At 38.4% G+C, this 144,179-nt stretch overlaps 1 protein-coding gene across 1 annotated transcript; it reads right to left on the bottom strand.

Moving 5' to 3' along the window:
- Positions 1-24,511: 24,511 nt before the first annotated feature.
- Positions 24,512-127,672, bottom strand: PLCL2 (phospholipase C like 2). The gene is made up of 7 exons (XM_082291433.1): positions 127,389-127,672; positions 126,160-126,700; positions 69,260-71,746; positions 65,688-65,891; positions 51,025-51,100; positions 36,872-36,981; positions 24,512-28,198 (listed from the first exon to the last, which is right to left on the bottom strand). Exons 2-7 carry the CDS (start codon positions 126,469-126,471, stop codon positions 28,019-28,021), a joined length of 3,369 nt encoding a protein of 1,122 aa, XP_082147559.1. The 5' UTR covers positions 126,472-126,700; positions 127,389-127,672; the 3' UTR covers positions 24,512-28,018.
- Between the last annotated feature and the right edge of the window lie 16,507 nt (positions 127,673-144,179).

The raw sequence follows: 144,179 nt of genomic DNA, 5'->3' as shown, positions 1-144,179 counted from the left end.
ACTCTTGAACATCTTGTATTCAGTGTTGAGAATACGTGACACAGGAATTTGTATTCACCACAGTGAGAGACTTGTGAAGTTTCTGGCAATGACTTTATAGATTATGTTTGTTGCTGTGTGACTCTGAGATTTAGAGGTGATTTTAAAGCATGATGTGTAAAGGCAGAAATGGTTTTGTTCCACTGATATTATACAGGTGTCTACCTTTGTGTTGAGTCTACAGATCAGAGTCTGAGAATTTGCAGCCATAGAGGGATCTCTTCCACCTATTCCCTTCTTTATTTAACTTCGTTGTTTTCTTTTTGTTGTTAGTAGGACAACACAAAGGTCATTACAGTTGGTAAAATTCTTAAAGCCTTGGTTTGTTTAGCAGAAATTACTCATTTTCTATTGCCAGAAAATTGCCTGAGGAAAGGACGCCAAGAATGTCAGGGGGAAATACAGATGACCTACGGGTAACATGTGAGGCTTGAGGAAATGGCTTCGATGACTTGTGGAATATTGAATATTACAGAAGAGTGATCCCATATCTGTAGATATGGTTGGAACTCTGCCTATTGAAGAGGTTACTACCCGGTATGATTTCACTGAGTTTTTTGGATCTTTGGGGTGTTTTGAGTAGACTTTAGAAATCTTTTGATTGTCTTCCTACATGGAAGGCAGACATGGGAGGTACGTCAGATCACTGATAAATTACTGCATAGTCTGCATATTACTTCTGTGGAAAGCTCATGGAATTTTCATGAGGAAAACATCCTCTGTATGCAACACAGGAAAGGCAGCAGGTCTGGCAGAAGCTGGGCAGCAGGAGCCCTAAAGTCTGGTGCATGCAGATGGTGGGATTAGGAACCCCACAGGAGTTTTCCTCAACGAGATGCCTTCATTGCATATTTAACCTAGATAATGGCATTTGGGAATAAGAATCCCCCAAATAGTTAAATGTAAGTAAATTCCAGTGTAAGGAATTGAACTGCCAAACTAGAATCCAGGCTGGCATCACATTCAGTCTTTTGGGGCTTAGGGCATTCTGCAGCCACAGTATCTTTTTAACATTGAACAAATGACTCAAAGTCATCCTGTGACTTCTTTTCCTGCCCCTACAGTGTTGCAGGGAGAGTTGATAAATTTTTCCAGCCACACAGGGAAAGCATGATCCTAATTCAATTATTTATTCAATAAACAGTTTCTGACTTTCAGTCTATAGCTTTGTTCCAGTGGAAAATAGTTATAAGCATCCAAGGATGGTGACAACTTGTACTAGTATCTGGCATCAAGACAAATCTATTTTTGAGAAAAGGAGGAGGTGCCTAATAAACCCAGGACATTCTCAGACAGTCCCTGTGGCCAGACACCCACTACCTTGAGAAGCCTGAGAAGCTGCAGCCCTAGAAGGGCTTTGACAGCTGCTTGCTCTGCTCCAAGGAGGCCAGATTTCTCAGACATCAGGTGTTAGCTGTGCCACAGCAGGATATACATACATATCTCAGTGTTTCTGATGCTGATGCTGTTCAGAAGTTTGTATGTGTTACCAGTGGAAGGGAAAACAACTACAAGGAGAACAGTGTTTAATAATGGAAGTGCAGAAGTGACACCAGGAGTGGTATTTTTCTAACTTTCAAGGCTCCTACAACAAGCAGAATACCTCTGTTTTATGCTTTATTTTTGTAACTTCACTCTGCCTTCCACCTAGAAAGTGAATTTTTTATTCTCCCTTAGTTTGTTTTGCTCTGCTGTCAGTCAAAATTGTGGCTTGTGACCTTTTAGGGCTGTGACCAGGGTTTCCTGACTGTGCATTAGCCCAAGCTATTTCATGCATTATTTGACAGCATAGAGATGAAACAACTAACAGTAAGTTAATTGCAAACATGACTCTTGCAAGCTCTGCCTTGCAAGCACTCTACCTTGGGAATTCATCTGCTTCTTTAACTTGATACAGAGAAAGTCTTGTCTTCATTGCTTACAAGTGTGCAAAGAGATGGCTAATTGAGCTCTTGTCATCTTTGTTGCAAATGAGACCAGCATTCTGGAGCTGTAGTCTCAAGAGCACTATTAATCATCTTAAAGTGTCCTTTTTACTGCAAGCCCAGAGTAATGTAGATTGATTAAGAAACTGGGGAGGAGATGTGTGAAAACAATCCATCTGACAGATGTGCCTATGGCCACTGGATTAAAGAGGAAGAAAAACTTGCTTTCTCTGGATTCATATTTAGAGCTATTAAATGTTTAAAGAAAATTAATGTAGCTAATGTAACTACCTAAAATGTTCAAATGCGACCTAAAATGTTCAAATGTCCTACACGACCCCTCACACAGATGGAGCTGCCTCTAAAATACCCCTGTGAATTGAAGCAGGGATCCCCAGGAAGATGGCCCTCCCTCCTGTAGCATGAAGAAGAGCAGCCCACTCTTATGTTCTCACTGCTCCTCCTTACTTTGTCCCTCTAATTTATTCCTGAGAGGCTGAGGCTAACAGGGAGTGATAATTATGTGCTGACTGCTCTTGTTAACCTTCAGTGACCTATTCCTGTTGCTGCGCTGGCAGGAGCCCCCCTCCCCACATTACAGGGAAGTGACAGAGGTGCTGCTGGTGCCTCAGTGGGTGGCTGCAGTCTCACACGTGAGTGCAGCCATCTGTGCTCCCTGTCGATCTAACACGTGTAAAATACAAAATTAACATGATGAAGGCAGTCGGGGGTAGGTTAATGTGAAGCTGGAGAGAGACTTTTTCTTCCTCTGTTCTTTTATTCTACTGTTGTTTTACCATGATCCTTTAAAGGGGTTTTATCTGCTATATATTGATGCTTCTAAACAGTGCTGCTTGCTGAGAAAGCTCTGCAAGATGTGCCTCTTCAGGGTGTTTAATTTTGATACAGGAATCTCGTGTATGGCAAGGTACAAAGGTATTACTAACAGGAGTTACTGCACTGTGGTTCACATCATCTGCACTTCTAGAGAGTCTGGATGAATCCCACAGGGAATTTAGGAGCTGCTTTCCAAATAGTTATGGCTAGAACAGAGAAGCAAGGAGCTGCCAGCATGGCTGGTACTTCCCCTTTCAGCAGAGAGAGGACAAGAAAATGTAAACCTCTTCTTTCCCTTGTCTCCACCAAGGGATGCCCTTCTGGGTCCACTGGCAAAGGGCTGGTACTGATCTTTGCCCTAAGAAGCAGAAGCACAGTTCAGATGACCTGCTAGGCAGAAGAGGTAGGTGCTGCAGTCTGTTCCCAGCCCTTTGTGGCATCTGTGGGAGAAGCAAGAACACTGTATCCTTCTCCTTCAATCACCTACAATTGCTGTCATGAACAGCTAGATCACTTTTTTATGCCTTTTGTGTTCTGCACAGAAGCCTTTCCACATGAAACTGAGCAGGATTACTCATGATAAGCTCACGGATGCTTTAGCTTTCATTTCCCTTTTGCCCTGACAGAACTGATTGTCCATAAAAGATAGTTTTATTTCTTTAGCTTCCACTCAAGCGGTGAGGTGAGGGTGCATCTGGACAGCACAGCGCAGTGCAGAGGCTTTCCAGTCTTGCACCAAACAGATCTTGTCCATAGCTGGAAGCAGTGGGCTGATGTTAGCGTGGTGTTTACCAGGGCTAGCTTCCCCTCTCTCCCAAGAATATCCCTGAGACTTCCAGCTGAGCAAGAGGAAGCTGCACGCTCCTAGCGGATGTGCAGTAACAAGGGGCAATTTAAATTTGGCTGTGCTGTCCAGGACCCTCAGTATATTGTGGGTCCTGCACAGGAATGCAGTAATAAGGTGGCAGCTTATCCTAGAGATACCTGAGCTACCTGGAGAGCTGCACTGGAGCTGCCCTCTGGCTCCTGTGAAAGTAACTTGTGGTCTTTTGAAAATATAACATGATGCACCAATAGTTTTTCACAAGCCATATCTTGCCCCTCTACTCTGACAGCTAATATTAACACCAAATTATCCAGACCTCTTGATCACCCTTGCATAATGTAAAAAATTATGCACGTTTGAAAGTTACTGGACATATGAGAATGGTTCATATTGGGTTGTCTTCAAATCACCTGGGAATGTCCTCAATTACATCCTTGTATGACAGTCCTTTATCACAACCCCCTATAGCCTCCAATCCCACTCCCTCGGAAGAATCTGAATCCTATCTGTGCAAAGGGTTGCCCTCAGTTGGAAGTTAAGATCCTACTGAACACTTTTCTGACCAGACCTAGAAAGCTGTCCCCATGCTGAATTTCTCAGGTTCATGAGACTTTAGGGTTTAAAATGAAAATCCATATGAGTCCACAGATCCACTGCTTGCCACGTGTGCAGATGTGAGGACTTTTTCATGATTTGTGTAAGGGTTTATCCAGCCTACTTGTCTGTCTGAATTTGTTTTCAGGTTTTTACGTATTTTTTTAATTCTCAAACTGTCTCTCCAATCTTTTAAAAACGTCATTAGTAAAGTTTAACAAGTGCACCTGTGTTACTAGCTATCCCTGAAGGTGGAGTAACCAAGGTTCTTGTAAATAGATCCCTTGGGGTGGATTAGTTATATGACACTGAATGGCTGGTGTTCATATATATATATATATATATACATATATATATATATATATGGCAGGTTTATTTTAGAACAATTTGGTTGCAATGGGAAGGAGGTATGTATGTTTTGGCTATTAACTACAGAAATGCAACAATATAAAAGTATAAAGATACCACTTCAGAAAATACATAAGGAAAAGAAAGGAAGAGAAAGGAAAGATAGGAGTAGCCAGCAGAGAGGAAAGATATCACCACCCATGGATCCAGTGAAAAGACTTCATTGTTCAAATTTTGATGTCCCTTGGTCCAGATGATGGTCACAGCCTTGATCCATCAGGGGTAGGGAAAGGCCATGAAACATAGATTTCAGTGGGTTCAATATGTTCAGGTGGAAACATCCAGGTACCTCCCCTGGGGGAAGTTTTACACTGTCTGTTCCAACACTGGGGATCATGCACGGTCCTCTCATGGAAGGCCCCAGAAATGAGTCTGGGGGCACTTCAGAGGTCTTTGACGGGTTATGACACCCTCTAAGCCATGACAGCTGCCTCTCACCGGTGTAGTTGAGCCAGTTCTGCCCCACAGGAAGGGATGAGCACCTTCAGGCCCAGGTGTGATTGTCCCAGTACTTCCCAAAAGCCACTTTTACAAGAGTGGACATTGTGCTCACCCGCTCTGCACCTGGGCTGTTCTTATGCAGATCAGAGGTTTCCCCACCAAACATCCAAAAACTCTTCTCCTCCTCTTTGGCTGGGGTGCAAACCTGGCCTCAGCAAAGCACATACAGCTTTTGCAAACAGCCAATTTGTTCAGTCATTGACCATTAACATTTTAGTCTCTCACGGCCTGCAACCTAAGGGAAAGCAAATTTGAAACCAGGGATGAGTGCTTCCCTTGCTGGCTGGAATGGCATTTTATTATATGCATAATGCACTGCCCCTGTTGAACACCTGCATTCTACTCATGAATTATCTTTGGATATGTACAATGGTTTCCATTAAGTCATTTTCTTACATGGTTGGCTGTATTAACCCTAATTCACCAATCTTGTCCACACCAACACATCTTTGTTTGCTCCACTTGAATAGCAAACTTGAAGTGTCTCAGCAAAGGATGCTCAGCTACATTTACATATTGACACAGAAAAACAGTAGTTTTATCTTCAAGCAGGATCTTAGCTCCAGGAGGATTAGTGAATGAGTGCATGGGAATTAATTTTGACTCTTTGTTTCTTCCTTTTATTCTGATATCCACATTTTTATTTTCATAAGTGCAGGGATGCACCTGATCAACCTGACTGTCTCTTCATGGAATACACTTCTTCTGAAAATGAAAAAAAAAAAGGGATCCATAGAAATGTAGTCTGAAGCTGCTTTCATAACATAACCTCTCCTACCACATCCCCAAACCCCAAATTACTAATTTTGCTCAGCCATGAGGCACAGAGAAAAGAAGAAAGATCAAGGTATTTTTGACAGGGAACTTGAAGCAAACAGGGACAAAAAATGAATTAATAACTGAGTTTACTCTTATTTAAGCAACATTGGGAGAAGTCCTTTGAGTGACCTCCACAAAGCTTTGCTGAAGCATCCTTTTATACTCTTCTAGAAGATTAAAGCTAACTTTCATAGCTTTAAATCTCCTCTTTCATAGATGCCATCTGTTATCATTCTTGATATGCGTAAAAGAGAGCTGATTAGAGAGCCACCTTGAAGACATGACTTTATCAAGTCATCCAGTTTTGGAGAGACATAAAATTGCTGTGGTTTTTGGGCATTTCTCTTGGAAGGGTGAATGAACTGATTAAGCTGGAACTGTCATTGGCTTTTTATTGCCCACAGAACCAGCCACTGCCTCTAGTGAGATGACAGAGAAGAAATGCTGCAGGCAGCTATTTCAACAGCACTTTACCAAACAGATTATGCACGATTTGTCTGGCATTGAATCACTGGCTTGTGTAAACACCAGATGCAAGTGAAATCTTAACTAAAATGCTGTGTTCTGGCCCGTGAAAGCAATAGATTATTAAAGTTAATGCTACTGTTACCTGCACGTGTTATGTGATTGTATTATCCTCCCTGCCTCCCCTGCTGTGCCAAGGGCTGCTCTCACGCTCAGAAGCTGCTGGTCTAGTGCCAGAAAAGGGTGCTGCTGCCCATGCGTGCTTTGCTCTTGGGTGGGCTCAGAGGGAATGTTCCTTGAGGTGTCCAAAAATCAGGTCTTGCTGTTTGATGCCCTGAAGAAGGGCCCGGGCACCAGCAGCCTTCCTGTTCTTGCTCCAGTGCCTGCGCCTCTGTCTTTAGGGATGTGCTGAGTTTAAGATCTGCAGGGAGAAGCAGGCATGGGGCCTTGTTTTGGCCAGAGGGAAGTTGTGACCATGGCCTGCTGGGGTGAGTGTGGAGCAAGAGAGACATCTGCAAACATGCACCTCATCAAGCAGCACACGTGCAGACGTAGTGATTCAAGGTGCTTGGCCCTGAAACAGCAAAGCATTCAGGTGCTGGGTGACAAACATGGAGCCAACAGGACTTTGTAAGTGTTTATGGTAAATACAGCCCTAGGGATGAAGAGGATATCCATGGAGATGATATGTATTCATGTGCATACATATGGGCACCCCACTAAACTTTTCATAGTCTCACAGCAACCACGTGCCTGAACCTACGACCACACTTGCTCTTGCAAGACCTTGCCTTGGATTTTGTTTCTGGAAGGGCAACAAAACATTTGATTTCCTTCCTTTCAGCTCTTGGAAGAACTGCATTATCAAAACACTCCCTGCAGATCTGGAGAAGAGAATGGGGAAAGCTCTATGCAAAAGGACAACTGGTGACAATAGTTCACTGCAGATCTGCTGTGATTCAGGGATCCAAGACTGTCAAGAAGAGTGGCTGGTTTACCTGAATGGTGTGGCCAACTGGCCAATGGTAGAATTAATTAATATAATTTGCTTTACAAACAAACAATAATATAAATACCTCATGTGTGTTCAGGCATGAAGGCCTGTGTTACAAACACTGCGTGGTGCAGAGACTGAACTGACAGGGAATTAGGGATATATGATAGTCTTAGGGATTTAGTCACAAAGAGGCTTTGGAAACTGAGCTACTTCTGCATCTTATGTACTGCCTGGCTAGGGTGGAGTATCTTGCCCTGTCCAGCCTGGTTTTTTTCTGCTCTGCAGTTATCACAGCCAGCAGTGCAGCGGAGGGCTGCTTGGTTTCTCCTTCCAGAAGCCAGATGTGGCTCCTCAGCTGGCAGGGAAGGAGGAAGAGTAGCTCGTGCTCAGCATGATACCTGCTTCATGCACCAAGTAGTACATCAATTGAGGTCAAGGTCTAAGGCTTTCCAGTACTGTTCTGCCATGAGAAAAATAATTCAATTATCTGGCAAAAAATATGACATAGAAGTTCTGAAATATGTTCCTTCTTGGTGAAAACACATAATTATGGGAAGTCATTATCCTTGCTGCAGAAGAGCTGTATCTTGATGCTTTAGTAATCCAAAGACAAAATGTGAAGTACCTGTTTCAAGTTCTCAGCTTTACTTAAGCCATCTGGGATCTGCACAAGCCATCTGATAACAGGTTTGCACCACTGGTCTGTTAAATGAACTTCATTAACCTCCCACTCCATAACAGTGCCTAGCTTTGTGCAGCTTTCTTTTTCTATCATGCAGTTCACTGAATTACCAAATATCCAAAAAACCCAGCATGCTCTGAGGCTGGAAATGGCCAGAAACTATAGTTTTGATCAGAGAGATCTTGAGTCTGAACTTTTTAAATTAATCCCCTGTTCCTTCTGGCCTCTTTAAGAGGGGAAGGCTTGCAACCTTCTTTTTTATTACCGTGGCACCACATAGCGAGGACTGAACCAGCTTTTCCATTACAAAGCACTTTTTCATTTCTTAGCATGCTGAAGCCTGGCACACAATGCTAACCCAAGATGCAGGAAGGTTTTTTAGCAATTTTTTAAAGCGAATTAAGCTTTCTTTGAGTTTTGGGAGAAAGCAGGGTTGTTTGTTTCTGAGGGGGAAAACTGGGTGGTTTTTAGCTGGAGCCTGGCAAAATTGTGCATGTATAGAGCCAGGAAAGCCTGGTTGTTTTTCAGGCTCTAAATATACTCTTTCCCCTCACTCTGACAGAGATTTTATTTTTAAAAACAGACAAGATTCCAGCAATCTTAGTTCTTGCTTTGAATAAGTTCCCTCTTTCTTTCACGTACTGCGTTTGCCTTTTTTTTGTTTTCCTTATTTTGCCTTGCCAGTTCAACACTGGATAGAGCCATCCCCTGTCCTAGATTTATCCGCACAGGAAATCCATCCTGTTCCCACTGCAAGCAGCTTCTTCAGGTCACCCTTAGCACAACATTCTCTAGAGAAGGTGATCACGAACAGCATACACATCTAATCCCTTCATGATTTCCAGGGAATGCAGAGAAGGCTCATGCTGGTCTCGTAGTAACTTTACCAAAACACAGTTCTGGCCTGAGAAACAGTGTCAATGTAATGAAGATGCAGGGCAATTATTTACAAGTCCACTTTCCTTCTTAGCTCCCCCCACCCCAAGATGTAGTTCTCATTCCCCAAAGAAGGAGTGGGCTTTTCTTTCCTCCATCACTTTTGTTGAGAAAATGTTATTAATACTACTGGTAATATCATGTGCTTTACGGTCAGTTGCCTCTGTTTTATTTGTAAAGTATTCCAAGATGCTTGAATAAGTCCAAAATACCCTCCAGCCATAAGCCATGCTGGAGGAAAATTGATTGCGTAAACTGAAGTCATTAGAGGAAGTAAACAGTGTTAAGCAAAATATATGAAAGTATAAATCTACACTGCTGCTTTGTCCATTTGAAGATCACTATGCAGTATAGATTTATGATCTCTAGATTAATTTTGACTTAAATTGGTTTCTGACTGTGTATCAGATGTTATTTTCTTACTAAAATTATGTTTTACAAAGAACTGGATTTTAAAAACTTATGTCCGTCTAGTTCCCTTTACACCATCTGCAGAGGCATGGGTTATTTTCACTTTTATAACACCAATACAACAGAAGAAATGTCCGAAGTGTGCTGCCATTTATGTGCTGCCTCGTCCTAAAGGCAAAATTGTCTGTGTGGCCATGTGCAGTGAGCACGATGAACATTCTGTCAATGTAGATCCACCCTCAAAAACTAATCTAAGACAAAATCCAAATGGAAAATTATTAAAAATAAACATCCCTTCTCCCTAAAACTACAACATGGAAAAAAGTCACCCTTCTATAAGGTTAACCGTTTTGTGTTCCTTGGAGCATGCAGCTCTCAGAGTTATCTGCCAGGGGGAGTTTTCATCAGTATGTGCTTCACCCACATGTAACAGAGGGAGGAAGCTGATACAACCCATCTGTTTCACTTTTGAGGTGCAGAGCTCAGGAAGCTGATTTGCCCTGCGTAATTTGACGCGCTGAATGACAACGCCAGGAAGAGACCTCAGGTCTCGTGTGTGCACCACTCTGTTCTCACTGCCTGAGATCAAAGCAGCCTCTTTCCTTTGGTGCATCTGTCACAGACAAGGAGCTACATAAATAGCCTTGCAGCAGCGCTTGTGCTCTGACAAGCACATGATTCAATCCCTCAGAAGAAAGCAATGCTGAGCATAGTTACAGTTGTAGTCAGAGGAAATGTCCCATAGGAGAAATAGTGTCCAGTGCACAACCTGCAGTCCCATTTTTCAGTCCCCAAAACTTGAAGCTTCAGTATCATTCTTTTGGCTAATTGTACCACATTTCCTACATGAAGAACCTCTTGTGGCATCACTTCTGAGTCTTGTCACAGTCCTCGTGTCACTAAAACCACACCAAACACACAACAGCAACAGAAAAGTAAGTGGGTGGGGGTTTTTCCCCTAATTTTTATGAGCAGGCTTTCTTTTTGATGCAAACAGAAAGCTTTTGGTTGGGGCCATAGCATAGAAGTCACATAGAAGTCACATTGTGCAATTGCCTCTCTTGGTGGTGCACAATCAGCTTTGCTGGGACACCACCTCTGTGAGTGATCTGCTGTGTGTGTGCATCTGTAGGAGAAATTTAGCTGAATACTGCAAAGGTGATGAAAGTAAGGACTCGAATAAAACCTTCAAAACCCCTATAAAGCTGGTTTCTCATTTTAATAAAAGCTGTAATTCTCTTTTCTTATTACATAAAGTAACTTTCTAGCTCTAACAGCCAAGGACAGAAACCAAATTAAATAAAAACCACTGTAATTGTATGATACAGGGACTGGAATACTTTTGGTGTCCTTAACAGTGTTAAACTCCCATTTAACAAATGAACAAGATTCAATGGTATGGTTTGGTATATTACCTACTGTAGTATTAAGGGTTGCAGACATAGCAAAAAAAAAGCCCAATCTTTCGAGTCAAGGCACCTGCTAGAAATTAGTTCAATAGATCCAGGTATGAGGATTCAAATGAAAACAATCTCTGAATTCATAGTGAAAATCCTCCAAATTAATTTTGTCCAAATATTCCCTGGCCAGTGGGATCCCTGACCACCAGTTTAGCACTGACCTGGACTTTCATTTAACTTTCCTTTTTCAGTATTGGCAACCCATGCTCAGAGACCTTTATTAGAGAGCATGGTGTACCCCACATCATATTGATGGAGTTTTTGATGAACAGCATTAAGTGGAGATGATACATACCTGCCTCAAACAAGCTAAGGGGGATCTGTAACATGGTACAAAAGCTTATCATGCACCAAAACCCAAAGCTACTGTGATATTTCAGTCTTGCTTCTTGTTGAAACTTTTGTTGTTACGTGTTACCTCATGTAAGTTTTGTTTCCCATGTACTTCTCCAAACTGGTGAAAGCCTTGTGCAACAGAGCTGGCACCCATCCACTGAGGAGAACAGGCTCTGCAGGAGACACTGCTCCAGTGCCTGCCAGCCTGAGAACTGCCGTGGTTAAAGGATGGGCTGGGAAGTAAAAGAGAGAAAGTAGCCATCCTTTCTACAAGGAAGGGGATATTTCACACAAAAACAGAAGCTAACAAAGATGAACCTTTTACCAAAAATGTCAGGCTGTGCTGGGAGGGAGACAGAGCCATCTCTGTGGCCACATCCTCAGGACACCCTGAGCCAGCAGAGGAAAGGAGTTGAGCCAAGGAAAAGCAGTGAGACCCAGCCACAGCACACTGTTATACCCCCTTTTCCCAGAGAAGATAACCAGGCATCTTAATCAAGATTAAGTGCAAGAAAATCTCCCACTGGCTGCTACAGAAGCCTCCATTTAGAGCCCCCCAGAGCCATCAGAAGGACACATGTGGGTTTGGTCACTCCATGGGCACAGCTCTGTCCTGGCTGCATGACATCCCCACTGAACTTGCCCTGAGCTTGCTTAGACCAAGGACATCAACGTTTGGTCACCACTGAGGACTGAGGGGTTCCTTCCAGTAGGGACATAGGAACACTCAGTCCTCCAGGACTTCTGAGCCCACTGGGTATTCTGCAGGCAAAACAATGCCATTTGGGAATTGTGTTAAAGAACCCAAAAAAGCCTCAACCACATCCTGCTTATTAAAGCCTTAAGGCTGGCAAAAGTCATCACGATGAGCTTTCCCCACCTCTTCCTCCAGTTACATTCATCTTCTTGTAAGGCCTTCTTGTATGCAAACAATAACAAATATGCCAGCAGTTTAAAGCTCATTTCCCCAGCCTGCCTAGGAACCGCTCCAAGTCCTGACATTTACCCAATCCAGAAGCTGTTTGATTTTGCCAAGGTTTCTCCAGACCCCGCACAACACATTCAAAACCTTTACTTCTCAACCTGCACCATACCTAGGCAGTAGCTGTTATTCTTAAAGGCAAACTCGTCAAAGCACAGCAGGTATTAATAAACAGCTGCTGCTTTTCTTCTTGAGCAATGCAATGAGAAGCTGCTGAAGATCTGTTTACATGATCCTGAAAAAGCAAAGTTCTTCTTTCTCCCCAGAAGCATTATTGATTTAATTGAAGAACTCCTCTGGGGAAGGGGCTTGCCTGCAGAAAGGTTACAGTCTGTTAAGAAAAAATTATCTCCATCAATTGTCAGCTCTTTAACCTAATGATGACAATCTTGAATAGCTTGCTCTAGTCTGCAAAATTACATACAGCACTTAATTAGATTAATTAGCAAAATAGAGTTATCGTAAAGAGTCTGGCTCTATATTTCAGTGCCAGAAAGGAAGAGGGGAAAAAAAGGGGAAAAAAAATGTGTACATTAGTCTGAATGAAACCTGTCACTCATTAAATACTACCTGGTAACTGCTGTGGTTTGATTGTTGAATATTTGTTTTCACGTCTATTCCGAAATCTGAAAAACAAGCCTTAAAAAGTTCTCTTTTTTTGATGGATACTTTCAGTGAATACAATTTAGGATTGCTTGTTGCTGTCCTTCCAAAGGCTAGTGTTTCAGAACAATGACTAGCAGAGAGGTGCTGTAAAGTGAGGCAGCATGAGTCAATGAGGTGGCTCTCTGACAGGTTTCACATAGTTCTGTGCAAGCACAAGCTTGACGAATTTCTTCAGAAAAGCATACTTTAAAAAAAAGAAAGAAGTACATAAAATTATGGTCTTTGCCAAGCCTGAGACGTGTGAGACTCAAAGAATAATGTTTTGTGGTTTTGCAGTATACACCAAAGTGAGTCAATGATATGTTTCATATTTCCTGCTGGAGAGCATCAACACTCACATGATGTTCAGCAGCAAAACCCAAGCCCTGGTCTGGGCTTTGTTTATTGAGCATAAATTCCTGTTTCACACTGAAGATGCCATCTGCTCTTACTGTTTCAATCAATGTTTCAGAGTCGTACAACATCATTTCAACCAAATGATTATTGCTAAAGGAGTGGTACCCTTTAAACAAGAAGGATGGATTTGGATCCCTGTTTTCACGTAGAAATATTAAAAGAATTGTTCAGAAACTTTCTGAATATTTGACTTTGTTTCTAAGTGTGGTAAGCTGAGAAAGTTCCCAGGACAGAAAAGCCAGAAGACCTGTAATACTCCAAAGGAGTAAACGTATAAATTTTTATTATCTGTCCCATCATGGAAAAAAACCATAATGTGTTATTTACACTGGTCAGCTGGGTGGGGGGAGGGAGGGGCAATTGAAGAGTGATGACTTACTAAATTTCAATTATTTTACCAAGCGAAATGTCAAGTAAGCTTATATTCTTTGACAAGATTATAACTTGATAATTTTGTACGTGTGCTCTGTGCCGTGCCGGATATCTTCAATTTTAAAATAATTTAAACTATCTAAAATTAGATTGATGATATTAATATGTAATTAACTTCAAATGGGAAAACACCACCCAGAAGAAGTGTTTCTAGGTGAGTGCCATGTAGTGCCTGATGGTTTCTTTCAGTTTCTTTATACTGATCTGAAAATCAATATAATTAAATACCCAATTTACAAAGAACACATATAACTGTGTAAATAAGTGTAAATGAAAGTGAGGTGAAATCATTTGTACAGATGGATTTGCATCACTTGACTACATGACAGCATTAAACACATTTAGGGAAGAAAAAACACCTTGACTAGCAATGGAAGCTCATGTGGTATATCACTAGCAGGGATCATGTCTCTGTGATTGCTGGAAATGTTTTCATAGTGCCAACACCAGAATTTATGCTGAGAGATCAAAAAGGATTAATAATGGAAGTAAAGGAGTGACTTGAGGCATTGACAATGCACTTCTGGAAGATACTTCAATCTGATACATAATATATGTTTCATCATGATTAGACTACAGGAAAGGTTTTGGATTATAGTGGGAACTGCGATCTTGGTGGATGAGTGAAAGCTCAAGGCAGACAAACTCAAACTCAAACTGCAAGTTCTACCAAGAGAAAAACTAGCCTTTGAAAAACATAACCTACAAAATATGTTTAGTTTCTAATTTTCATCATTTCAAAGCTCTGAGGAAGGAAGGGATGTAGATTTTAAAAACTGCTGCCGGTGAAGAATCTAGACAGGAGAACTAGGTGAACTTGACTTTTTATGTGGTGTTAGGCAGACTAAATTATCTGAAGTGTTTCAACCTAAATTTCTGAATACCTCTTTTTCTCATGTGTTGAAAGGGTATTTGCTAGAAATTTTCAGTAAAGTGGATCTGAGACCAACTTAAGCCTGCACAGTGGCATCCCTCATGCTGAGGAGATGGAGCTGTGATGTTTTCTCTCCTTTTCTGCAGAGGTGCAGAGTAAACAGTGGCTGGTCAGATCATAAATATAGCTGTGTGGCAACTTTCAGGAAAGGAGGCAAGAGTGTTATAAATAGGGGTAGGCAAACCAATTGAGATAAAGTCAGAAAGAACCTCAGCCGGGACCACAGACCAATATCCACACAAAATGTGTGGTCAAATTGGAATATAAATATCTATCAGTGGCTAAAGTGAGGATGTTTTACATGAATAAAGCACCCCATGGAAGACATCTGATGGCTATTTTAATAATGACTGACAATTTCAAAGATGGGGTCCCAGAAGTGTAGCCCCACGAACTTTGATTTTTAGTGGTGCTTCTCCATTTTACGAATTTTGGTCTACGTATAGCCATTCCCAGCAGCAGTGATGACACCCATCTTTTGCTCACCTGGAGTTCCTTCTAAATAGCACGTGAGATCTTTCAGTGAGCATGGAAGTGATTTAGCTTTGTTAAGTATCCTCAGGGAGACAATCCACAGCTCTGCCAGTGGGTAGCCATAAATATATTGTGGTGTATCCCAAGTAGCTTGTTCCACATAAACCATACAGAGCCTTCCTGCCACATCGCAGGACGCCAGCACACCTATATTCAGTCCCACAGACACTCAGTCATGTGTTCAGCTGGGCTCAACAACACAGTATGGTTTGAGGTCTACAAAAATATATTTCTTTCTCAAAATATTCCAGGCCAGACCAACCTCAGCTAGGTCTCCAAACACCCCTGAGATCTCATTTCTCCTCTCAATTACAGGCACTAAACAACTCTTCCTCTACATGTGATGGGCTTCCTCAGGGAAGCAATTTGGAGGCTGAGCTCAGCAAGCATGAAATTTATGCTACTTGGAAAAAGATTAAATTCTGTTTCTTAGAAGGGTGTTGGTCACTCTTTACAAGGCAAAGCCATTTGATATCAAAATTTTCCTGGCTCAGTAACAGAACAAGCAGTAAACCAATGTGAGCATTTGGAGGTCTCTGGAGATAGACAGCTCTGTGATGAGCTGAGAGACACAGAAACTAGGAAGAGCCCATAGTGGATTTCACCTCAAAATGTCTCTGATGCACATGATATGTGCAAGACCCATGCACAACATCTGCTCATACCCGTCTCATGCTCTTAAGTATTTGCACAGACTTATACTTTAGAAGCTCCTTTACTTAGGGGCAGCCTTCTCTAATGCTCCAGCAATACTGAACATCCTCTTCCTTCATCAGTGCTGCATGCCAGCATCCAGATTGGCAGAGCAAGCCCAAGGAAAGCACCCAAGTAATAAAAGACAACTGTTGCTACAACTCTTTTGAATTCATTGCACTTTATATGAACAGCCCCTCATTTGCCGAGTCCTCTCTGGCTGCAAGGTGCAGCATAGGATGGATGAGGAGGTTGGTCACAGTCCTTCCTACCTGAGAGTGTGCGAGGCCTGGTGGAAAACAAGCCACATATGTGTGAGCTGCTGACAACATCAAACCAAAAACTGTGGCATTGGTGGGGAGTGTGTTCACACCTAATGTGTGGAGCCAGTGAGAGAACAGTGACTTGCAAACTACCCAATCCCCACTTTATTTTGTTACCAAAGGGGAAAGGCCTGACCACCCTCCTGTCCTGCCCTCCACTCGCTTCGTGCATGTGTTGGATGCAGAGGCAGGTGCTGTGCTGAGGCTGAGGTCTGGGCTCCTCGCCCACCTGCCCACTGCTGTGACATTAGAGTTTGAAGCACTGTGGGGGAAAGAGTTAATGAAATAAGCCCACTCCTTTACTCAGTCATTTAATCTATTCTCACTTGTGCCAGGTTTCGTTTCACAAACCTCTCATGCTGTGTCTGAAACCAGTTGGCAGTTTGAAGCTTTTGAGAAGAGTTTCACAGTGGATCATACAGTATGTGGTAATATGTCTTTATGATACAGACTTGTGTTTTGTATTTCTGCCCTTTAGGCCTTCCTGCTGAATGTAAATTTAACTTTGTTTTCAGCGTAAGCATCCTTCCGACTCCAGATCACCTCAGCATGCTTCAAACCTCTGGAGAAGCCTGAGATTTCAGCTTATGTTTGCAGTTCAGCTGACTACAACAATTTACTTGAGAAACAGTTGGCAATCCATCCTACTTTGTCATCTTCCCTGCTTCGTCTGCAATGTTACAGCTCTTTCAGTCCTAGAAGAGCTGTGTGCATGAGGAAAAGAACAAAGTCCTACTGATCAGACATTTAAATGCCATAAAATGTCACAACGTCAGATAAACTTCAAGATCTTAAAAAAGGATTAAAAGTGCAGAGAGTTTATTGGATGCTGACATGCAGTTAATAGCACTTTTGCATGCAATGACTTCACACACTGTTTCTGTGCGGTTTTAAATGTCATGTAAGTGTATAAATTCCATTCAAACATAACCTTTATTATGAGAGCATCAATAACAGAAAAATCTAATTAAAGAATAAAAGGCTTGCTGGAAACATAACCTTTTTCATATTGAATTGGTAATGAATTCATAGAACTCTGTGAAGGATATTATTTCAGAGGAGGACTGACAACCACAGAGAAAACCCTGCCTTCCACCACATGGTTTAGTGGAAGTTCCTTCTCTCTCTTCAGCAGCCCATCCTCTCCCTTTGTAATCCTGAAGGAATTATTTTTCAAAGTGGTTGCATCAAAATACATGAAAACAGCAGCTGGACCTTTGAAATCCCCCCGTTTTGTCAGCTTGAATCATCTGCACTGGGACACTTGTCACCTTGCCACAGTCTATTACAACCAAGCCTGTGGCTGATGAATTACAGCTCTGTGAATCGTCCTGTCTAGCAAATTGCCAGCATATGAGAAGAAACCAAATATCACTATCAGCATTACAGAACACCATGGACAACATAATAGCAGGCTACATTTCCCTTGGTCAGTGCTCACCCCAGAAAAGTAGGCCATGGTGTCCTTCAAACCATAATGAGAATTACTATGGAGAGGACTGTGAATCTACGTAACAGAAGAAATGAGGCTTGACAGTTCAGAAAATTGGGGATAAATACAGTAGCAGAACCAATTACTGCAAAAGGATTCATTTTTTCCTCCATGCTCAGTCTAAAACAGCTAGAAATGACGCAGGCAAAGTGTTACCTGATTTTGACGAAATATGCTTATCTGTTTCTAGCTGTTGATTTTGCCTGGAAAGACAGAATGTGATAAAGTTCTACTTAGGCTCTGTCTCCGTAAACCACAGTTAAGTCCAAGCTATGAACATGCCACATTACACTGCAGATGGACAGCCAGGATAGCTCTCATCCCTTTCCATTTCTTTTATTACATCCCTATAGAAACATTATAAATACCACTACATATAAAAATAAAGATATTTTTTATCTTGTTCTCTGCTTTCCTTCTGGACTGGTTATTCATAAATTATTACTCTTCCCTCCAGACTAATCAAAGATATTACAAACCACTTGAGACATACTGTAGACTGACACTGAGAAGAAAGGTTCAGAAGGGTATCTGAAGAGCACCAGATTTCAAGTGCCTTTCTCTGTGACCCTCTGCTCCCTAATATTGCAGGGTTCCCTCACTCCTGTTTCAAAAGTGCTTTCACTGTCAGGCTCCAGCCCCTTTCTTTCTCAGACCTTGCAGAATAGTCCTTCCTGCAGCTGATCACAGAATCACAGAATGGTTGGGGTTGGATGGGACCTCTGGAGGTCATCTAGTCCAACACCTCTGCTAAAGCAGGTTCACCTTAGAGCAGGTTGTACAGCATCATGTTCAGATGGCTTTTGAATATCTCCAAAGAAGGAGATTCCACCACCTTTGTTGTGGGCAATCTGTCCCAGTGCATGGTCACCCTTACAGGAAAGAAATTGTTCTTTATGTTGGAACATAAGAAACCTCTGTGTTCCAGTTTGTGCCCATTGTGGCTTGTCCTATCACAGGAACCACTGAAAAGAGGTGACCCAGGATGAGCAGTCCCATCACCTTTTCAGGGATTGAGGTGAGGCTGACTGGCCGGTAGCTTCCCGGCTCCTTCTTATCCTTCTTGAAGACTGGACTGACACTACTTTTCCTGCAGCCCTCAGGCATCTCTCCTGCTCTCCATGACCACTCAAAGGTGATGGACAGAGATTTAACAATAACATCTAGCTTCCTCAGCACTCCTGTATGCATCCCATCAGAGCCCCGTGGATTTGCGGGATCAAGTTTGCCTAAATGATCTCTAACCCAACCCTCCTCAACCAAGGAAAATTCTGCCTTTCTCCAGATTTTCTCTTTTGCCTCCAGGGCGTGGGATAAAGCTGCAGTTGCTGGACCCTGCAGTTCAGCAGCAGGTCATGAAAGCTGTAGTAGTTCATCTGTGCAACTCAAAAACTGCTCTACCCTGCCTCAAAACTGCTCTGTGGGGTGCTTTGAGCCCTGCTGAAGCCCACGCCAGGTCAGTGGTATTTGTTAGAGGAAAGAACAGTAGCCACAATGGAAACGCCAGGTTTGGAAGCTGTTGGCAGTGGAGAGAAAAAAAAAGAATGTGACCAAATCATGTTTCTGAGCTCCCCAAGAAGAGTCTGTAAAGCATACAGCAGCCATCAGCAGCCCTGCTGAGCTAAAGACATCTCTTGATGTCAGGTATTTCATAGATACCTTGCTACACCACTGGGAAACTCATTCAGATACACAACTTGGTCTCCAAGTTCCAGTGTACAGTCAGGGGTCATGGGACTCAGTGCAATCATGTGCTTCTGAATGGATCTGAAATCTGTGGGCAGTCCTTCCTACTGTCACAAATGCTGAACGGGGGAGGAAGCTTGTTTTTAATGTTTGTGATACAATAATGTTGATTGTAAGTCATATGCACTAAACATAGCACAGAAATATCTACAGAAAACAGAAGATCTCCTGCAGCAGCTGCCACTGGGCCTTGACTTGTACCAGTTGTTTCAGTAGATAGCTTAAAGTTCTCTCAAATGTGATGAAATAGAGATTATCTAAGGCCCTGGTGCATGACATCTAATCATTCTTTATTTCATGCAACACACTATAACTCTATTAGTCTGTATAAATTGCGTGGTATCCTTGTTGAGCTTGCTAAGCTGGCCTCAATGAAATCCTGTGGCTGTGACTATTAGCTACTATAGGGAAATCCTTTATGGATTTCAGCATTTTGCAGCCTTTTATTTCATTAATGTGTTTCGCCATTTACCTACTTTACCTGTATTTGAAACAGCTCAGTAAAACCTATGAAACAGCAATATTGAATATCAAATATAGCCATTCTTACAGCGTTATAGGTACTATTACTTGCAGCACAGATCCTAAGATAACTTTAATCAGTCTCCCCTAATGAATAGTCTGTGAACAGAATCTTAAATGCAAGGGTCTAATTTTCAGAGATTCAGCACCTGGGGGAATTGCACCAATGTCATTTGCAAGTTATGTACTTTAGCAATTTACCAAAGCTGCAATTCCAGCTTTCTTATTACAGTGTTATTTATTAACTATCTTTCTAGTTTGTGTCTAAGTTTGTACAAGGAAGTATGTACATGGCAAATAGAGCACTGCTGGAAACTGGGTTGAGGTTGTCTTTTTCTATGTGGATTATGAAAGCTGTGGAGGTGATTGATTTTAGAGCATATAGTGTTCCCACCCATCATGTGCATCTCCACCATTATAGGTGCAAGTTGTCTTTTCAGGGTCCTACTTTTGGATCATTCTACTTTTGGTAATGTAGCTATGATAGGCAAAGTACATCACTGATTAGCTCGAAACACTCTGTTCATATTTTATCATTGTTCTTGTAGTTTTCCTCTGGGCTTTGAGCTGTCGCAGATATTTTATGTAGGTAGAAAATGCCATTTTTCTTTTGCTAGAATTCTTCTGGGGAGATGCTGTCAGAGTGCTCCATCACATGTGACAGATCATCACTTACAGAGAATTATCTCTAATACAAAATTGAGTTTTTATCTTGAACTGTCGTGTCTGAGAAGTCTTGGCTGTGACACAGGGTAGTGAAAGGAGCTGGATTTAGTAGCTGATTCCTCTTCCAGGACTGAACATATCCTATCTCCCATACCCAGTTCTGTCCTTAATCTCGTAACAGCTGCCACCTCCCCTTCATGGGCTAACAGGTCTCCTCAGTTAATACTATCTCCAGTGCAGTCTCCCCCAGCATTAGGCTGTGCTCACATTATAGTGACCAGATTTTCAGTCCAGAATTATGTGTTGTCACAGTGCTGACATCACTACTGCTCTTCATGCACTCTGGCTCTTACTATTTGTCAGTTATTAGCTGTTAAAATCATGTTGGAAACAGTGAAAATACTCAGTTATCAAATCAATCCAACAGTCTCCAAGAAAATGGACTTTGAATACTAGTTATGAATCAAGGCTCAAAAAAAAAAAAAAAAAAAAGAGTGAAACATATGCTTCTGTACAACTGTGTGACAATACATGCAAGCACAGAATATTGCACCCTAGAGAATGATGTTTGGGAAATGCTGTTTCCAGACTGCTTGCTGACTGCTCCCTGACAGAGGCACGGGGCTCTGAAATGCGGTAACAGCCACCAACCTCCTGGGAAATTCCCTACTCACCTCCACAATTACAGATTCCTGGTCTAAGATGTGATCCTTATTTCTCCATCCAACAAAATTGCTTTTTTTTCAGGAATTCTGGCACAAATAGCAGCACCAGTACATTACATAAAAAGATATTTGAAGATTTTGTTAAATATTCATAGTTGGAAAATTTAATCATTATTTGGCTAAGGATATACCAAAATCACAGCAGTTATCATCAATTCTGGAATTCAGAACAGAAACAGCTGAATCCTAAGGCTTTTTCTAAGATTTCTGTGAGGTTTTGCAGTTTTTTTATGCACAGAATAACACATCTGAGAATAAAAGAAGTGCTCATGCCGTGAGCCGCAGTATAAAGTCTGTATTTATAAGAGTGTAACAAATTCTTTTTTACTCTCTTACTAGACACGAAAAATACTGGAACTCCCCAGGACGTGGGACCCCACACAGACATGCTTAGTTTGTAATCAGCCGATAGGATTTGTATTTCAAAACCCTCTTCACCAATCAGTAGCACGTTTAAGAATGCCTGCTAAGTGCATGCCACTGAATAGCTATGCAGGCATTAGTGCACTTTGTAAAACAGCATCTAGTGAAACCTAATGTACGTGGCATTCAAACACAGACTGCTGCCTTCTCATGAAGCACTTATTTAAGTCAGTTTATTTCGCTCCTAGCCACCTTCTGAGGGGCTTATTTTTTTTTCTGCCATTACACAGTATGTTTCTTCTGCTACTTTAAAAAGTGGTAGATGTCATTTCCTCCAATTTATCGATGGAGGAAGCTGAGGGCCAGAGAACAAAGTGCAGGCCTTGGAGTTCCTGCACTGTTTCCTGGCCGTGCTGCTTCCCTCTCCCAGACAGTCACCAATGCACAGGCCAATGCTGCAGCCAGCCAAGAAGATGCTCCCCTGCATTTATCTCCCTGGAAAAGAGGTAACTAATGAAACACCCAAGCTTATTCAGAAAGATCTTCTACAGACTGCAGATAGCTTAACAACGCTGGATTGCTCTGGACAAACAGGAGAGGTTCCATGACAGCTGAATCACTATTTGGTCGTGCTACTCCCACTGCAGTTCAAGTTGCCTCCTTTCATACCACCCTCCCACGCCACCTCTTGAACACTCACCTCCTCATCACAGACACACACACCCTCCTTCCTCTCAACTCTGCTGTGCCAAAGCAGCACTAAGTGGGAAGTTCTATGAGCTCAAGTGGCAAAAGTATGAACCTCAAAGCAGTGCATGCAGCTAGCCCCAAAAAGAGAAATCAAGAGTTTGGTGTTTGTACCTCACCACTCTCCCAGCATCACTGCTCTCTTTGCCACACCAGATGATATCGTAAATGGAAGAAATACTATCTTTTTTCTCAAAGTACCAGTAGCCAACGGGAAGCATTAGGGATCTGTCAGGATGGCACCGGGACTGTGTCATCCTCTGGTTACCCATACTTCTGGGCTAATATTTTTTTTAAACACCCTATTCTGCTTGTCTTCCTCTATGCTGCTTTTCAGTCCATAAGTGCTTTTCAGCTTGGGGCTGACTACAATGGATGCTCACCTAAGCCTGTAAGGACTTGTTGTTCTCTTATATACAAAGTCCTATTTCTAATCTTTCTGCTGTGCTCCTTTTTGCTACCCTGTGTTTCTACAGCCACCCACAGAACAGAGGTGATGAGTCAGAAAGGGAAGTTTAATGGTGTCCAGAAACAGAAATAACTAGAAAACCTCAGGAGTTTTACTTAGGCAGTTTACTGCCTTTTTCTTAATGAGAACAAACAAGTTGTAATGACTAAGGAACATCACACAGGTTAGTTTTGAAAATTATCAGACTGATCTGTCCCACAGCTGCTTTCATAATACTGAGAGCAACAGGAATCAGGGAGTGTTGAGAATGGTGGAGGGTTTGATTGAATTGTTTACAGGAGATCAAAAGACTGAAGGTCTTTACAGGATACATGCAGATTTATTAATCTTTAAACCAAGTTGTTAAATACTCCATTTAGAAAGCTTAATTGGTCAGAGTGAGTAGGTGTGACTAGAAAAAAAAAAGTGGTAAAGTCCTACACCCATTATAGTTGAAAGAAGCTAGCTGATGACATCACCAGTTTCAGAATTCTGCTCATGGTATCAAAACCGCATGGGCTCACCACCATTCAGCAGCAGCACTCCAACTCTTAGCTATATAGGGATAAAACAATTTCACAGTGAGGAACATGCCTTTGCAAGGGCACACTGTGCCATGATTATGGCTGTATGATTACCTTTCTTGCAAATATCATGCTTTGTATTAATTTTTAACCTTCAATTAACACAAGTGCAAACCCAGGTAGGATAAAGATCATTGGAACATTATTACACCATGCACAGGACACCCAGGAGCTTCCTCGATCTGTGCAGCAAATGAATATAACAAGATGAAATCAGCATTACTTAAACCATCCATGCCAGAGGAAACTATATCAGGAATTCATATAAATGGAAAGGATACTCTGGCACTGCAAGAGTGAAGGATTGGGTCCTTTCAGATTAGTTTATTTCATTAGTAGACCAGTGTTAAAATTTTTGGAACTCGCTTCCAGTTTTCACGCTGGCAATTCTGAATCATCTCTCTCCGCTGCTTCAAATTCAAAACAGGAAAAAGTGAGTACAGTAACCAGCCATGGAGTCTTACAAAATTATTCTTGTGCTGTACAAAGTAGCTGAAAAAATGGCTGACTCACCATGTCTGCATGGGCCAGTTTGTGAAACTGTGCAGGGCACCATTCTAGCATTTTTTGCTGCAGTGACAGAACAACATGAAGGTATAAAAAGAAAAAAGCACCTGAGAAAAAGGGGAAATTTTGCATCACTGCACTTAAATCCCAGTCCTACTGACTTGAGTAGAAGACTACCGCTGACATCAGAAGGGCCACAGCTTCACCAGTAGAGCCTGGGCCCCAGCTCTGCTTTGAAGGCTTTTGCTGTTTTGGTGGCATCACAAGGCTCAGGAGTGCCCCTTGGTAACTGCTGCTGGGGGAATTCCTGGAGAACAGAGTTGGCTCCTATAGCTGCCTGGTGTGTTCAGAGGATGGAAGGCAGGATCCTTGCTCTGTGATTAAATACCCAATGGCTGCAAGGTACCACACCAAGAAAAGCCAATGAGGAAGGTGATGTCTTGAAGTGGCTACCTGAAAACAGAGGCTAGACAAGAATATGAGAATAAAAGTAGGTATTTATTTGAAGGGCCTTCAACAGTGTGGGAGTGTAAAGCCTACAAGGAGCTCCACCCAAGATGGACGCTGGGTCACAGGTTCTTCACACTTTTATAAGTTTGGTCCATTCGCAAATCAGGGTTAATTCTCCAATTATAATTTCAGTTAATGACGCAATGACCCCAAGTTTGCCCCTCCTCTTCAAAGGCTTTTAGTTTACACATTTTGGGGCCTGGGACAATCAAGGTGTCCTTGAAGAGCAAACCTAGAGAGGGTTTTTTATGTCTAACCAGCATGAGAGAACAGTAGTTAACAGGCCAACAAAACTTCAGAGTTACAAACTAGGCAGTACAGGATTTGAAAAATACCGAAGTTAAAATCTAAGGCATCAAAGGGAAGAAGAATGCAGATGAGGTTTAGAGAGGTGCTCCTTTTTCAAACAGGCACTGTTTATCCTTTTTCTTGTGTTCAAAAAAAGAACTGTTAGTGTCTATATGGTTAACCTGGATGTGAACTTTTCCTTTTACAATAAACTAGCCTTTTATTTTAAATTGAGCAATATATTGACATATACCCATACTCATTCAATGATTATTGGAGCCAAACAAAAGCAACAAAGGGAGTCAGACAAATAGTCACTCATATTTTGGCTCCATCTTCCACAATTAAAAACTACACAAACAGTTCAACTGCATTACAGCACATTTAAGAAAATAAAGGCCCCAAAAAGTGCAAAGTCAACCTATGATTAGTTTTATTCAAGTACTTTGCTGGGTCTTGGTTGCATCTTTCTATATAACCTAAAATAAACATTGTAAAAAAATGGACTAATAATATGGATTCAAAGAATGCTTTAAGAAAATACAACTGAAAAAAATATTCTCATACATTTGGTTTTGAAATTATCATTACTGGGCTAACAATAGAGCCAGATACTTTGCTTGCAAGTGTTTATCCTGAACTCTTTTAACATGCAATATATAAACTCCCTAAAGCATTTTTAGCTACACATCATTCAGAGTATCTGCTTGACTCAGCTCATTTTAAGAATTTATGGTACATACAGATTTGGACCGAGCATGAATAATGCACAAAAGTGACCTCCATTTTAAGGAATCAGCACTAAAATCAGATCCTAACAAATTTAAAGGGTCAGTTAACTAAATACATGTATATTAACTTTTTAAAAAGATATATTACCTATCTATATTACTCAAAAAATATTATCTTCCTTTTTAACAAGGTAGAACAGGATCAGCTATATTGTAAGAATTGAACATGCAAAATCTCTCAGCCCTTGTCTATGTGATAATCATTTTTCACTTACTATTTTTTGCCTTAAACAAAGGAAAAACCATCAAACTGTGTCGAACCCTTTCAACGTTCCCTCACCTCTGTTCAGGTTGCAATGTGCTAAACAGAAATACATAAATGCTAAGAATACCCAAGACATCAGTTCTGATTACCTAGTTGGAGGAAGAGACTCTACAGAAATGCTTCATTTGTGATATAAATTATGTCATTCTGTAAATGCCATGCAAACAGTGGTGGGGCAGGACTGCAAAAGGAGCCTCACTGGTTTTTGCCTCTCTGAAGCATAATGCGAATGGTGATGACATTTTTCCACAGCCTACATCTTTCAATTAGGACTAAAGTCAGAAACAAAATTCCAACAGCCTAGGTTTTGGGATTTCTGATAAACTGACCTTGCATATTTATGGTGCAGATGGATCTTGATCTAATGCAGTTATTTTGCAGTAGATAAATCCAAATCTAAATCACATTTACATGTGATAGATTTGGCCCTGGAAGACTAATTTCACAGTGGCTCAGAATACAGTTAGCAATGTGAATTTCAAGTTGCTTCCCATCAGCTTCAGGTTCCATCAGAAGACTTTCAGCTGCCAACACAGAAAAGGGCTGCCTAAAAAGCAACATTTGCAGGTGTGTACCACAGGTTAAATGCTTCATTTTGTACTACACTGAATAGAACTCACTCCTGGGAAGATCATAACATTAAGGCATAGGCAGTCTGTAACTAGACATTGAAAGGGCTTAGCATCTTCTAAAACTGCTCCTAACCCATACAGTTTGACATTTAAAAGTGCAGGCTCAAGATGTGACATTTTCTATGCAAACAAACTGTTTTCACCCCACCCCATCCCCCTTTTAATTTTACAATGACTAGAAAATAAATGAAGCCCCTAATAATTCAATGAAGTGCAAGTGTAACAATGTTCTTGTTCAGAGCTCTATAGACTTTTACAGGATGTTATACATATGTAGATATTCATTACACTATCAGTGCAGAAAGAGCATCTTGAACTGGTTAAAAAAAAAAATCCATGTAGAATGTATGTCTTGAAGACCTCTAATTAAAACAATGCTTTTTAACAACCATCACCATCTTCCCCTTTTCCCCCACCACTGAAGAAAAAGTGCATTTTAATCTCTGTAGGATTTCACTTGTTTTTCTTCAAATTTATTAGCTTCTGTAATTATATAGTCCATTTTATTGTTAAATCAGAAACAGGAAGAGAACACTCTAGGTTGGTATAGTCATTTTACAATGAGCATATCAGCTACAATACCTTTACCTAACGTAGTCAGAAAACCAAAACAGAATCAGAACAGCAATTGATTTATTTTTTGACAAACTTGCTTATTGAGATATCACCTATTCTGTAAGGAAGAAAATATTGAAAAAATAAAAAAGTTAAAATTTAGTTAAAAGATTTACTTGTTTGGGAGCAATTTCATAAAATTCTTTTTAATATGAGCACTTCACTTCACAAAATGAAAAACTATTTACATCATTTTGCTTGCAGTTTGGTCACATTATCTATACACATTTGCACAAGATCTTAGGCAAAATAGGTATGTATCTTCTTCTGACATAGGCTATCAGATTGATTGCACATTTTCCTTTTACATAATGGCTCTCCTATAGTGCACTGAAGTCAGTGATCACTGTCTAATTACATTCTCATTTTAATTTATGGCTCAACAATAAAATCAATACCACTTCAAACCCAAATATCCGAGCGGCTGAATTACATATAGTGTGAAACATGTGGATTCCACTTTTTTAGACCTGATTTTTAAAAGAATAATATATCTCACTAGCACAATTAACAAACTGTGCAAAGAAAGAAACAACTTTTGCATCAAACTGGTTTGAAAATCAAGGCGTCTTGCCAAATTCTGTCAACTGATTTCCTGCTAGTTACATCTCATTTAAAAAATGTTCATTTCCTGATGGCACTACAATGAACTTTTCAGCACGCGATTACTGAATTACAGTATCCTTTACATATATATGCTATGTTTAGGCCAATAATGTAATTTCCATGTTACACAATATCATTGCCTTCACAAGCAGAGTTGCTACATACATTCACAGTTTCAATAGATTGTAATTAGCTTCTCCAGTTGTGCTTTAAAAGTTCCAAATATTTTCCAACAGTAAGTGCAAAGCAAATGTCCTATGCAGCTACAATTGGTCACAGAGTTATAAACTCCAAAATTAGGAGAGGAGCCTTCTCTCATTCTCCGTTTTCATCACCTGCTTTTTCAGGTATGACCTCCAGACTTCGACGAGGCTTTGAGATTTCTGCATTTTCAGTGCCTGGCTTATTAAGTCCACATGAAAGAGTGGCATAATGGATTTGCTTCAGATTCTCCAGTGCTTCATTTTTAGCATATTTGAGAAGATCAGCTTGTCCCTGTAAGGAAAAAAAACACAGTTAGAATACGTATTTGATAACAGCATTCTCCTTTTCTTTTACCCTTCTGCTTATTTCAGATTAAAAGTATAGTTGTCCTGCTCAAAAAAACCCCATCTAAAAAAACAAAAGAAAGACAAAAACCAAAACCAAACCAACCAATCAAACAAACAAACAAAATCCCCCCAGAAACCAAAACAAAACTCAAATATGGATTTTTCTGATATTAGAAAGAATCAAGCTCTTTGCTGTCTCTGAAGCCAATTGGCAGCATCAGCAATGGGGTATGGGTAATTTCTGCCTAACAGTTTTCAAGAAAGTAATCTGTGCTGTATTTTTAATCCATGGGGACTATAAATGTTTCTGCATAATGAAAATTGTAACAATTGATTTTAATACTTCAGGGAACTATTTAAAGCTTTCCTGGTTTTTTGGTTCTTAGGGATATTTTTTTTCTTAGCAATGTGATTCATTCAATAGTAGGATGGTAAAGGATCAGTGCTTGTCAATGCATGGAATATGAAAATACAGGCTGACGAGCAACGTATAAAAAGGACAGTGATGACAAAGACTTCACAGGGCTGTCTGCAGTTCAGCACTATTGCTATCCCTCTTTAGAATTATAGAATAATTTAGGTTGAAAAAGCCCTTTAAGATCAAGTCCAGCCATTAACCTAACAGTGCCAAGTCCACCACTAAACCACATCCTTAAGAGCCACATCACTCTTCCTCTTCATAGCAATTAAGTTATAAGCAAAGCTGTAAGAGAAATTGTCCCAGGCTTAGGTGATTTGGCTCTTGTTCTACAGTCCTCCATCTCTTTGTATTGATTAAAGCCCTCTAACAGCATCAGCTCTCACTGGCAGACTGTGGACAGCCTTCCCTGCAGCTGGTATCTGCCTACCGTGCCCACTTGCAGGGAATGAGCAAGGCCATAGCACATGGGGAACATGTCTGTCTTACTGGTGGGCACAGAAAAGTTCAAAAACAAGAGGAGAAAGTCTGCAAGGGCCAAAGTGATTGTGCTGTGCCCACACTCCTGAGGGAGAACTGCTCCATAGCTCACAGGAAAATACCCCTGAAGGGGAGAAATACACACACAGAAAAAGACCAGGTACTGTAGCTCCTTGAGACAGCCAGTACCAGTGTCCAATAAGGTATGAACACTGACTGCACCTTCTCCTGTCATGTCTGTCCATCCTGGGTACATTCTTTCTCCTAACAGACACTTCTCTTGAAGACATGCTAGTGTATCTTCCAAAGATATGCTGCTTCTCCTCTGACAAATAAGGTTGAAGTGCATCTTTACGTCTTGATTTTTAAAATACAGGAGGAGAGATAGAATAGCAGTCAGACAGAAACGTGTGCACTTCATGGTGTGATACTTCTGATGCTTCTTTAGCAACTCAAAACATAAATACTATCCAATGAAGTAAGCACACTTAAGTATTTGAGACACACAGATTGAAAACAAATATTACTTTCTTCAAAGAAATAATGTCCCCCCTCCGCTTACCCAAGACCATAATAGCCAAAGTCTTTTTTTCTGATAACTAGAGAGGAAAAAATCTAGAATGCCATCAATCACAGCACAAGCTTCAGTAATATTTTCTTCTAAAGAAAACCAAAGAAAAAAAGATTTTTTTTTTTTTTTTTTTTAAATTGCATACTTCTTTCCAAACTAACAAACAACTAAAAGCTAATTTAAAACACTCCAGCACACTAAATGAGTCATATCTGGAGTGCATCTGTTTCTAGCCCAAGTTCTATTTTACATGGATTAGTAGAATATAGTTCTGGAATTTTAATCAAGTTGTTTATTATAGGCAGAGCTGCTAGCAAACAGTCTATTAATAAGGTTGTCCAAAACCTCTCAGTTAAAAAAACACCCCTGCTCTCAGATACTTATATGCTTGCCAAACTTTAACTACTTAAGCTGATACTTTCTATGCAAGATTCTTGCCATTGGCAGGTTTGGCAGACTTCATTATTATTTCTGTTTAATATTATTCTTTAACTTTATCCATATGGTTCATTCAGTTCTGAGAACAAAGATGGGGAAATGCCATCAGAAGTTCGTTAACAATCTTCTATAGTTCCTTCCCTACTCTCACTTGGGGTAGGGACTTGTAATTCAAATGACTACAGGGTAGTAGATCAAAGTTATGAGCTTTTAATAAACAAAAATCAGATTTTGAATGTGGTTACTACAATCACTCAGGATTCCACTCCTGATCATCCTTCATCTTTTGACAGCTCCAGCAATGTGGCAAGACAATGTGTATTTCATTCCCACAGAATAATGACTGTGTGTTAGGAAAAAAGTTGTTTTTTTCCTGGATGGCTTCTCCAAGCCACCAATATTGGGCTGCCAATGCAGGCAGTCCAAAAGCCAGACTAGAAGAGAGGAAGGAAGAGCCTGAGACAGAGACTCTGGAGAAGAGTTGGATGGGGAAAAGGAGGGTGCAAGAGTGATCTCTGGGACTGACCTGGCAAGAAGCCTAGGACTGCAGAAAGGGAAGCTGGACTGCACTATACAAAGCAGATACTACATCTTACTGCATGAGGAGATTGTGAAATACAAACACAGTGCAACAACACTGAATTTGGATCTGACAGGTGAGCAGAGAAAGGGGAAGATTGAGGCAACATTTGGGGTTGGAATACAGAAAGAAAAGAGATTGATAAAATTCACCATTATTGAAAGAAGCCTGAAAATTACAGACAAGTAGAAGGACTAGCAACTCAAAAACACAGTGAATTGATTGGTAATGAGAATAAAAGCTGGTGAGAAAGAAAAACAAACAAAAACACTGGGCAGGGAGAAGGCTGCTGAATGCAATGAATTGGGTAAGGTGAAGAGAAAATGAAAATTAACACTCATTGGAAAGGATCTCTAGAGGTGGCAAGGAGAAGAAGAGACTATTAGGCACCAAGTGGGAACAGAACAGTGGATGTAGGAAAGTGGAGAACAAGGAATCGGGGGTTAGCAGGAATGGCTGGTTTTCAGCAGGGAACTGTGAGTGCCTGGACAATTCCGATCAGGGAAGATGAACTTCAAAGACAAAAGAGGATCTAGGACAAAGGGCTGGATTATTGCAGACAAGGTGTTCAGAACAGGGTGAAATAGAAAAATGTATCAGTGCACATTACTCTCTTCTCCAATGCTCAGAATTTATTTCTGAATGCCATTGAACTCAGAAAAATGTTTGTGAAACCTTGTTGTCATTATCTGCTGGTATGTCCTGATCTCAAGATAAAACAAGAGCCAACCACTGCTACCAAATATGTCATGAGCTCAAGTGAGAGAGCTCTGCACAATTGATATGAAGTGCTTAGTTCTGTTGATATACCGCCATGAACACATACACTGGGGAAACAAAACAGCATGCACCTCAAAAATTCAAGTTGAAGTCACAGTGAACACTGTTGAAAAGTAATAAAATGGATCTGAAAGCCAGAAAATTTAAAAAGTCATCCAGATCTGGAAAAAGACTGCCATCACACACACTCAATTAAACAAAGACTTTCCTTCTAGTTAGGTATCAAATGTCTCTTCTCCAAGGGCTCTCAAGATTCAGTTTCAATTCTTTATACTTTATGCATCCTGATTCTCACAGTAGGTGTCATTGACTTAAAAGGTAAGTTAATAGCAAAGTCAGTTGACTGCAAGCTGGAACATGGGAATCTCTCGGATCTATGGACTACTCAGGAGTCTTTCACCTTCTCAGCAGACCCAAATGACTGTAGCAACTTGCTCTGATAAAATGCACATTGTAAAGTCAATACAAGAAACCTACAAAGAGCTCAAACTTTAGGGCAAGCAGATTTATCTTAAGGGAGTGCTGAAAAACCCGTGTTCCAAGAAACAAAGCAGAGAGCTCAATGCTGGGATCTGAAGCAGTTGCAGAAGCAAACCAGTGTGTTTCTTTCTGTGTGGAAGGGCTGTCTTCACCAGGTTCTCATCTCAGATTAAGTCGAAACGTAAATTAATTTAGTCCTTAGTGTTGTCTGGCAAGCACACCAAAAACTTGAATTTACTTCCAGTGCTGCAGTTAACAGGCAGCTTGTGGTAATTCCCAACTTGGAGCAGGACGGATCTAGGCCTTGCAGAGTATTGGGAGAGTGCTCTCCTCACAGCAGCGCACAGCAACTGCTGCTCCCTTTCCTTCACCATGGTTAAAATTCACTTACAGAACTGAGCCCTATGTAACTTGAATATTTCATATTTACAGGCTTCAGAAAAAGTTGTTTTCTAGGCAGGCATGAAAAAAGACCTTAAAGAAGATCAAAGAACAAAACTGATATTCATTCAGAAGCTTTTAGTAAACAGCAACAATAAAGAATAGGGATTAATTTGAAAGCCCAATTCAGTAACCTTTATACCTCTCTGGCCCAATACGCCCATGTCATCTAGTCTGATTTATTTTTTCTTAAATCATTCTTCAAAACATTCTGTTTGTTCTGAAACTTTTGGCTAAGAGGTAGTGTTTTTATATCATAGCTTCTTAACAGTAACTAAAACCAAACCCAAAATGGTTCCTATCAGTTCTTGTACATGCAAAATGAGGTACATGCAAAATGAGGTACTGTTTCAGAGCCAGTTGTACATGCAAAATGAGGTACTGTTTCAGAGCCAGTTGGATATAGGATCAACTAGAATGTCTCAGCACAGCTACCTTCATGACCTGTTATGTATTCACTCATGATTTTTCATTAACTGGTTCTTCACCAGGTGTGTTAACCTGAAAGTAAAACTGTGCAGATGACATTTGAAATAACAGCATGAGCACCCTTCCCCCCCCGCAAAAATCCCAAGAAACTCTATCATTAATGACTGATCTTTAGCTCAGGATCTGGAACCCGAAGCTCCTATCAGGAAATATAAGAAGCCAGTATCCCTTTCTCAAAGTGCTCCTCAGAGTACAATAGAACATTGCTTTGAGCAACTTGGTCGAGTGGGAGGTGTCCCTGCCAATGGCAGAAAGGTTGAAACTGGATGATCTTTAAGGTTCTTTCCAACCTCAGCCATTCTATTATTCCATGACACACTACAATGCTCTGTGCCAGCTGATGTGTTCTGAGTGCAGTTTTGGAATCGGGACATAAAGGCTTTAACTTCCTAACTTTTAAATAAGGGTTTAATTAGGAGCCAGAATCCCATCAGTCCAGCAACATCAAGAGACTAGTAGCTTCAGATATTTAAATTGAACTGGGATGTCAGAGGTCTTCCGAGGACCTACAGGACTAGGCAACAACTCTCAGAGGCTTTATGAATGTTCCATGGCTGCTAGAATTCACTTGGAGATTTGGTTGCAAAAGTTCAGATTGTATTTTAAAAAGTAAGAAGCTGCAGTCCTGTAAGTGCTTTGAATGTTCCATTTATAAATACATTTTTGAAAATACTGTAGGTGCAGAACCAATGCTATTACAGAGCTAACAGATGCCTTGCATGGACTGCATGCCTTGCAAGAGAAAGTAATTTACATCGTCTAAAGTGACATGTCTAAAAGTACATAGCCAACAAGGAACATATAACAAACGCTGAAGTAAGGAGTCCCATCTTCATTCCAAGTACTTCCATTGAAGTCTCCCTTTGTGTTTAAAACAGCTCTTCATTGCTAAGACTAATTTACAGATGCTGTTATGTTCCTCCTACGGGCATCTCAAATTCTGAGCCTTATAGATGGCTTTTCTCAAAGTTTTTCTATGCCAGACAAGTCCATAAATTTTTACAATAGGTTGTAGGAGTCTGCTGCAACAGCAGTGAGTGATTTTCTTTCTTCAGCAGCGTACTTTTGGCAGAAAATGTGATTATCTATGTTTAGAGAATATGAATTCTATCAGCCCAAGTAGTAACAATAAATAAATTACTAGCAAATAACTGACTATTTGAAAGAGATGAATATTCAATCTCTAAATCAGGCAACAGACTAAATTTACTTTAAGTGATGTTCTGAAGTTAAACATCTCTGTGTATATATATGGGGTGAATAAGAATGGGCATTTGTGCACATACACATACACAAACTGGATGGAAGCATTTCAGCTGAATTCAAACATACTGTACTGATAATAAATTTGGCCACATGGCTTCAAATTAAGAAACATTAAATCCTTTAAAACAGTAACTGTAATGCATATGCATGCAAAACACATATAGATATTTAATAACTACGTCAGATGTTCTAAAAAAGTTTCCCTAGAATTAAGCTGTCAATTTTGTTATTTTATCAAACTTTCCATTGCATCAACTGTAGTGAAAATGTCCCAATTGAAAGAGAACGATCAATATGTATCTCAAGGGTAAAATGCAGCTTAATCGGTTTGGAAAATACATTAGCCACACCATGTGAGCATTGCATGAGTCCTCTGGGTGGGAGCTGAGGGTGGCACTCATGCAGGATTATTTAGTAATGCTGTTCAGAGCCACACAATAATTCCTAAATCATAGTCAAGAGTCCACATATTTACTGTGTATTTCCACGTGGATTTTTGTACTATTTCAGAAGGAAGTTAATTTGAAGAAGGCAGGGAATTCATCAGATAAAAGAAATTCACAAAGTGGTTCAGATTGTTGCTCTTCTGCTCAACTTCTACTCAAAAAAATGTGGACGTTCACTTTTCATCCCTGTTCTCTCCTAGTTTTTTGAGAACTGGAAACATGGAAATGGAAAAACAGATTGAAATTATGATTGTAGATCTTTTTCTCCAGACAGGAAGAGTAGTGTCTTAGAAATTGTTTAACTTCTGCTTAATTATATGACACAAGAGTATGGTTGCAGCCCACAGTTAAAGAGTGAAAAACCTCAGTATGTCAGTTCAAACAAATCTCAGCCTTTAACTTGCTGTACCTCTAAACATGAGCAACAGCACTTAGCAGATGCCTATCTGAATTGCAGTACCTGTAAACAACTATTAAGATGTAACAACATACCAGAACTTTCTGTAACACTCCTGTTAAGGTTTCAACAACAGGCTGATTAAAATCTCACCAATTTTTTTAACTAAAGTATTAATTATGGGACAAATTGTACCTTCCTAAAGAAAGAATCTTAATCTCTGAGTAGAAGAAAACCACCAAGTCAATGTTGAAGAGATTTTCTCAATCATTTCTTCAAAAGGAAGGCCTTTAACTTCATAATTATGTTAATCCTAAGGACATGCACACAAGCCCTTCAGTGCTCCTTGGAGCCAGACCTACCATGTGGCTCCTCCGATTCCTGGCTAACGCAGAAATCACGACTTCACATTTCAGTCACTCACCAACTGCAAACCTCCCCCCCACCAACCCTTATGTTCAGAATGTAAAGCAGAGACGAAGCAAAGGTACTGCTGTTTCAGGCAGCATTAAAATAGATTTGCCTATTCAAGCCGGTATCTGACACCTTTGACAGCAAAGAAGGAATAAGAATTTATTTCTTTGACATTTGCCCAAACCCACTGAACTGACTCTTCTCTATCCCCTCAGAAGCACAGGACTGATACATGACACATCCCATACACTGTGTTCAGGAAACTCTGTTCTGATACAGGAAATGTGATATTCTGGTCCTTTACCTATAAACAGAACCTGCATGCATATTTTTAGAATGTATTAACTGCACATGCTGTAGCAAATTTCACCACTTTTTGATTCTCTTCGGCATTGGATTTGTGCAGTATAACACAAGAGGGATTGGAGCACCAAGTGACACCGTGAAAAGCTTAACAGTTCAAGCCAACAGGGAAAGCTGGAGAAATACATATGCATTACTGCTTTTCCGCCATAGTTCTCTGTAAGAAGAGGCGGTACGGAATGGTATTTTCAAGAAGAACTAAAAATAAAAACCACAAGGAAGAAAATAATTTTCTTTATAATTAAAACAGACTTTATAGTTTAATGTAGTGAAGAAGTATTTGATTGAGTGGGAGAGAAGAACTCATTAGTGGATGTAAACACAAAACTTGAATAATTTGGGCTAGAAGAATAGTGTCAAGGGAATAAATTAAGGGAAGCAGTTTTGCTGTCTCTATAAATTTTGATATACTCTGCTGAGATAAAAGACCACCAATAGGAAACCTGAACTGTTCTAGTTTCCAGAGGTCTCTGGCTGAAAGCTTTTCTTATACTTCACCATTTACTCTTTTGTCAAAATGTAAGCAAACGTGCTCAACAAAATGTAAAGAGTCTCCAGCTCATACACTCAATTTATTCCAGCTTGGATTATGAACATAATTGTTTCCACCATTAATCACCATTCATCACTGACTGCAGTAGTAACAGCTTCCCTTTTGTTTTTCAGTAACTGCATTAACCTTAACACTTGCTCCCTTTCAAATCACAAAACAGGGTTTAAACAACACCATAGCTTCCTTCCAGCCCAACCCACTTGCAGAAGTCAAGACTCATTGTTTCAGTCAGGTATTAAAGATTACCAAGGATCCCTAATGTTAGAAGATTACAAGAAGAAAATGTTAGACAAACTAAATGAAGTAAGCTTCCATAACACCACAAGAGAATAACAAGTCATGTTGAGAGTCTGCTGTGTTTCAGGTTATATAAGCTAAAATGACTATGATTATAGAAGTGAATAAATCCAGTTGAACTGTGACACAGAGTAATGACCAGTACCAATATTAGAATGACAGTTTTGAACAGAAATATACAGTAACCAAAGGAAGACACATTACCTTTAAAATTGTAATGTTCCACGTAAAACTTTCTACTGATTTTTGCAGTTTTCTTTCTTTTAGGCCTTCTCTTGCTCCTATATTGTGCAGGTTTTCATGAAACTCCATTGCTGTAGAGAATAAAAGAGGGAGGAATATAGTATCTATTTTAGTGCATTTTTATGATAACAGAGATAGCAACTTGAAACTAACATGGCAAAAAGACAATAAAAAGCTTCAAAAATTTTATTCTTCAAGCACTAATCCGTCTGATGTAGTAAGATGGAATGTTATACAACATGCCAATATATACAAATCTCTCTAAGCCAAAATCCACTGAAGCACCTGTTAGGTCATTGCTATACAAAGATGGAGCCCAGCAAGTATTTCCTACAGAAATATAATCTCTAAGCACAACTGAATTTGTTGTACCACACGTAAAAACCTTTTTGTAATTGCTATAGGATGGAAGCAGTAATTTCATTAACTACTCTAGCCAAATAAATTTACTTTGTGCCTTGCTCTTTTATGCATTTACATCACAGTTCCAGCTTACAGCTTATATGGTGGCGTCTGCCCAGAAAATAAACACTTTACCTTATCCCTGAGAAGTAAAGGAACACCTGTGAAGGAGGAATGCCAAGTGAACTTGCCAAGGACATTTTATCACACCATGTAAACTACTGTGTCCACAAAACCCATATCCAACAAACTCCAAATCAAAACATTTTGGTAGAATTCAGATTACCTTAATCTAAGCACTGAGGGGACCAACCAAAGTTTTGGTTTTTACCCAGCACACTGCACGGATAGCAGAACCATAATTTGCTTTCCATGCTGCTGTTACAAGCCATATAAAAATAAACTTTAAACAGTTTCCTTCACACAGAAGTAAAATGTCCTTCTATGGGTACACACAATAACCTAGCATGGATTACAGCCACTCTCCTATGAAAGCCATACTTCAGTTATGCTCTCAGGATCTCCATCTCTAATAACATACAGGGTATTTTGAAGTCAAAAGTTGGCAAGTGGTTGTGACTTACACCTATGAACATAAAACCAAGTTATAGTTAAAGTACAAATTATAATTTTAACTATGTTGGTTGAGGTCTTCTATTTGCCCAGTGAGTATGCATGCTTCAAAATTTACATGTACTTAATTACCATGAATAAGCATACAAACCTGGGTTGGCTGTCAATCTGAGACAAGACTGACTTTTAAGGACATTATAAGTATCTCTTCTTCATAATCTCTCTATCCCACACTCATGTCTCATTAAAAGAAAGAGAGATGACTGAATGTTTTCATTGTACATTCCCTTAGCTTACTCCCACATATGCACACACACATTTTTAAAAGTATTCACAGATTCATTTGAAAGGCAAAATTGTTCTTTCTACCTTTTCTTACTATTTTAAATTTTGCTACAAGAAAAATAAATGGCAAATATTTTCCCTGAATTAACATACTGTATCATTTTTATTTCAATCACTTCTCTATAGCTCTGACTCTGCAGTCTCAAATAAAATGTTCATACTATATTTCCCCAAAACAGATTTCTAAACAGGTGAGAAATTAAAGTTCATTAACCCATCATTGTTTTCCAAGTATCCACTTTTTGTTCATATCAACTAAAATAATAAACTCCCAATATGATTATAGAAAGATTATACACAGATCCACACTTACAATATTACATTTGTAGAGCCATCATGACAGTACAGATTTTCTGATCTGTACAATGAATTCTGAGACATACTGGTAAACTTTTGGAGTTCTGTACCTCATTTCCATCTTTACAATTACTGCTTTTTAAGTCAGTGGACACCAGCAATCAATCATAACTTGAACTAAAGCCATTCAGAGAGATATAACAATCATGCTGAGGGTCTGCATATTAAACATGAAATCGGTACTTTGTAGATTTCAGATTATTCTGATGTACATGAAGTCCCTGATATCACAGAGACAATGGTGACCATGTATTTTGCCAGCCAGAAAACCTCCTTTTTTGTTCACTAACAACCTTTGGTGGTTATGCTCCTCCTTGTCTACACTCATGCTACGATACATTTGTGTTCTGCCAAAGCCATTCCACCCCAGCTAAGTACACTTGGCAGTTGGCAGGATCATCTCATCACCCTTCTTCAGAAAATGAAACAGTCAAATCATCCTACCAGGGCACACACCTGTAAACCCTCAGCTAACAGGGGCCTCCTGCTTAAACAGCACTAATGACCCCCCTATCCTCAACATCTCTCACACACTGGCCAACTCCTCATCATCATGCTACACTAAATCTATGCTACTCTAAGCCTAAACATACAAGCAGGGACAAGTAGATTTGAATTCTATTTCTGCTTCCATTACTAGCTCTTGCCTGATTAACTGAAATTAATTATTTCATCTCTTTGTCTCAGTGCTTCCTTCTGCTCAAAGGAATTAATTGTATTCACTACACAATATATGGAAAACTAAATTTTAGAGCATGAATGCAGCACAGCATTTAACTGTTGGTTATGTCTCTCTTGGTATTCCTCTTATATGTTCCCATTTGGTTTTCTTGCACTTTGCCTTGGAAGTATTTAATGCATCAACTATGACAAAGGAATAACACAAGTGTTAAATTCCAAAATTAAAATTCTTCTAAGATAACAGAAAAAAAAAAAAAAAAAGAAGAAAGACATTCTCATTTACAGCTAAATTAATAAAATAAACTACATGTCCATACAAACTCATGTAAGCATGCCTTTAGGATATGCTTGCAAAGAAAACTCAATGTTAAATGACTTTTTTATATACACAATTTTCTGTCTCCTTGCAAGTAAAAATTCAGCTCTCACTCTCATTAAGATATAGTAAACAAGTCACTTTTATGAGGCTTAATTACTTCACGATTTATTAGTCAATTAGTAATTTTGAACTGCCTGAGAGCTCTTGAATGATAACAGGCATACTATTACCCTGACATATCACTCAATATGTTTTTGCATATACCATCTCAATCAAAGAAAGCACAAGTTAGTCATATTTTCCATTTATTGTGGCAGATATTAAGAAAGATATAATTCACAACTTTCTGAGTGACCACAATGAATATATAGGATGTGTGCTCTTCTCTTTGGATGGTATGTCCTGTGTTTTAATTTTTGCCCATTGCACAAATGTATTTATCTACAATGAAATTATTATTGATTCTTGCCTTGAGCCAGAAAGCTCAGATCTAAAAAGCTCTTTTCACCGGAGATGTCAACTTTACTAAAATCCTTATTTGCATAGAATCATTGAGGTTGGAAGGCACCGCTGGACCAATCCCATTGCTCAAAACCAGCATCAGAGAGAACACGTGGCCCTTGACAGTGTTGAGGTGGCTGTTCAATATCACCGAGGGTGGATATCCCACCTCTCCTGAGACTGAAGTGAGGCTGACTGGCTTGGTCCTACTTTCTAGGTTTCTTTAACCTGTTTGTGGTAACTCTACTGCTTATGACAGTCTGATGAGGTTTCAAACATCATTAGCCCTTAGTCCCTTTCTGACTTTCTGCTTGGGGGCACTAAGGGCACTTAGTTTGAATAACCTGCATTAAGAAGTCTGGTCATCACCGCACAAGTAAGGGTGAGCTGACAGAAGCCATACAATTTCCTGAGCACTTGCAAAATAGAAACTGATTCAAGTCTTCCACGTTAGTAAGACCAGCTTTCCAGTGAAACGTTCACCCCAGCTATTGCAAGGCATGTAAATACACTGTAATATATGGAACAAAACAGCAATAGCATGATTCAACAGCAGGTTTTGACACTTAACAAAATTCTGCTGACAAATTTTCCTAATCATAACCAGGTATTTCACAGCATATTCTTCTCCTCTGCAGTACACTTGTTTATTCTTAAGCATTCTCATAAGCAATCCTTCAGTATTTCCAAATAATATTTTCCCCATCAGTGCTGAATCTCTTTCTGGTTCCCCACTGAATGCTGGTTATTTGAATTTCATGACTGTCTCAGGTCTTCCCTCTCTCAGACTCTTTCCCACAGCCCTGCAATGCATGAGATGGCTTTAACACTTCTTCATTTCCCCAGGAACACCTTACCATTCAAGATGCTATTCTGAAATTTTACATACAATTCTCTCCTCCCATTTTCAATAACTTCAAACAGCATGAGGAAAAGAGAAGTACTATAAGACTACTCAATGTAGTACGAACCATGTATCATTGAGGAGACTAACAAAAATTTGCTTGGTTAGCCTTGCAAAAAGAAAACCAGAAGAGGAGCAATTGCTCTCTTGATACTCTAGACCAGTCAGGTAAGACCTTGGACCTCAAAGGATCACTTTGGCTAAAGGACAATATTAGGATGGATGTCCACCAGCAAAATCAGAATTTATGAAAAATTTATTACCACTGTAGATGTGGTTCTGTAATCAGCCTTGAAAATGAGAAAATTACTCAGATCAAAAACTCATATCCATTTTAAAATACAGCTTGACATGATCAATTTTCAAGAGTTGTACTGGGAAGCAGACTTAAGGACCTTACAATCTGGTGTTTCCTCAACCAGCTGCAGGATGACCTACAGTGTTACATGCACAGGATCTCAAACCTGTATTAATTTATGCTTAACATACTCTGATGGAACAATTATGTCTATAAACTCAACAAGGACTAAACGACAGTATAGAAAGCAAGGTGTCTCATATTGAAGTATGACATATTTCAATAACAAAAATTTTTCCTAAATAAAACATACAGGGCAATATAATTGTCTTGGCAGGATGATAACTTTGAGCCATCACTTGTCAGAAACGCTTCCAGACTGGAACTTCAGCTTTGTTTTATGTCCTGGATTCTCAGTATTTTATTTTTCACCAAGGTGTTCAGTAGATAAAAAACCTTTCAGAACTTACAACATTCATATGAGCTTAAAATGAGTGTTATGGTTCTGCTGATGCTTGAAATGCTGGAACAAAGATGCCCTGCATATTGATGTAGTGCCAACACTGTATCTTCACCAAAAAAAATATTATTTGGTGATATATCTCAAAAGCAACATTTTTTATACTATTAAAAGACACTCATCTTCAACTGTGTTTAGCTTGAAAAAATAGTTTCTTCCTTTCTTTAAAATGAAGCTGCTTCATATGCAATTCATTATCCTCAAGTACTAACTAAAAATGACACCTGTTGGAAGTTGGTTAGCAATTCCTCCCATTAGTGGGCTTTCACTATAGTTCCAAAGTACCATACTTAAGATATTTATTAAAATGTGACATATAAAGCAGCATAAGTGACACTTCTATTTTTAACCTAGTTTAGAAGCATATATTAAAAAGGAAAGTGTCCTTAGGTCACTGAGGTGCATGCAATTATAATTTTATATAAAATATATGTATCTTTGAACACCCTGATGATAATTACATGTTTATTAAAATCAAGATGTGAAAAGAAACTGTAACACAGAAAACTGGAGTACGCGCCTGTACAATATGAGTTCAGGAACTGTTTGGAGCTCTGAGGTTTGTTTGCTTTTGTAACAGCTCCTATCACAAAGCCCTGGCATACAACCTCAGTTTATAGCAAAAACATTCACACCTTTTCTTTAACTGAGAACCAAGAAACTAATTTTTCAAGGAATCCTTAGCAAAACACCAAGCACAACACTTGCTTTACTGTATTTCTAATGCCAAATCTCTCCTTGACATGCTCATTTGTTTTCTTTGATGAAAGCTTTCTTGCAAAGAGATGATTTACAACCTAGCTGAGACATGACTACACAGCAGGTGGGCTCCTCCAGGTACAGGTTTTCTCTCTTAAAAAAGAGCTTTATCAGTGAAATAGCACAGTGATGAAACTCTGGCAATAAATGCATATACTGAGTAGGCCTAATGTGAAATGAGTAGCAAACAAAATTTGACTGTGTCTATATTAAATACGCACTGGTAATACTCCAGGTATGAAGCACTTAAATTCAAGTCAAGTCAAATACAGTTTATTTCACTTCTGGTAGAGCGCTTTGATTTAAAAGCAAACAAAATACTTTTCAAATGAGTTATAAATACAAAATAAAACTAAATAAACATCAAATATTTTTAAATGGAAGGAAAATACCTCACAGCTTTTGATTAGATTACCAGACCTTGCCGGTCTACTACTATGTAGACTCATCTCAAACACTTAAAAAGATTCTGTGAATAATTTGCATACACAGATTTGTTCTTTACAGGAAAAAAAATGCAAGAAATCAGTTTATATATTCAAATATTTCTTCCTACACTGTGTAGGTTAAATGGCAATAAAGGAAACGGAAGAAGCCTAGGAAAGGATTTAAGCTGTAAGTATTTATTTCCACATATAAATATTTAATTTGCTTATACAGCCATTACTCTTGGCCACATCTTTGAAAGCTACAGCTCTAATTTTTCACAGCATTAAATAGGTTTCTTAATATTCTTATTTTAGATTATATTCCTTAAACAGTCAGCTATTTCAGCCTCACAAAAAATTTCCTCTTAAAATTAATTTTATCAGAAAAAGCGATTAGGAAAAGAGTCTGGCTACCAGATCATATCAACAATAAATCAAATCCATCACATTAGAGAAGCAACAGAAGTCACTATACTTGTAAATTCTCATATATTTTCCTTACAGTACACTCTTCACACAAAGATTTAAAATGAACCTTAATAAACTAATGCTTAAAGTACCTCTGTATTTTCTAAAAATCACTAATAACTGCAAAAATGGAGTCTTAGCAGGAACAAAGATTGGATGCTGAAGTAGCTCCAAACACTTGGTTTCCACTGAAGACACTGAAAATATTTGTCTCCATAACTAGAGAATTAGAACTTCTTGCCAGATTCAGAGAGTATTTTGCTGCAGATTCAAGATGCTCAAGGTACGAATTATTTGCATTCAATATATTTAGATTATTATTTGACAAAAGAATATTACCTTAATTGGTTGCTCAGTATTTTTTAATTACTTCAACCTCTTTGACACTGTGCACTAAGTGGAAATGTTCCTCAGACACAGACAGACATGGATGTACTGCCTCTACTTAAGTGGCTGAAAACCATTTTGGTGCCTGCTGCCCTATTATTCTTGAAAAGTCGTAAAGACAAATTCCATGCTTCAGAGAACCTTCTTATTCCAACATTCCAAACAAGAATGGCATCACAGCCTGCTGAGCACCATCGTTTTTGCATCCTTCCTTTTAAATTACTGTTTAGTCTTCCAATCCAGACTCGCACAGTGCCATATGCAATCACAGTAATTCAGTTTTCAATATAAAAAACTTTCTTTAATGCTAGGGAGCCACTTAGGAGTTAAGATGGTCACTAATTCTTTAAGAAACACCATGAGAAGAGATTCAAAGTAGCTGTAGTACCAAGCTTACACTGCTATGAAGCTAAAAAGAGGACACGTGTAACATCTATGCTACAACTTGGTTACTTCCAAAGGTTAAGTAACCAGCTGCAGCCTTCCAAACACTTTCCAGAACAATCCTATGTAACCTTAACCTTCTAGATACCAAAGTGAACAAAAAGAATAACAGCTGACAGAACTCAAAAAACCCACACCAACACTTTTTCTGTTCCTCCAAAATAACGCTCCTACAAAATTCACAGAGAAGCAGACCTTCACATATTAAAACAGTTGTTCTGGAAAACTGACTAATGGTATTCCACCCCCAATGTACAGAAAACTTTACCCCACAAAGACATTCCTCTGTGAAGACAGACTATATTTCTGAATGGGGGTGAAGTTCAGCCAGCCACTTCATGTGTGAGAATGAATTAAGATTGTCAATAAAGGGCATAAACACAAAGGTACAAAGCAGAGGATTTCTTTCCACAGACTGCTGTTTCCATCTTTTATTTATTAGTCCTGATACTCAAGAGAGACCAACGAGATTTTATTGAAAAGTTTCTGATTTTATTGAATGTTAGAATGCAGACTTAATAAAGATATTGATTTATGGCACACTAATTTCTCCCAGTGTTCAGATCTGGCTGAGCCCACATTGTTTCACTGGCAATAGTAATGAATCTCTTACGATTCCACAGGAATCTAACTTCTTTCTTTTCTAGCATTACAATAATAGGAGGGGAAAAAAAAAGACTTCATGCGAAGGGGGAAACTCAAGAGAGAATGCAAAAGCCTGTGCTGGTCAAGTATTCGCCCCAGTACCAGTGAATGAGATCATTAAGAAGTATGTGAGATGTCTCCTAGGAATCATCCACCCATTTGCAAAATATATCAGATCCACAAAAAACCCAATACCATCCAAGGTATTACAGGGGGCTATGTATGAGAAGCAATACAGGAAAAATGTGATGTATGACTGGTGTGAAGAACCACGGTGAAAAAGATTTGAGCATAAAGAAAAATGACTCATCGCCTATTCACTACTACCTAAATTGATCTAAGTGCAATTCTTCACTTCTCCTCCTCCCCAGTAGAATGTGGTTTCAAGAATATTCAAGGCACAGGAGAGGAACAGGTTTACAGAGCCAGGGAGTACATGCCATGACAGTATAATCTGAGCTGCTGTGGAGCTATACCTGGAGGAAGGACAAATAGGAAGAAAAAATACAGAAAAAAAGGAGTAGACAGGACAAAGAGCAAACAAGAAATAACAGGTAAAAATGATGGACCAAATACAGAAAGCTTAGAAACATAAATAAAGGGATTAACTTGAATACACCCTTTATTTCCTTAACTATCAGTGAAAGCCTATTGTGCTAATAAACATTGAAAATGATGTTGTGACAAGTGTGGAGAAATGAGTTAAAACAATTTGATAGCTGACTTATTAAGAAATGGGAACACGGAGAAAACAAGGAAAACAAGGTATTTCAGAAGCATGCAGACTGGCTGAGAGGGGTCTCCAAGTGCTGTTTTAGTCACAGCAGGTGATGTTGGAATTTAGTGAAGGTGATAAATATAGATTGCTTTCTTTTGACAGTGAATCTCATGAAAAATATAGTAATGGATCCAATTCAAGGATGTAACTTTAAGATCAGCATGTCCTACTGATGGGAGTCAAAAACATTAAATATTCTCAGGTACAAAGTCCAACGAGAACAGATAAAGCAGCATTCCTTCACTCCCTATTTACCAAACAATAGTTTAAATGCAATGGCTTCTAATCAAAAGTCAAGACTTGCTAATGAGAGGCAGTATTTCAGAAGACATGGATTAACAAGTTCTGCTGAACTCCACAGTACCCAAACCATAAAAACCATAAATTCTCTTTCAAGTCAGGAAAAACTGCAGAAATATTGGGAACCTAGTCATTGCCTTTCACAGTTTAAATAAAAACTCAATTGCCTGCCTATATACCAAGTCAAAAGTGCTCCTCAATAGTTGAGTATATAAATTTCTTTTGCTCTGTTAGTGGATTATCTAATCTGTCAGAATATAACTTTTTCTTACATGCTTTATTTTGGTGAACCTGAGTCAAAAACCAACTTAGAATCCAAATAACCTGAACAAAAAAAAAAAAAAATCCACACAAAAAAACCCAAAAAAACCCCAAAAACCAAAACCAAAAAAACCCCACCTCTAAACAGCTCAGTAGACATCATTTTGCTGGAAAGCTTAAGTAGTAACAGTGGGGAAGCAAGTAAGAGCTACAACTATTTGAACAAAATTGATTTTATTCCTTTAATTTTCAACTACCAGAAGTATTTGAAGGGTTTGTATGGCCACCATCCTAGTATTTTTCTGCATGCAGCTCAGATTAACTTTTTTCCAATACATATGGTGTACTGTGTTTAATGGCATCCAGAATGGCTGGATATTTCCTTTCTTGAAACTGTATCCTGTTCCTGACGCTGCTGAAGGGCTGCTTTGAAGTACATGTTAGAAAATATACTCATTTTATGTCATTCATTACTTGCATTATTAAATAAAGTCAGCCACTGTACGGATGGGATAAACAAGACAGACTCTGCTCCAACAACTCCGAATCAAAGCATGAGGAAGAGAACAGATGGATAAAGGAAGAGTGAGGCGTACAAGGAAGCAATGAAATGCTATTTTGGTTAAGGTGGTAGGAGGACATGTGTCAATCTAGCTATATTTGTGGGATACTTTTAAAAACAAATTCAAAGGAAGTAGCCTGGTGGATGTTTACAGAGAGCCTGTGTGACAACATGATAGAAAGCATGACGAGGGCTAACAATCCATTAGGCACTGGAAACTCTTGCTACCAAATGAGCAAACACAAGAAAAGTGAAAGCAGCTCGGTCCTGACGCACAGTGAGGAAAAAAGTATAAAAATCCATCCAGGGACCGACATCATCAAAATGACAGCCAGGAAAATGACGTGTGTAAGGCAAAACTATGATGGCCAAATGCAAAGAAAGGATAGCGTAGCTGAGATTCCAGAAAATAAGAATCTGAACAAGAATTTTGGCTGCACAGATAACTAGGGAAGGTTATGCCTATAAAACCATATGGAAAGCAATATGTATGTTTTTTATGAATCTGAACTCTCTTGGTTTGAGCAAACAGTGCTGAAATACACATTTATGCATCGTATTACCAGGAAATTGGCACTGCCAGAACTCTTTACAATAACTTCATTTTCTGGATTAAAACAGAAACCTCAGAGATCATTCCTTGCGTGTATTACCAAGGCTACCTTTTCCCTACACTCATTAATTAACCCTTACTGATGTTATATTTCACAAGATTATCAAATCATAGAATGGTTTGGGGTTCCAAGCAACCTTAAAGATCATCTAGATCCAAACCCTCTGCCACGGGCAGGAATACCTTCCACTAGACCAAGTTGCCCAAAAACCCTCCAGTCATACCTACATTTGATTAAGTTCAGTAATTCTTTGTCACCGGCAAGCTGTGTTTGGTAATTATTGCTCCCCATAATTTAATGAATATTTGGAATATTCTTCTGAGTTTCCACTGATGAATGCCAAAATGAATTCCTAAATTGTGATTCTCCCTTCTAATCAGGGATGAGCTCAAGCAGTATTTGAATTATAAAGCAAAAAATGTAATGGAAGATTCAAAAGAGGAGTACAGGAATGATGTGATTTGGGTACAAAGGAGGCTGTAAGTGGGGTAAGGTGATCTGGACATTCAAATTCTTTTCTCTAGCGAAGATAACGGAACATTTTAGGTCTCTAAGATATTAAGGGAATTGACCAGATTATCTTCAAATTCCCTTTAGCACCTAGATTCTATTTTCTTGCAGCATCTGTAACTGGCTTAATAGCAATAAAATAAATGGCACTGCAGTCATCTTGAAGTTATATGGATTTTTTTCTTAATTCTGAAAAGAAGAAAAGTACAGTGGGAAGCAAAGCAATATCACGTTCCCATATCTTTTCAATATTCATGTATCTAAAATGCTTTCAGTAACTACTTAGCTAAGAACTGAATGTGTTGAGCTGAATTAATATGCTGATATGAAGAAAACAGAGAGGTTTTTAATATGGTTTAATTTTAAAGAAGCAAAATGAGGAGAGATGTTCACAGTTAAATGCTCTCAGAAAATATCAATAGCAAAGAACCTGAATTCTGAAAATAGCCATCTCAGTAATCGTATCTTTGCTTATCCAATAGGCCATCAACCTAAGAAATAATACCACATTTAGTTTCAAATTAGGTCTGAATTTTATAGGAGGCCAAAAGTCTTATTATTAAACTTAAGAGAGAAAACAGTTTAACAGAGTGAATCCACTTTGCCGATTTAAAAAAATTCTCTTATAAGCCTGGTTATGACAACAAAAATTTACTGCTTATTGACAGCTTGTGTACTTGTTATTTTAGCAGCTTTTTCACTCTTTGAGCCACAGAACAAAAAAGCTCAGACAAAGGCATGCTTTTGCTTTCTCCTTATCAAGAAACTGCATAGGACAATGTATAATCTTTTACTCGTAATTAAAGAAAGTAGCATCTACTGAGATCATGAGATCAATCAGTCCTCAGATAATCTTCAAACCCCATTGATATTAAAAGGTAATTCAGTTCAGCTCATTCATCTTAAAAAATGCCTTGACCCTGCAGGGCTACAGCTGCCCTAAATAGCAGGATCTATTACATAATCCATACTTAGGCTTATGTCACCATGCTGGAGGGTTCTCATTTGAAGGAGATCAAAATCTCCACTCTTTAGCATGGGCTTTAAGTCTTCAGCATTCTTAAACAAAGGATTCCTGAACCCAACTGTTCCCCACGTAAAATAAGGTGGTGAGACTCAAGAAAGTCAGACATACGGAAGCTTACAGGAATCCATATAAGCTAGTACAAAGCAATTTTTTCTGAAGAGCAACTATTCTAAAAAATACAAGAATTTGGGCAACTAGCTTTTGCCTTACTTCTAACCAAGGATCTAAGCTGCTTAAGACACTGGTGACACTAAAAAAAAAAAAAATGGCACACTATCACCACATAAATGGGAAATTATTTAAGAAACAAGAACACACATCTACCAGACAACGTCCTTACAACAGCACGATAAATTTTGTGTTTGCTCTTGTTGTGGTTTAACCCCAGCCAGCAACCAAGTACTGCACATTTGCTTACTCCTCCTGGGTGGGATGGGGGAGAGAACCGGAAGAATAAAAGTGAGAAAACTCGTGGGTTGAGAAAAAGACAGCTTAATGGGTAAAGCAAAAGCCGTGCACACAAGCACAGCAAAACAAGGACTTCATTCTGTGTGAGCACTGCTCAGCAGTAACAAAAACATCTCTGCATTATCAGCCCTGTTTTTAAGCACAACTCTATAACACAGTCCCATACCAGCTACTAGGAAGAAAAATAACTATCCCAGCCAAAACCATCACAGTATTTTGGATAAATCTCTACATCTATCAATAAGATATGTGAAATAATATTCTGTCACTCATGGTATTTACGATTATTTATGTTTGACAACTTGAAGTAAATAGGACAACTTAAAATTTTCAGGCATTTTGACAGTTCTGCGGCTTAACTAAAGTTCACAGAATTTGAAGTGTGTGCTGTAAATCAAGGGGAGATCTAGAAATTCAGAGTGGGTAAGCCTTCCCTGCTGCTGATCTGAGCTGGAAGCTACTGTTAATAGGAGAGAATTTGTAAATGAAGGCTGAGGGTGTAAGAGCTTTTTTTTGGGGGGATGGGGGAGAATGGTGGGAGGGAGAGAACAAAACTAAGACACTGGAATTTGAAGGAGAGCAGAGAAGTGAATCAAAGAATGGAAGAAAATCATGGAAGATGACAGGAGCTGCAGGATGCTGAATATCAGGTAGACAAAAATTTATTTGTATATAAAAAGCTTTTATCCCAATCGAGTCATGCAAAACATGGTTGTAAATGCTTTGGCTGACTCTTTGGCAGCATTCCTATTTCTGATGCAAAATACGATGCACCACTTTGAGCAAATTTGTAACATTATTTATAAAACAGTTAAAAGATCAAAAGAAAACAAGCATGATTAAACAGCAAGGTCAGACACGCTATCAAAACAAGAAGGAAACCTTCAAAACTCAGTTGCGTCCAAATGAGAACACTGTTACAAAATAACACGTAAAAAAGGGTCAGTTTGTGAAGAGATTAAGAGGTAGTTACACCATCTATTTAAAATGTGTATCAGACCCAGGAAAACTTTCAGAGAACCTGTGGGACCAACACAGAACCACCCAACAGGTCTAGAGAAACATGGGAATGAAATATCTGAACTACTGTCACGTAATTATCAGAAGGCAATGTTCTTCTGACAATTCAAGCTTCACCAAGGCTCTTGAAGACATTGGGCTACCACAACAAAAGAAAAAAAGTTCTCTCATACAGAAAGAGGAGCTATGAGTAAATGGTTAAAACATTTCAGCATGAAGGAGGATCATTCTCTTTGCTTCCTGTAATCTTATGTTTTCATTTGTGACTATACTGACAAGCTACTCTCCATAAATAAAATACTTGTAATTTCCAAATTCAAGATGTAATTCTATGAATCTTTGATTTCTATGATTTGAAATGTCTTTCCACTCTTACTGGATGCGCCTAAATTACAGTCATCTCTTTTTTTTGTATGAGGTTTTTTGTTGTTGTTTGGGTTTTGGGTTATTTTTTGCTACAGTTGAATATTGATTAAAAGTTTTGGAAAATAAAAAAATTCAGTAAGTTTTGTATAATATTTTTCAAAAGCAACTTGCACTTACCTGCTTTCTGACACTGTACTATCTTCTCATATAAGCTATCTGTATTTTCAACTAGAGTCTTGATGGTGTGAATCATCTGTAGAGAAAATAAATTAAAATATACAGAAATATCAGTACAATTAAATTTTTACTTAAAATTTTTAATCTGTAAAAGATGCTTAAAATTGAACGTAAATCAATAAACTAATATTTATCATTAACATAAAGAATACACTCATTTTCCTGGTCATAACAAGGCAGAGAAGTGCCCTAATGTAGCATAAAGACATAAAAAATACAGTGATTTTGGGCTGGGATCTGTGAATACTGAAGCAAAATGTCTACTCCATAGTTCACTGCCTAGCAAAGCAACTGGAAGTGATACAACCAGGTAATTCACTTTTGGTGGCTTGGGTGACATAACACGGGTGCAATTTTTCCTCTTCCTCATTCATTCCAACATGCAGGATGATGACCACTCATTACCCAGTGCTTCCTTTTTCCTAGGCGTCATTCCATTGCTTTTCCATATTTTTTCCTCTACATCTTCCCTTTTACGGCTTGACCTGCACATACATATGAGACAATGGTCTATGGAGGAAAGCAATAGGCTGGTAGTGGAGGATAAGAAAAATAAATTATTCCTTTAGCTGATCTTTCTAAACAAAAAGCCTTTCAGGGAATCCCAGCCGAATGCACAGTTAGTAAGATGGAACCGTGCAGGTTTTTCAGCCTAGGGTATGTTTTAAGAAGTAACAACTTTGTTTCACACTTTACCCACTGATGTCTCTGGTATCCACTCAAGCAGACAATTTTCTCTCCACTAAAACAATGACTAGATTTTGACATGTTACTTGTGTGGGTGTTCATGTGGAGCTTGCTTTTTATTAGGAGACCACAATTTTCTTTTATGAGGAAGAACATTCCATGTTACAGGGAAAAAAACCCAAACCCCTCTAACACTCTTCCTCAAAGAAAAATTACTGTAAGAGGCATGGCTTCCTCACATGTATTAGAAAGAACCTTCTCCAGCTGAATGACATTGAGGCTGTTTTTCTGAACATTGCTCTAAGGAAGGCATAAATCAATTTTGAGAAGCAGGCAAGCAAGTCTCAGATTTTTGATTGTGACAAGTGTGCAAGCAAGTGAGGAGGAAAAACACCTGCATAGACAAACTACCCTACAGGCTTCTGTAACTGCCAGCTGCACAAAAATCTGGTTTAAACAAATGACAAAGCATTTAAAAAATTCTAGTTCTATTTTTATTATTTCGATTTGAACCAATAAAGACGATGCAAACCCTGAAATTTTTAGTTCATGCTACACATAAACAGCATGTGAATAAGCAACTTTAGAGTATGTGGAGGTCATCATACTAGATAATTTAATTTAATCCTCACATCCTGATTAATCTCTGTTTAAAGTATCTACTTAGCCTGATTTATATTATGTCAGTTGTTGGGGTTGTTTCAAATAAAAGTAAATTATAATATATGAAGTAAAAATAACTTGATCAGGTTGCTAAGCTGCAACTTTAGCCTACCCATTTTTAACTGGATTGTTCTTTGAACATAAATATCAATGTTCACTCAAGCAAAAACTACCTATAAATAGAACTATGCTGATTACTATTTAAGTGTAACAAATTGAAGACAATTTAAGTAAGAGAATACTTTATTTCACCCACAAAGGGAGCACTGCAAACTGACTATTCCTAGTCAGTCAAGAAGAAAGCCCCATTTCACAGTGTTTCATTACTATTCAGTCTCTAAAACAGAATTCAGAAATTGAAATAAGATCACTGTAAATTTTCTTGACAGGCAAGGATTTACCAGTTTCAGTATGTATGTCATGTAACACATTTGTTTCTGCAATGACCTTAAATGGAGAGAACCAAAACACAGCTGATGTCTCTCACAAGTATATTTCCAATAGCTGATGCTCTTTTACTAACTAGCTGAAAGGAAATGGTAAAGCAGGTTTTTCTACATTGAAAATCACCTTGAAAAATGAAATGCTGAGCACATACAACTCTTGAGCTTTTTTGGGATGCTAATACACAATAATAAGGACTAGAGAGGGATTCTCTATCAATATGAGTCCTTACACCTGAGCACCCTTTTGATTGGAGCTCATAAAAAAAAGAGAACAGCTGTGCTGTCTGTTCAAGGTATTTGTTTTGAAGGAATTTTAAGAAATATTATAACTGCCCTACTCTGTTTTCCTGACCCCATTTGTATAATAAAGTAATTTCTAAATCATCTCAGTTAGGTCCTATTATAGACACAGAACTTATCTATCTGTTCTGCTTCCTTCATATGCCCTGCATGAACATCAAATAATTTAGAAGCAGTGGAGAACAAGTCTCAGCTGATTAGAAAACTCACTCTGAGACACTGCACTGATTTTCAGAAACAAGAGAATTCTGAGATGAATAAAAATGCTTACATTACTGCTTTTTTGTTTACTTTCTGTATTGACAAAGCAAGAAAGTTTTACTAGATCTGCAGATGAAAGGAAAAGAAACTAATCACTGTATTAGTGTTCTTTCATCATGGCCAGGCTAACACTGAAGAATTTATAATAACATGCCAATTTCATATTCCACAGTTCCAGTATGGAAAGCTGCTAAATACCCCCAGATCAAAAGGAATGCCCTCTTTGCAACTTCTGAAGAAAAATGGCAATGCATTTCATGTGGCAGAATTTATTCTAATATCCAGTTTTATATTATTAAGACCAATAACAGTTACTTTCATTACCTTTGGTCTCTAAAATACATACAAAGCTGTATTTAAGATTAACAGCATTGCAGAGCAAAACTGGCTGGAGCTAGCAATAATTCAGGGGTTGACTGCCACAACCATTCAATCAGAATTATGGAACACCCCAATTTTCAAATGTCCTTCACCAAGAAAATAATGGAGCAGTATGCTGTGTGCATGAGTAGGTGTCACCTTCTAGCTGTGCTTGATTAATAAAGTAATAGTATTAGTTCATTATAATTTTATTCTTACATTGCTCTTCATCACATAGTCACCTTTTAGTATGTATTCAGCTACTTGTTGAATTACTCTTATGGAGTGTTTGAACATATGAATTCTTTCTAGTGTTCAAGCCAAAATTATAACCTCATGACAACACTCATGTAGACATTCACAGAAACTGAAAGACTTTTGGTAGACGCAGCATATGGAACAACTATGTATAAATGGTTATATTTAAACAGAAAATTAGCCTAATCCAAATGATACTGGTATGTATATGCATGATTGATATAAAAGTGAAATAGAAAATGATGAGTAAGCATGAGCTTCAGTGTGAAACACTATGTCTGCAGCAGAATAAGACATGGAAATCTCAAGGCAAATTTGTGGTGGAAATTGAGGAGAAAAACCAGGTAGAATCTGCTTAAACTAGTTTATATTGAACAAGTCAATCAATAAGCAGGTATTTTCTAACCACATCCAACTTCTAGAATATTATCAGTGACAAATCTAGAAAGAGAAATGGAAACAAATGTAATGGGGAACAAAGAACCAGTTACCAGCTGATCATTAAAAATATATTGCAAATTACCCATGCATATTCTAAGAAAAGAACATGTTACATGAAGTTTAGTAAGCTATATTTTCTAGCAAGCGTTTTACAATACTGATTCACATTTCTAACCTATGTCGCTTTTTCTCTGGAGGCAAAGACTCAAAATATCCAAAAATGTATTTTAAATACAGAACTTATACAATGCTGGAATTGCTTCAACTCTCCTTCAATTCCCACCCCACCACCAGACCCCAATCTTAGCATGACCAGAGAACTTCTCAGGTACTCATTACATACAGGACTGTCCTACTTTTTTGCTGGTCAGTGGAAAATGGGAAATGCAGAACAGTATGCTCTACGTGCCTTGAAGTCATCACATTTTTGAAGAGGCCATGCTGACAGTTTGATCTATTTGTCATAATCTTCAAACTCTGTTGGTTAAATCATGCAAGCATTTTGCCTAGTTATTCTAACAAATGGACAAATGTCAAGAAAGATATTTTAAAAATTAAATTATTATTAAGGGGGTTCAGAAATAAACACTACATGATTAGTCCAGAATTCTCAATGAGGACTGGAGATCTGTATTACTATATATTGTTCCTACCTTAAAAAGCCAATGATGATGGTTAGAAATCCCAATTACTGCTTCAAACGGATGGAACTGCATTGTTAACAGTTCATCACTTACGTGAGGCTGCCCTCACAAATCAAATTAAAAACTCATATACTGAAAAAAATAAATATTCTCACTCTCAGCAAAACAGAACTCTGTCATTAAGACAGTTATGGAAAATTAAATATATACATCTAGACTACCCTTCAGGATAACTTTCTTATGTTTCAAAGTTTGTTGTCTGATCTGTTGTTTTATGAAAGAGTTAAGTGCTAACACCATGTAAATCAATGGAAGCGCTCACGTGTATTTGAGACCATTAATTTAATTTCAGCTGATTTTGAACAAGTGAAGATCTATTTCTACTAGGCTCAGACAGGTCTTCTGGCAGAAGATAAAACATTCTGTTTATGCCCCCATGTTGGGGAAAATACGTAACTGAACTCAACTCTAAGTATTTTAAACATCACATTTAACACAGATCTTGGGAAAGAATTCTTTCCAAAACCCCAGGATTTATTCAATCCTCTGCATGTGGAACTGGTTGGTAGCACACAAGGAGACATCAGCTGCATTTTAAAATGGAAAAACCAACCTATGATAAACTGTGTCTGGCTGATGAAACTCAGTGAGAGAAAACACCTTCACTGACAGAATTGCAACACCAAGGATGAACATTATTTTTAGCAAGAAAAGCACACCACACATTTAGATTTTGAAATCTGTGAATGTGTTGCCAATACTGTTAGACCTACATTCCAACAGCAAAACTGGAACCATACTTACAGTAGGTATAAATCAAATCTTCATTAAAATGGTGCTCACATTCTACTTTCATCCAAACCTCTGCATATGACATATATTTCTGAAACCAAAAACTACACCATTTCTTATAAATGTTTGTATCTTTAGTATTCAGAAGTCAAACTGAAGCTCTTAACAGCAGTAATAATAATGTAATTTGCATTTTTCCAGACATTTTATTAAGCCCAGGATGGTACAAACAGCACCAATAGCAAACAGCACTTCACAAAAATAGGAAACCAAACACATGGCACCTTAAACTGCTAATAGCATCTGCACCACTTCAAAAGATATGTTACACAGCAAGGATCAGAAGTTGCTACCATTGCCCCAAGCAGTAACAGTAAGGAAAGGAACTCTGGTAGGCACACCTTATCCCTTTGTCCTCAAGAACCATTAAAGGTACCGGTAACTCAAACAAAACATGGTCAGCTCTAATTGAGTATATGTATAAATTGTATCCAAGCAGTCAGTGCACCAGAAGGCATTTTTGTTGTGGCACTGGAACAAGCAGAAGAACTGCTCTTAGTCCTTTCAGTGACAACTGCCATGGTCAGCTTGCTCTGTAGCTGCATAAGGAGTTGTTTTAAGCTATATGTGCTGCCTTTTATTTTCCACTGGAGAAGAATAGTGTTATAGCAAATAAGAAAGGAAGTTACTGTAAAATCAGATTGCAAACTCATATTAAACCTCACAACTCAAATGAATTGTTCTAACAGTACAGACACCACACTGAAAGAATTCTGAAACATCCAGCTTCTAACAGGACCACCATAAACAACAGAAGTTGACTTTTACCAAGAAAAAACCATTCACTGCTTTCCTCTGCTCTGCCAAGACTGTCACCTCATTGTAGAAGGCTACAGGTCGGCTAAGCCTGATTTCCCTTTTGTAAAGCCATGCTGAGTTTTTCCAATGTCCTTCTTGTGAGGCCGCAGCTGAAGCATTCATCCCAGTTTGGGGTTTTACAGTACAATATATGGACTACTGTCCAGCAAAAAAATCACAGAGATTTAAGGAACTGGAGCATCTTTTACATGAGGAGAGGCTGAGAGGGCTGGGACTGGTCAGCCTGGAGAAGAGAAGGCTCAGGGGGAATCTTGGGTAGTCAAACACTGGAAGAGGTTTCCCAGAGAGATTGTGGAGTCTCCACCCTTGGTGATGTTCAACAGCCAACTGGACACAGTCCTGGGCAACCTGCTCTGTCTGATGCTGCTTTGAGCAGCATAATTTGGGATTAGATGATCTCCAGAGGTGCCTTCCAACCTAAATGTCTCTATGTAAGAAAAGATTTTAGTAAAGTTGATCATACCAGTCAAAAGAACTGAGTTTTCTGGCTCAAGACAACAATCAATAATAACTTCATTATAGATAAAAATCAAGTGCGGTTTTGCACAGAAAGTTCAAAGCTCTATAAACAAAAGCTGATCTTTCTCATACCCAAATACAGTCCACAGCACCAAGGTAAGAAAATAAAGCTGCTAATTGCTCCTTCTCTACACACAAAGGACTCTTCACATCAAACCAAATTTCCTTCAAAGCAGTGAGGTTTTTAGCAAATGTATTGTCTAAATTAGAAAATATTTCTTCAACTATACAGGAAGATAAGTTTAGCACAGAAACAGAGTCACTGAGGTTAGAAGGGACTTCGGGAGGTCATGTGGTCCAAACCCCCTTGCTCATGCAGGGCCCCCCTACCACGGCTGGCTGCCCAGGGCCATGTCCAGATGGCTTTTGAGTATCTCCAAGGCTGGAGACTGCACAACCTCTCTGGGCAACCTGTTCCCATGTCCAGTCACCCGCACAGTCAAAAAGTGTCACCTGATGTTCTGACAGAGCCTCCTGTTTTTCATTTCATGCCTTTTCTCCTATCACTGGGCACCCATGAAAATAGCCCATCTCTGGCCTCTCTGCACACTCTCCTCAGGCATTTGGATACATTGATGAGATCCCCCCTCAGCCTTCTTTTCTCCAGACTCAACTGTCCCAGCTCCCTCAGCCTTTCTGTGTAGGAGAGATGCTCCCTCACCTTTGTGGCCCTTTGTCTGACTTTTCAGCATGTCCATGCCTCCCTTGTGCTGGGGAACCCAGGACCAGACACAGCACTGCAGGTGTGGCCTCACCGGAGCTGCATAGAGGGGAAGGATCACCTCCCTCAAGTGTAACATACGTTATGATATAATCAAGTATTATGTTTCTCTTCAGACTTTAAACCACTGTCCTATTCAAAAAAAAAAAATGCAGATGAAATTTCCATGATGCTTACTGAATTCACTGATATATTATGATAAAAATGTAATGCTGTACCTGACACTGGCAGTTTATCCATTTAAATGGAAAAAACATAGGAACAGACTCCTGCTTTAGCTTTTTCAGCCAGCCTTTCCTCTCTCATCTCTTTTTGAAATGTTTTATATTCTAGAAAACACGTACATGGAAAAGGGTTTTTTGTCTTCAGAAAGAAGAAAGCCAAGATTATGCCATAATACATTGCAGGATCAAAAGATATGAAATCCACTTACCGAAACTAATTCTTGTAGGCCTGAGAAAAAATAGGACATAATCTGTTCTTAATTCTGCAGTGTCCCAAAATGAATTAATTTTCCCCCAGTTTAAGAAAATCTACCAAAGGAACAAATGGTCCACGAGTCCTCCATTAAAGAGTCTTCTATTCGCTCTTAATTCCTCATGAGCCAAGTATATGAGAAAGACTAGGTTGAAGACAGAGTAAATATAATAATCAGCAGCTCTCTTCCAAACTATGCACCCAAAGACAATAAATGTTTTTAAATCCAACAATCACTTCTCCTCACTTTCCTGATAATCTGGTTGTTGTAGCAAAATGATTTTCATAATTTTAAAACTAAAGCTGATAGAATGAAAAGCTATGTGATAAGTGGACAATAAGTAAGGACACATATATCAAATGAAAATATCCTCTACCTGTATAAGAAGCAAAAATCTACCATCTGTGTGAAAAAATTAATAGGTAGCATTATTTCTGAAACAAGAACTGTCAGTAGCAGTTCTAATAATCACAATTTTTTTCACACAGATGGAATCAAAAAGACAAACAGAAAATTTAAAATTTATTGGGAAAGAGATCTACTATTGGAAATATGGAATACATAAGAGAAGCTGCTATGCATCTAACCTATTTTTATGCTCTTCCATAAACATTTCATTGGACTACATTAAAACAGGACAGAAAGCCACATGAACTCCTTGTCCTAAGTAGCCATATTATTTTATGCTCTTATGAATACTGTGAGTCAGCCATTAGACATAATGGGACAAGTGAGAGGATACAAAAAGCTTCACCATTCATGATCTCATCAAGAAATGCAGAAATCTTGACTTCACAGAAGCATTAAATTGTCATTATCAGAGCTTTTCAATCAATGCAAAACAGCTCATACTTTACAACATTTGGCATTGGAGTCTTGAGTATCCAAAATTAGACGCTTGCTTTGTGGACTGAAAAAGCCTAGCATAAGCTAAGGTTATCATCTGCAGCTCTGTTTTTGGAAGCATAATTACAACCTTCGTGCTGTTATAAAACAGGAAAATAAAAACCAATAATAAGCAGCACAACTCTTTCTGAAGAAAATGTCCAAGCTATTCACTATATTTTCCATGAATGCTTTGTTTTCAGTTTTTGTGACAGACTAACAGCTATACAATCAGTAACTATTTCAATTCATATCAAAAACCTGGATCTACAATTGTTATAATTTATTAAACATGGCAAAAACCATTACCTGGGCTATTTGCAATATTAACTTGGAATGAATGATAGATGTTTTCCCTTAGATCTCTTCACCACTGAACTATATCCATTTATTACTCAAATAAAACAGTTCTATTCTGCAGAGAGTGACAATGAAACTAAGCAATACTGTAGAAAGCCAGAGGCAATAATGGAAACAGAGAGACTGTGTGTTATCGCAATTTAAATACTGCATTTGTATTGCCAACTCTGAAATTTACTGCTTTAACAGACGTTATAACAATCTACCGCTAAGACCGAGAAAGCTGTTGAAAGTCTAAGCAGCTACATACCTCGCACCTCGATGATCTTTGCAAATCTGGGGGCAGCATTAATTCATACAGCTTCCAGAGTACTTAGCTACTTTAGCTAGATCAAAGTTGCAGGAGCTATACCTACTATCTCTAATCTGCTTACTGGAAAAACACACCCTTAATGCAAAATTCAACACAAGCAACTGTCTTTAACAGTTCTTTTCCTGCTGGAGCACCAGGTTAAGTTCAACATTCACTTTAGCTACCATAAAAGATCTAAGAATTTTAAAAGTCTAAAAATTTAATGGTAACTTCATTTCAATATGAGCATTTGAAAGGAAACTTTGTCAAATGCTTTGGAAAATCTAACCAGACTGATCTGCTGTGTCTACATGTTTTTTGACATCAAACAACTCCAAGGGATTAACGAGCCCTTCATTTTATAAAAGTTGTATTGACTCTTCCCCAACATGACACATTTCTCGATGTTTCCTTTAATTTTCTACTTCAAAACAGTTTCTACCCATTTTCACAGTACAGATGTCAGCCTGTCTGATCTGTAATTTCATCATCTTCCATGGAAATCTCTTAAAACACTGGCACCACACTAACAACTTTGATAGTCAGTTTTAAGTGAGAGAATACATACAACAATTAGCAGTTTTGATACATCAACTCTTGAGATCTTTCAGAACTCTTAAATGAGTATCTCCTCTTTCTGGTATATTATTTTCCCAGTCTTTTGCCTTTCCTTTGTAATATCTTCCGTCAGCATTTCAGTTAGAGATTAATTCTCCAATTAGTCTTTCATAAAGAAGCGTTTCATGTGAAACCTTAATCTCTACAGGTATATGGATGCAAAAAACTAATTAAGTTTTGTGGCTTTACCTCTTTAGATGGGGTTTTCTTTTATACATTGATCAACTAGTGATCTTACACAATCTTTGACAGACTTCCTGTTTCTGGTATTTTCAGAGAAGAGGTTACTGGTATTTTTAAGTCTGTGCAGATCATTCTTGAAATTCTTCACAGTCAGTTTTCTTTTATTTCTTATTTAACCATGGCAGGGTTAAATATCGATCCTGTCTTCCCCATTTGCACATGACTTCAGCTTTTTGGACGACGCTTCTTTTCATGAGGATCTCCTCCATTTTGTTCTCCTCAACTGTTTTTTGATAAGTGGTACATATTAACTTCAAATTCCCCAGGTAGTATCTGTAGAGTGTCTGTGATGTCTGTTCTTTTGACTACTTCTTTTATCTTTTTGTTTTGTTTTATACAGTCATGCTCTCAAGTATAAATGCAAGGAATAATAGGTTTTCAATCTTCCGTGCAAAGCCCTACGTTCTCTTTTTCATAAGCCAGATAATGCTAAGAGCTAAATTGTAACATGGAACACCCAAGGAGCTCGACTTCAAAGTCATGGGCTCAAGAACAACATTTTGAACCAGCTGGGTTCAGAACACAGCTATCATGGTCTATGCCAGTCACATATTCCTCAGGAAAGGGACCATATGGAAAAAATCTGAATTTTCTTCTACTGCACAATGCAAGTGGTGGGCAGATGTTATAATGTGATTTAAAATCATGTGATATCCAAAGATTGAGTTCTACTACAGGAAATTGGTGACATTGAAGTCAGCCTCCTCTGACACAATCAGGAACTGAATATTTAGGCCTATGCAAGAACTGAAGAAACATACTCAGTTTTAGGAGAGAATTACCAGCACTGAATCCAGTATTTTTTGGTTGCCCAGAAGTTTGCAACCTCAAAGAGTAATTTCAGGGAACGAAGACTTCTCAGCTGAATAACTCTGACACATTAGTAGGCTGAGTAGAAATAGAAATGTCTTGCTCTACTTGTTCCCTCAAGATACAAATCTATAACCACAGCATGATGACTGTAATCCTTCTTACTGTATTTGCACAGTAACCATAACCAAGGACCTACATGAACAACAGGTAGCTAATACAGATTTTATCAGCTAAGTGTAACTCAAAACAGATCTGCTTTCCAATGGGATGGAGTCCATCCCTAGGGTGTATATACAAAATCTATTCATTTTGTTTGATTTCATTAAATCAAATACAGACCTATACTGCATTCTGTAGACATTCTGAATTACAAAATAAGCTCAAAATTAAAAAAAAATTTAAAACTACCCACCCCCAGAAACTGAAAAGAAAAAAAAAAAAAAGAACTAGCAGCATCACCTAATTAGGATTTAATAACATCTAACTCTAATTACTGTAGCAGACTTACTTCTTTCACACAGGTACAGTTATCTGCCTGTTCTGTGTTAGTTTTTCTCTTAGAAGCAAATGCCTGCTTGCATTCATTGCTTGCTTATCTTCAGCAGATGGGACACTTCATCCTCTACTGAGGGCAAACAGAGAGAGTCTCAACAGTGTCTGGCTTTATTTGTATGATCTCTAGCATATCTTTGCAGTGCTACTATACTCATCACTGAATAATGCTGCAGACTTAGGGGGAGATAATTTATTTTTTTCTCCTGCCATAGTATAACTTTTTAGGTTTATTTACTGTTTATCTTAAAGGTTATAAGACATTAAAAAAAACATGCAATGGTGTGGAAGAGGCACTTGCCTTAACTCCAAGCTTCAGTCTGCAGCACTGACCAGTGATGGGTGTGATGATACCAACAGAGTGCATGCTGAAGTATCACATAAAGGAGGCTGAAGTTCATGAACAAGAGGGAAAAATAAAACATTGTTAAACAGTGAAAAGATGGTAGGGTGAAAAATACTCAGGAGCATGGAGAAGCTAAAGAAAAATACACACCTTAAAATTTTGCCTTTCTCAAAAATTCCTAGCTGTATTTGGTTTTCATTGTCCTGTCCAGTTCCTATTACATGGATAGGAGAGTTTTTTACCACAAGAATAGTACTAGCCTTGGTCACTTAACAGCTCCTCCATTAACAGCACTGAATGCAGACAATTTAAGAAAGCATTATGTGCTATTTTTAAAAGGCAAAAATCCCAAGTATCTACTGATATATTTTTATTCTTATTTACCTCACTGTTTCTTTAAAAAATATATGTACCTATGCTACACTGAAGATATTCTTTTTTTTCCATGTACCCCTGCAGTATTGCACTTATTTGTAATTATTTCAATGTGGACTGACTGCCTTGCTGCTAAGGTCATGCATCCTTTCTCACTTTACAGAGCAACAATGAGTCCTTCAAGCACTCCCAATGTAAACAAAATCGGAATAATTAAAATCTTGAATACTACTTTCTATGTTTATTATAATTTTATAGAAAAGAGAGTCTTTCTGACAAATAAGAATCCCTTCATTAGTTAAAAATATAATGAACCTGAAACAATCACACTTTGAGAATGCCATTACATATGCCACATTGAGAGGACACACAAGGTAACAACAGCCTACCTGTACATTTATTATACCAACCAAAGTTTGTTTCATAAACATTTAACTCTATGTTTGTTATCCACATGATTTCATACAGTACTTGACACACTGGAAGTACACAGTTACATAATTCTGACCTATATGGAGGCCTAGACCAGCAGAAAGTAAGACAAGTAGGTAATCATTACTCTGACAGTGCATCTACCCTTTCTCAATTCACAATAAAGAGCTCTCATTATTAAGCAGAATTTTACACCCATGTATTAATTAATCATGACAAAAATATCCCCAAGTCAAAACTAACAAGGTAAGATTTGTGCTTTTGAGGGCTCATTATATTAATATACACCAAAATCATACAACCCCTCCCACCATCTATAAAACTGTCATACTCCAAACATCGGCCACTATAGCAAATACCAAGATAGGAACTAAACACTGTCACATCTCTTCTCTCTCTGAGGAAAGGATGACACAGATGTCTCCCACATTGTTTCACAATGTACTTTCAGAAATAAGAGTATGGGAATATGTCTCCCATGGCTGACTTCATTTTCCAGCACACCCTACAGATTTTAATTGTCTAAAATCTTTTGTGAAACTGAACAGAGTATTGACAAAACCCAAATGTCAAAAATTGAAATGCATTTCATTATTCTAACTTATAACTTTTATTTGATTAAAATAACCTTAAATTTACTTATCTTCAATATCATTTGGAGCTAGAAGCACTATCATACTCTTTGTTTGAAATTCAGTAGTTGTATTTTAGGGATGAGAAGATGGAAAAATGTTTTTTGCCACTAAAAAAAAGTTGTATTACTTTTACACGTGAAAGTAAAGTACAGATTTCTCAAGTACAGAAATATTCAAATCATGTATAGAGTATAAGATGTGTGTGGGGAAAAAAACATATGTGAGAGACAAAGAGCAAACCAAATTTAGATTGTAAAGATTTCTGGAGTCATGAGTCACCTTTGTCTAAGTGATATTCAAACAAAAAATTTATTCCAGACTTAAAACTAAGATTTTAAGTACCTAGAATAGCTTAATAACTAATAAGCAGCATCACCACATCAGAACAAACTGCAGGTAGAGGCATTTTCATCAAGGAAACAAAACTTCTTTATGAGTTACAGATGTAACCCCAACAACAAGCTTGTTTGCATCCAAATTATAGCGATAACCTATAAGCCACCACTAAAAGGATACACACTATCTTCTTGTAGCTGTGCTATCATTCCAACCAGATTCTGCCGTATTTCCGGCACCACTGAACTACACACACTCTGCCTAAATTGCCAATTATCAATGAGTGCTTTTTTCACTTTGGTATAGCATAATTCCAAAGTTACTTTTCCTTTAGAAAGCAGTTTACAAGATATATATGAAACTGGGCTACTGGTTTATTTTTCTCCATTTTTTTTCTTTAAGTGGCAAGTGACTTGATGTTGCCATGCAAGGTTTCTCATTTTAGCACACAAAATAAATGCAAAATTATCATCACATGAAAGAAAACACCAAATAAATGAATAAATAATCAATTACACTCTGACATTACTTCAGTGGAAGTAAGGAAGACATTTCAAATCACACTCATCTGGATCTTTTTTCCACATTTCAAATTAATGCAAAGCGGATGTAAATCAGTTTTATTGGTGTATTAGTTCTTCCCTCCTTCTTTCTTGCAACGTTTTATTTCCAGTCTCTAAAGACACAATTTATGTATTTACTGAAACATAATGTCTGAAGTTAACATTGCAGTTGCTTATATGTGTAAAAATGCCTAATCAAATGACATCTGTAAGAAAGAAGGAAAATAACAGAGCGCGTGTAGAATTTTACACGCCAAGGTGCTTATAAAACTATAATGCCTAAAAGCATGACATTTTTGTATTCTGAGTCAAAGCCTAAATAAACCAAGGTCCACAAAGTGGAAAATGTAAAGTAGCAAGAGGTTTATAGATATACAGTAAGTTTCAAACTACTGAAAAACAAGTAAATTAATACATCCTCTTCTTCCTGTTAAATCCTCTTGATTATAACCACTTTACCTTCTGAAGTGTACAAACACCCGTTTGCATGCAGTATATTAATAACCTCTACGTTTTACTCTGTATGAAAACACTACTAATTGCTGTACATTCACGGGAATAACTTTCAAGCACAAGTAATGAAGCATGAACCAGGAAGTCACAGGTTAAAATGACTTTCAAAACAGGCATGGTATTGTATATTACATATATATTTTTAAAGTGTTTAAATAGACAATACAAGACAACTACAAAGAACTACTCACCATTTCATATGCTGTTACAATCTTTTTCAAGACCTCTGGAACAATCCCTTGGAGCTCCATAGTTGGATACTGATCACTGAGATTCATTACTACCAAGGGTGTATTATCAGGTCCAACCAAGTGCATAGACACTGCCAAAATGCACTGCATAAGATTCGCTACAGGGGAGAGGCCACATAATTCTTTGAATGAAACTACTGCATTCTGCAAAAAGGAAAGAAAGAGTTTCCTTTACAGTTAAATATGAAATTTAAAGTCTTCTTCTTTCCGGATAAAAGACTTTACCGTTATACTTGAGCTACAATGCTGAGCTACAATTACCACAGCTTTTCCCTGAAGAACTGGCAGTTTTCAAAAGCAACTAGTATTACACATAATTTTACAAAAATCTTGAAAATTCAAGTAAGTCAGTATATGCCACAGAAAAAGACATCTATGTAGAACAAGTACATCTCTCTATCATGGCTAAAACTAACTATGGAAATAAACAGGTTCTAAAACATGCTGGTTAAATATTTTTATATATTTTGAAAAATTCTAAGACACTTTTTAAATGCCACCAAGAGAAACAAAATATTAGATGCTGAATGTCCCAATTAAGCAAAGTGAAGTAGAAGGAGGAATTCAGCACATTTGTAACTTTAAACATACCTGAACTACAGTCCAGATGTACTGTGGATTTGCTGGCTCCCATTTGGTGTGATTCACAAACCCAGCACTCCACTATTGATGTGTTCCTATCATAGAGTCACTTCAGTAAATTTTTTAAGGTACTTTAACTTAAATACTGATTCTGTACCTTTCCCTAAGATTTCTTACAGTTTTATTTTATATCCAGTGTGGTAGAACAGAAAGCCACATAGCCAAGCTTAAACTTGAAGAAAATTTACAGCATTGGAACTACGTGACTCCAAGTAGCCACTGACATTCCATGATGGGAGTATTGTCAGCACTGTACTGAATTTAGGATTTTGGTACCGATTGGGAACTGGTGATCTATGGCAGTCTGGAGTTTGTGTTCCTGCAGGAAATAAAACCAAAAATATGGTATATTTAAGTTACAAATGTGCTCAGTGCTCCTTTCTCTCATGTCGCACCCATGCGGGGTATATGGTACAGACTTTCATTTTAATCCAAACCACTTTCCATCTTGCTGGCACAGTAAGACTCATTTGTGAACATGTCTCCTAGAAAGGCATAATGCCAACCTTAACACAAACAGGAATCAAATGTGAAATATTTTGCTGTCCCTTTATGAGACAAATACCGAAGCAGAGCATATTCATGCAAAATTATGTGAACACTAAATTGCACCTACCCAGTCACTTTTGGTTTACTTTAAGTAAAAGTCTAGGAAACAGAAAACTTCTTGTATCAGCTGATGTACAATGACACAATAATTACACAGCTCAAGAGACAGACACTGGGAAGTCCATTCAAACAGACTTTGCTTGAGATAAGTACCATGGTTAAGCCATCATGAACAACCATTTTACAGAGAGGTTAACGAGGACCCAGGGATTATATATATTCATTAATGACAGGCAGGACAGGACTAATATGCGCTACTACTATAACTCTTGCATTTGGACTTCCAACTCTATATCCAGAGACTATTCCTCATACTGTTAAGTAACTTAGACATGCAACACCACATCCAGTTCAATCACCCATATTATACTTTTATCAGTGATTAATATGCAGCAAGTAATGAGCTATGACATCAGCTTTTGTCATGGTAATATAGGAACAAAAGAAACAAAAAAGGCTATTCCTATACAGATTTAGAGAAAATATTAAAATCACTGTTGCACTTTTTCTTTTTTCCTCTTCTTCCATCTTATATTAGAAAAACCAAACTAACCAACTTTGCCCTCTATAATCTGGCTTCTGAGGATATTATGAGGATATAATGGTCATAAAGCCATTACCATTTATAACATAATATTTCAGTAATATGGAAATTAAACAAATCTCACATTCCCTGACATAAATTGATACTTAGTATAATTGAGTGGTTTATTTGCTTTTATTAGTTGTAAAAACTTAGTTACACAGAGTTTAAATGGTGCACATGATATAATCTGTTAGCAAAGTTAAGAAAAACTAATCTTCCCTCATGTGCCTAAAATATCTTCTCGATAGCATTTTGAGAGACAATGACAAATTTAGTTGATAGCACCTTTCAAACTGACAGAATTAAACACATAAAATACTTTTTAATATCTCATGTTCAAAGGAACCCCACTGTAGAGCCTGTTTTCAATATATCATTATATGTGCATACTGCAGCATGCACATTTAAGAGTTTAATGTAGCTACACAAAATTCTGTTTTCATCACTTCCTCAACTCAGTTCTTCCTTGAAAAGTATCTTAAAATAAGGTATTCTTCATATGACAGAATTCTAGCCTTCAGTAGGTTAACTACAGGTAAAGTTCATTTTACATGCAGCCTGTAATTTGAAACGCTTATGAGTCCTTATCATTCCTTTTTTTATTATCTTTTAAAAGAGCAAATTTATGTACCGAGTGGAATAGGAGAGATGCATGATGATGTACTAATTTCTTCTTTCATATAAAGCTAGTTTTAAAATTGTATTACTGTTAGAATATCTTTAATATAAGATTATTCACAAAGGAAATTTATATACACTGATGTGCCTTTAAAATCCAGAATCAGGTCTCAGGCATTTCCTTTAATCGCTTTTCCCTTAACACTATATAACAGCAAGAGGATTTGACAGATCAATCCACTTGAAATTACAATTCTTAATTTTGTTGATCACTGCTAGTATTCCATCAGAAGTTCCTGAATAGTTAAAAGTTTTATTAAATAGAACATAACTTAATCCATTTCTAAAAGGGGTTTACATGGAATCTCCAAATAACACATTTTTTGAAGCGAGATCTCTTGGCTTTCACAAAACCAAGCACCTCAGCCTGCACTTTTTCCCTAAATTCCATGTGTTTACTAACATGATGTTTAAAGTATGACAACTTCTTCTAGAAGGCACCTTCTAATACGTTAGTGCTAATGCCATGTATTTCTAACATAACTACGAAGAATCATGGAAAGCAGATGGGATCTTTCTGAAAGTACTCCCTTCTATTTGGGAATTAAGAAAAACCATAACTTTGGTGAAACTATGCTAAACATTCTTAGATGTACAAGTAAGGTCTCTGATAAGCATTAAAGTCTCCCTTTTCTATCTGTTGTATATTTCTCCCACATTTCTACTTAATTTTTAAAAATAACTAAAATATCGCCATACTTTCTTTTAGTTTATTTCTAATATTCCTTCAAAGACATAGGATGAGTCAACAGGGTTGAGTTCCAGCACCGAAGTCTCCTATTTCCAGGTCACATTCAACAAAATACACATGTGCATTCAAGGTTACATCAACAGACAGTTCACCTAAAAGGCTGCTCTGACATGATCCATTCTTAAAGCTGTTCAGCATTAGACTCAAATAATTCAACATACAAGACACTTAAAAAAGCATATATTCCATATGTATCACAATACAAAGGTACACATATGAACCAATAAACTGATTATAAAACTGTACCTGCATATTTTCTCTCAAATCCGTAGCATCCCGAATAGGTTGGAGGGCATTCTTGAACACTTCATCTATTGTTTTAATCCATAATGTTCTCATAGAAGCATATTCCCTTGATTTCTTGCCCTTCCTCACAGAGAGGCCCCGCTTATGAGGTTTCCCACCACCCCTTCGATTAGTAATGGCCACATGCACAAACAAGGAAGCATGAGCTAAACTTTCACCAGTCAATGACTGCAGAGGAACGTGCCGATAACCAGTCTGGAGACACTCAAAGGGAATAGTGTACTGCCCGATAAACTCGTCCCCAATGTAATCATCATCCAGCACTACAAAACGCACCATAGCTAGCTCTGGTAAATTTATTTGAAATTCAAAGCTTTCATCAAAAATTGGGTTATCTCCGTTCTGATGCATAGTTTTCGTCCTTTGCTCAGCACAGTCAGCAGGGATTCCATGTATTTCAACATAGACATAAGGATCCACAACATCACCTTTGGCACCTGATCCTTTGGGTTTAGGGAAGTTTTGCCCACTAATGATCTTAATATGAAGCAGCTGAGGTGAAACTCCAGGCACAGTGTCTTTTGTATTTGCGCTAAAGAAGGAAACTTCTTCTCTCATGATAGCAGGACGAAGGACGTAGCCACAGTTTCCGTTTTGTCGAAACCAACCAATGTTAAGGTCCATCATTAAGCCAGGCGTTTGGAAGTTCATTGCTACTATCTGACAACCACATTTCCAGAAGTCCTGGGGATTCATATTACTAGAGTCAATCCTCATAGGACTGGGGAAAACCCTTGCGAGAAAACGTTTGTTATAATTTACAAAGTCTCCTGGGTTTTCGTTGGCATATTTACTAGCAAGCACTTCGTTAAAGGAGCACACTTCCCAGTACTTCTGGAGCTGAAATGAAACTTGAAACTCTTTGAACTGAACTGATTTACATATGCTTACCAACTCAGAGAGATCTTTGCAGAGCTGGAATCGTTTCCCTGTCATTGAGTTTTGCTGTTCTACCCCCTCTTTCGCCACTCTCTGTGACATTTCTGCTCCTTCATCTTCATCTGTAACATCTCCCTCTACTCCAGAACAATTAGCAGAAAGCTTCTTTGCTTTAATTAGTATTTTCCCTTTAAGTGATTCCGGTGATGGAAGATAAGACTCTTCAATGTTTGGAGACTGCGTATGTAATTTGTCCCCCAAAATTTTCTTCATGTGTTGTACCATTACTTTCTGCTGCTTAATAGAACAATGATTTTCTAAACACAAAATAAGAGGGTATTCTGAAGCAAAAAAGGCATACTTGTTAATAATGTCAATCACACTACGGAAGACAATTTGTGATGTCATTGTATGCCCTGTGTAAATCACGGGCTCATTATCCGGACCATCCCAGACATCCAGTTCAACACTTCGACAACCCATTTTTAGAGCACGAATGTAACCTGTGATGTCAGAAGGCCCTCGAAACTGATCCTCTATCAAGTATGTATTATGAGATGAATTTATAAAATAATGAGATAAAGGTTGTTTCATATCTTGACAAACTTTTTTATGTTCTGGATCAAATATGTGGCAGTCGGGTGAAGTAAGGTAATTTGTAAACCCATCTATAGAAAGACAACCCTTTTCCTGGCCCTCTTTGGCTGGCTCATATTTCTGAATAATTTCAAGGCTTATTTCTTCTGTGACCTGTGCCATACCCTGCTCTGCTTCCAAAAACATCATGAGGTCCTTGGTATCTAGAAATTCTTTATTGCTTGAAAACTGAACTAACAGGAAATAGATTTCAGGTCTGGTACAAAGTTCATGAAAAACTTCAATAAATTCTTCTTTTGTTACTTCAGTACCAGTTTTTTCCCTGGATCTATGTAACTCCTTGAATTTCAATTCAATTTTATTAGTTTTTAAACCAGGGTTTAAGTCTTTTATAAATTGTACAGCATCACATAGGGGTATATGTCCCAAATTATCTACATCTGATTCACTGAACATTTGTGAAAGCCACGAAGTCCGCATATTATCTTGAGTAGTTCCTAGCATATCTAGAGTATGTTTTCCATAAGAAATCAGGTATCTTAAGCCAGTAACCCAAATATTTGCAACATCTGCTGAGTTAGCAACCAGATCTAGTGACTCATAATTTTCTCCATATATGATTGAAAATGCACAATCTTCTGATATCTGGTCATATATTCCATTGCTGCGAAAAATATCTGTATTTTTTCCTGTTCTTACTTCTTTGATTGACTTGATATCAATCTTTGCTTTTTCAGAATCCTTTTTCGAAGGTTCCCAGCGTAGAGACTGCATATCAGCATCCAAAAGAAAGTATCGGTGATACACCCTGGAGTTGGATCGGACTTTTTTGAGTTCAGAGCCTTCCACCATGGCGTTGATACAGTCGCTTGCACTGCTGATCTTCTTCTCTGTGGGCATGCTGCTGAATGACACAGTCTTCTTCCTTTCTCGTTTCTGTTTCGTACCATCCTAGTAAACAAAGAGGGGGGGAGAAAAAAAATAGTGTATCAGTATGATTTTGCTCAACATTGAAACAGGTTTCAATTTAAAGCTGAAAGTTCATCAAATAGTTCAATAATGTCTATGTGATGACCAGTAAGATGGAAATTCTTACTGGAATCATCACAGTGAAAATACTAATAATGGCTTTCTATTTACTCTTGCTTTTATAACTAATCTTCCAGATTTTTTTTTAAGTATTTTTGATGAACACAAAATTTAAAAAAAAAGTTTTCGATGCTAACAAAACAATAATGCTGTATTATTGCATATATGTATATACATTTTATTTTATGAGTTGTATCTTAGAGAGAGAACAGGTTCTGAAGTCAAGGCAGTAGGAAGCAAGCTTTTCTCTGAGTCCTTATACAGTCCTACAGATACTTGCCAAAGTTGTCAGTATAGAATATAATGCTTTAATACCATGCTGACAGGGTCCTTGTGAACACCAGAGAAACATTAATACACAATTAACTACATAAAATCCATGGGACATGGTCCTAACTACATAAAATCCATAGGACATGGCCCTAATCTAAGCATACAAGACATTAATAGCACTTCTTTATGCATAGCTGCCTTCACCAGAGCACCCATCCATGTTCTTCCCACAGACTCCCCACAGCACTCACGCATCCCTCCCCTACAGCAGGAAAATACCCATGACAGTCTAAAGAAGCTGGACAGAAACACAAGGAACTGGACTGGAGCAGATGTAATTCCCTGCAAGTTCTGAGTTTCAGAAAATACAGCAGTGACTCAGAAAGAAACTTCTGAGAGGGTTTAACTGTTTCCAAAGAACCTTCATGTCTTTAGAAAGGACTGGAATGGAAAACCTGGTCATGAAGGGAAGCAAAAGTGATTCACCATTGCTCTTAAAGCAATGAGATAACCCAGAGGTCTTACTTTACTAGAGAAAGCTTGGGTATATCAGGATATATAAGCATTAAAAAAAGGAAAAAAAGTCATTTAGCTACCTCTATTGTACCTGTTTGTGGTAATTAAAACAAGTGCAAGTAAATCAGCAACACAGGTCTTAAGTACAATCAATTTCATAAGAACTGAATTTAAGAAACTTGTGTGCTTTTATTATCTGCATTTTCTGAGACTGAAAAACGCTGGGGTTTTTTTCTGAAAGCAACGTGTCTTGATGACCTAACTTTTAGTCTGAAGTAACACTTGCATTAAAAAATATTTTTATATTAGATATTCTAATTAGAAGTGTTCTCCTTATAAACCAGCACAGCTCAAAAAATTACTTTTCCAGCTTTGTAAAAAAAAAAAAAAAAAGAATGTTGATATTCCCTCTGCTCCAGTGCAAATCAGCATTGCTTAAATGGCAGAAAGGAAAGTGAAAGAAAACTTCTAATGATTGCTGTGCTGAACAGATGTTCAAATAAAAACCATCCATTACAAAATGCATTTCCAGTTCAGGGCACATGTGCTGTATGTTTAATTTCATTAAATTAAAAATGCAGAGTCCTTGTTTTGTAATTTAATTTATAAGCACCTGAAAAGTCTTTCATTGAAAACAATGATTAGTAAAGTGAGCAGACTTAATATTAGCTGTTCTGTGTTTGAGAAAATTAATCAACCATACTATTCTTGCACCTTTAATGACAGCAGAATTTGCTTTATTCAAGTTCTCAAGAGACCAGTAAAAGCGAATAACCCTGCAGAGGACTGTTTTATTTCTAACTGCAGATCAAACACCTGCAATGGATACTGCACAGATACTGCACATGGTTGACTCTCGGAATCTCATTACATGTAGTTTAGGCATAAGGATTGTTTTCAAACAACAGCAAATTTCCTTAACTTAAAAAAAAAAAATCAAATGTGATTTTTGTTTACAGAGGTTTTTGTTCTATTTTAAGCCTAGATTGTTTGTCTACCTGTTTATATCTCCTAACCTGAAAAAGTGGTGAAGGACAGTTCCACGTAAACGAGCAATGACATTCCTGCCTGGTACTTCAGGGCTTGGAATTAAGCATTTTGAAACTCCTTAATGCTCTAGATTTCTCAGTCACAGACCTGGGAGAGGAATACACTTCTCAAACTGTTGAGTGACAGACAACTGACAGATAACCTCCTGACACCAGAACCATCAATGCCTGGCAAGTATTACCTTGCCTGACCATGACCAGAAGAAAGGTCTCTATGATCAGGACTGTATCTGATCCAAGACACTGAACAGCAAAAGAAAAGAAATATCTTCCATTTCTTGATACCATCTGATGTAAACAAGCCCATCTCAAGGCAGCCCCATTGCCAGCTCTAGTTACTGAAAGCTTAAACTGGAGTTCATGCATGTGGATCAGAGGAGTAATTCAATGTATCACCTGCAAGATAATTTTGCTTGCCTGCCAGATGAATTCGCAGCCAGTTCACCAGTACCCTTCATTTTTGCAGGGTAAAACAGTCTAGCCACTCCAATTATTTATATAAAGCCAGCACCACAGTGTGAATGACTGTGAAAACATTCTGAGCTCCAGAACACCCTTCATAAGTTTTTGCTTCTCGAGAAATCAATAATCCCGAGCTACCAGACGGCCTGTGCAAGTCCCCACCCCAGCAGAGACATGGCAGTCACGATCAATGTGCATGAACAGAGTAACTTCAAGGATATTTTACCAAAGACACTGGCAAGAAGTACTCACCTGTCTGAAAAACCTGCTTTTCTGAAAAGACACAGAAAAAAACTCTCACTCCACAAGCTGAGAATGCAATTGCATAGACCATACACAAACTGTGAGAAATTCATTTGTGAGTCTTGGCAATATAGTCTGGCATGGAGGAGACAAATTTATTCTAAGATGTGGAGGATTTTACCCTGAAAGTGAGGTGGCATTCATGAACTGGGTTAAGTCTCTCATGGCCTTAGGTCTGCCTTGAATCAAAAAGAATGGCATATCAGAAAACTGTATCTGAACAAACACAGGAGTGACTTCTTGGCATTCATAAGACTTAACAGGGTTCTTGCTGTTCAACATGCTCAAAGTGACACTGACTCTACAGCGCAGATGCATAATTCAGTCCAGAGCAGCAGCTACAATTTTCGTGCCAAAACAACTTTCAATCATTCTAGGATCTCTCGCACAATGAAGACCGACGGTGTCAATCCTCAGTTTATAACATCCTACCATCAATTACAGGATTTCCCCTAAAGACTGCCTGTGCTTCATAAGGCTTAAACACTGAAACCAGAACAACCACCTCATCAATACATTTCTTAATACTATTTATGCCCCAGCCAAGGTCACCTGCAAGATGTTTTGAGGAACAGACAAGACCACAGATAAAACTGTTTTGAAACATTGCTCATAACCACTACAAGCGACTACACGGAGTTTAGTTTATCCAGGAGTTCCTAACAAGCATCTAGCAGTTTAAAAAACAGAAATAATCCCAGCTGTCACCTGCGGCACTTAAGAGACAGACACAGCTGGAGAAAGTGGATTAAAAGCACAAGTAGGGAAGAGTATATCCATGATAACTTTTTTTATGCCTCTCAAGGTACCAACAAAGAAACAGCTATGTGACAAGACAGCACTATCTACCAAATAGAATTCTGGAGACAACAGAGAATCTTGAATCAGACACTGAGAGAGGTACACATAATTCCTGAACGCCAACGCTTTTGATTTATGCAACTTTATGATAAAATTACTTAAAAGGCAGTTCAAATAACCACTGGTACTGATAGGGACAGCAGTAGAGTTCAAACAGAGATTTATTTGATAACATAATAGATCAGGGTGTCAGAGGAAATGATGAATAGTGTAAGGTTTGTAAACATCTCCTAAAGAAAAGGAAGCAGAGAGTGAACTTTATGACCTGTAAATGCCCAAATGAATCATGCCCCAGAAGCAGTACTTAAAAAATATTTAAACACCAAGCTGCCAAGATGTTTAGGTACCATTTGGTCCAGTGGAATTAAGAACACTTACAGCCCAAAGCAGGGGCTTGCCAACCCCGTCAAAGTGGTAGATGTGGGGCTTCAGCAAGAGTACAGTGCAGAACACACTATCCACCTGCCAATACAGAATGGTCCTCACACTGGCCCATGCAAACTCTGGAGATGGGTGCATGACATCCTGCCTCTCTCCATGACTAAAGCCACCTGCAGATTTGAGGTGGTAGTTTCTAGACTGGAAAATCCAGGCCTCTATCTGCATTTAGCCCACTAAGGTACTCTTTTTAGAACAGAGGACTTAAAAAAGAAAAGACAATGGTAACAAGAGGAAGTGGCACAGTGGCAGATTTCTAGAGCACTCGTCTGGGAAGTGAAAGTCCCTGATGTCATAAAACATAAACATTTCACTTGGTGACCCTGAATGCAAAATGTAGTCCACATAGCAAGGACCTGAACACTGAATTTTGTCCTCTCAATACACACCTCCCCAGGTGGACAGGTCTCCTGCTGCTACTTGTTTATGCTCTAACCATACAGAATTTCCATTCATTTTTATATGTCAGATGTTCACCAAAGTGTGGAAGGCAGCTCCATGCTAGTGTTGAGAGCATGAGCACTCCAAGATGCCCAGGCAGAGGGATCAGAGCCCAACCACTCCATGAGTAGGCAAGTGCTCTGCCGGCCAAGTGATTACATAAGAAACAAGAACACAAAACACCCCCTGAAGTGCAGCACCTCACTGCAGGCTTTTTGATTGCCAAGGGCTGAGCTTCGACAACCTCTGAGAAAACTCACCCACCTTGAGGCAACGATGGTACACAGTCTGTAGAAGCTACAATCCCAAGAATGCCTACTTAGTTCATTCCAAACAGAAACAAGACAAATGTCAGCCATTCAGCCTAGCAAGGTCTGTACATAGGCATAGTAATAAGACTGCAATCAGGTACACTGTCTCAAGAGCTTTCAATTTTTTCTTTTTTTTTTTTTTTTTTGCAAGTAAGTTCTGAATTAAATGGCATGCTTGTGAACCTGAAGGACAGTGGTGTGCCAATACTCTGAGCAATTTCAGGTGAGTAGGTGAGAAGAAAGGTCCGACTTAAGTGTGGTAATTTAAATTTTTTTATCCAATTACACCATTATTTCATGTCATATAGTGTGAAAGCTGTTTTAGATATAATTTAGTGTACATCTGTAGCCAACAGTGTCAGTAAAATTCATTACTTTTTGATGAGAACAGGCAGACTGATGATCTTCATAATGAACACACAGTGAACTACTCTTCTGACACTATACAGCTCATTGATGACTTGTTTTTTATAGTAGATGTGATACGTACGTAGCCAATTTGAGTACAAGACCTGCCTGTTTTTATCAAATGCAATTCAGCAGTAATTGCAAAATCGCCTAGCTTGAAGACATGATGTATAACAAGCCTATTTCAGGAAGTAGTAAGTTAAACAAAAATTGATGCTCTGTTTATTTAATTAAAATTCTTAAGCATTTTTCTTCAAGACAAAAAACTTGAATTTCATAGATTTTCTTCATACTTAAGAAAGCATGTCTATATATAGTTAAGTCTAGTCAAAGAAAAAAAAACACATTTATTTAAGTCAGCACTTTAAAATATTCATTTTCTAAATGCATTTTGTTAAAAACATTATAATATCAGTAATTTGTTCTTTTCCAAGGTTCCACCTGTGGTTTTAGAGATATAAATGCTAGTGTGGATGAACAAATGTGATACAAGTGCAACGTCAATCATATTATCTTTATCTCTACAAATATTTTTAGCACAAAAATATTTAGGGTTTTCTTTGAAAAAACACCTGTAACTGAAACAGCAGTAATGAACAGGACCACTTGTTTTTGCAAGCACATATGAAAAAATAAATCATATTATGTATAGTTTTCCTGTGCATAGCTGCCAACTCATTCTACAACATAGAATGCGGCTTTATAAAAGAGGCTAAGCAAGTTTTTGTGTCAAAGAGGCAGTAGAAAAAAAGGAAGGAAAATAAAAGGTAACTCAAATCAGCAACGGTTTCTGTATCTTTGATACACAAAATTAAGCATTGATTTCAAGAGTTTTATGCAGTTAAAGGCAGAGTCAGAGTCTTCTTTGGAAGAAGGTGGGGAAAAAGGGAGAAAAGAGCTGTGCAGGAGAAAGGAGAGAGGTGGTGGTGCAGAAAAGGCACTTCACCATCAGGAGCCATGTCCCTGAAGGCAGGAGCTCGGAGCTCTACATCCTTGCCCTCGATGCACCCTCTCTCAGCCTTATCCTCCTGGAATCAACAACTCAGCAGAAGAATCTGCTGACAACCACCACTCAACCCCTCTCTTCCAGCCAAGCATCTTCTCTTCCTAGTCAGCACCTTTTAATTTGCCATTACCAGGAGATCCTTACTAACACAGTGACCCGGATTCACTAAAAGGCACGTACTTTTTAATGCTGTAACACAGCTGTCCAAAGCTTCCAGAGCATGTGGAAACCAAAACAAGAAAAAACTCCTCAAGTAATCAGCAGTTCAGCTGACAGGATCCCAGATGCTTCAGAAATGGCACGTGTTAAATCAGACTGTGTCCAGCAGTTTCTGTAGCCACTGTTTAACTGCACACAGCTCCAAGCAGTAAAACAAAAGTAGAGTCCTCAACTGAAATAACAACCATTTGAGGAAAGACAAAACATCAGCTATTTGGAAAACACAAGTCCTCCCACTTGTTGTGAATCACTGTATTTGTGCTCAGCATTTAAATATTTCCCCAAACTGGTACTCATGACATATCTGTTGTTTGTAGAAATCTTTTAGGAAAAACATATTTTTCTAATGTGTGGTGGGTTGACCCCAGCCAGACCCAGTTAAACAATGTCATAAATAAGAACGAGGAGGAAAGAAATTATGATTAGTTGAACAAGTAACAACTCTTTTTTTTTTTTTTAAACCTTTTTTTTTACTAAAGGAATTCTGTACTTAAAGGATTATGGACACAGGTGCAAGTCTTAGCTCAATATTCAAACAAAAATGACCTATATTATTTCACATGAGCAAACTGCATGTTTCATGATACAGGTAAACCAATTCCCTCTTCAAACCCTCTTCAAAACATTCATTTTCTGTCCTGTGTCTTCCTCCTCCTGCCCCAGTTGCGTCTCCCTTCTCCCCAGTTCAGCTTCTCAGGCCCTCATTAGCACCTGTCTGACACACAGTAAGTTAACTTACCTCACTACCTCAGGAAACAAAAAAATCTATTTTCTTCCAAATTAGTTTTCTGCAATTTTAGTGAGCTGAAACCATTTTCCATGTGACCAGCTAAGTATCAGAGCTGGTTCAAAATAACCACCAGAAACAAAGAACCAATTAAAAATGGGAGGAAAGAACAGTCACTTACTTTTATCAAGAAATTAATTCTATTAAAATCAATGTAGGTGAAATGCTTCTGTTGAAATCCAATCTTACATGAACTGACAGTAGAGTTTTATGTCATTAGGTTTTGTGGTGGACTTGGTCATCTTAAAGGACTTTTCCAACACAAACAATTCTATTAGGGAAAACAAAATCTCTCATCTTGGTCTACCTGACAGACTACAGCAACAATTTCATAAACATATAAAACATAAAGGCAAGCTATAAGAACTGCCAGCACCACAAAATAACAAAATTGAGGTTCTCAGGCTCTTGGGCTCATTTTGTTCTGCCTCATTTCAAGAAAACAGGACACCAGAAAATTTATGAATCTATGATATGAGAGAGATCACTTTCACACCACCTATTAGACAGAGCAGAGAAAAACGGTAGCCTGTGCTGGCCTTGTTGCTGTTACAGCAGGCAATTTAACTGGAAAGACTGTGACTGCAATGAGCCAGGAAATAACAGGATATGGTTTTGCAAATAAAGTCTAGACTAAAGGGTTTCTTTACAAAACTTCCTACAGAAGAGCTTATTTAGTCATTTGATCAGTTTAGCAAGAGTAAAGAAACCATCTTTTAATACGTTTTTGATGATGCTGTCTTACGTATCCTTCGGTATTTCATTATTCAAGTTGTCTCACAGGATGTCACAAGGGAGCTGTCCCTGACTCTCTGCCATGTGGTGTAGGTACAGATTCACAGAATATTCTGAGTTGGAAGGGACCCACAAGGGATCACCAAGTCCAAGGCAGATGCTTCTTCCACGAAGATGCCGAAGACATCCACGGGCATGATGCTGCTTGCTGCCTTCTCACTCAGCTCTTACTTAAACCCACTCCATATTCTTTTGAAGAGAAAGTAAACAATCTGAAATTGCTTATTCTGCTGAAAATAAAGGAGTTGATGCTACTTTTACTATGTTTGAGTTTGACCTAAATCTGTGGCAACTAAGACTGCCCCATTCTACAGTTGCATGCTGCCATGTATGTTTGCCTTCTAGCAGGAATTACTATAATACACCATTCTAGGATTCTGTCATTTTATAACATAATTTTATAATTTAATTATATTATACTATGTATGACATTATAATTCTATAATACATTATTATATATATAATATAATATTATATCTGAACATTAAAACATGCCAGCAAAGCCAAAATTCAAACACCATTGAAGCATTCTGTCATGTATGAGTTCATCTGCACATTTATGAAATTAAAATAAAGGGGCATTTGGTTTCAGGGGTTAATTTACAATACAGATGAGCAGGGGAAAGGGGAAAAACAGTCTGGTCTCAAAAGAAAATAAATAAGAAGCATTTAAGGAAACTACCCAGACTCCTGTGAGCACAGAGAGAGCCAAAGCCTGAGTTATGCTTGGCATGAACATCGCAGTTCTTAGTGTTACTGAGTCAGTTACAGTTCAGGCTTCTTGGAAGCATTTCCAACTGAGCAAAGAGGTATCCCATTTTCACAAACTTGATAAAAGCAAAACATGCATATTTCAGACCCAAACAACCAACATTTTAACCAAATTCATATAAACTGCAATAATTATTTATGTAATACAGCAGTTACTACGCACTGAGTCTTAAACTGAGGAAACTGCACTGACAGAAAGCTGTTAAAAATTGCTTGATGGCATGAAGAGTTTTAACCCTAGATAAGCAAGCTGAGAGTTTTTTAGACTCCTAATTTCTCATGTATTAAGAAATTATATCTAAACTATGACAAACAGATCATTTTAATTACCACAGAGAAACTTATGTTTATTATAACCATTTTATTTTTTCTGTCATCAACAATCAGAAAAAGTAATAGTAGCTACGGATGCTTTTAGCTTGAATAATGACTGAAGATGACAAAACAGATGCTGCATACAAAAGTACTAAAGAATTTGAAATTGGCTCAACAAAATGGCTCAACAGGTTTCAGCATGGCTCAGGAGAGAAGTCTCTGAGTCTTCACTGTTATCCGCAAAAACAGCAAGATGCTCTTTCTGCATGCACACACATGCCTATTTATACTCTGAGCATTTTCATTTTCAGGTCTTCCATAATGTTTTAAATACCCAAACATTTCAGGAGCATTCTAATCAAGACTTATCAACAAGATTTAATATGCAGCAGTCTGGGGTAGAATATCAGATTTTTTTTCTAGTATTCATAGCTGCATGTTAGTTCCACTGGTAGAAGGCATGGCATTTTTCCATTTCTTGTTTCAGTCATAAACAGCAATTTGACCGAATTGGCAAAATACGTAACACAGCTGTCGGCCTTTAAAGCAAAAGTACAGCATGTGGGTGACTTTGAAATATAACAGAGTAATGTATAAGATTTCTGTAATTTCAGATGCAGGCTCTGCAGAAAGTTGCTTCACCTCTCCTTTGCTGCTCCCCTTCAGCATCATAGAGGAAGAGAAGCCAACAGCATCACCAGCAAGATGTGAGATGGAGCACTGGCTCAAGCCTCCCAACCATTTTGCACTCTTGGGAAAGCATTCCCAGCAGCTTTTCCAGATTTTCCCACACGAGTGTTTGTTTTGATTTATTTGCTTGGTTTTTTACCAACTTTCCTACCTAGCAGGCCCAGACACCATCCTATCTGATTCAAAAACAAAAGTATGTAGAGTACAAAAACAAGTATGTAGAGTATGCATTTTAGGATGCCATTACAGGTACATACTCCACAAAATAATATATATTAAAATACTAAAAAAATAATATGGAAAAAGACACCTTACTCCATGCAGACAAGATTCTTATTTTCAATGCTGCATATGCAGCCAGCAAAAGAAAATAACTTTGTTTGTTATGATGGACTACTTTAGTCAGAAAGCAGAAAAGTACCTTTTCTCTCTCCTCTACTATAAGAGGAAGTCTACATGATATTCCCTTGACTGTCAACATCTCTTGCTCACAAAAAATAAACTGCAGATTGACCACAAACGTGTTCTATGATTTATAGGAAAAGCTTTTTCACGCATCCTTACAAGTCATCCCACCCAACCTCTCAGCACAATGTTATGACTAAGTCATGCATTTTTACTTTCCCTGATGTGGCAAAATGTTCACTTCCACCTGTGCTGTCAATTTGTGTATTTTGTCCAAATTACAATCCAAATGTCATCTGCTCTCTCGGAAAGTTCCTGGTGTTTCTGTGTCCTTTCCTGTCACTGAGTGTTTTCCAGGGAACAACACAGAAGTAAAACTATCACCCATAGGTTATTTTTTCCAAGTCAAGCATGCAGGCTTCAGAGTAATAAAATGTAAAAACTTTTTTTCATTCTAAAAACTATCATTACCACTGCCCTGCAGCTTTCAATTCTTCAACTGATTTTCTTCACTCTAGTGATTGATGAATGGTGTCTTCAGATTTGCTTCTGGACTAATTGTAATTGGACTAGCAAATTTTGCAAGATAACTTTAAAGAAAGAAATGGATCTTCACAGACTGATTTGTTCTCCTTGTGTGGTTTGAGACGAGTTCCTTTTTGTCAATTAGGAGAGTGACTAATACCAATATTAACTCTTCAATGCCACAAAGAGTTCACGCACATAATTCAGTATTAAATTAAATACAAAAGTTGAAATTTTTAAAAATTTACGACTTGCTAAACAAATATTATCTTGCAAATTCTTGAGTTGCTACTTCAGCCTTACTGGTAAGATGGTAATGATAATTAAACAGTGATAACTAGCTGTTGATTTTTAAGGACAATTCTTATGAATTAGATAAAAAATACTTACTAGGTTAACACACAGGCAGACAAGACATGAGTACCCAAGTACCTTTGCTAACCACATAAGGCTGTTTCTGGCTTGTTTTCCATGTTGATTTTCAGGTGTACGTAATTTACAGTTGTCAAAAACTTACAGGAAATTCTCATGCTGAATGCTACATCAATGCCCTTCTCCCCCCCTTAACTCAGTTCTTTAATTATTCATAACAGTTACAGGCACTTAGGAAAGAACAGTGAACTATGAATATTTAATACAAGATGCCTGTAACAGAAAGACATGAGAAAGACTACAAAAATCAAACAGTATAAACTATTTGTTCATCCTAAGCAAAATAAAAAGCAAGGCAGGCGATCTTTATATAAATGTTCATAGCTTTGACAAACCAAACCTAATAAGTTATCTGTATGCTTTCCCAAATAATTACAACTAAACAAATAAAAATTGGCAGGTATACCAGTTTTCTTCAGACTTTTAGTATTTTAAGGGGATCTATTTTGATCGCTTGCTACAAGCTTGCCTTGTGAGGAATGCTGAATAAGTATCACTACAGGACATTACAGTTTCGGTATGTTAAAGGATGCAAGAGTCAAGAGCAAATACACTGAAGACAATTTTTAGATTCTCATCTACAACAGCAGCATCTTAGCGAGTAGTTGCTAAGAAATTCTCAATATAGATTAGAATTATAGCACTTGGGGCAGTAAGAAAGTACACAAGAACTTAAAAATATTGTAAAATATGGTTCATAACCCTTCTAGTTGTGGACGAAGGCTACGGATATAGTGTGCACTCGAACTTCAGTATAATATGGCAGGCAAAAATAATCCTACTTTTAATTTTCAGAACTCAGTGTATTTAATACTTGGTGCAGGCAATAATGAAAATATGGTAATACCATAATTGTGTTCTGTGGAGGAAAAAAATAATTACTAGGAAAAAAGACTCCTTTTTTAAACCACTAAGTCATACAAGGGAAATATCATTAATCTTTCATCAGTATATTCATGTACCATCTCTCAATACCCTGTATGCAGCTTTCTAAATTTCTTACGCATCACAAATACTCCAAAAGTCACAGTGTAAAGCACAAAAAATTAACTCACGTGATATCCAAAACTAAAACCAATCACAGAAGCAAAACAATTTTCTCATCCCTTTTCTTCAAATTGAACTACTTTCTGCTCACTCTGACACTAAAGGCCTCCACTGATTCTGCTCACAGCACAGAGTGCTGTCCTTAGAAACCACCTTCCCACCATGAAAGCCCACCTGCCTAAACCAAAAGGAAAAAAGGTGCATGCCTGGGGTGGGCAAGAAAAGGCTGAAGAAGAGAAGTTCAGGTAATACTTAGAAACTACATTAATTTTCCTTATCTCAACCTTATAGCCACCCACCTTGAAAACTCAGCGATTTAATGATTTCATGGGGAGAAGTTTTATTCTTGTTCAATGTAACAGAGAGACTGAAACTAGAACTGTTCCCTCACAGTCAACGCCCCCGCTCTCCCAGCTTCCTACTTCCAACTTTCTCTTTAATAATAATTACTGGTTTAACAAAACTATCCAAACATATTATTTTAATAGTTCATATTTTATTGTTTTAAAATGATTCAAGCATTCACCTTCAACATGGAAACCTTTGTGAAAAGAATGTTTTCTTTTCCTAATACTGTTAGTCAGAACTGAAAATGTATCACAGGAGCCACTTTTGTACCTAAAGCATTCAGATAGTTTAATCAAGATGTGGCGGAGAGTATATTTAGATTCTACTTGAAAGTTTGCCTGTACAGTGGACAGTAATGTAAAGAAAATCCCTGCTCTAAATGACACCAGTGTACCAGGAAAAGTACTAGAATGGGCAGAGTTATATTTGCAAAATGTGTCTTTTGGTTACCCAGCTTACTCCTCCCAGTAGTTGAATTATGCCAGGAAAAAAAGCCTGCTGTTAGAATTTGTGTGGTCCCTAAAAATAGAGCTGGCCCTCGGATCACCTATACCAATAAATCTAGTCAAAAGCAGACTAGCCTTCAGTATTAATACTTACACTTGAACCCTGAAAATAAAGGCAAGTATTCAAATGCCATAATGAAATTTGAAGGAACAACATTTTATATATTTAAAAACTTAGAATAGTTTAACTGCTACAAAGACTAAAATAGTAAATCTTTAACTTCTTACAAAACCAAAGAGATTATTAGATTTTTTAAAAAGCAATAAAAAGCACTGTCATTAAAATTCAAGACTTTTGGGGTTTAATTTTTTCTTTAGAAATAGATTGTATGTAACACATTCTAAAAGCACATCTTTAACCAGCTTTACCCATATTTCCACACATTTCTGTAAACTCATACTGCAACATGACTGGCCCAGTTGGACTCAATAGACCTTAAGTTTGAAGTGACAGAGGGGCCAAAGGGAAGCATAAGAACTGAGACGAAGCAGATGTGCCATTAAAGGAATGCTGCTTTAGAAGATTTTGATTTCTTTACTAAGACAGAACAAAAAGAATACAGCTAAAGGAAAATAATTTGCTGAACTAACTTGATGCAATGACTAACTGAAAAGTTAACAAAAATATTAAATTATTTGGATACTGCATTTTGTATATATATATATACATGTGAATACAGAATTCTGTATTTGTAACCCACTTTGAATCCTGAACTAAAAATAGTCACATTATAATTGAAAATTGCTATAAATCAACCAATTCTCTGAGACATTAAGTTAACAGAACACAGCGAAAGCATTCTGGTGATATTAATAGAACAGTCTATTCATATCTGCAGCAACTTGTTGCTGGCCAATTTTTCCCTATCACTGGATTTTAACTGTCAGTATAGTTCAGTAGAAAAGAACAAACAACAAGTGGTATAACTATTTCACTGACATTCAGTAACTTCTTATTTGATATATGCTGAATCCCTATTTCAGCAACTTGCTTTATGCTGCAACTGTATTTCAATCCTTCAATCAAGTGTAAATTAGCTATTTAAACTGGTAGAAATAGATCACAAACTTTACAAATTTGGAAAATCAACAACAATTTGGTCCCAGCCTGTTGCACTGGATTATTTACTTTTTTTAAGAACAGTTCTAGTTGCACACATTACATAAAAAAGAATAAATTTTGGCCTTAGTAATGTATTATAAATACCCTTCACTTAAACACCCATCATCTTCTGCCAATCCAATCCAGCACAGTATTATTCCCAGAACATTAAGGAACTGAGCCTTCAGATATCTCTGTTAAATGATCTGCTCTCAAATACAGCAGAAATGTCCCAGTTTAAATAAAATCTTTTCCCTACCACGGTATTTGCACACTTCTCACAATGGCATTTAGTTAAAATAAAAACTATTTCTTAAAAGATTTATGAGAAGGAAGGAAATCATGGCAGAGTAAGCTTCGTGATGATAAAAGTGATTGAGGTAGACACAGGCTGTTTCCAGGGCTACCAATGAACCATATATTATGTTTTAGACGGTTTCCTAGGAAAATAATCCAAGGGATCACATCATCTTAGAATGCATAAGAGACACACATTCTCCTAACTTTAAAACTTACTTCCCGATTTCAAATAAATCTGAAAAGAGATCTAAAGATGACAAGGTTCCACAGGCTTTCCAAAAACAGGCAGTTGGGAAGAAAAAATGAATCAGTAAAATTCAGATTACAAAAAAAAGCATAGATCAAGAGCTCACACCTCTTTCAATCCCCAAGTCAACCAACAAGACACAGTCCCACCGGAGCTGACATGTCATTAAACTTGTGGCAGACACAGCTGCATCCAAAGCAAATGAAAGATCCTGATACTTCCAGCAATGTCAAATCTTAGCCCAAAGAACAATTTTTTCCCTTCACTTTTTTAATTCTGGCTTCACCTAAATGAAATGGATATACAACGGTGAGATCTAAACATCTGAACTCTTTACTGCCTCTCACTGAGATTTCCTCTGCAGACATTACAGCACTGCCGAGAACTCCCGAGGGCTCGATAAGGAAAACAAAAGCTTGTTATTTAACATTATCAATTAAACCCCGCTCCAAGAAGGGCAGGTGTAGAGCACCTGCCTCTTCAAAGACTCTCTGCAACTACACAGACTAAGATTCCTTATTTCTTCTAGGCAAGACACCAGAGAGGCTTATCTCTTCAGAGCATGACCTGCTGTCTTCCCATAGAAGTTCCCAGCAATTTTGAAAAAGAACAGGAAAGGTTTCAGAACAGATCTTAAACCTGTGTCAAAATCCCTACTGTGGTAAACAGTATTATTTTCAAGGTAGGAAATTCATGTACTGCCTGAAGTGCTTAAAGCCAGCACTATACTATTCACCTTCTTTTTCTACCAAGATAGCTGCAAACTGCATCTGAACAAAACCAGTCATCCCACTGCCCTCAGCAGATACTGACAGGTGGCAGATACGCACAAGAAAATCACAGAACCTCCTTGTATGAACACGCTTTAGTCTGTGTTGAAACACCTGAATTAAACCGTAAGATTTCAGAAATGACTTCTCCTCAGATTACCCTAATCTCAAATGATTTATTTTCTTCAAGGAGATCAGAGCTTCATATGAGGGTAATTGGAGCAGTCTTCTGCAGACATTGCTACTGAGGGGCAATGGGCTTTGAGCTTCCCACATGCAGGTCAGTAACCTCAGGATACTTAGAATCACATTTACTGATTAACTGATCATTAGGACAATTTAATCTGTTAAAAGGATAACAGTAACTGGAGAACTCTTCACATATTAATAGATAATCCTTCATCATTTTTGCCTCAAATATACCAAGAACACTTAGTAATCGATAAATTAAGCTGATACCTCCCTTGACCCGCTGACAATACAATTCCCAACACATACCAGGATACTGTTGGCCCTCTTTGCTGCAAGGATGAATTGCTGACCACGTGCCAGATTCTCATTCATCAGGACCCTAAGGTCCTCCTCAGCAAAGTATGAACAATTTTCATTAATAGGTCTCACAGGACAAAAACAGCTAAAGGACTATCAATAGGAAAAAGAAAAGTTAACAGATTAGTGATACACGTACTATTGTTAATTTTTATCACAACTTAGAACCATTTCTGTGTAATTTGGTTGTTTTAGACACAGTCCATTTTAGTAGGTTTACTCCTAAAGATAATGTGCTTAGTGAAATAAAACTGAATGAAAATTCACTATGCAGAGGGTTTATATTGGCTGCAACTTATTATAATTTCGGTATAATTTAGCAGTTGCTTGTGCCAGTGCTGGCCATGGTTTCTTTATCCACTGTTAGGAACTCCTTTGCTTATTATTTAATACCTTGTTCCACTAATCATTATCAGCCTCACCAGTGCTGAGTACAGGGGGACAATCACTGTCCTGGTCCTGCTGGCCACACTACTCCTGATACAGGCCAGGATGCCACTGGCCTTCTTTGCCACCTGGGCTCACTCCTGGCTCATGTTCAGCTGCTGTCAACCAGCATCCCCAGGTCCTTTTCTGCTGGGGAGCTTCCCAGGCACTCTGCCCCAGCCTGTAGCACTGCCTGGGGTTGATGTGATCTCAGTGCAGGACCCAACACTTTGCCTTGTTGAACCTGTCATAATTGGCCTCAGCCCATTGATCCAGCCTGTCCAGGTCCCTCTGCAGAGCCTTCCTACCTCCCAGAAGATCAACACTCCTGCCCAACTTGTTGTGACCTGCAAACTTACTGAGGGTGCACTCCATCCCCTCATCCAGATCATGGATAAAGATATTAAACAGGGCTGGCCCAATACTCAGCCCTGGGCAACATCACTTGAGACCGGCCGACAGACGGATATAATTCCATTCATCACCACCCTTCAGACCTGTCCAGGTCACTCACACACTCGCAATCAGGTAACTCACACACTCATCTATATTCTGTAAATTAGAGAGAAAAGATACCATTTGAATACACAGCCTACCCGCTGGTTAATGAGAAAACACCAACAGATACATGGCTGAAAAATCCTTAAAAGCAGTATTACACATACCACAGTTTACCGATTAGCTTGTTAACGCTGATTATAAACATTCTGAAAGCCTCAAGAGAATATCTGCTACACTCTTCAAGATTATGACTTACATTCTATACTTTTCCCGGAGTTTCTGGCTAATTTCTAAGCAATACAGGAAACACAACTCAAAGCAAGTGTGATGGTAGACACTTTCACTAGTATAACACTACTAGGTAACTCTGGATGTCTGTAAACTAGACAAGACTAAAATAAACTAAAAAAAACATGCAAAAGTTCCAAGATGTTATTAAGTGTTATTATATAGACCCAAACTTTCTGGAACAGCTATTGATATTTGGAGTTCAACTTTCAGCTCTTCCAGCAAACCTTTTTAAGTGATCCATTTTCCTGACTCCTAGCAGTAATCAGTCACTCTTTTAAGGAGGTGCTGGAAGCCAGGAACCCCAAAGCGGACAGTCCAATGCCATCATCACTTCCGAGTTAATGCATGTTCAACTTCAAGCAAATCTTACAGGGCTGTAATCCTTTTTTAGTTCCTAACTTAGTAATAGTTGGTGAGGTAACATCATACCAACCGTCTTATATTTCAAGATGCATGAAAACATATCCAAAAATTTTCTCCTCCATTTAGCTGTTCGCTGCACTTTGTGTGAACGTATCACAGCTACAGAATTATAATTCTAGTTTTGTTCCCATATGCCAGATTGACCAAAGTTATGCAAAGAAAATAGATACGTTTTATGGATGTATTCAAGTATATTATTCACTGATTTATAAGACACTGGGGGCTAAAAAGAAATGTTTACACAGGCAACCTTCCCAAAATTCTATGTTGTATGGTAATAGAACTGCAATTCTGCCTGAGATTAGAAGTAAATTACTGTATCCAAAACCACACTCCAGGTATAAACATAATTTTATGAATAGCAAGTCTGCCATACATATCATTTTGTCATGGACATAACTGAGCAACATACACATTAGCAATGCAAGAATCCTCAAGAAAAACTGGCAGACTTGTCACAGCTCTGGATACGGCAGTGTGTGGAAAACTCACAAAAATGTGTGACTGGAAGGCAACAAGTGCTGATGGTGAGACTGCACACACATCCGTTGGCTGGTTCCAGAAACAAACTGAACAGCTGAACCCAAAGGCTAAACAACAGCAAATCTTTTGGATGCTTCTCATCCTAAGACTTTAACCAATTTCAGGAAAACATTCCAAATTCAGACTGCAACTCTGCCTCAGTGTGTAAGATTCACTTGTTTTAACTAACTTTAAATGTTACAAATGTAGTCTTAAGTCTGAGGAAAATGGACAGGCTCACTTGTTGTCATCAGATGAGGAATGACAAAGAATATGAAAAATATAGAGATAAGACTAAGATTCAGGAACATGAAAGACAAGGGGTTTGATCACATATTTTTTACCTCACAGTCATTTCCCTAATATATAGCACTAGAGATGAATAGCACTTTTGTATATGTTTTTCTTTGGTTTATTTCCATGTTGCCCCAGCAGGTCAATATTTATCGAATCAGTGACATTCTGAAGCTTGTTTGATATAGTCATAACATTCACCTAGTAATCTTTTTTATTTATTTAAAGACACTACGTAGACAAATTACTTCTGCAACCACAAACTAGTGTAAAGAATATCGCTTTGATTCCTTTGAAAAATAGATCAGCGTTTCCTTCAGGAACGGACCACTCTCACTTTACTACAAAATGCAAAAGCATATCTGTTGCATACACTGCTACACCTTTTGATATTTCAACAGATTGTTGTTCAATTCTTTTATTCACCATCCAATAATGTGAATGGTGGTGTATACATTTCTCATTTTCTTATTTTATTGAGATTACAGTAGAACTACTCTAAATCCTTGTTTTACTAAGGAAATTCCATTGAGGTATGTTTTGAAACCAAGCTGTGCAGCAGCTAAATTTAAATATTCACCACATGTCGAGATTTAAGTAAGGATTCCTAAATTCCACTTTTTCTTACATGGAATAAACTAGACTTCTTTCTGCAATTTTTATTTAAAGCTGGTCATGAAAATCCACAAAAAAAAAGAAAAAGCATTTCAGAATCCAAGGTAACTATGAGAGAACAGGCATTCTATGACTTAGGCAATACTGTGCACATTCCAGCTAAAAGCTGGTACTAATGCAGCTCACTCTTCCTTTGAACTGCATAAAGAAATGCAAGGTGCCAACACTGCAAAGTCATTTTATGCTCTGGGTCCACTGATGCCTTTTCCTGGTCTTAAAATCAAGAGTCATACATGGCTAGAAGGGGAAAAGGGATTTTACCTTGGTATTTATTTTAACAATCCTTAGGTGCACTATGTCCAGGTCAAATGCACCCAAATGCATCCCACAAAAAAATGCACACACCCCCAAAAGATCAGGTATAGCATTATAGGTTTTACTAATTAGCATATCTATCAAAAATTCCCCAATGAGAGGCTCAAGTGAGCCCCCCTCCCCAAGGAACCTTCCCCTGGATGGCTCTATCTTGGTTTACAGAATGTGATCTGGAGAGGACCTTGGGGTCTGGGGCACACTGATCCCTAGCTACGAAGCTTCTAAAATGTTTAGTCTCTTAGTTTGACAAACAAGTCCAAGAATGTAGGGAAAAAGCACTAGGAATACAGAAGTTGTAAAAAAGGTATAACAGGGGTATAAAAGAAAAGGCAAAAAAATCTTCATGACATCACCACACCTAAGAGAGTGGGAGGTAAAGAAAGGGAAGAAATGCTTAAAATTATGAGAATTATTCCTTAAAATGAAGAGAGGTTGAACATTCCACCATTGCATAACTGTTTTCTACGGAAGCTTTATAAAAAAAGCACTTAATGCAGCATTATTTTTGTCTCCTAGTTAAAATACTGTATCCTCTTGGCTTCCTTCTTTTAGAGACCAACAGTATTAAAGTACCTCAATCCACACCTCTCCCTTTTGTGTCATATGAAGGCAGAAGTCATTCTTCTAATGACTTAAAATACTACTAATTTAATTTGTTAGTTATGTTATTAAAGTAAAAGTAAAATCATCAAATAATGGCTCATAATTTCTGAGAGAGCTCATGATGCCTTTTCAGGAAGTTTTAAACCACATAATTTCAAAGTGCATGCAATCTTTCTTATTTTGTATTTGGGGAAGTCTGCTACCAAAGACACCTTGATAACCAGTTTTAAATATAAACATAATTACTCAATATTTTTAGACATTATACTGGCATGTAGACTTTGAGACACTTTTCAAGTGTATTTACAGAGGATCCTGGGACACTAGTTACCAGGGCAACCTCTGAGGTCACATGAACTACTGTAAATTACAGAAGTTTCTAGAGACTCCAATTTATGTTCAAATTGCATGTACCCTGCATGACTGCAACCTGCTGCACCGCATCGAACCCATGCAGCTGCTACAGCCCTACAAGACAGCCCAAGTCTAGAAGGGTGCTTCAGGGAGAATTCCTGTCAACAAAAGTGACAGAGGGGGACATGGGGAGGAAAACAGTAGTTCTCAACCTCAACACACCTGAACACTGAAGCCATGTCTTCTCACATTGCCAGATTCCACAAACGTTTCATGTCACAGTAAGCCTCATGTTTGATCACATTCCTGATTTTCCCAGTTATGCTCACTCTTCTCCACTACCTCTTCCCATCATTTATGGTCCCCTCCCCATTCCAGCAATGCTCCTAACCTAGCTCATGCAAATCCTGATCCTTTCCTTTGCTTGCATGCCTTGCAGGACAGCCAAGAGACAGCGTGTGTTGCAGCTCGTTTGGAACGACACCTGTGCTGGAAGGCCTGGCAGTGCAGACCTGGCACCTGCTCAGTAAGTCACTGCTAAAAGAACCAACAGAGACTGCACTTTTCCCAAGTTATTGCCATGAAAAATAAACACTGCCTCTTTTGGCTTTTCTTTTGCCCCAGCTAAGTAAGGAGATCTGTCTAGGTCTCTGGATCATTAAAAGGAAAACACATTATACAGCAAACATATTGTCTGAGCACTTCAGACAGGAAGCACATACAAAAGATCTGTCTCCTGCTGGCTTTATAAAAACCAGACAGCTTTTACAGAAAAGACTACAAACTTGGAGAAAACACACTAAAACCTGGGGTGTTATCTCATTTATCAAAAATGTCTCCATTCACATACAGTAAGTCATGCTGCCTCACAGACCTTTCTAACTTGTTTCCTTTACTACAGCCATTCTTACATTTGAAACTAATTTGCACTATTCTTTGAAAGAATCACAGCTTTATATTTAGTTTAGTTTATAAACATTTTGCTACCATTTTTTAACAGCAATATACAATCTGTTGTATCTGCTCTTTATCATGACCCACTTTTGGAAGGAAACTAGACAAGCCAGCCTGTACTACAAAAAAAGTTCATTTGTAGGAGATACCATCAGCCAGTAAAAAAGCCAGTGGACTTTTATTATCTATAGATTCTTTCAACAAAACACACTCAGATGATCAATAAGAGTTTTGGCATCATCCTCCAAGCTCAGGACTCCAGACAGAATAAAGAACAGCTGTGAAACCACTTTCAAAATAGCTGACCCTATTCCACTTCAGCACAGTGGTAACAGAGGAAAAACTGATCATCGCACTCTCCAAACCTGATATTAAAAAAAAAAAAAAAAAAAAAAGAAAAAACCAACAACCAAACTGCACAGCATATTAAGAATTTAAAACTGATATAAAAATTTTGAAGAGTCACAGAATTTTTTCATTCATTCAAAAAAAACCCCAGTAATACACTTTTTAGAAGTCAGAAAAAAGAGGACTATTTTCTTAAACATTTGGCTTTCTTATACATGTTCAATATTAAAATAACGTCTTACATACATCTTATTTACCAGAGTCAAAAACACTTCACAGTACGGGTTCAAATTTCTGAAAGAGAAAAGGACCTGTTTTTACAGTGCAACCAAGCCATGACTTCCAAGTATTGCATATCATGCTCTCTAAAAAATGAATGTACAAGTGTAATGAAACAGCAATGGTTCTGCTTGGGAGGGGACAAACATTTTGGGGATACTGGGTGTGTACATATAAATACATGTAAACACAAAAAGGAAGAGGATGGGGAAATAGCCATCTTCCAGTCTCATATAGTTACTACTTTGAAAAGAAGCACAAGGCCCTGTATTCCACCAAATTTTGCTACCTGTGTTACACATTCTATGTGCTTTGATTGAATCAGAATGTTTCTATACCATTTGTCATATGTAGAACTGCCCCAATTTCCAAGCAACAGGCTTTCAAAACAATTTGAAATTGTTAATCAAACAACACACTTCAACCTGATTTTTCAGTTACAATTTACAGTTAGCAAGAATTACCCAGATCCATAAATTATGGGGGAGTGCATTCAATAAATTATATACACAAGTACTGGAAAAAACAGTTTACTAGAGTTTCTAGAAACAATGTGTTTTCCTTCCAACGAAAAATGTTATTTTGAATTACAAGGGTTCACCCACAACACCTGAGGCCCAATTGATGCATAAAATATTGCACGCACTATATAACTGGGAAAGAGAAAACAATAGATGGTATTAATTCTAAAAGCTCAGTGAAATACAACAAAAAGGAATAAAAATGAAAACAGAATTATAAATGTTTATTTAGATTGGTCTCCAACTATTACCCAAACATATTCTCTACATTTTACACCTGTACAGTACATTTCCCACATTTTATAACAATGAAAATATGTTATATTGTTCTCAGGAATAAGAGAAAAGTTTTCCAGGCATTTCCTCACTTCTAAATACACAGTCAAGTGATCATACCTACAGATTGGAAGAAGAAGCTCCTTTGTTGTTGCATAAAGTGACATTCTCAACATTCCCTAAGTCTTGAAACTCTCCCCCCAAGAGTGCTAGCCCTTCACATTTCAATGTCAATATTTGTAGATATATTCAATTACTACCATGTGAGTAGCAAATTACTCCCAAAGGAATGTCCTGTACTTTTGGAACAAACGCTTTGAAGGGTATTAGCTACATATTCTGACAGGAAAGAGGGAAGAATATTTTGATCCATGTATTTATGAATCACAGTTGTTTTCTAATCTCCTCTAGAAACATCCAGATTTAGAAAGCCATAGCATATACACAAACACATACATAGAGACTGATCCGGAACTTCTGTGATACAGGAATTTTTAAACTGTGTCTGCTCAGATAACACATGACTCTGTAGGTTTAACCTGAAAAAATTTTCTATGTAAAAACAGGCAAAACTGAAAAATTAGGGATGACTAAAAATAAGTTTATCCAGTTCACACAAAGCAGACAATGCCAGTGAACGAAGATCATGGGCTCTGCAACCCATCCTTGCAACTGATTCTAAACCTGTAAAGTCAACATCCACAAATAAGTAGAAACTACAGTGGAGTAAGAAAAAGTTCCTTGTACAAGAACGACTACACGTGAAAAAAATTACTTCTTAAAAGGCAAAAAATAAAGGTCGCACTTCTAATCGAATAGACTACCACATATTTTATATGAATCAAACAATGGTCTATTCCCTTCTTCCTATTACATGTATTATCTGCCTTCAACTAAATTTCTTAACTAAGCACTAGCAATTTGCAAAACGAAACCCTGCCTGAGGTCTCCTAGGAGTTACTGAAAAGCACAGGAAACAATGTTATTAAAAAATTCCAGCCAAAAACTGAAAAAAAAAAATTAAATAGAAATTAGAAAATAAGCAAAAAAACTGTAATGATATTATAATAAGAATTTTCTGTTCCAAAATTGATGACATTTATACTCAACCCTGTCTCTAATTTCCCCAACAGAAACTTTCTCGGTTGAAACACTCTCTACTACTGGCAGAATAGCAACCAGATCTCCCTTTATTGACCTGCTCTTAAACCAAATGTTAAAATCAAGTATTCTGGATTTGCAGTGCAGTGCAACTAAGCAGAATTTGACTCAACAGCCTTAAAATTACACTAGAACTACCTTGTTCTGGACATTTTCAGAATTTAACTGGTGATCCTATTGTTCACAGTCTCCATGGACGTTCTTATGTAACTTTGTAGGAAATTTGTTCTAGTACATACAAGTTTTAGTTCATGTGTGGGGCTTTTTCCCTTGCAGACACTACAAAAATCTTCACAGCATGCATCCCAACAACAATAATCATGATGGAGAAAGTAAAAATTACTCATTATTTCCTGAACATAGTACTGTGTGTTTTGTGAAATTCTATAATTCTGTACTTTCCAGTATTGTAAACCAATTGCTCCTAGGCAACTAAAAAGACCAGAAAGGGTGAAACCAATTTTGTATTAATCCAGTGATGAAGTTAGAAAGCAAATTCTTTACTTAACAGCACAAGTGTGTTTCTTCATCTGATAATGCTACTTTAGATTGCCAGAAAGATTACCACCCATTTTGCAAAAACTAGCAAGTGTTTTTCATTTAGAAGTATTTGCCAAGTCCTCAACCACAAGATGGTCTAACTACCACTCATAAGGCCACTGACTGTACCACAAACATTAATTAATCAACCACTGCAATAAAAAAATAAAATAAAAAAATCAACCCGCACACACACACACAAAAAAAAATTGGAACTCTTGGAACATGTATTTTCATTTTACAGGCTTTACAAAACATGTTTACTAAAATTACCCTAGTAAAGCACTGGCCAAAAAGAGTTTAAGTACAGTTTATTCTCTTTCCTGTTGGAGCTGCTTTAAGAATAATTAAAAAGCTTCCCTGTCCCTCTTTCAGGCTGTGGAGTTGAAATGACAGAGTAATCTGGCATCAGGAGTTAAGAGAGGATGCAGCAGATTTAAGGAATGCAGAATATATTCAACTAGGAAGCTTCTTCAGTCAGGCTACAGTTACAAACTACAGTACCTGAAAAAATTATACAGCACAAGTAGTACCAGAGTTATATTACGATCACATATCAGTAGCAAAAAGCTCCCCTAAAAAGAAAGCAAATTCCTACAGAAGAATGTCAGGCAGGAAATTTATGACAGACTGACAACAGAAGCACAACAGAAGTTACATAAGGTCTTGGCATTCTTCCAAAGAAACAGGTTTAATCCTTATTGATGCAATTAAGTTTCTTCCTTCAGACACAGGTAAGTCTGTATTTTAAACTAACTTTCCCTAAGAACACATAGATCACATAAATACTTTAAATGTTCACCTAGCTGTCTGTCTTCTCTTGGTAGTGCCCTACTTAGAGCTTTTAAATGTATTAGCCTATCTTAAAGAAATCTGAAAAAGGAAACAGATATCTTGACATTATTTTATTGCAGTGGTTTTCCTAAAAGTTGATGTGAGAAAGAGGGAGACACCAATTAGTATTTCTTCCTAGAAAAAGTGGGCAAAATTAAGACACTCATGAAAAGCCATCACCCAAAAGGCCAATCTATAGCTCCTATAGAACTGCCTCTTCAAGAAGGAGGCTTACCATGAGAACTTTGCCATCGTTTTCATAAAGTTCTTCATTTCCTGAAGATATCTATCAAACTTTATAATTATTTTTGTAAAGCCTCATTTCTTCAACTAACCATAAAATACCTTGTGTTCCTAAACAGAAAGACATGCAGAAGTAAAGTGGTCAAGAATCTCAAGATCTGCACTAAATCAGATGTCTTAGTCTCAGAATTTCAAACAAAAGTATATCCTGCACTCTTCTTCAGCTTCGTTAGACAGCAAAACTGTAGCTGCTGATTTGGCAAACTCTTACAAAGTCATTTTGGCCAGTGTCTCACCTTTAGACCCAAGTGATTACATTTCCAGGTTCATCTTCTCCAAAATGGAAGAGGGTCATTTAAGAAAAAAAAGATAATCTGGTTTTTGACTGAAAAATTGTTTCATTAACTCTGTGACTTCCAAGTGCCAGGCTTCTTTTGCTGTAGACAAGGGCTCAGACACTCTACTCAAGGAGATTTTACATTGTCTACCACTACTGATAAACAGCCTACAGCTGGATTTAAGATCTTAAGGTCTTGGTATACACAGTTAATCCACTCTGAAACTTGAGTAGTTGCAGCAGATGGTAATCAGAAATCTCTCATCAGTCCCAGAATACCCTCATGGTATATCGTGCTATAAATAAAGCATATCCCTTTCCCCCCAGGCTGTAGAACTGGTTATGGAACATCAGAAGTTTCTCTGGATTATAGAATGCTCAGAAAGATAGTATGATGCAAGGGCTTACATCTCGTATTTTTGGAGTGAAGTATTTTTATGACAAAGTTAATGCAGTTTGGAAAAATGTCTGATTCATTTATAGCTGAGGCAGTTGCAATTTTACACTAGAATTTCTCAATTTACAAATGCAGTTTTAAAGCATCTTTTGTCTTACTCCTGCTATTATGGACATATTGTGAGTTTTACAAAATTGCAGTCAGCTAAGAATAAAAATAATGAAAACTGATGACCTGATTTGGTCTGCAGACTAAATTAGCTCTATGCTTTTTAGAGCTAGTGCTACTTATTCAAGGCAGAAAATGGTACATCTGAGGTTTGATCACTGTTGATAGGTAATAAGATACTTTAAAACCAAGGCATCTTCAAGAACAATTCAGCATGAGTCCCTTAAAGGATCCTGACTTTAATCTCAGTCAGGGGACTAGGGAGTAGGGGGTGGGTATAAGATGACTCCAAACATAACAACAGTCATTACACTGACTGCAGCTTTTACATGTTTTCTATCAATTTCTGTCTCTTCCCATGCACATATAAATGTATAGAAATCTTATACACGTCCAGTGCTTCGAAAAAATTGAACCTGAACTAAAACTTACATCACACCACTTTGAAATGCTCTTTCAACTTTACTTTCCAAAAATCAAAAAGTAATATTTATTTCTTCCCTTTAAAAATTATTTGCCAATGAGAACATCATGCTCTGAAAATTTAGAAAAAACATTATTTTCACTTAATTCCTGAACGTGGCAAAGTCAACCATTTTTGTTACCTCTTCTGGCAACAAGATGCAAGTTCTGGGATTTCCTTGGCTTGTATGGTCAAAAATAAACTTTATTTTCATCTACTCTTATATGAGGTTATAAAAGTTTACCAATTAAGAACCACAGCAACATCAAGATTTCTTGTTGGCCAGGAACCTTACTACTTGAAATGTAAAGAAATGCAGACTCATCTTCTGGTATATGTTTATATTTGCAAAAAAGTTTCCCCAGACAACCTATTCCAACAGGATTTGTATGTTACAGCAGAATGCATTCCCCACCAGTTCTTTACAATCACGTGAAATACTTCAGAATATGTCTGAAAGACTTTAGAACCAAGTGAACCCTAATGTGACACCTTTAACTTCCACACATTTTTATAGCAATTTTTATAACATCTACATTAGCAGTTAATTTATATCATGTTTCGCAGAGATCTCTTCTCCCAACACGTATTTGTCTACACAGAATGTCAACAGGTTTAGCTATTCTGACTGCATCAGCAGCACAGTCAAGTACCCAGATAAATGTAAGTAATTGAAGTAATAATGTTTATTAAGCAATCAGTACTTCACACACTTCACATTCTCCTATTTATACTGACACAAGGGTAGCAGACACAATCAATGAGTGAAAACAATTACATTGGTTTTTTTAATGATATAGATCATAATGATCTGATAAACAAAAAATTATTCTATACCAAAGGTTATACAAGTCTTTCAGATATTGAGGTTAATTCAGACAACTTTCAGTGCCAAATGTGGAATTGCTTTCGCTAGGAGGGGGAAAAAGCTACTGCCTATGACCACTGACAACCAAACACACCCCAAAAAAATCCTCATGCTTCTTAGCAAAGCAGTGAGGAATGTGCCCAAACTCCACATTTATTAAAAATATGTCACAACATGGTGTAAATGGTTAGATGTATCCCAGTATATCTTAAAATGTCAATACCAGTTACAAAATAATTTTCAAGTTCTGATTTCTAATGAAGCTATTTAAATATCTGCATTGATTTGAAAGTTTAATATCACAGGCCTTATTAACAATGGGCAACATTGATTTACATTTGTTCATTATACCGGGGAACTCAAAAGTCAATATCTTACCCATTTTTCTGTCATCACAGTGTATACAACCTTGCCAAATTCACACCCTTCTTACTATTACCTTGCGGTCTGTAACACTAGAATTCCCTACCTACAGACCTCAGCAAAGGAGGACATTCTATATGAATAGCAGGAGTAGCTTTCAAAACATTGCCTTATCCATTATCTCACTTGAACTTCTGTTTTGAACCACATATACACTGAAATAAATACCAGGAAACTGCGATGTCAGTAGGGACAATATAAATATTTTTAAGCTTTACTAAATTATAAAATCTAGATAGCATACTTATGTGAACATGTCACAAAAACAGGGTGCTAATGTCAGTGCTGCACTCTACGCCTATCATATTTACCACTGGCAGAAGCTGCTGCTTTGTAATCAATTTCTGTTAGTTACATACTCACATTTCTAGCTGCCATGCCATAAAATCTAAGCAAATACTAGCAGCTACTGCAAGCATACCAACTACAGAATTATCCCAGGAAATTTACTCTGCTCTTGGGTGAGAGATTACAAATGTTTGCACACGTTTGGCTAATTCCTGAAGGCCAGTGATAGGAAGAGACATAACCTCTACACTGACCTCCAAAGTTTGAACAGAAGTGGATGCAAAACTGTGTCAGTTAAACAATTACTACAGTATGTTGTGATAGTGCCTAGAGGCACAGTTAGGAAAGGCACCTGAATATAGTTATTAGACGCTGCCAGAGTTCACAGAAATAAAACAGGAGTCCACAGGTTTTGCTCTGCACTCTATAAACTGCTAAACAACAAGGCTGAATGTGTCATTAAAAGATCAGGATTTTTTTCATACATTGAGCTACCAGATCCTTCAGTATTAAATCATGTACAGGTATACTGCCTTTCACTGCTGACAGGGCACACAGAATGAACAGCACAGAGAGAATAAGACAGCATTTGCAATTAGCAAGATAAAAGTTCTTGAGGGTATCCCACTGGGATAAAACCTAGGAAACTAGGATAAAACAGGGTAGAGCCTAGGGAAGGCACAAATAAAAGGAAAATGATGCATTGAGAAGCGAGGGAAGCAACAAGGTATTGTATCACTATGTAGCACAATGAGGGCAATCAGCACTGGTGAAGAAGGCAAAAGCCACATTACTTTTGTATGGTTTTTGTTTGTTTGATTTTAAGAAATTAAGACTGGATTTTGTGCCAGTTAATGAAGATTGGGAAGTTCTGCTTGACTCGCAGGATCATGGAACTCAAGGAAAAGGCAAAGGCAGCCTGAAGAAGCCTCACAAGGAAAAGAAAGTAAGGAAGAAAGGAAGTGGTGACTTGTGAGCAATGTTTCACATGGTAACTGACTTATCACCTTTGGGCCGCTTTTCACTGAAAAACATTGCAGCAGTGGAATGAAACTCAATCCCAAGAAACTACGTTCACAGGACAGAGAACACACTCCTTCCCGAGCACATAAGTCCCTTGCAAGGTAAATGCACCAGCCTTAGAACGGTGTTGTGCAGGCACATTTAGAAATGGCAATACAGAACTATTTTCATTCTTACTCCTTGGAATAAGGATATTCATTATCAGTAATAGCATTAAAAAACATTATCCTTAATAATCAGTAGTTTTAAACATCTGCATCTTAACTGAATAAGTCTGCAACTAAAGAAGATCGAAATTTCTTTTTTACTCCTTTCAAAGGGTATATTTATACTGTGACCAAGAACAGACAGACAAAATTACGCTGCCATGGTCTGCTACTGTCTCTACAGGAGTACAAATCTCTATACAAAATGATTCTGAAAGTGGTCATTCCATTTGTGTATTTCTGGAATCTTGTTTTTACGAATTATATCCAAGCAACCTAAGAATCACCTATCTATTTTCAAGCTTGCATGATTTTTCTATTATTTTATTGTGTTTTAACATACTGCACCTTGTCTAAATACTACAAGCAGTCCAATAAAAGTTGAAAAGAAATGGAAAAGTTATATTTTTAATTTCAGGTATCTTCAAACAATATACTCCTGCAGTTCAGTGAAATGGTTTTGCTCATGCCATTTTATTTTAAAACAAAGTACTGAAACTCATCTGAAATTTTCTTATTGTTCCTGACTACAAGTCACAAAAGCAGTGCTGTTCAGCTCACCTCAGAACCTAGAGAAAAGTTTCCTTCCACGGGTAAGCTTAATGAAGTGGGGGGGAGCCAGCTACTCACAGTCACACCTTTGGAGGCAATGCAGAAAAGTGTGATGGTTATCTCATCGTCCACAATTAGCAAACACTACCTTTCAGGTCAGATCTTGAGAACAGCACGTGCAAAAATTCTCGTACACAACACCGGAAGTTAACTTTTTGCTTTTACTGCTATGACCCTTGTACTAATATGTTTAACATTGAGCCATATAACAGCTGCTTACTTTTGCTTTAGTGAGTGCAAAGTGCAATATAAGTAAGGTTTGGCTTCATTTCAGCACTCCACCAAAAAAAACATCTAGTTGGCTGTTTCACATGTGACAACATCTCACATATCCCTTTCTACCTTCATCTATTAAATGTTATCTTTCCATATCTTTAAGCTTCAAAGCATTTAAAAAAACAGTACTATTTTATATTTCAAAGACTAAGAACTTTGTAAAGAAGAAATATCAGATTCTGCAAAGTGAATTTTTTCCCCCACCACTGTTCCCTAACTTCTAAATAGATGCTTTAAGAAGCATGATCTTCCCACATTCTCTTTAGCTCTGGCAAGTTTTGTATGTTAAATTACAACAACTAAGGAGTGCAAAAATGCCAAGGAAATACATGATAAAAACACCAATTTCAAACTGTTGTTTTTAACAGTATAACGTCCTTGGTTCCAGCATTAACAATACTGTTCTGTTCCCAAATCTCAAAGCAAGAACAGTTTCTCACTCCAGTTTGAAGATATCAAGTCCAATAGAAACAACGTGTCTTAGTAGGACTAATGAACTTTTCCTAACAATGCACAAACAAAAACCCCAACAATTTGGCATTTTAGCAACAGTTGATCAAAATTTGTTTGATAGCACAGCACTCCTCTCTCTGCAGCTTCTGTATGGTGTGAATGAAACACAGTCTGCATCTCAGACTGTCCTTCTACCACCACAGCAGCAAGAAAGAAAACTGGCCAGGGGATAAATCCGACACTGTCTTGGCACTGCTTCTCCTGCTTGTAGTATTAATACTGTGCTTCTTTTTAACTTTTTCTCCCTAATGTTTCAGACAGACCATTCACAGATATTTTTGGTTGTGACAGTCTCAGACGCCAAGCTTGGGAATGTACTTTTCCATCGGTAACAGTTCAGTCTAGGGCTGCCTTCCCAGCCGGCTGTTTCTCAAGCCTCCTGATGACCTTTTTGCTTGCCCATTCAGCAAAGATAGAGCACTGCACAGCAAACCAAAGTGCAAGTTCAGGCAAAAGGGCTTTCCCATTCCCTCCATTTGTGTTGCATAAAACCACAAGAAGAGGCTGAGATGCTAAGGGCACTCACATACTGAGCTCTGTAACAATACAGAGGTAAAATTAGCACTGCCTTGTTTTGTAAAATATTCAAAGAAACATTAGTCAGAGAGTGTACAATCTGCATTCACATGTCAACCAAAGAGCACTTTAGCTGGAAATAGTCTGATGGCTACAGAAAGTAGTAATAGATGTATGCCAATTCAATTAATGCTAATTTAGCACTTGGTGTATCTCTCATTTAATTCAAAACCATTCATGTATAAAATTACGCCTATTTGTGCCAATGTAGTTAAGTTACAGGAAAGCACTTCAAGTCAAGCTTTGCATTTTCTGTAAGCATATAATACTTTTATAAAAACCCATATATGCTGAAGAATAACTAAGAGAATCAGAAATCATTCGTTTTGTTTACACAAAGACAATAACTTTCAGTTTTACCTATAGGTTATATTAAGTCACCCATCTAAACCAAACTTTTATGCAAACTAAAATACACAAAGGCATTCAGTAGCAGTCAGCTTAAGGTTCTGTTGTAAATATCTGCATACAGAAAAAGAGGAATAGGAGAATATAAAATCCAGGACCTATTTCTCTAACTCCTGCTAAGCTGTATAATAATAATAGAGGATATAAATCAGCCTGAACAATGGAACAGTAACTATGATCATTTCTCTACAGTTTCTGTGTAACAGTTTTTATGTAAAAGATAAGCTTACTTTTCCCAAATATAAGTACTTTAGATTACAAGCCATAGCACTTCCTTTTTGAATTCAAGACAGATTTTTATAGTTCAGAAGCAATAATTGTTTTACAATGCTATTAAAATATTATCTTATCAGACTTTTTGACCTACATTCCTAAAAACTGATATATGATTTCTGAAGTTATAAGGAAGTTTGATGGACTGGATAGACTGTGCAATGAAAAGTAGAATTGATCAAAGTCTTCCCTTGATACTACTATTAAAATTAGTACTTTGAAAATCTATGAAGATTTTAGCTCTCTGGCACTGAATGGAGGGAAACTGCACCCCTTTCCAAATGACCAACATCTGTCTTTTTTTCCTTGTTAAGTCTGAAAACACACGATAGCCTCAAGATTTTTTTATGAGCGCCTCTCCTCTACTGGCAAAATGACAGGAAGATGCATCTATGACTGCAGAAGAGACAGAAAATGGTATTAGCAGCAGCCAGGGAAGTTTGAAGACAGAGCAGCTATAAAGGCAGGCTTGATGGCCTGCACACGGTGCCAGCTTTGCAGTGATTCAATCTCTATGACAGATTGAGTCAAAAATTTTAATTAATGTATGTAATACTTAAAAGATTAAGTACTCTGAGGAGCTGTTGAGCATTTAACTGCAATCACTTTTCAAAGCCATAGTAGCTGCACAAAGGTTTCTGATCACAAATCTATCATACTCCTTACATTCACCAACATCAAAACATCAGGAGAGGTTTATTTAAAAAACATCAATGTACCAAATCGAAATACACAGAGAAACTCCAGACCACACAATCATGTATTTATTTGGGAGACTTGTTTTACTCTAATGATTCCACCCTGGCACATGGGAAACCCATGGTCTGGCTGACAGTTAATTTTCTTCATAGCAGCCTGTATGGAGCTGTGTTTTGAACTTACGTTTAAAAGGGAGTGGATAAGACCAATGTTTTGGCTGCTGATGGATAATGCTTACACAGTGTTAGGGCTCCTTTTTCACCCCCTCACTCTGGCCCCATTCCAGCAAGTAGGCTAGGGGTGGACAAGGAGTTGGGAGGGAAAGAGCCAGAACAAATGGGCTGAGCTGGTCAAAGGGATATTACATAGTGTATTAACCTCATGCCCAGCCATAAAACTCAGGTAGCAGAAAGGAAGGGGCTGACTGTTGAGAGCCACCAAAATGCTTGTGGTGGGAGGTAGAAAGTAATTTCCTTTGCAGCAATTGTTTTTCTTCACTTATTACACTGTCTTGATCTTCAACCAGCAGGTTTTTTTGCTTTTGTTGCTCCTACTCTCTCCTGTGGCTGTGGGATGGGCAGGCAAGTGAGCAACTGTGAGTGTGCTTGGCTGCCCTCCAAGGTCAACCAACCCACTACACATGGTAAGTTTAAGATCCTTTCCAACCCTGTTTCCTGCTAAAAGGATCATCACTAGCATCTTCTTGGGATTAATAACACTGTCCTCTTGTATTTAAAATACCAATATATAGAGAAAAACAACATGGAGAAAAAACAGCCAAGAAAAATGCTGCAGAGAAATAATAAAATGGGTAAGTATCTGATGAAGAAAACTTACCAACTCAATTTCTTCAATTTCTTCTCATTACTTTGATACTAAACCTTTATACATTTCCATAAGTCAGGGAAATCATTTTAGGTTCTTAAGTTAGAAAAAGTAATTTTACCATGTCGTTCAACAGCTGTGTTGCCAAAGCATTTCCATTTTTTTTCTCAGTACCCAAGAAACTACCATTTGTTTAGCCTAACCAGTCACAGTCCAGATTGTTTTTTCTAGATCCTACTTCCAAATTATCTCTGGTTTCTAGTACTCTAGGCAGAAATGTGTCCAACAATCTTCTGAGGAACTATCCATTCTCCGTACTTCCCTTGGGAGAAAAGGAGGGTTCTCCCAAAGTTCTTGACAGACTGGAGTTCAAAGCATCCAAAGTAATAAAAGCATCAAAAGTAATAAAAAAATTCTCACTTGAAGACAAAACTATAACTCCTAGGAATTCTCCAGGCAGAAACTGTCATTATAAGCAACCAGATTTACAAGGTCATCTTCCTTAAAATTCTGGGGTTTGTGTTTAATTCTGTTGATGCCATGAAGGTTTTTTGCCTTTTCTTTTATACCCCGGTTATACCTTTTTACAACTTCTGTATTCTTAGTGGTTTTTGCCTACATTCTTGGACTTGTTTGTTCAGCTAGGAGACTAAACATTTTAGAAGCTTTGTAGGTAGGGGTTAGTGTGCCCCAGACCCCAAGGTCCTCTCCAGAACACATTCTGTAAACCAAGATAGAGCCATCCAGGGGAAGGTTCCTTGGGGAGGGGGGGCTCACTCGAGCCTCTCACTGGGGAATCTTTGATAGATATGCTAATTAGTAACACCTATAATGTTATACCCGATCTGTTGTGGGTGTGCATTGCGGTGTGCATTGGGGTGCATTCCACCTGGACATGGTGCACCTAAGGATCCTTAAAATAAATACCAAGGTAAAATCCCTTTTTCCCTTCTAACAGTGTTTGACTCTTGATTTTAAGACCAGGAAAAGGCATCACTATATTTTAACTTAGATTTACAACTAAAAATAAAAAATACTGATTTGAAAAAGCATGAAAATACTACAAAATAGTTTTTCTCTCTTTTTTTGTTCTATCAATAAGAAATACATGGCAGAAATAAAGTTTGAATCCTTATCAGGAGCTGTGGAAGAACACTTCTCTTGCAGCCTCAGTTTTTACGGATGAACACTGAGAACTGTCATTTTCACCTCTGCAGAATATTCTTCAGTTCCAAATAATTCAGATGGACCTGCTAAGGACCCTTCAGATCAACTGGATTTTATCAATTCCCATCAGTATATTACTAAACACTACGGACAACAACTAAAGAATTTTCTGTTTATTTTCCTCTCTTGTACACACCACATTTCCCACTTCTGCTGAGCATGAAGGAATAATTTCAGTACCCACCATGAGATTGCCACAGGTATCTTAAGTTCAGTACAAGAACTTTGTTAATGGATTCAAGAAGCAAGCAATTTCTGTTAACAAAAGGCCAGTTTGAGCTCCTCAAAAAGAGAAAAAGACATCAAGAATGAAGAAAATAACTTTCCTCTCTCCCACAAGCAGAAGTCATCAAATCATTCCAATCATTTTCAGAACTAAGAAGGGCTTTTTTCTTACATGGGTGAAAGAGGTGAATGGAAGGGGAAGAGAATAAGTAATATACTATCTCCCAAGAGAGACTAATTCTGGGAAGAATAATTCCAAGTAGATTTACCAAAACTGGAAAAAACAGAGTGAGCACATGCTAGAAGAAGGCTTCCTCTAAACCAAAAAAGAACAGTGTCAGTGATTTAATTCAATACTTTCCTGTGACCTTTTAAATTTTAATACCTGAGAAAAGCTGTGAAGAATTCAATAGTTCACAGTTTATTAATCCTTTGTCGAATAATCACAGTAACACTGTCTAGTCAAGAGAGAGGATAGAAAGTGACTACACTTCAATAGAGACAGAGGATAAAACAGAACAGAGACATTTAAATAATGCAGACAAACAGGGTGGGGAAACAGGAATGCCAAACCTTGAATGAGGATGTTGATGTAACAGATGTTTCAGAAACTCCGGGTAATGAAGACTATCACTGGGAAATTATTGCCAGCACAAAAGTTCATTGAGTCAAAATAAGCTGTTAGTGGGGAAGGATTCTGCTATCCATGAAAGTTACGTAAGTTATCCTTACAGTTAAATCAGATAAACTAACTGTCAAAACATATCACAAGATCCCTATGCATTGAGATTTCAAGTGTGACCAATCTACTTTCACATATCGAGGAAAAAGAGGCTGAGAGACACTGCACATTATTAATAAAAGACTTTGATTCTTTCCAAGTAGACAGGACAGCTGTTATGTTTAATAAGATGCCAAGGTCTTAAGAAATCTTTTAATCTATACATCATACCTGAGTACTTTGTAGGAGAGCAAACATGACATCAGAATACAAAGTAAAACAAAGAACAATAAGGAATGATTTTGCACCATCTCATCCTATAGAGAGAATTAAGAGACATCACATGACATTAACAGGTGGCAGATTCAATATAAAGAAGAGTAGGTACCTTTTCCTCACCAGCACATTCAAGATACAGAACTCTGAGCCACCAGATGTGCTACAGATGCCAAAGTATACAGGGCTCAAAAGAAACTGGGAAAAAATAATGGAAGCAAAACTCATCCTTTAAATGTAGATACTGAATATGAGGATACCACCACTGACTCCGAGAACCCTTGAGCAATAGGTCACTGAAAACTACCAGGTCAATATTGAGGGATAATGATACAGGTTAGTTCATCATTGCACTTCTCCCTGTGAAAAGCAGGGCGGGGGAAGCAGTGAACTTTAGTAATGAAAAGTCAAAGCACTTCACTGCCTGTCTCCTCCTTTTTGCACACTGAGGCTTCTGAGACAACAGGGGTTGCTGTCCTTGCTACCATGCACGGCGGAGCTTGACAGGCTGTTACAACACCTGGGCACCTCCCTGAGGCCTCTCAGCCTCCAAGGAGGTGATGAGGCTGCACAGCTGGATGCTTGGCTTCACAAAGCTGCTTGGGCAGCTCTCACCCAGCCTCCCTATGCTGGCAGCCTTGGCTGCAGTCAACAGCTCCAGGACAAAGCAGCCCAGGAGGCAAAGGCAGCAGTGATGGCTGCACCAGCCCCAGCATGACCATATCCCCCAGGTGACCCCAGTGGGGCTCCAGTGTTGTATTTTGTTACCTTGTCCTTCGCTGTGCTAGAATCCAGCCAGTGCTTGCGGATCAGGGACAGTGAAGCCTGGACATTCAGCACTGAGTTATCTTTTTCAGTTATTAAGTGTTCGGCCTTTACCAAACCATGCAACTGCATTCCCTGTATTCCTCTGAGCAGAGTTTCCCCATCTTGTATCTATTTAGTGGGCACACACATCAGTTTATTCTGTCTTCTTGCTTATCGTTTGCCTAGACAACCGTCAGCTTTGCCTTCCTTGCATGCTTGTCAGAGCCTGCATTCAAGCACTCTTTTGCCAGCCCACTGGAGATAGGATGATGGGTTAGATGTAAAAAGGCCTTTTTTTAACAGAAAACTTCACAAAAATTATGAAGATGTGTATTAAAGAATTTGTTTATTTGTGTGTTTTACTTTAATTTATATTCCAGTTTTTAAGTCTCTGATGCACTTCAGACTAGGGAGATTGTTGCACCACCATGCCTGCTTTACAGCACACCAGTGAACAGGGAAGCTCATGACTACCAGTTTAAGAGCTTCCAAAACCCATCTTTTATTTTCCAACTGGAACACAAGCCAGAAAGCCTTTTAGTGAGGAACTTGCACAGAGAGCCTTTGCAGGAACTCACGGACACAATCCTACTACCACCTTTGTAGATGGCCCCAAGAGGAATATGTAATCACAGAATGACTTATGATGGAAGGGACCTTAAAGATCATCTAGTTTCAACCCTCCCTTCCCCTTTTATGGACAGGGATGCCACCCACTAGACCAGGTTGCTCAAAGACCCAACCGGACTGGCCTTGAACACTTCTGGGGATGGGGCATCCACAACGTCTCTGGGCAACCTGTTCCAGTGCTTCACCACCCACAGAATAAAGAATTTCTTCCCAGCATCTAATCTACATCTCTTTTAGTTTAAAACCATTCCCCCTTGTAGCTCAAGGGTAGTTTTGAGATATTTTCCATTTCCTTTATCTTTGGCTGCTTGAAAGTGTAAAGGAAAATGAAATGTTAAAGAACCTGAGCACAAAAGATGTGAAATCCCAGTACTCTGTAACTTTCCCCTCTTTCCTTCAAATAAGCACTCTCCCTTAAGGCTGTGACCTGCTTTGTTGCATGGTTATTTAACAACACAAACTTACTGGAACAGCAAACTGGTATCACTATGGACCGGATGCCGCTTGGTCCATTAGGAACACCACAGCAACACAATATTCTCTTCCCATGTACTTAATAACCTCCAAGCCACGAAATAAACACCAAAAGTAACTATTTTTAATTAGTCTCAAATGAAATAAGGAATAGTTTAAATATCTCTGCTTTTAAGCTTATCTTGACTATTTTAAATGCAAGTGGAATTTTGTTTTATTCCCACATCTGTCCCTTCCAATGAATCCTATGAATCTGGAACATTCCTATGAATCAGGAACAAATATAATGAAAACTACAATTCTGATTCACTGATACCCATATTAAATTGAGTATTTTGTCTTCCTGGTAAACTCATCTTCCCCTTAATACACACACACACACATATACATATGTATGTGTATATATATATATCTCCACCAAACTAAAAGCAGTCTATTCAATTAATCCTGCACATCGAACCAAATAGAATAAGCTTACAAGTTTGACCCAAGAAAATACCACCACGTTATGCTACTACCTTTAAAGAAAAAAGAAAATGTTTCAAAAACATGGAGTGATACACAGTGAATATACACAGTGTTACACAGTGAATACATACCACAAAATCAAGAACTACATATAACAAAACAATGCCATAGTAGAGAAAAATAAAATTACTCTGTTCTTTTTGTTGTTCTTAGCTACCAACACAGGTCAACTACCAGAACTCATGTAACACTCAGGCCAGACAGGAGACCTCCCAGTCTCACACACACACACACACAAAAAAAAAACCCTGAAAAACATAAAACCCCAAAATCCCAAACAAACAAAAGGGCAACATGGACAGAATTAAAAGTGAAGGACTTACATTATGCTACCTTAAAAGTCAGCTTTCTGCATCATTTGCTTATTTCCTCTATTTGGAAAACTGCCACATTTCTTTCTGAAGCATTTGTTAGGAAAGATTTTCTTAATGACACTTCTGTCCCTTACATTGTTTTCTGAGACCTTGTTTGTCTACAATACAGAAGTGAAAAACAAATGTCTCAGACCTGATAAGCTTTGCAATAACTGAAGGAAAACAGGTTATGACAGCTAAGTGTAACAAGTATCTTCAGTGAAGAATCCCAAAATAACTTGGGCAAGGAACTTAAGAAAAGGTGCCCATAAACTCTGAAATTTTTCAAGTTACAGCCTAAAATATGGGGTTTGGTTTTTTGTGGAGGGAGGGAGGGAGGGGTTGGTTCTAAAGTTTTACATGTAGGCAAAACAGGGCTACAAAATTCTAACAGGTGTCACCTTCTCCCAATCATTTATTGTGAATACTGAAAGAAAATGTATAATGTGAAATAAGTATATTTTTCAGTAACAGTTTGGTTCAAAGTCTCCTAGAGTTTTAGTATATTTCTTACTGTGCTTTATAGTAACAAATTACATTAAAACAAAGATTTCCTGAAGGCAAGAAGAAATGGCTTTTCATTGCTTATTTACAACAAGTAATGAGTTTGACAAGCTACAAAAACAAGAGAGATGGAAATGAAGTTTCAAGCAGCGCAATTTCTGCCTCACAGAACTGCAGCTAATGTAAGACACAGAAAGACCACAGACATAGTGAAGAGAGTTCTCCTGTATCATCTAAACACAGCTGGATAAGACTGTTTCTTAGCAGTAGTATAATGCAAGACAGAAGTTCAATTTTTTATTTTCTCTAAAGTGTTGCCTCTCTCCCTTTCCTCAACATGGCAGGTGCAAGAATGTTTTGTTTTCCCACTGGAAGAAGCCTACTCCCTGACACAACCATGAGTTGTATTTAAAACAGGGTAGTAACAATACAAAAATATTAGGCACAAATTTTATTCTGTCTATATTAAAAAAGAAATCTTATAAACTAAGAACTATCATTAAAAGAACCATATTTCCAGAAAGAGGGTTAAGAAATGTCACAATCATTTCATACACTGTAGGATTGCAAGATGATTTGACAAGTCACAGAGGGATTTTGCTGCTGCTCAACAACTATCTTTCATAATAAGATCTCCCAAGACACTTTCCAGCAAGAAATTAACTGGTACTCCACAAAGGAAAAAAAAAAAATAAAAACCCAAACCAAACCAACAAAAAAACCCACTGCAAAATACTAGTAAATGTAGCTTTCCACAATGCTGTATGGTGCTCAAATCTGTGAAAACTATGAGCTACCAAAGTCGTCGGAAAAGGACTGCAAAATACTTTCCTTCATTCAATCACATTATTCTTTGCATAAAGCACATCCTATGACCAAAAATCCTTTTTTTTTTCACCAGTTTTCAAAAACTGCCCTACTACTTAGCAACAAGGAATATATTCCACACCTAACATACCTCTTTCTGTTTTTTATCAAATGGAATACTACATTTTCCAAGTAACTCCTTTAAACATTGTGACTGTGATTTATATCTCAGCTGTCTGTGAAATCATTGTATTTCCCTTCATTACCAGCCCTGCAACCTGCTTGCATTCTCAAGCCTCTGGTTTCAGGAGCCTTGGACTCAGATTTAAATTTCTGCCAAGTTGTTGGCCTGAAATAATACAGAACATTTTGTCATCCTTTCTGGTATAACAAATTGAGAGCTTTGAATTGAGGCCTTACTCTTTTTTCTGAAGTTTTGTCTGTCAACAACAGCATTTTAAGAATGTTTAACTGCATAATCCCCTAATCAGTGCAAGACCGATACAGTTCACATTGTCCAGCAAGGATTCCCAGGAGTTTGTTACCAAAGCCTCCTAAGCAACTAAAAAGAGGAAGGTTTACACAACTACATTGTTAACAATTACATAAGATTTTTAAATCAATGGACCAAGAGCTCAGTCTGTATTATATTTTTGAAAAATCCTGGAAAAAAAGAAGTAAAGACAAAAAACCACCTGGCTTACGCTCAAAGCAGCCAACAGAAGTTTGCAGCAGAAGCCCATGACTTATTCCCATCAACCATTGTAAGCAGTGCAGATGAGACATTTAAAATAAGAAAAGGTTACCAGGTGTGCATTTCTAGACTACAGAAGTGTATTGTAAATATTTTAAATAGTAAGGAAAAAAAAGTAGGGAGTGGCTTTCACCACAATGCCTTTTGACTCTTGCAAAATTCAGTGACATGGCAGCTAGGAGTAACGTTCTGAACCAAACAGAAAAAAACATAATACTGCTCTGCATTTGCCTTATATACTAAAAATTCTTATTAATATTTATTTTATACCAAAAAAATTTTAGACATCTAACAGCTATGCTGTATTTTAACAGAACGCATCAGAAAAATCTTATTTCTCCATCACTTCAGCCAAAGATATCATTTGATAAAGCACACTGAGCAGATTTACATAAAGTCTATGTGATGGTGGATAATCAAGCAGTAGGTTAGATCTCCAGGTGACAGGTTTTTCTCAGCAAAAGATGCATTTAGTTGCATGATGGTATCCCATCATGTAATTTTACTAAATTCACCAGAAAAAGTGAAAAAGACCTGAAATGAATTCAGTAATTCAATAAATTCACTTCATAATACTTCCAATACATGAAGAAATGGTTTGCCAACTGTATTGTAAATCTAAACATTAGAATCTCATTTTTTTAAAATAAGATTAGTTTAAGATTCTTAGATATTTGGCAAGTGGTTAGTCTTGTAAATCATTATTAGTGGCCAAAACTTTAATCACAAGGCACTCAAATTATTATAGTAAATTTTATATATCCACTAAGGACTGAGTTGAATTTGGGATTAGATGTAGAAGAAAGAAAAATATTTTCTGCAGCTGACCCCACTGAAAGTATACATTTGACCTGTTATTTCCAACTAATATAAAACATCATCTGCAATTATCAGGACAAAAAAATGGTGAATTTTCTCCCAGCATAGCAAGAACTCCTAAACTACTATTTTTGGAGGTCAAGTTCAATACTTATGGACAAAAATATTAATTTCCACATGTAAAACAATTAAAATCCATGCCATGTTCTATTCTGGCTACTCCAACTGAGTGTATGTCACTTACACAAGAAAAATAACACATAATCAGACATTTTAGAACAAGCAGTAGAATTACCTGAAGCTTTGAGACTTCAGTGCATAAAGATAATTTTGCTGACAGTGATGCTCAGAAATTATGAGTCAGACACTGGATTCTTGTCACAAAATGGGCTCACAAAAGTATGAGGATTCAAAAATCCTCAGGAATTCAGGAGTAACCAAGGTATGTCTCAACACAGCAGTCCAACTGAGCAGGAATAGGCTAACAGGGATGACTTTTCTTCTCAGAAGTGAGAAAGTACTGAAGAAGGGAAAGAAAACAAACCAGTTTCCCTCCTCAAAGGAGAAAAGACAGACAAGCAATAAAGTGTTGGGATTTCCTTCCAAGATAATGCTGTTGTATCAATCTCGTGGGACACAGAAACTTCTGGTTATGTTTGTCCTTCATTACTTACTGTATTTAATAATCATTTTAATCCTCAGTTGAATAATTCTCTGAAGTGAAACTTCAGATGTTCTATTTTCAGGAAGCTATCTGATCTCATTGTTATACTTTGTGTGAGTTTTCTGAAGAATAAAAATGCCTTCTTGACTCTTCTGGACTCTGACACAGGCATTCTGAAGAGCCTCAAACATTATAAAAGCAAAAGAAATAAACGATTGAATAAAATAATCCATTAACACAAGTGTTGGACAAGAACCTTAAAAGTCAACCACAGCTAGAAGCTCGATGTGCTAATCAGCAAGGCTTTGTGTCACCAGCACCACGAAAACACTTCCTAAAAGACTTCTAACAGAACAATTGTCTCCTGCAAAGATGTTAATGGCAGCCACTTCCAACACAACTATCACCACTAGAATAAACATTCTTACATAGTCCTTTAAAAAGGTTTTAAATATTTAGCAAAAGGTTTTAACAGCACTCTCCCACTGCCAATTAGCAGCAGTGATACCATTTAAATATTTGATGATGACAACACTAAAAATAAATAAATTACAGTCCAATTTAGTATCACAATATTGCTAAACCTTCATTAGGTTATAGTAGATTTACACATTTGACTGGCACACATTTGGAATACCATTTTAGTCCTGCACTGCAAAAAATTAATAAAATGGTAAGAAAAAAACATATTAAAGGGTGCCAGGATAAAAAAAAAATGCACAGAAAAGCTTCAATAGGCGGAATGACAACAAATTGAGATGCTTTAGCCCAGGAAAAAAAATTACATAAAGCAAACATGAGGAACACAGCTCATTTGTGGAAAAGAAAAAGCGTTCTTCTAACATAAGAACCAGGGGACACCAGGTAAACAAGTAAATAGCTGCCTGGTAAAACCATGCAAAGAAACAAAAAAAAAAAAGAGAAAAAACCTGACTTCTTCACACAATACATAGTTAAGAAACTGCCATAGGATGTTACAGTGGTGAAAAGCTTCCAAAAGTTAAACTGGCCTTTGACAATTAATGGGGAGGAAAAACCACCCATAAGGATTAAATGCATCTTAGTTCCAGATCACTTAAGGCTGGAAGCAGATGTCAGGAAAAGAGGCTTTTTCTGTTCTTCCTGTTGGAGGCAACATCATGAGCCAAATGGACTTTCAGCCATCCTTAAAATTCACAAGGGCTGGGAACTTTTGAAGGCTGGGGGAAACAGATGCATCTACCCCAAGCTGTGCAGTCAGCCTCCATCACAGACAGGTTCAAGCCCCAAAGCCTGTAGGACTTAAACCCCCTGGGAAGGTTGAGAGCCTTGCACTGGAATGTGCACTCCCTTTTCATCACTCCTTTTCTGGGGATTCACAAGCAGACACAAAGAACTGCACAGAGCACACAGAGTTCTGCTCTGCTCCAGCACTTTGCTGGGAATAGAAGGTTCTCCACCAGCTGCTCCAGACAAAAAGCAGAGTGTGGCCAGTCTGTTACTGCTGAAGCAGGAAGGCCAAGCTGTATGAGGGATGCGGAGAGACCCAAGCAAGGGAGGGATGAGCAGGCAGGGTGACACAACGGGTGAGGTGACAGACACAAACCGGATCCAGGCCAAGCAGGCTAGTCAAAGACCAATACTATCCATTCGTCCAAAGCATCCTTCTAAATCTACAAAACACCACAAGGTGATTCTCACAACTGGAGGCATTCAGTGGCTCCACACTACACCACCACTCTCAGAGCAGATTCCAGACCAGGCTGGCTGCTCACTGAAGGACCAAGCATGAGGCACATGGAACGCATTATTTAGGCTGAAAAGTGTTAACCTCAAATAATGTTTGTGAAACACATCACTGCAACTACTACAACCAGAAAGAACGAGAAATTAGAGGACATTTGGGTTTAACAAATGAAGTACATCCAATAGGCCATATAAAGTTCTTGGAAGGTTCTTTAAAAGCAGGAAAAACCTAATACTACACAGACTCAAACGACTTACGTCTGATCTAGCTTTTTCCACTATGTGGTAGTAATGTGCCATGATGAAATACATTCTCATTTAACATAAATATTACTCTTGAACTCTAGAATTTACATTGGCTTTTTGTAACAAACTGCTATCAACAGATCTCAAAAAAAAAATTATTTAGGGAGCATTCTCTGTAATCAACAAAATACATTTCAGTTGATTCAAGACTGATTTCCTGAAGTGATTTATTTCCAACTGTTACTGAGTTTTTCCTGTCTTACGTAGCAAAAATGGATGTATTTACATTGTAAACATGTCAATATTGCAACTGAATGTAAGTATTATTTCTGCAACTCAGAAACTAACATTTCCTACAGTACATACATGAAAGAGATTCATTCTGCTTTAAATTTACTAAACAAAAAAGCATGGTAGAGTATACAAAGTCACTGTCTTGCCTTTTTTTGTGTTCCTGTGCTGTTCACAGGAGTTACTTAAATAAATAAATCAATAAATAACTGCCTATCCTAAAACCCCCAACAACAGGCAACAGGAAGAAAATATTCTTAACAAAAGCTTCAACACAAGCTGAATTCCTGTCCTTTTAGTCCAAACTACACCTTGGTAATACAAAGCAATGAAATTATATCTTTTTAAATAAGCAGTCATTTACACTTTATTTTAAGGAATGCAGCTAGAACAAACAGTTGATAATGTCAAACACTTTCATCACAGGGAACTAGGTAATGAAATATATAAAGCATCCTGGATTTTCCATCATAAGAGGTACTTCACAAAACAAAACCCATGCAGACCATTCTGCTGCTGCAGAATTTCACCATTCTTCCTCTCCTATCCTATACTGTAAAGGATGGGGATATGTTCACAGATGCTAAAACATCAAAGCACACACAGAAATGTATAATGCTCTGCCTTTTTTTAGTGTAAGCAAAATAATAATGCTGGTAAGAAGAAAGGAAAAAAATATAGGGGGGGGGGGGGGAAGTTATAATCACAGAAACTCAACCATTAAAAAATCTTGAAAATTCTGTGGAAGTGCTTTTTATGAAAAAAGCTGCAGGTCTTTTTCTTCTGAAGTATGGATTATCTCATAATTTAAAGGCAATACCAAATCATTTTAATCAATTTCAGCAAAGGCATTAGGACAGTCATTACACTAATATGCACAATATCAATTATCTGCTATATACTTGTATGGTACCCATTTCTTATACCAAAATAAAACGTCTGAATAAGTTTCTTTTGTTAAAGACTTTTATAGTTAACTTTGAAATCCAGCTTAATACCTTGCTATTTTTTATTGTTCATTTTATAAAACTGTCAGCTGCTATTCTGAAAAGAAGTTGGTTTGTTTGTTTAAAGATACTTCCTGTCCGCCTGCACTTATTTCCAGAACGTGAAAATTTGGTATCTGAAAAGATTCCTGAGCATGGTATACAATCTGAAGTACTCAGGGATATTTTATTACTTACTCCAAAAGGCCAAATGACATTAAAAGGAATCCCAAGAGAGGCAGAAACGAATCACTGCTATTTTACTCTCCCAAGGCTGTACCAGTTAACACTGTGAGCCTCAGTACTGCTGAATTCCAGTCTCTCCCTACAGTGCACTCTTCACTGCTTTGAATATTCATGTTTTGTGAGGTCAAGGTGTAGGAGGGAACAGGTGAGTGAACTCCGGGATGTTCCTCTTCAGGAACAATGGACAGATGAGTCTATACAGACAGCTCTGGAAAATAAGTGAGTTAAGTAGATTATTAAGAGATGTATTGCAGTCAAGAGGATGGGCAACAATCCTTTCAAAGGACTGCTTCATGCACAGCCTTCTACAACAGGGAGAAGTACAGTGATGGCACTGCCCCATGTTTGAAAGGCATGCCAGATGTGAAGATCCACTGTAAACCAGTAACAATAGTCTTCATAAACACAGCTGCAAAACAGGGAAAGAGGCCACTTGCTACTTACTCTCCATAAAGACAAACAAACCAGCCCCCTCCAAAGGGCCCATTTTATGCCAATGCTACAATCCAGTTATAATAATAACATCAATTTGTACTTACCAACTATTATTTTAACATATTTAGAAGGAACAACATTTTCTCATAAATTGTATTTTCTGAACTAGATTCTGCAACATCGTATCACTCAATTTACAGGTGGTGAAGAACACAAATAACCAATTTCTATTTTAACCATGGAATATCTAATTTGATCTTGTACCAAAATCTATAACAATCTACTTAACAATCCCCCGCCTCCCAAAAAAAAAAATCATGTACCATGTATGATAAAATGAGAGCATAGTTAAAACAGGATGTTCACCTGAAGGTGGAAGAGCTGCATGTATGTTAGAAGGTACGTTAAAATCAGAAAGAACCTGACAAACCGAAGATATAATCTGAAATAATTAGAATGCAGTTAGTAGGACAAGTACAACTCTTTGCAGATGATTGCTTTTGCCCATTACAAAGAGGAACAATCAGGCAGCAGCTTGCATAGAAGGATCACAAACAAAAGGTCATTAAAAGACAAAAAACATCATACTGAAATTTATTAACAGTCGATCCTGTAGCAGAGCAGTGGAGCAGAGTAGACTGACCTCTTGAGGTCTCTTCCAGCCCTATTTTTAAACATTCTTCAATATATATACATTGCTGATTTTTATCACGTTTTCATGATTTCCTCTTCTCCATGTATATTACACATAAATTACTGTACACCTTTCCTCCCCCAAAATCGACCTGCTAGTCTGTTTCTCTTTAGACTTCTAAATTTTGAACACAATCCCACATTTGTGTGAAAAGATAAGTAATTTAGAATCCATGCACTAATATCATAATATGTGCTCTAACTTAATTTGCCCTTAGAGATTGACAATTGGCAAATTTTATATAAGGGTCTTTCCCTAATAGAGTCAGTGCAAATAATACAAGGATTGATGGCAATATCATCCATGGACCAGCAAAGGCTGGGAAACTACACAATTAACTTGTCCTGTCAGTCTCTGTTTAAATTCTTTTAATCTTCCACAAATGCAATCAAATCATGGAAGTAGTGTACTATTTGTGAGCCATGGGCAGGACACCACTGCTCTAATTCCTAGTTTAAAAATAGGCTAAACTAGTCATGTCACTGATCAAGCCTGATAGTAGGCATAAGTAAAAATCTCATCAGGTATTCATAATGATTTTTAATTCCATTAATTAATTTTTCACCACTGAACAGACTGAATGTGTTTTGTGGATAGTCTAAGGTTTTGTGGGCACAGGCGGTGAAGGAGTTCCTATTATTCACACTAGCCAAGCTCTTTACTCAGTCAAGAGAAATAGACAGGTAAGCTCTTCCAGAAGAGAAGTCAGAGAAGCTAAATTCATCCAAATTAAGCTCCCACTCCAAGTCAGCTTTTGAAAAAAATGCTTCTCTTTGTACATAAGCTAACTAAACCATGTAAAGGCAGTATCCTCATGTATACATTTCTACAAAGAACTTTTTTTTTGTGTGTTACATATCTTCAAATAAAATTTCGATTACTGCAGTCTACAGAAACTACTAATGCAAATAAAAACACAGACCAAATGCAATGTACAACCTACCCACTCAATGGCTGTGACATACAGTGTCACTGTTAACAAGTAGTAAACTGCCTGATACATAGGTCTAACGTATATATATGATACTCTATGCAAATACCTAAGGTATACAGCTTTTGTATCACAGAAGATAGGATTTTTATGGTGCTAAAGTATTCTTTTCAAAATATTGTATTTTTTAAAAATTAGGAAGCCAGTACACAATCAGTAGTAGAGGATGGAGAAGGAATACAAATATGGATGGGTGCTGGTAACCTTCCATAATCTAGCTGAGAGTCCAAAAAATCACAGAGACAGCATCCTCTAAAAGAAAGCTCCAGGATTCATGGAGCTGCAGTTAGCTGTTCAGGTCTCTCATAATGACAAACCAAAGAGGTAAGACAGATCTGCATTAAAACAACAAGAGAAAACTAAGAAATAAACAAAAACAAATCCAGAAACAGCCTCTCAGAAAAACTTACACTTTGGCTGTCTAGTTGAATGGCTGTCCAAGGTTAGACAGGGAGCTCAACTATCACTGCCTTCTTCCCTAAATATATGCCTTTTTGCACTGCCAGTTTTGGTGTCAATTAGGACATGGGCTCTGGGCAAAATATCTTTTACTGCTGGGACATCCACATCCTTCCTCCACCGATCTTCTGTATCCAGGAGAAATTCAGCTGATACTGTAGCATTTTGTTTCCAAGGGGAAGGGCATGAGTAAACCAAACACGTTAGTTTTCTCCTTCTTTCCTCTCCATGGCTGTTTTCTTTGAACATAAAGAACCTTAGCATCTTCAAGCCAAAGACTGCTTAATCAAGTTTTACTTGCACCATTACACAGGTTTCTTTGTAATATGAAAAATGACTGAAAATCAGGTAATTCCATATACTTTAAACTGAGTCCAGGAACCTAATTCCTTGATATTCTTTCAGATGGAAGCCAAATATGTATGACCTGTTCCTAGGCCTCCATGAAGACTTGCAAATATTGTGGCTAAGATAATTTAGAACTGCAGAGAACCTAAGTCCACTGAAAATGCTACTTTAGAGTTTACCATGAAAGCAAAAGAGTTTATATTAAAGCATTTAAAACAGAGTTGTAGAAAACACTGTTCAACATTCTCCATATTTCATATTTTGTACACCTGATACAAATGGGTATTACAGTATGAACTAGAGATCACAAAGGATTGAACAAGATAGCAACATATACTGGCATTCCAACAAGAAAAAATAAGATCTTGATGCATATGCTGTCTAAATCCCCCATCATAGAAAGACACAGATATGTTTAGTTTCAAAAGCAAAGCTCTGCTGAAAATTATACCCTAGAGGATCTACCTGCTAAATTTGGTCCCTCTCTTCTCACAGACTTTGAAACTTAGGAGTTGACAATGCTCAGCAAGTGCATGACTTTACAGAGCTTCTGCTTAGACCAGAAGAAAAAAGGAAGATACAAATTTGTTTAAGTTGTCAGCGAAGAAATTTATTGACACTGAGATTAGTATTGGTATATGCCAAAAAACCACCCTGGACTTTGCTTCCACACACATCTTGATAAAAAACACTCCTGCTCACAGAATGCTAAAGCCACCGTTCTCCATGTGTTTCTCACTGCTGCCTTCCTAAATAACTGCAGTTTCTCCTAAGTGTATCTCTTCTCATTTTATTACCACAACCTGTCTCCTAATAGAGACATATTTGTCCCCCTGGACCTCTTTCTGTCTAGGTCTACAGCTTTGGGAAACCATGAGGTTCTGTAACCATTTATTGGATGTCCCTGGAAGCAAGCAGCTCTGAGGAAACATACCCATACACCACAAGTCACTTGCTGCCTTAAAAATTCTCAAACGCCTACCCACCTCAAAGTCTCTTTCAGAAAGGCGTGGAGGAACCTCACACAAAAATAAAGTAAGCTCACTGCCAACTGTCAGAGCAGCTAAGAAAAGTTCACAGGATGCTTAAATCCACTTTGAACTGCAAGATGTAAATTCATTTCACAGAATATTATAGGAAATGTTGTAGGAAATTACATAATAGGAAACCACAGCTAGCTGCACCAAGGAAAATATTATGGAAAAACAAAACAATCACCCAAAACTACATACAAACAAGTGGCACATAAATTAGTTCACAAATCAGGTATCCAAGAGCCTAAATCTCATGGATGCACAATGCATCATCACTATTACCTCCTGAAAAATCAGAATCTCATAAATACAGAGAATAAAAAATAGACACTGAAAAAGTCTCTAAAAACACATGTATGTAGTCTTTAGTCCTCAAATTTGATACAACAAAGGCAAGCAATAAAAAAGGCTATTCCATAAAAATTGCTACAAATGAAGAGTACAATCTTTAATCCTTTCAGTCTAAACACAGCTGACATATGAGAGTGAAAGGCCAAGTAAACTACTATGTATAAAGCCTATGTTACTTTTTCCAGTAATAGCAGCTGTACCACCTGCCATCATCCTAGGTGACACTTCAGACTCAAAGAGTACATCATGTTATACCAAACAAGAAAGAAAAAGTCAAAATTAGCAGGTGCACAAAATAAATAAGACAAAAAAAAAAATGGAGCTACTGGAAAAAGGGAACAGAGACTGCAAGTAAGAAAGGAAAGGGAAAAAAGGCAGCAACTGCTCTTCTCAGAGTTATGAAAATAGACAGCCAATGGAAGCACAGACTGAAACCAAAATAAAATACAGATCTGTGCTCCTGATTCTCATGCACAAACCTGTGGTTCTAAAGGATTTCATCTGAACTAGAACTATTACTCAGATGTCAATTTTCTGTTTGTGACCCAAACACCTACACGGTAATTGGCAGGCACAACATTTAAGTATTAGATATTCCATAAAGGTGCATTTTACAGATCAACTAACAATGTCATGTTTTGCACAAACGTATGAAATCTACATCTGCATGGAACAGACCTGTTCCTTGAGGTTACTTTGTATCCTCTTTAAGAGTAGCTTTACCTATATAAGCTATTGAAACTCCAGGAACACTCTCCAAAAACATATTACATCTTACTTTTTCCACTCTTTACAGACTTTTGCTCTGCAAGAGCAGGCAAGAAGCATCTTAAGGTTTACTACCCCTGCCAGATGTTCCAAAAGGTTTTATAGTGAAAACCAGGCACCAACACACCTGGATTCAAACCACCTGAACTGCTGAACTAAGCAGGCAGAATAATATTCAGAATATATTTAGACAGGTGATTTTTCCCAAAAGTATTAAAACAATCATATCTAAAATAAATATGGACCACATAACCTTAAATGCAGTGTTGTCACATTTTTCCACTCAAGATAATTATTCATATGATAACACAAAGTTTTTGTAATCAGTTCTTGGCTGCTGCACAGATTACTGTTCACATCTGCAAAACAGTATTCAGCAGCAATAATAGCAGAAAGTTGAATAATTTTGTATTCCAAAGTGCTAACATTTCTGTAGAAACTAAGAACCTTGACTCGGCTATCCATGAAATGTAATTCAAAACCTATTTCCTTATCTCATGCTTCTTGATCTTAATATATCACAAATCCCTAGGTACTGTGACCTTGTCTGGTCCCCAGAGAGGCAGAAGGTTGCTGTATAATTAAATCATACACTACAAAGTAGTGCAACAGCATGGTACACACTGCAAACAACACTACTGTCTTTCCTGGGCTACCACAGAAGAAACAAAAAAGCTTTAAGAAATATCAGACCTGCAAAAAAAAACCACTGGCAAATCCAGCAAATATGAAGTTATTCCAATACCAAGATCAGCTGCCCCTCGTCCATTGTTATAATTTCTTTAGCACACACACACACACACATGTACACGCCCAGCACCACTGCTCAAACAGGAAGGGTGGGTACAGCCTGTCAAATGTGTTCCACTGCTCACTGCCCTTGCTCTCCCCTTGGTTTTTACAGCAAGGTCCAGGAGACAGTAACACAACTCTCAATACACTACTAGTCTTGATATTCTACACATTTTTCCATCATCCAACCAACAGAACAACAGAGATAATGGGCAAATCATGGGCTGATTGTGTGGAATTTATGTTCTAACTGTGGTGAATTGTGTGAGTTTTGTTTGGTGTTGTGACGGTGATGTATTTGATTTTGGCGTGGGGAATTCTTTTTTGTTGACGTGACTGAAATTTGTGAAGATTGTATGATGGATGTGGATTTTAATGATAAGGGGTGGAATGTCTCTTGGGTTAGCATGACAAGATTTTGGCAGCAGGAAGGCTACAGGGGTGGCTTCTGTGAGAAGGTGCCAGTAGCTTCACCGATGACCAACACAGCCAATGCCAGCCGGCTCCAACATGGCCAAGCCGACCCCACCAGTGACTGTGGCAGTACTCCTGGGATAACAGACTTAACAGGGTAGGAGAAAAAACTGACAGGAAGCAACTGCAGCCAAAGAGAGGGGGGCACAGTAGACAAGTGAAACAACACTGCAGACACCAAGGTCAGTGAAGGAGGGGAGAAGGTGCTCCAGGTGCCAGAGCTGAGATTTCCCTGCAGCCCACAGAGAAGACCATGGTGAGACAAGCTGTCCCCCAGCAGCCCATGGAGGACTCCACAGCAGAGGAGATGGATGCCTGAAGAAGGCTGTGATACTGTGGGAAGCCCATGCTGAAGAAGGCTCCTGGCAGGACCCATGAACAAAGGGAAGCCTAGGCTGGAGCAGGACTACAGGCAGGACTTGTGACCCCCATGTGGGAACCACACTAGAGCAGTTCAGGAAGAACTGCACCCTGTGGATAAGACTCAGGTTGGAGAAGTTCATGGAAGTTCATGGTCCCCCCCATAGGACAGGACCCCATGCTGGAACAGGGTAAAAGCGTGAGCAGTCCTACCCGCAAGAGGAGGAAGGAACAGCAGAAACATGTGATGAACTGACCACAACCCCCATTCCACATCCCCCTGCACCACTGGAGAGGGGCGGAATGGAGGAAAGGTGTTTTTAAGATTTGGTTTTATTTCTTATTATCCTATATTTTTGATTCATTTCCACAAGTCAAGTATGTTTTGTCCATGACAGTAATTTCTGAGTGATCTCTCCCTGTCCTTATCTCGACCCATGAGCCTTTCATTCTATCTTCTTTTCCCTGTCCAGCTGAGGAGGGGAGCAACAGAGTGTCTTTGGTTGGTGTCTGACATCCAGCCAAGGTCAGCCCACCACAGCTGATTTTGGAAGCATATAAATATCTAAGAAAACAACACATCAGTTTAATTTATATCTAGCTAACCTTGATTAAACTCAGATCTTAAGTACTTGAAGTTGTGCTTCATTTCACAGCTAACACAGCTGTTATACCATTGGAATAATTTCTCTATGTTCTCTCAACCTTTTCCGTGGAGTTGGGAAAGCTAACCCAACACATATCTCAGAAACCACGGATTTAACAAGCTGTATTTGTAGAAATAAACAACTGTATTTGTAGAAATAACTGTATTTAAAAAAAAAAAAAAATCCTATTCCTTTTTGCCCAAGCTACATTCTACCACTGATGCTCCCCTTACTTTTCAAGCTGAAATAGAGGCGTTAAGAATATGCAGCACCATGTATAAAGATGTTTCTATAGGTGAAGTACAACTCAGCCTACTGCTAAACGAGCTGTCATTTTTAACAAGAAGAATGCTCCCTATTATGCCTTCTCCCACCCCCAGCCCAATGACATCCCGAATCTCTCATCACCTGCTGTGTGCCTGTCACACACACAAGCCAATGGAGCCACAAAATTGCTCTGCACAGGTGCATCCCAAATAACAAGCATACTGTACAATTCATGTCTTTCCCTGCCAGGCTGGTGCCCATGTTGTCTTGTCACCAGCCAGCTAGTTTCTCTCTCCTTCCCTAACAGGAGTTAGAGCCTTCTGCTTTAATAAACCTCAAAACATGACGCCCAGCTACCCCCAAGTGTGGATGTATACAAAGCCATCCTCTCACTGTTGTCGACTTCTGACAAAGGAAAAATCAAGTCCCCTCACCACAGGGGGGAGGAAAAAAAAAGAAAGAAAAAAGCTGCCTGTCCTTTCATCTAGAGCCAAGGCTCTGTGAGCCCAATGTATCGCCCGCATCTCCCTCCCTCTGTCACAGAGAAAAAGACCCCGATAGGGAGGAGCAAGAGCTCTTACCTTAATTATGCTGCTCCTCCGGGGGATGCCGGGTTTGCCTTCTCGTTGTTGACTGGTGGAAAATCCTTTTTCTTTGCTGCTGCTCTCCGGGCTTGCAGGAGGAGCTGATCCCGGCTCCTCACCGGCTCCCGGCTGGGCACAGTCCCCGTTGGAGACCCGGCTGCCCGCACTGTCAAAGCGGGATCTCCCGCCGCCGCCTCCTCCTCCTCCTTCCCCATCTCCTGCCTTGAAGGCCACCTTCCCTTGGACTGGCCCCGGGGAGGAGGGCAGCCCCCCGCCGCCGGTGCCGCCACCGCTGCCAAACTCCGCCATCAGCCTCCCTGGCTACGGCAGAAGCACCACCGCTGCCCCCCTCCCCTCCTCCCGCGGCCGCTCGGCGGTGGCTCTCCTTCCGCTTTCTCTCTATTTACGATCGGGGGATTTTGAGCCAAAGTCTCTCCCCCCCGCGCATTTGGCAGCCGAGGCCGCGTAGCTCCAAGAGGGGAAGGGGGACGAACGAAACGTGTCGGTGGCGGCTCGGCGAGTACCAGTCCCGCAGCACCTGGAGAGGGAAAAGGAGACGAAACGTAACAACCCGTCCTCACTCGAGGCGGGGGAGCGTCGCACCGCGGCGCGCTGCCCTGCGCGCACACACGGACACGCGTGGGAGGAGAGGGGCTGCCCGGGGTCCCCGCCGGGCACACGCGCGACCCGCCGAGGGCACCGAGCGGGCAGAGCGCAGCCCGGCCGCGGGGACAGGGACCGGCCCGCCCCGGCCGCCAAGGGGCGAGGGAGGCGGCAGCGGACCGGAGGAACTGCGCTTTTGGGGCTGCTCAGCCGGGAAAACGAGAGGCGTTGATGGCGGTATTTTCTCACCCTGACACAGCGACACCCACAATCGCTGAAGCAACGAAGCGGGAGCGAAAAGAGAACTTGCAGAACAACACGCCCCAAAGCCTCCGGCCCCGGCCCGGGGGAAAGCCCGTCCCACGCACGGCGGGGACGATCCGCCGCAGCCCCTCTCCGGCCACGAGCGGCGGCGAGAAGCGGCGGAACACGAGCAGGGTCACCGCCGCCGCCCCGCGGGGCAGCCCCCGGGCACCCTCGGCAACTTTTCTCCCTTCCCGCTGCCTGCTGACATGCAGCCGCCCCAGAGCGGAGACAGCCCGCCCAGGGCAGCGCACCCCCGGCCCCAGCGGCCCCTCCGCCCGCAGCCGACCCCTCCCGCACGCTGCGGCCCCGCTACCCACCTCGGCGGCGAGGGAAGCCCCCGGCTGCCGCTGCTGCAGTAGCCGCTTTTCCCCCTCTCCCCTCCTCCCCGCTATGGTCGCCGCCTCTGCCCGGAGCCGGATACAGAGAGAAACTGATTCATGTGGCTGCTCCCTCGCTCTCTGCTGCTGCTGCTGCTGCTGCTGCCGCCGCCGCCGCCGCCTTCCCCGGCCCAATGCTCGGCAGCAGCCCCGTGGGGCGAAACGCCGGCAGCGCCGAGGGGAGAGGCAGCCCCGGCCGCCCCCGCGAGGAAACTCTCCGGGGAAGGCTGAGCGAGCGATCCGGGCTCGCCCCCCCTGCCGCCGCCGCCAGTCACAGGGCCGGCCCCGCGCGGATTGGCGGCCCCGCCGCCAGCACCCCCCTCCGGCAGCTCGGGGGCGCTCCGCCGGAGGGCAGGACCCGCGCCCGCCCCTTCCCGCGCCCCGCGCTCACCGGAGGATTCCTCCGCACGCTCCCGCCCCGCGCCTGCCGGCCGGGCTCCGGGCTGACACAAAAGAGCCCGCTCCCCGGCCCCCCGCGCCCGGCCGCATCCTCCGCTCCCCGCTCCCCGCTCCCCTCCGCCCCGGACGGCGGCTCCTCCCGCCCCTCCCGTCGGGGACCCGGGCTCTTCACCCGCCCTGCTCACCCGAGGGGCTGCAGCCGCCCCGGCGCGCAGGAAGGGCGGGGGGCGGCGGCGCAGCGACCATTCCTGCGTCCTACCGGGCGCTGACAGCCCAGTGAGAGCCCAATTGGTCCAGTTAGAGCCATTAATTAATAAACGAACGAATGTGATGGAGTGCTGGAATATTAAAAGCTTAACGGAAACTGCAACTTGATGGGTACCTGCAGACGTGTCCACGACACAGCATGCTCGGTCGGAGTGCCCTCACGTACTCCATACACACTCGTTTAGGTTTGCTATGAGACAAACAGGAGGGACTTGGTGTAAGAGCAGTAATTCAGAGAGCCACATATTTTTTTTTTACCTCTTAACTCGGCCGCATATTGAAAGAGCTTGATATTTCACGATTAAGTTGAATAAAGGGAAATGAAATGCCACAGTCGAGACGCTTGGCCCTTTGCTTGAAATTCAGAAATTGAGTCAGTTGGGGAGACAGTATATTGAGAGCATGAGCAAAACTGGAAATTGCAGAAATAGGAGTGCAAAGAGTCACACTGAGCAAAGAGACACCTAACACGGCCCACACCATCTGACCTTCATCATTTGGCTGAAATGCTTAGTGCAGGAGCTTGGCTCAGATTATAGTTGAATGAAAGCACTACACTTTTAATTTAGGTTGCCCCCAGTTGCCCTCAGGAGATCACTGACTGTGCCTGGAACCTTGGCACAGAGATCTGACACCTATCCTAGTTGGCTTGAATAAGGCAGCATAAATACCCCCTTCAGTGCACTGGTGGTGAAAACACTGGACAGAAGGGTACATTTTCAGTCCTGTCCCCCAGCTCCAGGGCTTTACCATGGACTACAGAGCAGTGCAACCATACCTTTGTGGCCCACTGCCCTGAGCTGTCTCCAAAAGGAAGGTACCTCCATCCTCTCCTTCAGAATACCAAGGGACAGCACACTCCTCCAAAACGCAGAGCCTTGGAGATGATGTCTTCTGTCTGTGTTCACTGTTTGGATCACTTGGAGCATGAGAGCCCTTACTTCAATCTCCTCTTCCTGAAAAGATTCACATCCATGAATGGTTCACCTTACAGACTGGAGCTGGTGAGAGTGTTTTCTTCAATATTCTGTCTGCAATCCAGACAGTGGTGCTTGTCACTGCAGCAAAAAAGGAACCATAAAGTGTGATGCAGATTGGAGGAAAGTACGAAGCTCTTTGGAGAATATTACTTATTCAGTATCATTTCTAGTGGGTCAAGGAAGTTCAGAACCTGACACTGCTACATCACTCATATATGGTCCCAATTTAATCAAACTATTAACAAAACTTAAGGTTAAATGAAAACCTGCACATTTGCAGGATTTAGGCTGTAAACATTAGAGACATTAATATTAAACTTAAGACCTGAAATAGCCAAAGTGTGTGTTTTTCATTAGCTGGTAGTACAGCGATTTTACCATTTGCCCTTATGTGAACATCTCTTGCCTGAACACCTTGCCTTGCCATTTAACTAGGAGAAGTCAGCCTTGAATATTAAATATTAACCAGTATTGTATCTACAGATGTGTACATCACAAACCATCTCTACAGGAGACACTTTGTCTTTAGGAGTGTCACTGCTTCTTCTGAAGGATGAGATTTATACACAACAGGTACAAAATGTTATTAGAATCATTTGTCACAGAGCGTTGCCAATAAACTGGTGAGGAAGATGTGTGCTCTCTGTCATTTTGCTGCTTAAATTGCACATACTAGAATACCAGTTTTAAGGCCTGTAGCAAAATTTGATCAGTCCTGTCTCAGAGAAAAAAGGTATTAAAACAAACCCTTTTCAACTCTGCTTATCAGTCCAACCTGTATAGAAACAAGATAACAACACTGAAAAAGAAATCATTTAACTTTAGCCCTGGCAGTTCTGTAATGAATGATAGACAGACATTACCAGACTTTTGACTGTAAAGCTGATGATTCAATACAAAGGAAATAGTAAAACTTCTGAATCTAATCTTAAGGATACACGCCCACAACTCAGTGTAATAGTATCTGTATTATGCTTATTCTAAATACTGAAATTTAATTACCGATAAAAGCATTGTATCAGACCCTAAACTAGTAAGGTTGTGCTAGCAAGATGGAGGTAGCAAATAATTAATTCTCCATATCTAAGATTTCTTCTGATGACCATTCTCTGATTTCTCTTATTGCCCCATTCTGTTCTACAGAACTTCTTTAAATTAGCAAGGTGTTTATTTAGATGTATTTTTAAAGTTCCTAAAGTTGAAAAATATTTCCATATACAAAAGGAGGCATTTCTGATAAACCAAATCCCAGAAATGGTCACCAAGACTGAGCTATTCCATAGAGACCTTATTTATCCCAGTAAGCTCAGGGATAATACTGATGTAACTAATGTAATACTAATGTGAACTGTATACTTTCTTTGCCACAACTTCTTGAAGATCAAGGGGTGAATTCACTATTCAATAGTGGCCTCAGCAGGCTCTATTTGTTTAATTGTTAAATGAAATAAGGATTATAATGGAATCAAAACACCCTTCTGTGACAATATTTAACTGTGAGAACTTGCTGTCATGTGCACATATTAGCTATTTTCATAAAATCCTATTAAATATCAGAGTTCCACAGCTAAGCTAACATTACCCATTGAACTTTTCTAACTCAAATATTGTGGCAGTAAAAACATGCCAAGAAACAGGATATGCTTAAACCCCTAACCAGTGACTAAATGACCAGTGTTTAAAGAAGCCAAATACCAGATTATTGCTCATACACTAAATGCTGTTTATTCCAAACATGAAAAACTTTAATTAGCAATTATCTTGTTTAAATGTTGCTTTCTGACACCTCTGCTTGAAATATGGTTTTTCATTATTGTAAGTATCTCTACAATTCTGGTAATAATTAAAATTGCTTGACTTGATTGTTCAGGTCACAGTCTAGCACATACTAGTTTGTTATACTTTTTTATAATTAAGTATGCATGTTTAAGCAGCCCTGTTACAGTCAGAATCTGATTCATAATTAATCCAAAGCAAAGTTTATCTGTAAATAATGCATTATTGTATACAACATCTATAAAGTACAGGTGTGTCATATGCACATAAAATGTGCAGACGGTACAATGTGCACTAAAGATGGCAAAAAAAGGGAGGCAAACATAGACTATATTGACAGATTTGTCTACTACAATGCATTTATTAACATTGTGTACATGAAAATAATTTTTTTGCAGTTTTGGAATGTTCGTTATATTAGCAGTGACTATAGGAGCCAGGAGTTAGACTTTGATGATCCTTGTTGGCCTCTTCCAACTTATGATATGCTATGATTCTATGACTCTATGAGGTGTTTTGGGTTTTTTTTCTAATCAAGCAGCTCAACCATTTTCTCCTATTAAATACAGCTTAAGGAATGCTTACTCTCTATCCTACCTATAAAGTCTTTTAGTTTGGCTACCAGCCTACTCAATGTGATGGTTGAGAATTAACAAGAGCTTAACAGTAAATCTACTCTTCCCCTACATACTCTTGAATCCAGAAGGGGTGTTTTTCTACAAGCTCATTCAACAGTTCTTCTCTAAACTGTCTGTTAATAAGACTATCATGCTGCGCTGGTTAGTTGGTTGCAACATAGCTTTAAATCACATTGCTTTGAAAAAGAGACTCCTTGTATATATGTTTTTAAAAAGCTCAAGGTTTTTAAAAACTGAAGGACAGCATTTCCTCCCTGCCCATTAAAAGAGGAAACTTTAGGGAAAGTTAAAGAGGAGACAGGAAGGACTTTCTGGATATCAGAGGCCTCCCTCAAGGCCTTGGTTTGCAAACTAGAAATTAAGACTTTTTAAAAAATCTTGACCTGGGCACTAACTCTGAGTAACTCTTTTGGGGATCCTGGAGTTGTTTTAACAGGAAATTACAACTTATCATATTCTAATAACATGTTGTTAGTTTGCTGTTCTTGAAAAGGCTGAAAATCAAATACTCTTCGTTTGACTTTAATATTACCATTTGGAAAACTTGTTTTGTAGCAATACTACTTGAGATAAACTTTCTATGGAGCAAAATTTTCATTTTCTTCTACTAGGAAAGGCAGACACCATGAAAAGGGCTTGCATCGTGCCCATTTCAGCAGAGGCACATATGTTATCTGAAAGAGACCAGGACAACAAACCTGTTGAAGGGTTTCTGATGCGTCATTAGAAAGAGCACACAGTGTTTGCCATCTCCTGGTGCTGTACTCTGCCCTCTAAAGAGAAGTTACAAAAGTTACAAAAACAGGCCAAGAGCCAGGATTCTGCAAAGGATTAGATTTCATTTTGTCCCTCCTTACGTTTGTTAGTAAGTGCTGGGTATATACAGAAGCATTTGACTTGTGGGACATAAGACATTTCATAACCCATCTATTTTTGTTATTTGAGGCATTTGACTCTATTATTACAGGAGCATGCCAATAAAATAGCTCACAATGAGCTTTTATAACTTCTTCAAACCTAAACTTTTTTAAACTAATGAAAGTGTTAATAGTGATCATTTTAAAAGATTTCATTAAATTTCAACAAAGAAAAAACCATAAAGCTTTTAATTTGTAATTTCAGCATTCTGTGCTTTGTGAATTCTCATCATAGCAGAATATTAAACATTCTCACTACTTTGAGGAAAACTGCATCTTTTCCATTTTAGCTGAGTAAGTAAATAAAATCAGTTGAATTTTTTTGACAGCCAGAGTTCTTTCTATAATTGTCTTCATTTTATCATGTCCATGAGGGTAAACACTGGGGCTGCATGTGCTTGGTAGGAGTTGCAGTGTGTTATGTCTTCATCTTTGAGGACATAATAGGAGAGTTAACACATAACACACTTCTGCTGATAAACAATTAACTGTGCGCTGGTGTCAGCTTGTCTTGTTAGAAAGCTTGCGACACAATACCACAGGAAGAGGAATACGTATGTATAAAAGAGGAATGAAGTTCCTTTATTGAATGGCAGTCAAAATCCACATAATTTACTTTAGCCTAGCAACTTTTCTGAATTACAAGAAATCACATTTTATTCTTAGTATATGCCCACAACAGGGGTGTAGAGAGGAGTTGATGAAACTTGTTATACTCCAAGACATAAATGTATTTCTTTTCATTCATTTGAGAACAATCACACAGCACAAATTATTTGAAGCAGGCTTTAAAAGGTTTGGTAACACATGGGGAACATTGTTTTTCATGCTGTTTGACATGGATACTGCTAGCCTGCAAGACAACAGCCAGCCAGATTGTATCCTGTCCTAAAGCTTGTAATGGAGTTCCTTAATCCCATTAATTTTTGTATTGCTCACATGAGCAATTAGCATCAGCTTCTGTGCCTTAGGGATGGTAGATTTGGGTATATTGCACTAACCAGCACAGTTCTTAACAGAAGTCAATTCCACCATCTAATTTTTCATTCAGTCTTCCAGCTTCTGAAGCGTAAGTCAACAGTCATATTTGTTTTCTTTATTTTTAGCTCTAAAAATGCTAAAAATTTACTGTATTTACAGAAGATTTCACATGCATATTCAAAACGTCTTTACTAGAAATAGGCTTATGGTTGAAACTTCAGATCAGAAGACCTTAACAAAACATCTGTTGTACAACTATCACAAACTGACAGGAGTCAGTAGACACGTAAGAGTCTTCATAATTTCTCTGATATATTTATATTTTGAATAAACCAGACATGAGACTCAGGGTCCTGACCACTAATGTAACTTTTCCTATATTCTCTGGGTTTTCAGAAAAATATATATATGTACAAAATCTCTCTGTTAATATACAGCCAGTTCATTTTCTGAGTAAACAGCAGCTGAAGTAAGGGGAAAGTACCACTTTTCTTCTGCCAAAAACCAGAAGGAAATTCCCAGCTTCTGTTCTGTTCTGTTCTTTGCTATGGCAACCTACTCCTGGAAGAAGAGTCACCAGGAGGGAGAATCTCTGTTGGGATAACAGTAAAACTAAGCAAAATTTGAAGATTTTCTAGTTCTCTCACGTTTTTGCCTTCATGTATCAGAAGGCTGTGAAAACAAAGTTGTTGCAGCTGGCACTCTTCTAACTCCTTCTTGTACAGAAAAAGCGCTTCCATCCTTCCTTTTCTCATCTGACTTTCCCTTTCTGTAGGGATCTGTACATTTGAATTCATTGTACAAATTGCTTTTTCGTCCTCCATCTAAGATAAGCAGCTGCAATGAAGTTCAACCCTCTGAGCATTCCTAAGTCACTGCTCAAGGACAGAACAGACTCCAGAAAAGTTAGGAAAATAGTAGGGGAAGAGCATGAATGAAAAAAATTAATGAAAAGGCACAGCAGAGAAGGACAATAGAACATAGTGGTAAAAACATTAACATTTATTTATAATAAGTTTCAGGATTACTGTTATCATATTCCATAGCACTAATACAGAGACAGGAAAAAAGAAAAGAGTGAACACTGAGGGAAAGAGCAAGTCAAAATTAGAGAGGGAGATAAAGCCAAGGAATTGGCAAATGAAAAACCATGGTAGCAGAAAGAGAATAAGAACAGTTAGTCATTAGAATTGAAAAACAAATTTGAACACAGAAGAGGACAGAAGGAAATTAAACAAGATTGGTCAGATGGAAGAAAAATATATTATTGCAAAGAAAGTCTTAAAATATAATATTAAAATAAAATTCCAGTAACTTAACTTAGCTGTCAAGGGTTATGACTGTACAGGGGAAGAAGGAAACGAGACCAATCACATGGAATGAATATGTATGCAAGAGCTTCTCACATTCAGATGCAATGAGGAAGTAACAGACACAAGCCAAAGAAGGGATTTTCTCTTGCAGATTACATTGCCAACACTGATATGTTCCATATGTGTTTTGTCCAGCAGAAGCAGCTGAGGCCTAAATGCATGCTTCTTGACTATTTGACATTGGTCATTTCAGTACTTAATAAAGTCACTTTCTGTGGAAAGAGATGCTGTGGTTTTGCTCCATTTAAAATTCTTTCTTTTTTCCCCTTAAGTTCCTAAGTTCTTCTTAAGCAAGAAACAAGACATGAATTTGCCTATTGGTGAAGACTAAGATCAAATTACTGATTTTAATCTTTTTAAAATTAATTATATTTGTATCTGTGTTACAGAGAAGTCTAAAAGCCCCAGTCAACATCAAGGCTCACTGGTGTTGACACTGTATAAAGGTATGGATCCATTTCAGAGATGGCACCTAGCCATCCAATTTGGAGCACAAACAGTGTGATCTTGCATCTGCTCCCAAAAGAGCACACAGACATTCTCTGGATAATTTAGAAATCAGGACCTTCAAAATTTCTGATTGTCTTCCTGAGCACTTGGCCATCTTTCTCTAGAAAAATATTTTCTTGGTCATATGTATGCAGCTAGAAGGAATTCAGGATAAAGAGCAGTGAAGAACTGAAGCACTGTGTGTGTCAAAAGGATTCACCACTGTATATCCAATGGGTCCACTGATTTCTACCAGTCTGCATCTTTATTGTTTCATTTGTTTTAATTATTTTAAGGCACCTTGTACACTTAAATCTTATTTGACGTCTCAAGTAAGAGGCACTATAATAAAACCAACCATTTTGCATAAATGATTCTGTACAGGTGCAAATGGTGATGGTGTCAACGGAAGAAGAATTATCTTGATTAATCTTCATTAAGTACAGCATTTTAACATAAGATAGGCAATGAAATTCAGAGACTGATTTACTTAACTTCCTATCTTTTAAAGCCTCACAAAGGTTCCCTGGGCATTTGGAAGTGCAGGTGTGTTTAACCCAACTCCTCAAAACTAAGTTTAGCTCTTTTTCTGACCAGTTATCTCAGAATTCTCAATTCTGCTGACTTCAGTAATTTCTTCTGACTGAAGAGGCACCATTTAAATTGCTTAAATATTGTTCATCTGGGAGAAAAAACCAATTTCTTTGACTTTTTTTCCCACTGCCTAGCTTCTTGAATTATTAATAATGCTTTTTTTTCACATTGTTTATCAGCATGATTTCTGGATTATGACTATGTGTATACAGACACACACACACATTCACAACTATTTTCTTTGTTTCATTCTGAGTATCCTTGGTTTTCCCAATAAAATACAAACCTGTGCTCTGGGAAAAAAAATGGGTGAAGTTACATGAAGCAGATGAAATAGATGTTTCCAGCAAGACAAACTATGCAAAAGGAGCAAATGAAGCTAAGGAACAATGTACTGCACTGTTCCACAGTACCAAGTATGGAAAACACCTCACAAATACTGGTTGTAAATGTAAAAATGAGTTGTCCAAGGAAAAGAGAAAAATTAGCCAGAAAAACAGTGGGTGCTTTAAATATTATTTGAATTTCTGGGTTTTGGAATCAACTTAAGATTTTGATATGTGAACATATCTTACATTGACTTACAAATCCAGTGGGAATCCAAAATTAATTCAGTGGAAGAAGAATCTTTACCCTAAGGCATTAAAATTGTTTCATTATATGAGAACTAGTTTTCCTGAAATTGTCTAGTATATTTTTTCAATTTAGATAGGGGTAATGTAAGATATACAGATATCCTCCACAGTAATTCTTCCTTTTCCTTGTAGCTAAAGACTGACCTTTCAGTTCACTAGCACAAATTCCTCTGAAATATCTGGCAGTCAAAGCAAAGCTTCCATCCTGGTTATACACTTCAACACAACAGTTTGACCATTACAAATCCACCAAGTATTAAAACATACCATTCTATATACAGAGCTGCTTCCTTTCCAATGCAGACTATAATTAGCTAAAGCCTCCTCTCTGCTTTACCCAAGCATAAAGAGTAGTGCTAGCTGTGTGTGGAAGTATGTGTAGTTAGGTATAGCTGATATACTCATTCCTTGGTTCTCACACTGGCAAAATGCTGGTATAATACAAACAGGACAGTTATGCCCAGAGAGGCAAAAAGTACTGGGCAGCAGCTTGACATTACATATTTGACATACCAAGAGTATCTGAATATCTGTATTTTGCTTTGAAACTAAGAAGAATCACATACAGGACATTTTTTTCTTGTACAAAGGCAGCACTCTGAAAATTTGCCACACTCTCAATTATTAATGTGAGCATGAAGTTAGGTTGGCCACACCAACTGAGAGTATGACCTGCAAAACCACAGCTACATTAGCTACCCTGAAGGGGATTCTATTTGATTCATAGTCACATGCCTGGGCTCACCTTATATTCACTTTCATCAAGGTAAAGACAATCACTTGTATTTAGGTTTTTTTATTTTTTAATGGGGCTAAGAGCAATCCTCTAAAATGGACCTTTGTGGACAGCAGTTCATGGACCTCAGACTCTCCAGAGAGATAAGGATCCGGAGGGAGTGTACTCCATCCTCAGGCAAGCCGGTTTTGAAGCTCCATTTCTGGGACTCCAGGAACAGAAATGCACAAAATAGTCCCCTACTGCAAAATGATTTCCAAAGAACCCCATAACTCTGAGTCCCTGATAAGATAATTACTATCTCTGTCAAAGTCCCTTTGCTTTTCAGGCCTATTACGTGTTTCAAGTACCTGATCATATTTCCTAATATTACTGCCTTCAAGTAGCAATAGTCCTGTCTGTAATAATGCCAATCATTAATGATAAACTACATTCCTTAAATAAATGAACAGCTAAGTTATAATGTGATACTGTCCTTTTTTATTTTGCTTCACCTTTCTGGGACTCTGCAAACTATAGCCATTTGCAACAGGTCTTCTTAGGACCTTGTCTTCCAAAAGACAAAACATTCTGGCCCTAATCCAGGAAAGCACTTAGATACATGTTGACATTTAAGTAGATGAGTGGCCTTAGTGAGGTCAATTGGACTACTTACTTGTGTAAAGCTAAACCTGCCCTGAAATATTGTGTTTGATGGACACAGTCTATTCAACACTTTGAATGATTGAACCCTTTGTGAGTTGATATGCAATTGCTATTATCACACAAATATTTTATGTGATCATAATTGCCTTCCAGATTATTTGAAATATTCAAGTTTATATTCTGTGAACAATTAATGTATCAAATTTCAATCCAACCCCACGTAAAAGGTACACAATTGCTTCCAATAAATATAAGGTGTTTCTAATTGATGTTATGTTTTTCTGCAGTGTTTTGGTGTGTTAAGATTGCAAGGATGGGACATACTAGGGTCTGAGTGTGACCCCAAGCCTGACCCACAGAGCATGGCTAAGTCTCTGCCAACCCTCATTTGCTCTCTGGCAAGCACTTGCAGCAAGGGTAGTTCCTGCATCTCTGTGAGGGAGTGGGTTTTGTAAAACAGGGCAAATGTCCAAACCCCAAATTTGCCAGCCAGCATTTTTGAAGAAAAAATAACATCAGGATACCTTGACATCATGTTGCCTCTCTAGTCATAAACTAGATTTGCAGCATGGAAGCTGAATGTTGCTTCTTTGCCCTATAATCCAGCAAATCCATTTTTTAATGACATGAGACACAGCTTAGATTTCGTTTTTATTCTTCCTCTACAGAGACTGAATGGCTGTCTGCCCTCATTACTGATGTATATTTCCTATGTAGCATCATTAACAGAAATTCACAAAGAATGAGATTTTGTGGTCACTTACAGGTTCTTTATTGGAGGTAGCAAGCACAGAAGGGAAAGAGAGTACACCTTTTATGATGTTTCAGAGGAAAGTTCAGCTGTGGCACTTACAGACCTCTCCAAAATAAGGAGGGGTCTGTAAGTGGTTCCTGCTGGGATATATTGAGAGCAAGGCTTTGAGATCTCAGTGAACCACTCTACTAGGAGGAAATAATTTGTTTAAAAGGGACATGATCACGGAGTCAGAACAACAAGGTTTATCTTCCAGCTTCCTCCAGATTTCTCTCAAATAACTTAGATGAAGGATTTTAGCAAAAATTCCAAGGCTTTCTGTTAGAGCTAAATTTCTTCTTGGTCCTGATATGTGTACATTACCTACATAAGTAAACAGGAAATATTAATTGGTGAGATCCTACTTAAGAATTTTCTAGTGCTTGTCTACTTATATTTTTTATGATCTTCAAGTTGTTCTAGAAGAAGAAATGTGAAAAACTAACACACCAATATGAAGGGTATCATCTTCTTTACGCTTTCCTCATACTGTCCATGAACTCTCTGCCACCAGCTGAATGCCACAGAAGGTTATTACGGAGGAGTTAATCTCTGACCTTAATTTTTCCAGCACCCATAATCAGTGAAGTGATCAACATCCAGAGGTGTGCAACTCCTACTTCCTAGAATTCTGAGGTTCACATGGAGTAAACCACTACTCCACAGCTAAAGCCAACAAGGTTTACAAAGCTTCTGAGTTTAACACAACCCTTTTCACTTCTCAAAACTCTGCTGTAACTCTTGCAGCAATAAACGGCCCCGCAGGCGCCCAGCACTTCCTGCTCGCTCAGCGGCGAGGAAGGGCCAAGCAAAGACCGTCTGCCCCTGGCACCGGTGAGACGCGGGAAGCCAGGGAGGCATCAGGGAACAACACAATAACCCAGACCCTTGAAACCTCACCAGCACTCTGGCTGAGGTTGGCCAAAGGTTACACTGAATCCTGTGAGCTCATCTCTTCTGCCTTGGTTTTATGCTGGCTTTCTGTTGCTTGTAAAACAGGAAGCGATGGCCAGACTGAAATATTTTCTGGGTTTGTTCTGTGATTGTTTGTTTCACTCAGCAAATCTATTGTTTGTATTACCATACCTAGGACTTCGCTAATTCAGAAACTGTCAGAGCATTTTGGCTTTGAAAATATGTCCATGATCGTTCACAGTTCGTAAGAATATCAGTTCAAAACACTTCTACATATTTGTTTTGTTACAACACTATCAGTGTCCTATTCTAAGGAGAACACACCTTCAAAAAGTATTCAAGTATGCATATTAAGAAAAAAGGAACATTTCTCTTTCTGAAGCATGCAAATTGTAAACATGGCTTGGAAAAATAAGCCTGGTCATTAAATTCCAGCACAAGAAAATATCCTGCTGGGCTTTTTAATGTGAAAAAAAACTTACAAAACCCTACAAGAACCTTGACCCAAACTCCTCTTCAAATCTACCTGGAACAAATACCAGTTTTATAAGTCTTCTACTCGAGTGTGTGCAGTTGAGCACACACTCTTTCCCTTTTCCTATCAGTGTTTCCAAAGTGCCTCCCTCTCACTGGTTACCAGGCAACAGAACAATATTGCTCTGCACGCACATCCAGCAATAAATGACATTATACTGTATTTTTGCAGAGTTTCTCAAAGAAAATAAAGATGTCCTGAAACACTGTCTTGTGAGATAAATAGCTACTGCCCAGAAGACATTTAAATGCTTAAAATGCTGGGTTTTTTCTTCATAAAAAGACAGAGATTGAAAAAAAAAAAAAAAAACACTTCTCTAATAGAGGAGCTCCCATCCAAAATGAATTTATAATGCTAAAATAGACCACGCTCGGAAAGAAAGCTGCTTCAGTTGGTATTTCAGACAATTAACAGCCTTTTAGGTTCTACAGCCACTTGCATAAGCCTTTATCTTACAATCAAGGCAAGACTAATGAAGCATCAAGTTAAAGTACTTTCAGTGTCCTGAAGACTAAAACGCTGTCTGTATGAAAAAGCTCTTTTTTCCTGTTTTGTTTGTTGGTTTGATGTCAATAAAACTCAAGAAAGTTTAGCAATTTGCCAAAAAATCTTTGGGTTTGATAGCAGTTATTACAGATGAGCTCAGATCTAATCAAACCACACACCTTCTCTTAACCCAAATCATCACTGAGAGGGAGGGATGGTTTGCAGCCCTTCATCTGGAATCAAAATGCGTTTAAGAAAGGTCTGACTCTATATCCTGATCAAAGTAACTCTAGATTCTTTTATGTAGCTTTGATTCAGTTGCAGATTTCACATTGTAGGTCAAATCCACCCTTATGTAACACTAAGATAAGAAACTGAAGACTTTTGCAGTTTTTTCACTCCCAAAACAAGGGGGAAATCTTTAACTATAAACAAATATCCCATATAATCCTACCAGAACATGAAATGTACTGAATTTTTAATCCCTAATTCTTAAATACAAAGGTATGCAGTGGTACCCAAGAATAGCCCCCACAGGTGTATTACACAAATTTATTTTAAAACAATGTCAAGGGTGAAATTTCAGAATACTCACCAGCCTATTTTTTGATTCTGCAGTGGTCAAATTACATCATTTTCTAAGACAGTTTTTATTTAAATTTATGCAGAAAACTTTCTTTTTTGTTACACTTCTGTTAGACTGGTTTTTGTTTGCTTGGCTTAGATGTGAAATTGTAAGGGATTAATGTTTTCAGACTAGATAAAAATCTGTTCCCAGAATGATTTGACACATAACCTTCAGGACAGACAGTGCATTGGGATATATTTATGACACCTGAAAAAATAGTTCCATTCCCTGCTGTTGTTGATTTAGTAGTGGTATAGAGTTACTTGCTAGATAACAGCAGAAAGATTTGTGGTTTGCTTTCTTGGATCTGGGAAAACGCAGTACAACAAAATGATGCATTCTCATCTTGTCTAGATAACATAAATAACATTGCTCAATGCACACATTTGACTCTTTATTTACTCCAAAAGTCAGCATAGATGAGCACTGAGTCTGTACAATAAACACCTCAGTTCTGTTTCTAGCTTCTGCAGGAGGAACCAAATGCAAACATGGGATTAATTTATTTACAGAATGGCTGGAGCATTAGCTGGTGATTGCCTGTAGTGGGAATATTATGCCTTGGTCAAAAGAAAGAACTCCAGTCTGCACTGAAATATAACTAGCAATCACAAGAACTAACACCTCAAGGCATGATCTGGCTCGTAGTTTACTGACATTTCTTGTATCCCAGTCTTTCCCCATGTATGTAGAGCTTCTTTTAACTGAACAGAAAATATTATCAGCTTGTTTTGCAATTCATAAAATCCAGTACACTCAAGAGTACTTGCTGGGACTTCTACAAAGTCCCCAAGCAGTAGGCAACAGAGTGTTTTCTCTGCAGAAGAAAGCAAACAACTATATCAGTTGGGATGAGAGTGAGTGATAAGATGACGTCTAGAGAAATCAGTTCGATCCCTTATGTGTTCATTCTAACAGTTGACTTTAGTCATAGAATTTTTTTGATAAAAATGTTCTAGTCACACAGCAAAGGGCATTTGGACTCTTCTGATGCCAACTTCATTTTTTATCTTATCAAAATTATATTTGAGTAGTCCTACTACATAACAGGGAAGAAAAAACACTTAAAAGTGAGGGGGGTTTTTTATATGTTGTAAATTATGAGAAACAATATTTGCATATTGAGTCCCTTTCCACACATATAGGCACACAACTTGCAATCCAATTATTTTAAGCTTAGCTAAATGAAAAAATAGACTGTGCTATCTCCTAAAAACCAATCAATAGTCACTGTAAGGATCAATAATCTAAAAAACTATTGACTGCTCATGTAACAGCCTGCACTTTCCATTACATGCTGAATACTACTGTAGATCAATATTTGCCAGATGTCCATTTGGAAATGAAACATTCTGGCTATGGTCTCTGTCCTTAACCTTGCAAAAAAGTACTGGTCCTTACATTTCATTTAAACATCCTGTGGTGTGCTGCAGTATTCCACCAACAGCCTCTCCCAGAAGCCTCGTTATTTTCCTTTGCTAAACTTAGTGAGGGAGTTACTTGCCATGGCTTTCATTACTCTGTCCCACATTGTACAAATGAGACTTCATCATTTTGACAGTAGAGTTGTGTGTATTTGGAAAAGGGTGATCTAGTGATCTAGTGAAAAGTGTCTGATCTAGTAATGAGGGGGAATTCCTTATCTTTGAAGATAGCTGACTATCAAGACTAACACTTTGGATGAGCAAGAAAGATTCTCATTTACACTTGTTTTATTGATGAATCACCTAAAAACAATCACCCCCTTTTTTTTTTTTAATGAAAGGCTGAACAATAGAAAAAAGCAGCTGTTAAAATCCCACTGCTACTCCCCCAAACAGATTTGAGGCACTGAATTTGTTGAGCACAGAAATGTTCCCACCTCTTAGTTGTAGGTGGCATGGGCACGGGGCACTCAGAGCTGCAGCACTTACTAAGGCTCCAGTGGTGGGGCAGAGGGGCAGCGGTGGCACTGCCAACAGGATTTCTCTTCTCTGAGTCCTTCAATGAGAACTCAGAAAGCACTGGGGCACTTTGCATCTGAAGGACGAGCTAGATTTTGTGTTGTCAGAGCGGGAGAGAAGGTTTAAATAGGTAATTTTTAGAGACTGTCAAAACTGAAAAGTGTAAACATTGTTAACATCTCTTTAAAATTCTGGCAGGGAATGAAGGCCACCTGGATATGTGCCATCCTCCAGTTGCAAAACCGTTTAGCAAACCATATGCTGCCCTAGAAGACAGGTCCTAGACAGACCTTCCCTGCTTGCTTCAGGAGCAGCAGCCAGTAGCCATTGCCCAATCCACGCAGCACCACTGTGTTTCCTCTTTCTGCAACAGCCTTTGCTAGATGTGTCCTAGAGACAGCGGGCACTGCTAGGGAAAGTATGGATGCATCTCTTTTCAGCCTTGTATAGTACCTCTTTCCATTTACATTCATGTAGAAGGGATCCAAACATCCTTCTGATTTACCTGGGGTTATTAAATAGAGCCTAAATCTCCTTTGCATTTGATTTTGCACAATATGGGTCTAGAGAAAATAGTTCCCCTGTATCAATATAATTCTGCAGTAATTTTACGGGCATCTGTAATTCTTTGTCAGTGAGAAATGGATGTAAGGGATTTCAGTCAGACATTAGGATTTTTCACAAGTTTTCTGTAGCTTAGAAAAAACTCTGATTTAATAACTGCAATGTAGATGTTTTTAACATGCTGTCAAGGATTGCTATGCAATAAGACTCTGAAAATTAAAAAGTCAATTGCTTACATTTTACTGTCTTGTCTGAGTGAATTTGGTGAATTTGTCAGTACATCAGTGTATCTGAAGCAGAACTTGGCCCAGTGATGCAAGATGTCATTAGCATTTCAAAATAGGCAATGTTTTGCAACGGGACAAATATCCTATAACTCACATAAATTATATACACTTGCATAGACCTGTTTGGTCACACAAAAGACTCATTTTTCC

This window comes from Coloeus monedula (assembly GCF_965178545.1).
Source record: "Coloeus monedula genome assembly, chromosome: 1".
In the NCBI taxonomy this organism is placed as follows: domain Eukaryota; kingdom Metazoa; phylum Chordata; class Aves; order Passeriformes; family Corvidae; genus Coloeus; species Coloeus monedula.
The sequence above is the reverse complement of the archived record's forward strand: the minus strand, read 5'-3'. Positions and strand labels throughout refer to the sequence as shown.

Bases quoted from the DNA above. Each gene is read 5' to 3' on its own strand.
- PLCL2 (XM_082291433.1), bottom strand. From the start codon at position 126,471: ATGGCGGAGTTTGGCAGCGGTGGCGGCACCGGCGGCGGGGGGCTGCCC. The intron at 65,892-69,259 runs GTACAGTTTTAT...TCCTTTTTGCAG, and splicing joins ATTTGAGAGAAAATATGCAG to AATGCAGTAGTTTCATTCAA. The intron at 28,199-36,871 runs GTAATGTGTCTT...TTTTCCTTACAG, and splicing joins GGAACATTACAATTTTAAAG to GGACAAGCTGATCTTCTCAA.